Here is a 144,179-nt window from a genome sequence, read left to right as displayed (position 1 = left end):
TAGGCTATCCTTCAGCATAGCTAATTCTCAGAAAAATGTACGTTCCTTTTTTTCCAGTGGGGACCACAAATAGCGTTACTCTCATCAACCAGTAAATCGAGAGGAACCGTACTTCCTTGTGCCAATAGGGACCACAATGAGCGTTACAATGACAGGAATGATGATGATGATGATGAATGATAACTCGAAAAATCTCCAGAATATAACAAAGTCAGAGAATTCGCAGCTGGCTGACATCATATTTTAAAATACTGCTTGTCTCCACTAATCGTGTAGCACTGACTGTATAACACAACACGCTTGCAAACTGAAGTTTCATCAAATCCCACGCATGTCAGAGCTTTTTTTAATATTTATATAAAAAATATAGATTTTTTGCAGGCAAATGTTCAATTTTAAAACAGATATGATATAGACGTTACAATAAGTGCATTCCCTGCGTGCATTTAATTGTCATTAAAACTCAGATGTCCTGTAATATACATATGCATTGATAAAACTCCCTGGGGTCTTCAAATTTTTTTTTTTTTTTTGTGTGTGTGTGTGTGATGTGTGTGCCTAAAATATCAATGAATCATTTAATATAGATGATACAGACGTCAAAATACATGTGTTCCCTAGTATTTCCATGTTGACAAAACAAATTAATTGTCATTACACTTGGATGTCCTGTAATATACATATGCGTGGATAAAAGTGCCTGGGGTCTGCAAAAAAATACGTCAGGAGAAAAAGGAGAAGGATATTTTTACCTTACTTTGGCAACTTAGGTGTGACAGAGAGCGAATTAATCAACAGTCTCCCTCCTGACCTGTGAGGGCACGGAATAACAGGAACAGCGTGCCCCGGACTGGATGGTTTGACAGTTCATTCCAGGGTCAGTCGGAAGTTGGCCATCCAAAAAGGGTGCGAAGCCACAATACTAGAAGTCAGCGCCTTACTGTGGTAGGCGATGTGTCAGTCATGGACTGGAGGAGACATGATTGCACTCGTTACCAAAGGGGGTGTGACTGAAGGTATATCAGGGAATGTGGCCGAGCGATCTGTTCCTTTGTTATGGTTGTGAAAGACCTGTAAAGGACGGTAAAAGCAGAAAGTAACCGTGAGTTTTTGTCTGTGTTGTATCTGTCTGTCTATTAATTGTCACCCTTATCATTCATAGAAGACTTAATCTGGGAGCTGTCGCTATTCAGCCAGCATCAAACCTGGACTACACTGCACTACTGTTTCACTGTTACTGTATAATTCACCACTTACACAAGGAGCACACACTGCTGGGATTCGTGACCTTGTCTCTGTATAGTGTGTGTTATTATTATTTCAGGACTGAACCGTGGTTTTGACTGGTTTACACATCGCTGTGTATAGTCAGTGTTGTTATTTAAAGCAACAAATAAAGCTTTGTTTTCACCATTGTTGTTATTAAGCATCACCTCTACACCTGTGCACTACAAACCACTTTGCCACACAGGCATTGACTTTTGTTTCTATATTTCAATTTGTAGTTGGGAACTACAAATTAAAAGTGAAATGGTGCTTTTGACTGATTTACTTTTGCTGCACTAATACCCTGAAAACACAAACTATCCTTGCTGTATAGAGTCTGGCAGTTCTCGCGCTTCGCTGATAACTTGGTGCGGGGAACTACCCCAGTATATTGATTTACTTGTTTAAAGAGGAGGAAAAACAGCAGCCAAGTATGTCACTGCGATACACAGGAGCAGTTAAAATGACAAGTCATTTGACATGACGAGATACAATCAAGGGTTGGATCATATGCAGTGCTGTTAAACTATCATGAAAAACAATTACAACGTGCTTTGAAAAATCTAATCAGTTTAGTTGTGCAGTTGTTTACCAGGCCTCCAAGTATTTGTTTTTGCTGGAACAAAGGAGTGTATGCAGGTGAACATGGGACTTCCTTTCCAAGAGCAGGCTGCTTTGAAATGTTATAAGCCCTGCCTGTGGTACAGTAGAGGCAAGTGTGTGAATGGATGTCACACTTTGTTTCATACTGCTTGTCCCATTGTGATGAAAGTTGCTATGGACATCCTGTCCAAAGGCCACCCTTACGTTTTTACATACATCTTGATTGTGTCATCTAAATATGAGGGTGTATGGAAGACGCCTGTCTGTCAAACTTATATTTTTCCATGTTAAACTAGGGGAGGGTGGTGTACTATTTCATGCTACTGATAGATCTTGGTTTGGTATTTACAGTCATTATTATTATTATTATTATTATTATTATTATTATTATTATTATTATTATACACATATTTAATGTGTAAATAATAGTAATAGTAAATTGTAATAATAATAATAATAATAATAATAATAATAATAATAATAATAATATACTTTTTTGCATTAGTTTTAATAATACATTACACTTATATATAACACTAAATATAAATACATCATATTAGAGACATTTTGATTTTCTATAATATAATGAAGTATATGATGCTTTTAATTTATGGCATAATATATTTATGATGCTTATTTTCATATCATATTCAGAAATATTTGTCAGTGTGTTGACATGCTATATAGAGGCTCTGTTCACACAGCTTTGAGGAGGTATTTAAAGAGACTGCTTGAATGAATGAGGTCTGGCATTCAGACAATGTGGGATTTGGGTCATTGTATGTACCAAAACCTTTTGTATCTCTGGAGAAAAATAAATAAATAAATAAATAAATAAGTAGTTTTTAATCTTTTTTATGTACAAAAAAGCAAACAGTAAAAGGGGGAAGAGACATTTTATTTTCCTTTACTGTGTACGGGAAAACAACCAAATTCATGGATTCATAATGAAAATGAACATGTTCATCCCATGAGAAACGTCGAAAAATCCCATAAGTTATGCAGAAGACAGCAGCCTAGTAAGTAAACCAGGGCACCCACATAGAGAGGGTCTTCATAGTGGCACAATAACTGCGCTGTACCTGAAAGGTTAAAATATCTGTAAAAATCAGTTATCAGATCATAGCCAGATGAAATCCGGAACATCTCTAGGAGGCTTGGAGTGTGTGATTGAGATCATTGGTGTGCAGTTATGCGGTATGATTTGTGGCAAACAGGCACAGTAATAACTGTAATGACTCACTGTAAATAACCATTGCTTCATTAACTCAGGAGTTAAAGCTGTATGCTCAGGTCCTGTTGTTTTAATAGCTGTCTTATACATGATATGGTAAACTCTCACTAGTCTGGACCTTGGTAGTCTGAAATGACCTATAATCTGAACACCACCACCATAATAAAAATGAATTTCCAGGTCAGTCTTAATATTACTGCAAACAGTGACCTGCACATGAATTGTATTACAAACTGCAGGTCATCATGTGAAAGAAATTATACAAATAAATGTATACAAGCATATTCAAGCTACAACATTTTTCAGGTTTCTCTGTACTTCTTGTTCCAAAGATGTATTACTGATATTTGATCGCATTTACAGTTTTTATCAAAAACATAAAACAAAGAATACATATATTTAATTATGGCACAGATTACGATTAGTACAGAACAAATATTGTAATATATACAGTATTGTTTCCATAAGAGACCATTTTTTGTGCTTGTTTTGTTTGAGAAGTGTGTTGTATTGAACATCCGTATTGCAGGGAAGATTAAGTGGCTTGAATGAATATTTGATAATTGAGGAGATGACTTTCACAGTATTAAGGGTGACATTGACAATTTATCAGCGAGCATCTGCATGGTTGGCAGTATTCAGTGATCTATACAAATCATCGGGAAAATGTCCAATTTATTGACAAAGATAATCCACAACATTGATGTCTGATTGGTACCAAAAGTCAGCCCGGTTCATTATGAAGCATACAACGATCCTGGGTGAAATAGAATCTGTCATGAAGCTGAATAAATACAGGACTTGGACAAAATAACAGAAACACCTGCCATAGCACTGTCAATGGGGCATTGCATAACCATGGGCAGCCAGGACAGCACTGATTGGAAATGACAGCATGTCTAAAATGTTCTGGAGGGATATATCACCATTCTTTACAGATTAAGAGGCTCTAATTCCCCAGGTTAGTTGTACTGCAGGTGGAATAGTCTATCACTTTTGTGGCTGTTTCTCGTGAAACAATAGTCTTGCATACAGATGCCAACTGATAGACCTCTATCAGTCCTCCTTCACAGCCATTCAGATTTGCTGTCTGTCTTCCCTGTTGTGACTGAAACTAACTCAAACAGGGAAATGCAGCTTGTACTGTATATATTATAGAACATATCTCAGTGTTGCGATTTGCTAAACAAAACATTGTTTTGTGAAGGAATCATTTTCACCTGATATGCCATTATTTTATGTACGTCCAAATACATGATATAAAACCAGTCACATGATGCAGACTTCCCAGGCACTGACAGTGTACACGGAGCTCCCAAGCCATTGAACTTCTGACCTGTCAGACTGAATTTAAAGATTCAATGATAAAAAAATATATATATATACATTAGGCTTCTATGCCCTTGTTTGTAGGAGTGCCTGTAGCACCACACTGTGGTAAAACTAGGCACTGCAGTGTTGTGTTAAATTGTGTTTAGAATGATTACACCACGCAATGCAAAATGATGCCAATCTTTACTATTGAAAAATAAACCAAAAATGTATTATCATGTAAAACACACCAAGGATCCACATTTGAAATATTATTTCTTTTTAAAATGTGTGAGGGCTGTCTTATTGTCTGACTTCCAAAGTCAATACCCCTATGTGTTAATTACTTTGCACCCACACAATATAAATGCAGGTTTACATTCAAATATGTTTATTAACTCTAGTATCTTAACAAGCGAATTACTGCTATAATCTTTTAAACACAGCATTTTCCCTGCCATTAAAAAAAACAACAAAATTGGATCTGTCTTCAGTGATGCCTTTGCTTAATAACAACAAAAACAACAATTTCATAGCCAAGGCCATCTCAGTGTGCTTCACAAGCAGCCATAAACATTAAATTCACCAATAAAATAAATTCATGATTAATAAAAATGCCTTTGCTTAATAGTAAAACTCCAATCACTAGAAAAAAAGAGACATCGTAAAAACAGTCATCAGCTGTGTGAGCTTAACAAGCACCTCTGTCCCTGCTACTACTTGCAGCAGCGGGAGGACATTAAAATGTCTGTAAATTCAGCGAAGCAAAACAAACTGATTTTGTCAGGCTTTGTTTTAAGAGGTCCTTTTTTTGTTCATTAACTGTTAACAACATGCTTACTAACATGGTAACACACGTTGCTCATTGCCTTTGATTATTAATTAATATAGTATGCAATTAAGAAAAAAGGTATACTAATAGAAAACCCCATTTCTGTTATACATTTGATTTGAAGTAGGGATTTGATGTTTAATAAACCATTTTAGCTGGTCATTTGGTATTAGTTTATATATATATATATATATATATATATATATATATATATATATATATATATATATATATATATGAGCATTTGTTTATGTGTTGTAAGTCTATAACTAAAAAAGTGCCTTAAAATTTTACATAAAAACGGCAAAAAATAATGAGCATAAACTACGAAAACCTGGGCCTCTTTGTTGTCACGCTTTGTCTTGTTATGATTTCTGTATTTGTTATCTTGTGAGATCCAAGTTAAAATGTATCTGGTTTCAGTAATCCAGGATCACAAAACTCTAAGATAATTCCCATTAAAAATGTACATTTCTTTTCAGAGAGCTACTCTGTGTAAAGTTAAAGGGATTTTTAACTATGCATTGTGACAATTTGTTGTTTAGGTGTGGGTGGATAAAGGTAACAGATTTTAGCTCCCAGCAAATTCCACCAAAAGTGTTGCCAAGAAATGCAGGTTCAAATGTTGTGGATGTGGCTTATAGATATATATTAAATAAGCATTACACCAAAGAATTCTAATGCTTGGGAACATGCTAGTAAGCTGGTTGTTATGGTAACAGTTAATGAAGTGCCCATTAAAATAAAGCCATACTCATTTATTTTAGATCCCCAAACAAACTTTATTGATATTAGCACAGAAGAGCAGTGAAGGTAAACAGATACGTTTTATTTTCCACATACTATCAAACATTCAAATAACTGAAAGTGATGATAAATGTCAGCAGGGATATTTTTTATTTTGAAAACACTGAACAAAATAAAAACTAAAAATGTTAGCAACATGAAATATCCCCGAATGGTCATTTGAACACCAGTAGTTAGCTGACATATAAAGTACAAAAACAACACATACCACGGCAGATTCCACTGTTCCCTATCAGTTGCTCAAGCCTGGGAGCTCTTTCAGAAGCAAAGAAATACAGAGCTGGGAAGTGAAAACGTCTGGCTGCCTGGCCTGATAAACAGAGAGGAAGTGTTCTGCTAATGTATTATTCATAGAGGAAATTCATCAATCTGGGAGCCCCTGCAATTATACACAACAAAACTGTTATCCATCACTTTCACAGCACAGGGACAAACAGTGGTCAGACCAGGAGGTAGGAGAAATGCATTTATTGCTGCCCTGGCATTACCTATGCAGATTCTTATCGGCACCGCAACTCCATTGTGTCCATTTTGCTATGCGACAATGGGGTCTTTTAGATGGAGGATACCATTGAGGTTGGCTGAAATTATTTTCCCTTCATGCTTGGCTAGGCCCCACTTGATACAAGCTGGCCTGGAAAGTGGAGGCAGATTATGGATAATAAAGCTTTGCATCCAACTGACCTTCTTTTTTTTATTGCATTGCGTCTCACACAGAAGGAGAGAAAAACCATCAGTTTGGAAGGAAGGAAGACACCTGGAATGTCCTGCACTGAAGCCTCTGTCCTGGATCAAACTGGCAGGAGGGATCTCCATGGCAACCTGGTAGTTATCTCTGAATAGCCTGTTTGAACAGTGCACAGTACAGTGTGTCTACACAAGCCCGGATAACATACAAAATATAACAAACTGAAAACAGCTCTAAATTTCTTATACTAACAAAAAGGCCAAATCAATAAGTAACTTGTGCAAATATGCAATGGAAAGCCCTCAGTTTCAGGTAGACTTCACTTCCTTGGTGAATTCATCTCAGCGGTGTCTTCAGGGTCAAAGAGTGTCAAAGGTTGCAAAGTATAAAATTCATTCGGTGTAAGGTGACCACATTTTTAAGTCCTTAAACTGGAACAGTATAGTAATATTGTAAATAACATCCAAGCTACGGGGAAGCTCTAGGGTTTTTATTTTCACTTTGGAAACATTTGATCTAATATCATATTGAAAGTGAATTCAGAGGTGATTTTTACTTTCAAAAACTTGTTTTGCAAATAAATTATCTTATCGTCTTTCTACACAACAAGTATAGTTATTACATTACACAGTAGCAAGATTCTCAATTCACAAAAAATCTATTTTATTCGTGATTACTGCTGCAAATCTAGTCCCTTTTCTGCCTAAGAAACTCTCTCTGATTTCTACTTTCCATCTCGCTCTATCTCTATCTCTGTGCTACCCAGTGTCTAATCTGCAAACCAGGCCCTTCCTCTATGAAAACATTACATATCTCAATATTTTTATTTATTAAATGGTTACTTCATAGAATCTATTTTTTTCAAAATATTTAATTATTTAATATGACATGATATTTGTTTTGAATATTTTTTCTATTGCAGTTTCTGCTTGGATCATTACTGTGACATGATTAATAAATACTAGGATTTTTTTCAGCCACTACTATTAAACTATTACTATTAAAGGTGATGAAATGTGTTAAATATCCTCTTTTGATTGTGTGCAATAAATGAAGCCCACTGCATCACCCATAAGTTTCCTCACCTTTTCACAGATAATCAGTTTTTCTGAGTTTTGTTTTGAAGCTGCCCTGATTGCAGAAACAGGAATTTCCTTCTGAAGTAGTTATTAAGTGGGGTAAATAGTAATCCACGTTGGCAACCGCTTTTAGTTTCTCCTAATAGTTGTATATCCATATTCCCCCTTTAGCATGCTGTAAGCTGAAAGGAACCTGTTAAAAACTTCCTTTATTTTCAACCTACGCAGTTTTTCGGGTTTAAACGTGTTTAGAAAGACATTTGGAAATAGAACTAGCCCCCAGCCCCCCAGTAATTCGAGCCCTGACATTTGCCTCTTTTGCTGAAGGAAAAACATATGGTTTTATCAATGTGTTGTTTTTCTTCTATTAAACTAATAGCTGATAAAGTGAAATACTTACAAAATATTTTATATAGCTATCACACTTGTGCAACATATAGCATTAATCTTAATTATGACTACTCCATTGTCTCAATTCTTCTTTGCAGGATAAAATACTACTTCTATAATACTGTAACGACCCGGGCAATGGCATCGTTGCAGGACTCTGTCTGTCTCGTTGGTTTGTCTTGTCCTATCTGTTACATGTATTGTGATGGAATGGGTTACCCTATTAGAGTAGGGAACGGGAGAGAGAGAGTATTCTTCGCCTCTGTCCAGAATTGGCAGGAGCCGGAGGGTCAAGGGGAATGGATCTGACTGGATGATCCTGGTGGTAGGCAGGACCCCAACAGAGGCTATATAGGGGCGGACCATGGGAATGCTGAGAGACAATGAGAGACAGAGAAAGACAGACTTACAGGCTGAAAGAAAAGGGCTTTGTCTCCTGAGTCCTGCTTCACTCAAACCTGATGAACGCTACAATACATTTAACACAGAAATAAAAATAAGTGGTCACCAAATTATAAAGAGCTGTATCCTGCCTCTATTGTATTTCATTATTACTAAAAACAACATCAAATGTATAGTTAAAGAAATAAATGTTCTGAAACTTTAATATTTTTACATGAGTTTTACAAATGTGAAAATAACTAGTTCACAAATATATAGATTTTTATTATTCACTAACATACGTTTCTAAGAGGGTATCTGTGAGGAAAGTGAATATAGACTTATTTCAATAGAAAATATGTTTCCAAATTTTACAGCCCCTCCTATTGTTGTGATGAGCTATTTTAACGACAAGCTTCAGTGCACTGTGTTGTAAACGTGGCACGGTGATGTGACATGACAGCATTGATTTCCGCCTATAGCTACACATGAAGCAAAGGCGTTTGCACACAGATATACAAATATCATGGATAAAGAGAATAATTCCAACACAATACAATGGTACGTGTATGAGCCATTACTGTTAGACTGCTTTAGTCTAACCCCTTCAGGCAGCGAGAGTGATGATTCAGACGAGGACAGCCGCCAGATCGTTTAAAAACAGTCAGTGGAAACCCACTCGCAATTCTCTGTGATTGGTTGCAAATATGAATGTTGACTGTTCAGTAATTCTCCAGATTTGCACGGTGCTGTGTAGCCGCTTTTTAATGCTACTGGTCATTCAACATTCCCTTTAGTCACATCAAGTGTCATTGTACTGTAATAAGTTAGATATTGTCATAACCCAGCAGCATGCATGAAAATACAATAAAATATAATATTCTGTTAAAAAAAACAGGAAGAAACAAGCGTTTTGGGGACACTGGGACTTTAGTTAGGTGAAACACCTGACTGCCATTAAAGAGATGGGGACATAGCCACTGTCTTTGTGAAATGACTTAGTAAGTGCAAGCCTACCTGAAAGGCCTTCAAACTGATAGCTTCCTTTAACTTAGTTTGTTACCAGAAATCATTTTGTAAATTAAATTAAAACAATAAAAACTCCAAAACACAAAAAAGCAGGTAAATTATTGTCTGGAGTGGTTTCATAGCATTCAAATAATGATATTCCTCTCTGAAATACTGAGATTCAATACATAGTAAAACCTTTTTAAACACCACATTAATCACCCAATTACACAAACATGTTAAGCAATGAAATCCAATTGCCTAATTACTGCACTGTTACAGCCAATATGGTTTCCAAACAGGGTTTACTAATTACCTAATATTTTATTGCTAATCAATTATAAGTGTCATTGCAAAGCAATCCAACATGCTTCACTTACAGATGATCTGTTTCATACATTTCTTAATTTCAAGTAAAAAATACATATCTCTGTAAAATTCAGCATAATTTCCAATGAGTCATTTTTAATGCAAGAAAACAAAAATCTGATGGTGACTCCGTAATGCTTTTTGTCTATAATATTCTAGAAGTCATTAAGTCGTGTGCAGGGAGCATCTTATTGTAGACAAGTTTGGGTGTCGTTAAATGACAAGCTCCATACGACCTATTACATAAATCTCAAAAATGGATATAGTACTGAATTACTTTTGAATATTAAAATGTGCTGGTTTTATAACTTTGCTGTAGGTTCTTTGTGTGGTATGATATCAGTAAACAAGATAAAAAGAGTTTTGATAAATACTGAACAGTGATGTATTTGGTTTATCTCGCATACTGGATTTAAAATGTGAACTTGGTTCAGGTGGAAGTATCACAGTCAGGGTTGAAATTCTGGTTCTATTTTGCTGGTACTCTGTACCAGGACTTATTTTGATGCCGGTACTGGGTACCGGGACTTATTTAATCTGCTTCTTATCCAATGCGGATGCATTCCATCCACTCACACAGTCCACGCGTGCAAATGTTTCTCAAATACGCTTTCATTCAGCACAGTTCGTGCTGCTTGCTTTCTGTTTACTCATACAGCTTCTATTTCTGTTAGCTGCTATTGGTCACCATTAACGTCAGTATAATCACTGCATGTTGATTGGCCAAGCTTTTATTCTGATCAGATTTCATTTTGGCATGACTCACAAATCTCCGCCCGTTTCACTTTGTGTCATTGCTCATTCGTTGATCAACGAGAGAAGACCTTAGCAGTGCAACGTGAAAACAGCGGTACGGAGTAATTATCATTATTATGAAGTAATAATTATTTTCTTTAGTTTGGTGGAGAAATTATCTTTGAAATATTCAAAATACATGTTGCTGCACATGAATTTGAAGGCAAAAATTCAAGTCCGTATTCGTCATAAACTGCATAGTTAATAAATATTTGAAATAATTATCATAACACATTTTGCCTTGCACTGATTTACCACATTGCCAGAATTTGCACAAAATGTTCTAAAATGGCAAGTGATGTGTGGGACAGTAGGGATTAACAATAACATAAAATAAACAGGATCAAAGTGCTGCTTCAGATTTGGTAAGCAAGTCAGAATCGGGATACAGATGGAGGTGTGCTTCATGCTTTTCAAACACTGGCCCAACTCGCAAGGTACATCTTAAGCATAGTGATCAACATTTTGTTGTGATCCTAAAATGTTCTGTTATGAGGACTACAGTGAGGTGTTTTTTCTTTCTAAAATGCCTCCTTTTTTAAAACAGTTTGAAGAGTTAAGTTAAATGCACATCTAAATAAAAGGCAGAAGTAAACCACAGGAATGATATTACTTTATGAAAATGTGTCTTTTGCCACTTTGTTTCTTGTGCAGAAACCACAATACCAATTCCATCTTTTTGTGGAATAGATCATGGTAATTAATCTACACAGAAACACAACAGAGAAGCACACAGAATATATTATTGTAAGATAAGTAATAAGTACAAAATAAATATAAGAAACAGGGATATATGTTTTAATCCAAGGCTATTATTGTAGCATGGCCAGGTCCTGTTGTAGGTGAGTACCCAGGGTCTGGAAAGTATGGGGGTGATTTCAGAGAATACTATGGAGATTAAAATGGCCAAGTACATCATTAGTAATAGTAGTGCCTGTTACATAATACATTAGAGGGGTATTTTAGCCCCTATTGTGCATTGTTTGACTTAGACTTTTTTGTATCATTTTTTGTTGCACAGTTTTTTTTAATACCATTTTTTATAACATCATCCCTTTTTAAGATATATTTAAACAAAACTCCCTCTCTACAGCAGTTACTGCATAGTGTCATATTTTTAATACTTATCATTTAATGTTTAACTTAAGTGTTATATTACAGTACATGACTGAGTGATACAAGCAGAGGGTACAAAGCTTTCAGTATTTTCAGCTTCTTTGTTTATGGCAAATTGGTTATAATTGATCAGTTATTTTTTTAAAAGGCTTATTTTGTATTTATAAATGTATCATGTACCAATACGTACTCAAATTGTCTCAATTCTTTAAATGTTTACACCCGGCTGTACATATGAGTACCTGCACTTTTTTGTTGAGAATTTCACCATGATCACAGTTGTCCTAACTTATGTATTTGTGTTTTATTTGGAGCAATACCTATTAAAATTCATATTGGTAGCTACATGCTCCATCAAATATGGAGCTGATTTTTTAAATATGGTTATATTTGCCTATCGTATATCCTTCTTCTTTTTTTATATAGTTATCGTACTTCAATAAATGGTTAATTACATATGAATTTGACAATTATTTTTTTCCACATAAAATACATTTTTTTATATAAATAAAATCACATTATGAACAGGGGAATTATTTATTTGATTTATAATAACAGATTAGCTTTTATATTAAATTGACATTCCAAATTGTCCAATAAGGCAGCAAAATGTTGAAATTAAAACTAAATGGCAGTTAGTCAGAGATGTTCTTGCAGTTCACCTGTGGAGGTTGCACAGTACAGGAAAAGCTATTTGCCTAAACGAAAGTCATGTTGTTGAAATGTAACAAACGAGGTGCTTACTCAGGGACAAGGCTTACTGAAGCTCCAGAGTTGCAATCAGGTTTCAGGTGTTACGTGTTTCATCATGGGAATCGTCAGGGAGCTATAGGGAACAGCACTTAACACACAAGTGTACTACCTCAAGTGTAATAAGTGTGTGTTTTCTTTAAAGTTTGGCAGAAATGGGGCTAAAAACCCCAGCTCAAGACATCCAGGTGCACAATGTGGACAGGTGAAATTGGTTATTTGATTGCCTGTTACAGACCTCTCCTCAAACCTCTACTCCTGTACTATTACAGACCTCTCCTCAAACCTCTACTATCCTGTTACAGACCTGTCCTCAAACCTCTACTCCTGTCCTGTTACAGACCTCTCCTCAAACCTCTACTGTCCTGTTACAGACCTGTCCTCAAACCTCTACTCCTGTCCTGTTACAGACCTCTCCTCAAACCTCTACTCCTGTCCTGTTACAGACCTCTCAAACCTCTACTCCTGTCCTGTTACAGACCTCTCAAACCTCTACTCCTGTCCTGTTACAGACCTCTCCTCAAACCTCTACTCCTGTCCTGTTACAGACCTCTCAAACCTCTACTGTCCTGTTACAGACCTCTCAAACCTCTACTGCTGTCCTGTTACAGACCTCTCAAACCTCTACTCCTGTCCTGTTACAGACCTATCCTCAAACCTCTACTCCTGTCCTGTTACAGACCTCTCCTCAAACCTCTACTCATGTCCTATTACAAACCTCTCCTCAAAACTCTACTGTGCAAGATGGGCCGAATGGCCTCTTCTTGTTTGTAAACTTTCTTATGTTCTTATGATCTTATGTCTCACCCAGGGTGCTTTTATTTAAGTCACCGGCAAGAAATACTTAGAACTACTAGAATACAAGCCTCAAGTCCTCCACTACTCTGGCTCATTACGGAGCTCCGCACCAGAGCTAATACGTCTTTAATCCTCTTCACAGCCTGCATTCTACAGGATGTAGCCTCTCCTAACTCGACCCTAATGAGAAATGTCATGGCCCAGCCACCAATGGAATCCGTCCCCACACCCTACCCAATTACGCAAATCCATCGAAAAACCTCCAGCTGCCCATGGGCTACTCCAGGACCGCTACACTACAATTGTAAAAAATTATTAAACGCTAAGGTGAATACCATTTTAATTGAGAAATAAAAATAAAGCATGACCAACTGAATACAAAAAATAAAGAAATGCCTTCAGGTTGATCTAAGAGATTGCGCTTGCCCTCATACTGGGAGTAAAATGAGGGAAAACAGCCTTGAACTGTATATCTAAAGATAAAGGCCAGTCTGCTAGTTACAGTAGTGCCAACATTTCGAGGCGGTCCAGATATGCATCAGACACATAGAAATGGGTCCAACCTCCATTGTGTCTTTTCTGTTTTTCATGACTGTTCCCTCATGGGCCTAGAATGTGGTATCTGTTTTATTTAGGCTTTAAACTCCCCTTACAGGTTTACAGTGACTGTACCTTCAGAGATAGCACTGATATACACTGCAACATACAATAAAGAATTGACTTGAACCCTCCCACACAGCTCCCATTGTACAATACTAATGTTAGTATAAAGCACCCATACTATCAAAAGGAATTTAAAATGTTTAAAATCAGCAATGTTGTAATCCTGATACAGCACAAAGTTTATAGTAGTACTTATACTTATAAAAATATACTATAGTCATATACAAGAATATGCAGGCAATAAAATTCTTGACATGTTGTGAGATACGGATTCTGCCCCCTGTTGGTGAGATGATGTTAAAAGCTCTAAAACTGCAAATGTAAATGCAATTGCAGGCAAGCCTGACTATTTTGCATTGTGGTTAAGTCGCTCGCTTGCGGTGTGTGAGGTTGCCGGTTCGCACCCAGCCTCTGCCTTGTTATACAGCATCTTTCCGCATAGCAAATTTTTATCCTGATACAGACACCAAAAATGTAACATTTTATTGTAGTGAATGAAATAACTTACCACATTTGATTATCACAGATCAGAACCTGTCCTATTCCTCATGAAAATTTAATAAAATCTCAAGTAATATGATATGCTTTTAATACTTATGGAGCCATGTATTTGAGAAATGTATTACTCTTTTGATTTCTTTAAAGATGCTGTGGAGTAGAGGCACTGGCTCAAGTTTCTATATTGAAACCATAGGCAGCCAGGACAGCTCTCGTGTGATATGGCAGTGAGTCTGTATAATGAAACCATGGGCAGCCAGGACAGCACTCGTGTGACATGGCAGTGAGTCTGTACAATGAAACCATGGGCAGTCAGGACAGCACTCGTGTGGTATGGCAGTGAGTCTGTATAATGAAACCACGGGCAGCCAGGACAGCACTCGTGTGACATGGCAGTGAGTCTGTATAATGAAACCATGGGCAGCCAGGACAGCACTCGTGTGACATGGCAGTGAGTCTGTATAATGAAACCATGGGCAGCCAGGACAGCACTCGTGTGACATGGCAGTGAGTCTGTATAATGAAACCATGGGCAGCCAGGACAGCTCTCGTGTGACATGGCAGTGAGTCTGTATAATGAAACCATGGGCAGTCAGGACAGCACTCGTGTGGTATGGCAGTGAGTCTGTATAATGAAACCACGGGCAGCCAGGACAGCTCTCGTGTGATATGGCAGAGTCTGTATAATGAAACCACAGGCAGCCAGGACAGCTCTCATGTGAAATGGCAGTGAGTCTGTATAATGAAACCATAGGCAGCCAGGACAGCTCTCGTGTGATATGGCAGTGAGTCTGTATAATGAAACCATAGGCAGCCAGGACAGCACTCGTGTGACATGGCAGTGAGTCTGTATAATGAAACCGTGGGCAGCCAGGACAGCACTCGTGTGATATGGCAGAGTCTGTATAATGAAACCACGGGCAGCCAGGACAGCACTTGTGTAACATGGCAGTGAGTCTGTATAATGAAACCATAGGCAGCCAGGACAGCTCTCGTGTGATATGGCAGAGTCTGTATAATGAAACCACGGGCAGCCAGGACAGCACTCGTGTGACATGGCAGTGAGTCTGTATAATGAAACCATGGGCAGCCAGGACAGCACTCGTGTGACATGGCAGTGAGTCTGTATAATGAAACCGTGGGCAGCCAGGACAGCACTCGTGTGACATGGCAGTGAGTCTGTATAATGAAACCATGGGCAGCCAGGACAGCACTCGTGTGGTATGGCAGTGAGTCTGTATAATGAAACCACGGGCAGCCAGGACAGCTCTCGTGTGAAATGGCAGTGAGTCTGTATAATGAAACCATGGGCAGCCAGGACAGCACTCGTGTGAAATGGCAGTGAGTCTGGAATGGTGCTGCCTTTTTCTTTCTCTCATGAAACTTTGGCTGATTTAGCCTTACCCTTATAACATTTTATCACTGTTTTATCATTGGGTGGTCATTTTGCAGTTGCCCCATGCTTTATGCTTACACTATGCATTTACCATGGTTTGTCATGTTTTTTTTAATTTATTTTTTTATTTGCTTTACCATACCTCTCTGGGCTTTACAATGCTTACCAATGCTTTACCATGCTTTCACAATGCTTTATTACACTTTGCAAAGCTTTTACTATGGGAAACTTTGAGGAGTTACATATGTCTGTGACAGGCAACTAGAACTGAAGGCCGGCTCCTGAATCCAGAGGAAAACACTTGAACACAGTTTAAACACTTCCTGAGAAATTACAATGAGAACCACTCTGAATGACTGCAAACGATTAAAAAGTGTAAGAATGCATTACTTACAAAAGACATGTATAAATGGTTCTGAAAGTAGACGACTCCTGATTACAAATAAAAGATGCTTCAAAACTACATGTACGAGACCTACACTGAAAAAGGAAGCACACAACAGGCAGGTTTGATGGATATATTACATTAGCAATGACCCCATTAAGTGGCCCCATTTATACAAATGTTCAACCAAAACTGTAAAAAAGCCCTGTATTTCAGAAAATCTGGAATCCCTTGCTCTTTCCAGTTAATGACCACAGAGTGTCATGTACAAGCGGTACAAGCAGGTGCTTCCCTCATGTTTCCTTTTCGGTCACCTCTATCATTTTTTTTTTTTTTTTTTTTTTTAAATCAATTACTTTTTAATTTACTATAAGTTTAGTATTATAGCAATAATTGCAGTCTACATTTTTCAAGCCCACAGCATTATCAAGAGCGAAGGCTATTATTACTTCTGCTCGCAGGTTAATTGTACAATTACAGTTCAGAGCTAACCACAGTGACATTAATTGGAGCTGGGAATCCATTCTCCCACACTGTGACAAAGCAGACACCCCAGGGATGTACTTTGTAAATTCCAGATCTACATTCCAGCTCCAACTTGTCTCTGAAAGGAAAACAAACACCAGATACCCTTGTATGCCCCTCTGACAAGTCTCTCAAAGCTAAAACGAATTTCTGGTGCTGCGTGTCACTAGCAGGGAACTGCAGACCACATTTCACAGCAAGTTTCAGTTCACCAGGCCCAGACTTTGTGTATAATCCAGGCCCAGGATTTTTGTTTAATGCAGGTCAGTTTTCTTTCTTTCTTTCTTTTTAAGATTCTGTGAACCTTTGTCTATGACAGAAAAGTACTGTACAAAATATTAGAAGCACATACTTTAGTGTAAATTAAATCGTGTTAATGCTTAATTTACCATGCCTTGTATCTTTAATATTAAAAGCTGCATTCCCTTATTTCAAATAGGTTTAATTCAAGACGGTACAGCAAGACACACAGCCGATCTGACTGATACCAGACACTTGGTTGTGTGCTGCTTCCTTCTGTATCCAAGGCTGCACCATTAAGTAACTTCCCTGAAGGAATGAGAATGTATCACATATCCTGCCATAACAACACCTAACAGACTCACTCCCACGTTGCATTAGTGCTGGCTGCCCACGGTGTACAAAACTCAAGCAGCCTCAAGGCATTCCTGAAAAAATTACCTTCAGTAGCTTGGGCTGGTTTCTTATCACATACCTAAGTGACTTGTCTTTGAGTTGAGGTAGCAACACCTCATCTACATTGCATGTCCTAGGTGTTCATTATCTGTAGATGTCAGCTGGTAATCACACTTTGAACTCTGCAGACGTGACACACAGGGATGCATCCTGTACAGCACACAATGGCATTGCACTTTCTAAATGCAACTAGGGAACTGAGAATAGGCAGGAAATTCAGAGAGCAGGATGTTTCAAATGGCATATTCTTTGTTTCAGGATGTTTGCAATCATTCAGTGGTTCTTGTAGCATTGTTCAAGCAGCGTGTTTTATTTTTGATTAGTCTGTGTTAAACCTGAATTCAGGAGCTGCTCTTCAGTTCTAGTTCCCTATCACAGACATATGGAGCTAAAGCTTCATCAGACAGTCATTATAGAAGTAAGAGCCAGCGCCATCTAGTGTACAGCTGTGAATGGCTAGATCAGCCAAAGAGCCATTACAGATCTAAGTGCCAGCATCAGCTATTCACTAGCTTGATTCATGGAATTGGCAGGTGTTCCATACATGCTTCCTATTGAAATACAGATTTGTTTACAACCGGTTGATGCTATGGTAAAACAAAACAATGTGTTGTACTAATTCACATTTGTTCTGGTGGCAAATGGTGCAAGTTTGCCATTTTTCAGATCTGAAATAAGCAGACTTGTCTGATGCACTAAAGTTATGGGTTCTGACCCCTGATGGTGAGATGAGATGAGATTAAAAACTCTATAACCAAAAATGCCCTTTTGCGTGGCGTTTAAGATTCTTGCAGGTCGTCAGTTCATGCACAGAATCCACCCTGTTAAATCTGCCCACAGGCAATGTAAGAAACATCACATAGAATAAGTGTGGGGCTTCTTATACCCACCGGGAGCAAGGTGTTGTAAGGGGGGTGTATAAGGGGCACACAGCTATGCTTAGAGACATGTTTCAGAGCTCTATACAACAACACAAATGCAACAGTCAAGAAAACAACTGGAATGCTTCTGACTCGCACCAAGTAGCTCTTAAACTAACATGAACCTTTATCCGAAAATATAAAACTGCAGTTAATCATTGGCAGGTCAGTTTCATTGACCCGGATGCACAATTCAGTAATGAAATATTGAAAAGAGACACGCGGACTGGGTGCTGATGAGAAAGAATTCAAGAATATCTTTTCATCAACACATTAATTACAGTTCGAAACTAACATTACATTCCACATGGCATTGAGATGTAGCAAGAACAGAGAGACAAAAAGACATGCACCTTTCTTACTCAATCTCTTTTTATTGAGATATTGTGAAGAAAATGTATTAATGCCAGGCAATATATCAACAGGAATGTTGAGGAGCATGTGGACAACGCTCAACACTGAAAAGTCATTGTTAAGGTTCTAATTCAATTGAAGGTGCCGAGGGGGATGTTATAGGTGTCGTGCTGTATGTGATGCTTAACCGTTTAAGTAATAGTTCTATATGCTCAAAGTTTATCACATTTTAAAAGGTGTCAATTTAATTTGTTTTATCATAACACTAAGTTTATAAAAACAAATGTACTGTCCAGTCTGCGTTGTACTTTTTTAGAGCAAATATGAAAATTGACAGAATCTGTTTTTTAGAGCGACTGCACTTATCAAGTATCAATATAATCTAAGAGAAAACACTTTGGTTCATTGATTCATTGGATAACATACCTCATCATTTACATCAACCAAATCAAGGCATGTTATGATGAAGTTCTATAACGCACTGATGAGGCCATAACCACAATACTATGATCAAATGTGGTTCCTGGGAAGAGGCCAGCGAAAAGCAACCAGGTATAAAGATATTTAAACACACCACCTCAAAACAATAGTACTCAAAGAAATGAAATAAGTTATTTACAAACCGTTAACCAAGATCTTGAGACAGGGGTTGTACCGACAGACTGGAAAATTGCAAACGTTATACCGATCGACAAAAAGGGAGACAAAACCGAACCTATGGAAACTATAATAAGATCCAAAATGGAAAATTTAAGATAATAAGATCCAAAATTGCAAAATACTATGGTAACAGTATCCTGGGAGACAGTTAGCATGATTTTAGGAAAGGGAGATTGTGTCTAACTAACCTGCTTGATTTTTTTTCATCGGATAATGGATAATTGCAAAGCATATGACGAGCAAGATGGGCCGAATGGTCTCCTCTCGTTTGTAACCTTATGTTCTTATGTTCTAACTTACTAGACGAATGAAGACACTAACTAGAATATCTGAGACACCACACTGTACACTGGGTTCACCCTGAGAATATCCCTCATGGCTCCCATTCCCACAGCTCAAACATAACCATAATAGAACTTGCTCAACACCTCAAGACCAAAGAGAAAAGGCACTACAAAGAGCAGAATAAATGTTAGGTAATAATACACAGGTTTAGCAGCATGACTTGTATTAAGGCTGTTATTTTCACTGTCAGTGAAGCATCATTTTTAGTCATTTTTAAATGTCAGACAACTTTATCATGATTCTATCATAATGCTACATAATAAATCTACAATGTTTTATTATCTTAGCTCTACTCAATTTAATACAGTCAGTTTATTTTAATTTAATGTGAACTGGATAGCCTACTTATTTTCAAAATGGTTGTTTCAACAAGTTATTTGCAGTTTTCAAAACGTTTTAGGTAAGTTTTAGGTAATTTTTTTTTTGTACAAACAATAATAATTATTTGTAAAAACATTGCAACTTTGTAATGTCCTGTGAACTGTAGACAGTCCAATAATGTACATCTCAGTGTAATTTTTTTTTTTTTTATGGGCCCCCTACCTATATGTTATAGTTTGCTCTTTTCAATATATATGTTACAGACATTTTGTAAAATCTGTGAAATTTCGCAAAATGCCTGAAAATAGTAGTCAGGCATTACGTGAAATGCCTAATCCCTGCTCATTTGGTATTATTAACTCAAACATTTTTGCTGATTTTACTTATATCCACTATGGTGTTAAAATCGTTCCCACATCTTTCTGACCCCAAATGTAATTAAAAAATTGTGCTATACATCCATAAATTCTATTAAAAAAACGTTTAAATCACAGAAATGCTTTGTATCGGGAATAAAACCCTTTCGAGAGAGGCTGTCTCACCAGTTCAAGTGAATTTAAGTCTGAGATATAACTAGTGTTACAATAATGCATAAAATTAATTATTAATATGTTCTGTGCTAAAATATTTTGATTATTGTGACGTTCTTATCTTATGTTATGTGCTGTCCATTGGTTCTAAAAGCAATTAATGTTAAAAAACGTTCATCACTTCATAAAATATGCAGGTACTGTGAGAGATGCTCCTTATGAATCTTCTGGTATAAGAGACACATTCTATGTAGTTTGGGACTATAAAGTTCTGGCTGCCCAAACTGAGTCCTTAAACCATGAGCGAATCATTATAATCAGGGGTCCAGTTCGCCCTGGATAAGGGCATCTGCTAAGAAATAAATAATAATAACTGGTACGCAGGTACACATGCGCACCAATAAAAAACAAATGAGGACTTCCATATTGTTTTTAACACGGAAATGCGTACCATCAGCACATTCTTAATAGGAAAGTATTTTTCATATAGGCAGCAAGGGTGCTCACACTTACAAGGTCAAGCATATTATCTGGCTGTGACCCATACCTTTCTAACCTCCAGATTTTCCCAGGTCTCTGGGATCTGTCAATGCTGGAGAACTGATGGAGAAACTACGCCCCCTCTTTGTTCTATTTCCTGATAGTTGATTTGTATGAGCTCAGTGCTGAAGGTCCTGAGAATTGTACTGTATGAGCTCAGTGCTGAAGATCCTGTGAATAATTGTACTGTATGAGCTCAGTGCAGAAGATCCTGTGAATAATTGTACTGTATGAGCTCAGTGCTGAAGATCCTGTGAATATCTTTTATTGTATGAGCTCAGTGCTGAAGATCCTGCCTGGGTTGGGGTTCTTTATAAAGCTGTTATATTTGGATGCTCTTATATTGTGCCTGCAGGCAATTGTTTGATATAATGATTTCAATCTCTTTTAAAATAGAATATATTAAATGGGTTTTTTGTATTTAATAAATCATTTTTACCTCACTTATTGGTTTGGTTGTTTCTGCTCTGCCACTATTAAAGTACCCCAGTATTTATAGAATCATTGCTGTCACACAATTGCAAAAACATTTAAACATTTCATTTTGTGACAATGGGATGCTCCTAAAATCAGCCATTTCGCAAAATATTTTTGCATACATATTCAGTGGGGATAATGCTCCACACTGGAACATGTAATCATGATGACTGTATTTGTGGCAAGACTGAAAAGTGATTCCTCATTTATTAAAAAAAATGTCACCATGACAGCCAAAGTTACATCACACCTTTTATTTTTGTTGCAACAAAATATGTTTTTTTCCATTCTTCCATGCATATTATACTGGTGCCTGTGTTCTCTGTTTCCTTTCAAATGGTCTGTTGGTTTATCTTTTGGCACAGCGGTGGCCTGGGGTTGTTCAGTATAGACGCCACAATGCCTAAATGTGTCCTGCAAGAGTGTGGCCTGTTCCTTCAGGAGTAGAGCCTGCAGCTGGGTCAGGTAGGTTGAGGATTACAAACTCAAGCATGAACTACATCCCCATACAATGTTAACCTTCCATCAATACATTTCAAGTTTTCAAATAAATGGCAGAAACACTAAATATTTTTTTGAGAAATATAACACATAAATAAAACTTTTTTTAAAGTGATTTACTCTAAACTGAAAGAAAAAAGACAAATAATTCTAAAATGATTATGAAAAAATATAAGATGACTAACAACAAGCCTTGAATTCAGTTACTGAGTTGATTATTTCTGGTTTGATAACTTTATCGGGAGTTTTCCTTTCTGAAAAAAATGCGTAATGATGATTTGGAGTAAGAGTTTTGAGGCACTAGACCACTGGAGTACAGCTAGTGATGAAATCAATGATCCTGGTGAGCCTAGTCAGATGAACAGCCTAGGAGATGTTGGGTGTGAGGGGTTTGGAGTACAAGATAGAAAGCAACACATAACTATGATTCCAGGAAAGTCTGGGTGGCAGCTGGAGATTGAATGTCTGGTTAGAGAAAGGAGGTAACTGAGGAAACAGTAGAGGCGGGGTGAAGACAGTCAGAAGGTTGCCCTTTGTCTTCTGCAAAATTATCTAAAACAAAAGATGCATACAAGAACCAACTTTTATAAAAAATACATTCAAGTTTCTGAAGAACAGTGACGGAAATATAATGAGTTCTGGTTGTAAATCTCCCTCTCGACCTGTGAGGGTACTAAGTAGCGAAAGGGAAAGGCTTTGGACAGGTTGGTCTGACAGTTTATTCTCTGGGTCGGGAGGTCAGTCAGCCTGGAAAAAGATGATACTCCGGTATGAGAACGTATTGACCTGGAAGGTAAACGAGGTAGCAGCTGCAGGCAATAGAGTCAGCTGCAATCGTTTACCAAGGGGTCATGCATAATCGCATAAAAGGGGCTGAAGAATTGTAAATCTTTTTCTTCGCTTGGGTGTTACCAGGAGACTGGAAGGACCGGGAGATATCCCCAAACTGAAACAGAGAGTTTGTGAATGTTTTGTTGGTGTTTTCTGTCTAGTAACTGTCTGTGTTTTTTGTTAAATAGCACTAGACGGCTAAACACAAATCCGGAGCTGTCACCAGGGGCCAGCACAAAGCCGGATCACCACAGCACTTGTTTTCACCAATAGCACGTAATATATTGTACTTCACCACGAGCACTGAGAGCGCTCACTTTGGAGCTGTGATCGTGTGTGTCTAATTGTGTGTGTTTTGTACCGTGTTTATTGTTTGTGGGACTGCAACCCTTTTTTTATTACTGCGCAATATGCATTGCTGTGTATTGCCAGCTCATTATTGTTTTCTGGCTGGTCATCAGACAATTGGATTTCTAATCATTAAAACCCTCATTTCACCCGTACTTTGTTGTCTGTTTGTTATTTGGAATTACTGCATCCGCACTGCACCTGCTATACACCTGCTACTAATTACCACTTTGCCACAAGAACTTACTCACCAGCGAAAAGAATGGTACACAGTCAAGCCCAAGTCAGGGAGCTATCTTGAAGAGACACACACTGATCCAAGAAGAGGGGAACCTGTGTCAATTCCCTCTGATAGTCCACCTACTAATCCACCAGAATACCAATTAAAGGATTGCTCCTCAGTGGAAGGAGCAGGGGGGCAAGCCGTGAAGAAAGCAAGGGCTTCATCATCGCCTGGATGCACAATACAGAGTTTACAAGAGTGCACCTGGGGTTCTAAGACTCTTGTGCAGTAAAATAAGTAGTCACAAGGGCACGGCACAGAGCAGGAGGGGTCTTTATCCCTAAAGAATGGATGAGATGGGAGAAAGTGGAACAGCGTAATATTGGCTGGCGTGGACAATGGAACAGAGGAGGATCAGGTCCACATATGATGTTCTTCCCTCACCGCAGAACCTGAATGTGTTGGTAGGAAAGAACACTGCAAGTTATTTATGTTCGTCACAGGATATCCTGAAGCACATTCCTACAGCATGTAAGGTGGCTCTGAGCCAGGGTCAGTTCACTTGACGTCATGAACAGGTACTGCGATGCTTGGTCATAATAAGATCAACAACTAGCTGCCACTACCAGCAATAGCTGGCACACAGAACGACATTCCTCCATCCAGGAGTGCAACCAACAGGAAAGGTTATTAGATTTAAGATTCACCTGGGACAATTGGAGGCTGCTAGAGATTGGAGAATGTAGGCAGATGTTAGCCAGCGCTATATTTTCCCACCCTAGACTGCTACATCTACCCTACGACCCAACATTGTCCTGTGGTTAGTCCCAACATGCTTGTTCTCCTGGTGGAGCGGACAGTGCCATGGAAGAGGTATCCAAACACTCTGGAGTTAGCTGCTGAGGTGGAACAGCGGAGGTGGAGAGTCCAGGTTTATCCAGTAGAGGTGGGTTGTCTGGGATTCATCGCACACTCCATGACCCAGTTTGTCACAGATACTGGATTCAGTGTAAGATTTATTGGAAGTCACGGCCAAAAATGAAATATGTACAGTGGTTCACCTTTTATGGAACTACCATAATGTAGTGCTGGGACGAACACGGGATTTTCATGTTTGGATATTCGCTCATAATTTAAATATTCGTTCGGCTATTCATTTGTTTTCAAAATGTAATAAAAGCCATTATATTGCTCAGAATGCAGGCAGAGACCGCATAGCAGCAGGGGCAGTGGGGTGTGGCCCCTGTGTGTGCCTGTGTTTTACAGGAAGATGTTACAGTAACAAGACAAAGTAGAAACATATCACAGGAGTAAAGAATAAGTTGTGTAGGCCTTACTTTACCTCAGTGAATTAACTACAAAACAAAGGATGCCAAATAGCAGCTCAAGTCAAATGTTGCTTTGTTTATTCCCAAAATAAAGTCATGTTTACGGTGAATTCTGTGTTACATACGCCGGACATTTTAATAAAACGCAAAAATATAACAGCAGTAAAAAATATAGCGTTGATTACATGGTGCTTTATGCATGGTTAGTAGCATTGTTTTTGACAGCATACGCAGGTTCTCAGGCCTTGAAAGAAACATAGTGTTTGTTATCGACCCAGTTAATCACGTGAACCAGAGTGAGATAAGCAAACACCTGTTGCTTTCTGCTGCTTCTCGGGCACGTACATGGCTATATTTGTTGTATGAAAACAAGTAGATTTACATATAGACAGTATCATTTGGACTTGAGTGGATAGTCAATCAAAACTGTCTTGCGGGGCTCCCGAGTGGCGCATCCAGTAAAGGCGCTCCACATGGAGTGCAGGATGCGCTCTATAGTCTGGACGTCACGACTATAATAATAATAATAATAATAATAATAATAATAATAATAATATGTGCATTATATGTTGCCGTTTCTTCACAGTAAACAGTGGCCATAGTCAAGTTTTCATAAAGTAATAACATGAGGTTTACTTGTGCCTTTTTGTAGCTGAACGAAACCAAACAAAAACTGAAATTTAACTTTCATATAAAAAAAACACAAGATCAACACAGCAGCTCTTGAGCCTCTATTTAAAAGTTTTAGACAGCAAAAAGTAAACAAACTAGATTACACAAGTGCAAGCACAGTGCTCTCTATGGAAAGCTATCTGGGTCAAAAAAGCGTTGTGCTGCTTTAACGCGAATGAGAATCTCATGACAGAAAAAAGCAAGCACGTCATTCTGAAATGCCTCGCTTAAACAGTGCCCAACTTACTGTAAATGTTGTGTAGTGATTTTCATTAGATTATATATATTATATATTTTTTGTTGTGACTTTGTGGAATGTAATAAACGAGAACCAAAATGGTGAGTCATTTTCCCCTTCATTTTACAACACCATTTCCACGTTTGTTTTATATATTAATCTTGCAGATCACACAGAGCTCTTTTTCATTTGCCATGTTTGAAACTGTAGCACAACTTTTGGCAAGGCGGTAAATAAGTGCAAGGTATTTTTTGTAATTTCTAGCAAATATGAACATCTGAATTTTGTATCCGAATGCATGTCAAAAAACATTATTTCGAATATTCGAGATTCGGGTCCCAGCACTACCATAATGTATATTTGAAGGAATGACAAATTATTTGTGTATTGAATCCTTTGTCAACCCACTTGTGCAGTTTTGCTAATGGTGATTGCGCCTGCTTTGCATCAATTTTTAAATGTGAGTTTTTGACATGTAAGAAACACATCAGTCCCATAGTTTGCCATCTCTGTGCTTTCCACTGCTTATCTATGCTTTACCATGCTTTTACGATGATACATTTTGATAAGGGATTAAATACTATTATATATTTATTGGAATAAACAGACTTCAATAGATTATAAATATGCAATACTTTTGTAACATACAACAATTCACATTTCTATATCGGTTTTCATCACAAGGATCCTCAAGCGCTTCACACACACCCAAATGAAAAATTCAATTATTTAATTAAAAACAGTCTAATACAGAGTTTGATGAAACATAAATTTAAAAAGAGATAAAAATGTGGTTTTAATTGTAGAAATAGAACTATTAAGCATCTAAAATATATATATATATATATATATATATATATATATATATATATATATATATATAAAATTAGAATTTTAAAAAGACAAATAGAAAATGTTATAAAATAGGAAAACTAAGATAGAAAAGCTATTTTGTAAAATAGGTTTTCAATCTTGATTTAAAAACAGTAAGTGCCCCACCTTCCCTGAGAGAAGAAGGAAGAGCATTCCATGATGTAGGCGCTTTACTAGAAAAGGCCTTTTCTCCCGTTATTCATACAGCAGACTGCATCCTAGAGAAAAGAACACAATTGTAGTACAGTACTGTTTCAGTCCCAGGACAGAGGTGTACAACAGATGTTTGTTTATCTCAAGAACCTTGTTGTCCTGGGTTATAATTATAAATAACACAAAGTATGGGGCACGCCTCCACCTCCGCTTCAGCCTCTGATGAAGAACTACTGTAAAATAACCCTCAGTGTGCTGAGCGTGTGTTTGCACTGTTGTTCAGATGGCCTGATTCCCTTATCAGATTGGACTCATATTTTGAAGCTGACTAGACTAAGCACAAGTTGGAGGAATGAACTGATAAAGGGCCTCTTTCTCACAGCAACACGTCCCGCAGGCCTTATCTCGTCACCTCCTCACATGCGATGGGGAAGAAGGCAGGGGAAAGATTGTTACATTTGGTGATTTGTTTTTGCTTTTTGGCTCTGATAAAAAAAATGTAAAGTCTTCTCAGGAATCCAGACTTGATTCGCGGCTGCGGCAGGCCTGTTCCATAACAAACTGCAGCAGCAGGAAAGTAAACCGATTTGTATGTTTTCTTGGGGTAACGTTGGATTGTTTTTTCATGACTATGGATATACCAACCCCTCTTGGAAAGTGCTGGGATTGCACCCTGCTGTTTATTTACTTGTTGTCATATATTTGTTTTTCTTTGTCTGCTTGTAGTTTTAGTGTCTAAAAAGAATTTTTTTATATATATTGTAACAGGGGGAGACCTGTGCTGACTCTTCTGGCGTGTTCATAGTGCTGCAGGGAGAGGGCAGCAGCTCGTCAATATCCGCCTGTCAGTCATGGCGGTGACACGGAGAGGGGGGAGAGTGGGTGTGCGAACTTTCCTTCTCTCCGAGTGGCTGGGAGGCGGGTCTTGGGAGAATTGCTGACCCTATAAGTTTCATTCTGCTGTTCCCTCAGGTCTGCCCACGGAGATGTAACCGGCGTGCGGAAGCGCTGGAGGACAATTAGCCGGGAGGAAAAATCCCAGCAAGACAAAGAAATAATAAAAGAAAGAAATCAAAGAACTAGCGGTAGCGGGGAGAACTCTTGGGCAGGCCCCGATAAAGTGTATAGCAGGCTGAGGGAGCCGCTAGAGTAGGACGGATACCCGGACCGTGCGGGTAGCGACGGTCGGGGTGAAGCTGCCGAGCGCAGCACTCTTTATTTTGTAGTTTTGTTTACTGTGTTTTGTTTTCCCTGTTCCTTTCGCCTTTTGATTAGTGTTTTGTTTTGTTTTAACCTCTGTACCCTGTACCGCTCTGGTATAGTTGTGGCTCTGTCGCTACCATAGCTGGTACGGCAAGCCACAGACAACAGCGCCCTCTGCGGGCTGAACCAAAAATCAGCTTCTAATAAAACTGGGCACCTGTGCGGTGTTTTCAGACTCATCTCTCTGTGTCCTGTGTCAGTGAATTACCCACCACCCTTCCACAATATATATATATATATATATATATATATATATATATATATATATATATATATATATATATATATATATATATACACTGCTTGGCCATTTTATTAGCACCTGCCTACCCCATTGGGTTTTTGATCGCTCTGGTGGTCTCCTGGTATGCCCTGGCTTCTTTGATTACCCTGGAAGGCTGAACAAATAGTTTACTTAGGCAACAATGCTAACAATGATAATGCTCCCATCCTCCATACCAGAACTGTGGTTTGAGGAGCAGAACAGAGATCTCAAGCATCTTCCCCAGCCCCCCAAATCTCAATCCAAGTGAATATTGTGGGATGAACTTGAACAACGCCTTCATCATCCCAACCCTCAGCACCAATTGCGTTAAATATAAATGATTGAATGGATCCCTCTAAGCACCTTACAGCATCTTGTGGAGGCTGTGCCATGCCATTATCAGGGCAAACGAGGGCCCAGGCTGGTATTAGGTAAAGAATATTTATGTAAATAAAGTATAATTCCTGAGTGTCTGTTTGCTACATTCTTCCATAGTTTCCCTTTCTGTGCACTCTGCAAGGCATTTAGAATCCCAAAAGGCAGTTACACAGTTTATATTATATTACATTTCTCCCTTCTTCAAGGAGCCTCCTTGCCACTCTGGGAATTAAGCATGCATGCCCCTGCTGCTCATGTCACCCAGAGAAGAATCATATTTTATGCAACAGCAACAGAATCTCCTCATAAAGAGCTAGAGAGGGATGCTGGCAGTGGGTGAATCACCAGGCACAAGGAATGGGTCTTACTGGATAACAGCATGCCACCTGTAAAGATACGCTGTAGAAATCGATGAGATTATTGTTTTGATAATGAGCTCGAAGAAAAAGCTTTTGTTATTATTTTTTTAAAATATTTTGGGGCTCCCACGTGGAGTGCTTGATGCACCCTATAGCCTGGATGTCACCGGTTCAAGTCCAGGCTATTCCACTGCCGAACGTGGACGGGAGCTCTCAGGGGGCGGCGCACAATTTGCCGAGCGCCGCCCACGGGGGGAGGGCTTAGGTCTGCCAGGGTGTCCTCGGCTCACCGTGCACCAGCGACCCCTGTAGACTGTCCGGGCGCCTGCGGGCTTGTCTGTAAGCTGCCCAGGGCTGCGTTGTCTTCCGACGCTGTAGCTCTGGGTTGGCTGCATGGTGGACCTGCAGAGTGAAAAGAAGGGGTCGGCTGACAGCACACGCTTTGGAGGACAGCGTGTGTTCGTCTTCGCTGCTCCCGAGTCAGCGCAGCGGTGGTAGCGGTGTGCTGAGCCTAAATATAATTGGACATTTCAAATTGGGAGAAAAAAGGGGTAAAAATTAATTGGCGACTACTAAATAAACTAAAAAAAAAAAAAAAAAAGAATATTTTTTGTGACAACTTGGAAAAGGCTCATTTTTTTTTACTGTAAATAAGTAGAGATGTTTGGGCTGGTGCCTTTATCAGCATGATTGCTTTTCAACTTGACTTAGTTTCTTAGAAGTTTGACCTCAGTGTTGTTCTGTAAATAAGCTCTGATACAGTCATCCAAATGGGATCATTTCTCACATGCCCCTTTAACAGACCAGCGCAAATCAAATGAAAGGGATAATTTTCTGCTATGAGAATTGAAGCTTTTAATGCTGACAGTAAAGTCGCTGCTGTTATGGGGTGTTAAGTAGGATTTAAAACTTGTCAGACAAGACGTGTTTGAAATAGCTTTAAATAAGAGGACTGTGTTCCTGTCAACTGGGAGCTTAGCCGAACATGTGCTCACAATGAGGTATGAACCCACTTCGAGGTAGCACTGTCACAGTTAAAGAATGACATCACTCTGCTGTTTCCATTAGCACTGAGAGCAGCGAGAATCATGTGGACTCTTAAAGGGATTGGAGCTAACCAAAGTAAATCCGTACATTTGCTATGCCATGCATGCCCATTCACTGAAAACGCCTCACGTGCTTTGAAAGAAATCTGTGTTTTAGCAAACATGTATTTTTTCATTTGAAACATGTTATCTGGTTTCAGGAATCTCTGTTTCCAGGTCTTGCTTTCAGACAGTCTTGTGCTTTCATTGTCATTTTACCTGAACAGTGAAATTGTCCTCATCCCCTCAGGGCCTTCTTTCCTGTCAGTGACCAACCAGCTGCTTCTCATAATGACTGACATTCTTTGCAGCCAGAAAGATGCTTTAACCCTGAAGTCACTGCTGAGTTGAAGTAACCTAGGTAGTGAAACAGTATGATTTCCTGGAAGACAAGGCAAGCACATTGAGAAATTCTCTAAACTATAGTACCAAATATTGGTCCATAGGGCAGCAGTGTGGAGTAGTGGTTAGGGATCTGGACCCTTGAACAGAGGGTTGTGGGTTCAATCCCAGATGGGGGACACTATTGCTGTACTCTTGAGCAAGGTACTTTACCTAGATTGCTCCAGTAAAAATACAACTGTATAAATGGGTAATTGTATGTAAAAATAATGTGTAAAAAATAATGTAATTGTATGCAAAAATAATGTGTAAAAAATAATGTAATTGTATGTAAAAATAATGTGATATCTTGTAACAATTGTAAGTCGCCCTGGATAAGGGCGTCTGCTAAGAAATAAATAATAATAATAATATGCATAAAACGTACCGTCTCCTTTACCGTCGCAGTAATAGTGTTTAACACTTTTTCTAAATCTCCTGATAAAAAACTAATTTACATCACTCATGGAGACCGATTTTCTCATTAACAGATTATTCGTATGATTCATAAAGCTACATGGCGCAGTTAATTGACCCTTACCAGCATTATAATTACCACATACCTCAGATTAAGCAGAGAATAAGATAATAAGATGTGTTTTATCAGTCTAATTTCCTAGCATAATGTATGTGTTTAGGAACATATATTTAAGCCAATAGTCATAATACAAAAAAAACCCATCTATTTATAATTGTCCATTAATTTGGTCATTTATGTATTTTGTTATTTGTAACATATACATTAAATTGCATTGTTAACTCTGAACAGGACAGGCTATGGGTTTGAAAACATGAATCAGGTTTGTAGCTGGGAGTGAATTTAGGTTTTCTTAACCTCACGTCCAGCCCTTTTTAGTACAGTTGTCCCTCGGTAATACAGACACTGTTTTGCCATACATTCTGATATGTCTGACACAACATATGTCCCCCAATAATAATCAATTTAGTGTGACACTAGGTCAGGGCCGTACCAAGGGGGGTGCGAGCAGTGCAGCCGCACAGGGCGCTGACCTGAGGGGGGCGCTGATTGGCTGAAGATTAATAAGTAAAACTAATTTGTGCAATAACGATTGAAAACAAAAATGACATGACGAAAGAAATGAAAGCGCTTTATTATTTGTCAGCCAATCAGCGCCCCCCTCAAATCAGCAGCCAACCTGACTTGTATTCGATTGGCTGACAAATAATAAGGCCAAATAAAAAAAATATATATGTGTGGTTGGGGTTACCCGACCGACCCTATTTTTACCACCCGACCATAAATATTTTTTGCTGATAACGGGCTACACTTTTCGCTATCAATCTGAAAAACTGACGAGTGTGCGTGGCCACTTTTTTGCTCATGCGATTTTCCAGAAGCCGCGTAGCAAACTGATTTTAATGTCTTTTTTTAAATATATGCATTTTATTGCTTGTTTCTTATTTCTGTGATCTGTGATGTCTGTATGGTCTTTATATATTTTATTGTAAAAGAGCTTTGTGATACTATATTGTATGTAAAAAGGACACAAGTGTTATGGTAATATTGTCCCTTTTTTATGCTTTCGTTTTTATTTGCACCCTGCAGTTTCATGGTCTTTTAATTACGGTTTAAAATGGAGCAATCACATTTATTCGATTGGACGTTTGCTATTAGTGTGTAGGCAATATTGTGGTCATTTTGAGGACTTGTCTTATTTGAAAGAAATGAAAGAGTTCCTTTGCTACAGGGCCGAGAAAAAGTTTGTGAACCCCAATGATAATTATGGAAATTCCATAGTTTTACCATGATAGCCTTCTTGAATCAAAACCTTGAATCTTTTTTTAAATATCCAATCAGGTTTATATTAACCAATTCCATGTCTTTTGAAACAAAATGATGTATGAATTAGACAAACAATGAGTAATTAAGATTCAAGGTATGTGAAAAAGTAAGTGAACCCCTGGTTTTATCAGCTCAATTAAAGGGGATAATTAGAATCAGGTGTTTAAATAATTAGGTAGCTCTTCAGGGGTGAGTTTGGGAGGCCCCATCCTATATAAAGGTGTGTGGAAACACCTCATGCCACGATCAAAAGAAATCTCTGAGGACCTCAGAAAAACAGTTATTGATGTTCATCAGTCTAGAAAGGGTTACAAAACAATTTCTAAGGATTTGGGGCTCCACCAATCCACTGTCAGACAGATAGTCCACAAATGGAGAAAGTTCAAGACCACAGTCACTCTACCCAGAAGCGGTCATCCTAACAAAATCTCTCCAAGAACAAACCGGAAAATCATCAAGGAAGTCACAAAGAACCCCAGAGTAACATCCAAGGATCTGCAGGCCACTCTCGCCTTGGCTAATGTGAGTGTTCATGACTCAACTATCAGAAAAAGACTGAACAAGAATGGTGTTCATGGAAGGATAGCCAGGAGGAAACCACTGCTCTCTAAAAAGAACACTGCTGCCCGTCTGAAGTTCGCCAAAGAGCACATAGATGATCCACAAGACTTCTGGAACAATGTTCTCTGGACAGACGAGTCAAAGGTAGAACTTTTTGGCCTCAATGAGAAACGTTATGTTTTGGCGAAAACCAAACACTGCGTTCGAACAGAACAACCTCATCCCAACCGTCAAGCATGGTGGTGGGAGTGTGATGGTTTAGGGCTGCTTTGCTGCCTCAGGACCTGGACGGCTTGCCATCATTGACACAACCATGAATTCTGCTCTGTATCAGAAGATTCTAGAGAATGTGAGGCCATCCGTCCGTGAGCTGAAGCTGAACTGAAAGTGGGTCATGCAGCAAGACAAAGATCCTAAACATACAAGCAGATCTACAAAAGAATGATTGCAGAAGAAGAAATTCTGCGTTTTAGATTGGCCTAGTCAAAGTCCGGACCTAAACCCCATCGAAATGTTGTGGCAGGACCTGAAGCGAGCTGTCCATGCAATTTTGGCCCAGGAATGGGCCAAAATTCCTCAAAACCGATGTAAGAGACTGACCAACAGTTACAGGAAACGCTTAGTTGAAGTCATTGCTGCTCAAGGGGGTGCCACCAGTTACTGAATCTAAAGGTTCACATATTTTTTAAACATGGATATTGAATGTTGAATCATTTGTGGATAAATAAGTGTTGCAAAAGTATCATGTTTTTGTGTCCTTTGTTTAATCATGTTATTAGAACTTAGATTAAGATCTAATAACATTTTAGGTTTGAAATATGTGAAAAATGTGAAAATCCTAAGGGGTTCACAAACTTTTTCTTGGCATTGTATATTGTATTGTGACTGACTGTGCTGTGTCAAAGGACAGTGTGTCACTTTGAGAGATGTCCTGCAGTGCTGATACCAAGCTTTTTCTATTTTGTGGGCGGAATATCCTCCAGTTTTAAATAATCATTGTCTAATCCTAAACATTTTTTACTATTATACCAGACTCTTTTTTTAAATGCTTAAACATTTTTTGGGACCAGTTAGGAGTGAATAGTCAGATAGTTTTCCAAATGGTTTCATGTGGGTATATCCGGCATTAACATTTTTGAAAATCCAGTATTGCACCGAATATAGCAGCCAAATAATATTTCTCAAGAACAGGCAAGGATAGCCCTCTTAGTTTAGAGAGTGAGAGTCTCCTTTTCTTTATTATGGGCTGGGAACCTTCCATAGAAAATCTACCCAACAGAGAGATTGGCAGCAATTTCCAGTTCAGCATCTTCTATTATTAATTTTAATTATTATACTAATTATTGGTCAACTAAAACTTAAAATCTTCACATAATATAATTCTTTACATGCAAATAAACATTTTCCCATCCAAGTAACATTATGATTTTTCAAGCAGGTAGGTAATTTATTTGCAAGTTCCATAAATACAATGTAGTTTCAGTAAGCTGAAATTGATTAAAAATGATCTCCAAACCTTGCTGAAACTACCAAATAACAAAAGGGCAAAGCTAACTTCTAGTAAACTCTTTTGTGTAAGGCAATAGCCCAAAATAAATAAACTGTACAGTAGCATATATCAATAAGTTAAAGCATGCTTTTTCTTAAGACATGGATACATACATTATGCACGAAGCTGCTTTTATGTTTCCCTAGTTATTATAAGAAGTTGTCTGTTTTTTTTAAGAAAACAAAAATATACGGGAGGCTACTAAAACCATTCCACAAATATTTGCTTATATCAGTAATAGCTAATAAAACAAAACTCGGGGTTGCCTACAGTTTGACATGTACAAACAGAAAGGTTTGTACTTACTGTTTATAAGCCACTTCTCTCACGCTAGATTTTTTTTTTTTTTTTATTCTGTGGTAGAATATTTTCTTCATGACACAGTAGTAATATTACGACCTTGGCCAAACCGAACATGCAACACAATTGTTTTGTTTTTACACATTGCAGACAAAAAATACAAAATGAAATAATAATCATTTGGATATAATTTTGGGATCTTTCGCCGTTTACAGCTTGCTTCTAGCATGTGTACATCCAAAGTTATTAAACTTTAAAGGTGACAGTTGAGGTTTTATTTGAAATACAAACCAGCACTTGGCAATTGTGTCACTCAGTATGTTACATACCATAGTCTAAGTGTTTATGTTTTTGTTTTTAAACATTATCTTACACGTTTTTCACATTTACACATTAAACGTTCCATTGTGACTCATTAGTTGGCTAATCTTCTATCTAAAACTGTCATTGAGACTGTAAAGAGATATTTAGGTTAAAAACAAGAACACGATTAAATATCAAAAGAAAATAACACGTTGAAGAGTGAATCCCTTAGTCTTTCTTCTCACACTGGTGATAAGTTTGCTCTTGTGTCTTACATTGGATATGAACTGAACAAGACTGACATCATCTTGACTAAAGATATTGTTGGAACATTGAAGCAGGGCAGCAACGTGGGTCTCCGAAAGAAGGGAAAAGAGAAGGAAACTTTTCCAGTGAAAATTATGAAGCTTGGTGGTAAGCGTTTCTATTTTTTATTTTATTTTTTTATTGCTCGCAAATTATATTTTATTGCTGAATACTGGGAAGCTCTCATTTTTTGGTATGTATTGATGCAATTCATTAATCTATCTTGTACTTTTTATTTTACCAGATGCCAATAAACTCGCTAAATCAAAAGCAGAGTTGGAGAGACAGCAGATCAAAAATGACGTTCAGAATTAAAGAAAAATGAAGCTTTGTAACAATGAAAGCTGCCATCCAGATAAAAAGAAGCAGCTTGTCAATAAGCCAAAGGTATAATGTTATAGGCTACACATTTTGTATTTATTTATTTATTTTACCAGGAAATGTACCCGTTGAGACCGAGGCCTCATTTACAAGGGGGTCCTGGAACACAGACAAACAAACAACACATTAATACTTGTGTGGTACAACATTTTTAAAAGATACCAAAAACAATCAAATATGTAGGCTAAATGTAGTGCTCAGGCTGTATTGTGCTACTTCAACTCCAAAATAACTAAACCCAATTTATAAATATTAAATTCCCTTTCAATCTTGTGCTATTTGGAAAGTGTGTGCTACTGCTTATACTAAAATACGTTTTATTTTCATACACAGGCAGATGTCATCGCACAGCTCCCTTCGCCACAACTGCAAGACCGCATTTCACCTATGCAGCAGCGAGCCCACATTGTACCTGCTCACCCGGCAAAGAACTCTATTCTGAAAAAACTTGTGCTGCAGAACGAAAAACAACGGAGAAGCATTAACAGCCTGAAGTGGCAAATTGTACATCTGCACGAAGCAGTCGGATCTGTTACCAAAGTTGCGAGAGAACTCCTTGTACGCATGCAGAGTCACTATGAGAATGAACCACTGGAGAGAACATGGATGTGCGAAGCAATACCAGAAGAGCGTGTTGCATACTCTGGGGATGATAGTACTTTCTTGCAAGAGGACTCTGTGCATTTCACCCAAGATCCCATTGTGGCTGCCATACCTGCCCCTTTACCGGACTCCGTGCAAAACCAGGTACTATGCAGTGCCACAGTTCTGCCAGACATTGTAATCAACAGCATTAGCCTGGAAAAGGAAGCGGAAATCAATGTCTTGAGCCAAGGAAGAGTGGAAAGATCTGCTGCATTGTTGTTCAGGGCACTCAATACAACTGAACGGTATCACGAGTGGACAAACAATGTAAATTACGATGGTTCCAGAGGCAAAAAAGGACTGCCTACGAACCTGAAGCACATCCTATGGGGATACTTGCGCATGCGGTTCAGAGTGGAACCACAGCACGACAAACTCCTAAGGGATCGAATAAATAAACAGCTCTGAATGCCTAGAAGATCAGACGTCTTGAAGTGATGTTGTTAAACATTGTGGTGTTTAATGTGGAAAAACTTAAAGCATTCATTTTTTTGTATGCAATTTGTTCAAATAAATATTGTATTCACAGTACATTCTTTGTGTATTTATTCGGTTTACAAAATAATCTTTACTCACTCCAACGTAATGTAGCTTAACACCCCTCCCCCACAACACATTGAATAAGCGTTGATCCGCCTCCACCCATTCGACAGCATGTGAGTCACTTAAATTCCCTTCCCCCAGTGTGAAGATTTATTTTTGATTACTGGCGCACATCCACAACAGCGAAATATCAAAAGAAAACAACACGCTTAAAAATTAATCCCTTAGTCTAAAAAATCTAAATCAAAACAACAAACAGCTATCTTCACAATCTCTTAAATAAAACTAGATTTTTTTTTTTTTTAGCACTTTCTTTTTACATAAAATAATACAAACGTGTTAATTGTAAACATGTAGAAAAAAAATACATGGAGGCTATGGAGTCTGTAGCCTACATTAAAAAGAAAAGATGGAACAGCACAACACATCGTCCTTAATTTAAATATATATATATATATATATATATATATATATATATATATATATATATATATATATATATATATATATATAGGCCTATATTGTATTAAATAATACTCAACACAAACTATACTGCAAATGAATGTGTGTTTGTGTGGATTTTTTATAGACCGCGATATTTTGTTTTTTTGTATTATGACAGTTTTACTGTGTCCTTAAAAATGCATAGTCCCTCTATTCGCTGGGTAGCAGCTTTGTTACACTTTAATAGATGACCTCATTAATATGAACCTTGTTTAACCGTTCGAAATCTCATTACCTACATGTGGATAGAATGATTGTCTCTTAAACAAGTACCTTGTAAACAATGTGTGGCTAATTTAGGATTTTACAATAAACAAGTGTCTTTTCTTGGCATCCTATAATTTGTTCTGTGCCTTATCACACGGAACTGGCGTAGTCACTCTACATTCTGTGATATTTTGGAATTAAAGGCAGGTGTTTGCTGTTTCTGTACACTCCCGTGACTAGTCATATTTATTTTGCATCTTTTTTTATATTCTTGTCAGAAACATTGTGGTTTTAAGCCGTGGTATGTTTGTGATGTCGTACTGCGTCTGTATCGTGATGTCGGGCGACCACAATCTTCCTCCCACTGTATTTTGTATTTTGATACATTGTTTTCTGAGTATTTTGTATTGAAAATGCATTTCCTGAGTATTTTGCCCAACCCTAGATGTGCGGCACATTTTATCGCATTGTACATTTATTATTTAGGGATCATTCAAGTATTTCTCACACAGGCCTACATAAATAGAACAAGGGGGATATACTATGTTTCCCAACCACACACACCCAAACCAAATATATAAAGAACTCCCTAGTAATTATCTATTAGTTTACATATAATATATATTAAATAAATATATTTAAGCTATTTTTTTCAGCTATTAAAATAACAACCCTGGCAATGGCATCATCCTGGACATTGTGTTTGTCTTGTGTCTCGTTTAATGTTCTGTGTATTGTAAGGATACGGGGCATGCCGTTAGTGTGTGCGTGTGGTGGGCAGGACCTTCCCCTGATGCTATAAGAGGGAATGGAGGAGGGAGTGAAGGGAGGGGGAGGGGTGAGCCGCGAGCAAACGCGTGTAGACTCGACTGGAGGGACAGTGCTAAAGGCTGAAAGAGAGTGCCTATCTGTGACTCGCTGAAAGAGCCCAGAGTGAGTCTGAACACAGAACGAGAGCGAGAGAGTTTTGGAGGAAAGAAAGAGAAGAGGAAAGTGAGAGGAAGAGCAGAGCGCAAGGGAGTTATTTTTATTGATTTACTGTATATATATTTATATTGATTTGATGTGAACAGGGATTTGCTGTTATTTTATTTTATTTAGTGCAGTAATTAAAAGCAGTAGGTTTGGAATCATATCTGGTCTCCCTGAGTCTTGTTTTACTTCCAGTGCAGCGGTTGATTACAATACATTTGTACTAACAATGCTGTTGTGTTACAGCCTGAGGGTAAATGTGTACATACGGTAGGTTTACAAATGAATATACTACTTACCTTATTTTAATCCAGACATGTCCCCCTCACTTTTTCAATGATGGGTAAATATCCTCCTCACATTCCAGGAGTACTAAAACTTTTATTTCACGTTAATGTATTGGTATAATCACTAGTCAGTATAGAAGTCAATGGGAAGAAAAATGAGCTTGGATCCGGGATCACTGGAGCCGGATCATGAGATGGTGTTTTACTACGAGGATCTGGATTAGGTTCCACTGATCCGTAATGCTGATCCAATCCTGGAGCTGCACACAATTAGGTAAACTGACCAGTGAGAAGTGACCATACGTGGCGCGTAGTTTACAGACCCCGGCTGACACATTTGTACACAGCCTGAGATCACAGTAATATTGGGAAAAATGACAAGCAGATGGACAAGGATAGAGTAGGATGCACTACGTTGCTGTATCCAAAGCACAGGAAAATGGTTAAAGTTTGTAATTCACTATAGCTTGTGCTATTTACTAATGTTATCACACCAAGGTTTCTGTCTACTTACAGTGTAACTTCTCATTTTAAATCGAAACAGTAAACTTAAAACAGCAAAATGACCTTTGTGCAAATAAAGATATCAGTAAAAACTAAATACATTACCACTTTTAACACAATTATACCAAATTAATGACGATATATTACTGACTCTATTTATCAATGTTCCAAAAAAATCTGTTAAATTTTACTAAACATTTTTAAACTAATAAATAAACAATTACCGTAAGGAATATAATCGTGTTCATCATAGTAAAGTTGAGTTCTTACCTGTAAACAGGAACACGTTTAAAGTTTGAAACTCATTGTCTGGAGCTCGGTGTTGTTTACATTATCGTCGATATACTGTGGTTTGAGGTTCAAGCTACATCTACATATTTTAAGTGGATGGAAGCTGAAAATGCTTTTTAAAAACACTCTTTTTTTAAACCAAAACAGTACAAGCATCATTTTAATAGCAACACTGTATTTATCTTAAGTAATCAATTGTGGGGAAATCTCAACGTTTCTAGAAATATATTTAAAGGGCAATTCTCATCCCTCTCATTAAATCTGCAGTGTGCCACACTCACTCCAGCGCTCAACGCTGCCTCGGGGGCCGGTTGTAAAGAGGTCTGAGGGATCCAGGCTCCGATTTGAGCGGAGCTTCATGCTCTTCCAAGACTAAAGTCATGACTCCATAATTCCATGACTCAGAAGCAACTGGATACAGCTATTTGCCACATGCATCACTGTGGCAGGATGGCTCGCAGTGGTGAGGTGTGGTGACGTCACGGACCAGGAAGTAACTGAATCAAAACAGTGGCTGGGCAGGTGAAGCTGAATGCTACTGCACTCAGCGTATTTAATAAATAAATAAACAAAACAAAAGATTTAAACAATCAACAAAACAAAGGGCACGAGTGCCAAACGAACCAGACAGACAAACAAGTAAGTGTCGTGCTGGCTAATCCAGCACGTTTTAGCAATTGTTAAATTCTTTCTTCTCTCTATCTCCCCGTACCTCCTCTCTGTACACCCAACCCCGCAGCACGGACAGCTGCAGGTTCTTATACTCTGGCCGAGGGGTTAACTGGCTGTTAATTATCTTATTACCCCTCGGCCACAGTCTGCACGCGTTTGTTAAGGATGCATGACTGTCAGCTAGTTAAATAATCAGTTAAATAATCTAGTTAAATAGCTGATCAGTCATGCATCCTCACTGGGTTTTTAAATTACAAATATATAAAAAACAATAACAAAAGACGCGGCGCTTTTATCCGCGCCGCAAACAAAAATACAAATAATAATAAATAGGGGCAGGACACTCCGCCACAATCACTCATGACAACATTGTGCCAACAATGTATTATTTGGAATGATTGCTGCAGGAATGTCTTTGGATCTTTTAATTAGATATACAAGGGATTCAATGCTTTTGATACTTGTGTAACATGTATTATTTCAGATAGAATAATCTTCATGCATGCTACTTTTCACATTTATTTTGTTTTGTTGATATTGTGGTCCCCTGTTTTGTATTTCTTAAAATTAATAATTTGTATTACCGTAAAACCTCAAATATTCGCCGGTGTCCAATACTCGCCGGGTCTCTAATAAGCGCATGGGGCTGCTGGGAAATATGGTAAATAGACGGCGGGTCTCTTTTAACGCCGGTTTATGAATGATAATATAATGTGCGTCATACTGAACGTTCCAGTCAACACACACAGCTGTACAAGTTTGTTTTTCAACAGCGGTGGAGAATCGAGGCTCAGGATGAATGATAAAAAAACTGAATTTAATTTATTTTAAAAGGTACATGCATATAGTTATTTTTAATGACATTATTCATGTTAAAACCAGTAAAATCCAAACTTGTTTTCTGATATTAACACGGTTGCCTGTTAGTGTATTTGTACAATTTTTTGTTTGTTTGTTTGTTTAGTTTTGTATTAACAGTATTTTGTGCATTTGAGTCTTGCAATGAATATTTGTATTTTGCTCCTTTTCCAGCGTTTTATTTATCAATGTACACGTTATAAAAAAAAACAAAACATTAATCACTTTTGCTTTGATTTTGTGATGATACTGGTATTGATTGTATTGTTCATCTTTAAACAGTTTGAAGCATTTATGAGTGTGTTGTGGGCCAACAGTATGAACTTATTTTTCGTATTAACACAGTATTTCATGTGGTTGTTTTGCAGTGAAGATTTGTTGCTGGTTAATTTTTCATCGATTATGATTATCAATGTACACGTTGTGAGGGTGAACAATAAATATAATATGTGTTAATAAAGATGATAATTATTACTTTTATTAATTTTAAAACCATGTTTGTTTTTTATTGTGCTGCAGCCTACCTTAATACCTGCTTGTGTTCCGATATTTACAGGACTGTTTTTATTATTATTACAAACTGTTATTACCCACTGACACAACCTTTAATGACGTTGCTAGAATGTTGTCATTTACTTATGTCGTTTAAGGTTGTGTGCAGGCAGCTTTTTCATGATTGCATCTGAAGTATTTGCAGATGTTAGTGATCTTAGGCCCTGTCCACACTATGCCTTTAAACTGTTTTAGTTGCATTTAAACCAGCTTAAAAGTGTTAAATACGGTTTGCGTATTTAGCACTTTTAATTTATAAATATAAGAATTAATATAAGAATTTTATTTATAAATATAATAATTAATTTACGAGTTAACTTATGAAATGGCCAATTAATTTAAGAATTAACTTATTAATTGACAATTTAATTAACAAATTAACTTATGAATCTACATTGGGGGGGGTATCTCGCGCCCCATCAATGATCGGTACGGCTCTGCATTTGGTCACTGTGAATGGCAGGATCCAAAGAGACACACTGACAAAACAAAACAAAACGTTGTTCTACTGACACCAAAGACTGGACAAAAATAAACCGAGCAGACACAATTAGTCTGCTAAATCGCTAAAAAATCAAGAACATTATTTAAAAAATGCAAATAAACTCATACTCAACAGAGTTTAAACTAACTTTGATCGATCAGGTGGAAAAGGGCGAGAAGCTTTCAGAAATACCGATAGACTCCAGTGGTTCGAAACGCAAGATGCAAAAAAAAAAAAAAAAGAAAGTTTAACTCATACCAACACAGAAAACTGTAACGTTTTCTATGTACATTTAAAAAATATTTATTTGCAAAATGTGTGCAGTACATGTAAGGTACTGTTATTATTATTATTATTATTATTATTATTATTATTATTATTATTATTTATTTCTTAGCAGACGCCCTTATCCAGGGCGACTTACAGTCGTAAGCAAATACATTTCAAGTATCACAGTACAAGTAATAATACAATTAAGAGCAAGATAAATACAATGACTTTGGTTCAAGCAAGTACAAGTGTGACAAAATACAATTCAGTAATACAGCAGATAACAGTGTCAGTGATAGTTACATCAGGATATGATTAAATACAAAATACTACAGATTAAACACTTGGCAGATTACAGTACTCTGAAGTACAGGATTAAATGCAGTAAAATAGGGGGCAGATAAGAGCAAGTAAAGCGCATTTTAGGAAGGGTGATAAGTGTCCCAGAGGAAAAACAGAGGAGTTCTACAGGTGCTGTCTGAAGAGGTGAGTCTAAGGAGGTGCCGGAATGTGGTCAGGGACTGGGCAGTCCTGACATCTGTGGGAAGGTCATTCCACCACTGCGGAGCGGGGGTGGAGAAGGAGCGGGCTCTGGAGGCAGGGGAGCGTAGCGGAGGTAGAGCCAGTCTTCTAGTGCAGGGGGAGCGGAGAGGTCGAGTGGGGGTGTAGGGAGAGAGGAGGGTCTGGAGGTAGCTGGGTGCAGTCTGGTCAAGGCATCTGTAGGCTAGTACAAGAGTCTTGAACTGGATGCAAGCAGTGATCGGGAGCCAGTGGAGTGAGCGGAGTAGTGGAGTTGCATGGGAGAAGCGAGGCAGAGAGAACACCAGGTGGGCAGCGGAGTTCTGGATGAGCTGGAGCGGACAAGTGGCGGACGCAGGGAGGCCAGCCAGGAGGGAGTGGCAGTAGTCTATGCGGGAGAGTACCAAGGCCTGGACCAGGAGCTGGGTGGCGTAGTTGGTGAGGAAGGGTCGGATTCTTCGGATGTTGCTCAGGAAGAATCGGCAAGTGCGTGCCAGAGTGGAGATGTGCTGGGAATAAGAGAGGCAGGGGTCCAGGGTGACTCCGAGGTTCTTAGCGGAGGAAGAGGGAGAAAGTGTGGTAGATTCCAGAGGAACAGCGATAGAGAGATCAGAGGAGGGGGAGGAGGAGGAGGGAAAGAAAAGGAGGTCAGATTTAGAGAGGTTGAGTTTGAGGTGATGCGAGTGCATCCAGGAGGAAATAGCAGACAGACAGGTAGAGATACGGGAGGGGATGGTGGAGTCAGAGGTGGGGAAGGAGAGGAAAAGCATCATCAGCATAGAAATGGTATGAGAAACCATAGGATGCAATGAGGGGGCCCAGGGAACGGGTGTAAAGAGAGAACAGGAGAGGACCCAAGACTGACCCTTGGGGGACTCCTGTTGAGAGAGGGCGAGGTGTGGAGGTTGCTCCACGCCAGGTTACCTGGTAAGTGTGGTTGGAGAGGTAGGAGGAGAACCAGGCCAGAGCAGTGCCAGAGATTCCCAGGTCAGCGAGAGATGATAGTACAGTATGATAACGACTGTACAGTATGATAACGTGAAAATGCAGAACCAGGATCTATTTATGTAAATTGTGTTAAAGTAGGCTATGGTAAAAAAAATTACATCATATTTTATTATTTCCTCATTGCACAGTAATGTGTCCAATGCAGCAACATGATTTATTTTGTGTTAGCAGTAGCCTATAGGCTAAGTAAAAAGAAAATGTGCTTGGTATTAATTAGATTTTACTACTGTACTGTATATACTTACTGTACCGATTCATATTTTTACATAATGTGTACAGAGAATACATTAATGTTATTTCAGTGCAATGATTTATACAAAATGATTTATATTTTAAAATAAACTGAGCATTATTAATGTGTGTGTGTGTGTGGGTGTCCATGTGTGTGTGTGAGACTGTGTGTGTGTCACTGTGTTTATGTGACTGTGTGTGTGTGTGTGTTTGTCACTGTGTGTGTGTGTGTGTGTGTGTGTGTGTGTGTGATTCATGGATTTATTTGTTTATATTATTTTTAAACATGACATCTGTCTGTCTCCCAACATGTCCAGTTTAGAGAAGGGCTGCTGTAGCCATAACATGATGGTGTAAACATACAGGGCATGCTGCTGGTTAGAAGCCTCTTGGAATTAGTTAGATACAATCCCTCTGTAACAATCTGTCATGGTAAATCACATCTAAACCCATTACTGGCTGGTAAAATAACCAGGCTGTAGTTTTATAAATCACATGTTAAATACCGGCCAGTCATTTTTCTTAATGGCCAGAAATGACCACCATCTTTTATGAATATTTTAAAATAAGTGTTTCTTTCAAACCTGCACATCTAATTCCAACTATGCTACCCAGCTCCTGGTCCAGGACCTGGTACTCTCCCGCCTAGACTACTGCAACTCCCTCCTGGCTGGCCTCCCTGCGTCCGCCACCCGTCCGCTCCAGCTCATCCAGAACTCTGCTGCCCGCCTGGTGTTCTCTCTGCCTCGCTTCGCCCACGCTACTCCACTACTCCGCTCACTCCACTGGCTCCCGATCACCGCTCGCATCCAGTTCAAGACTCTTGTACTAGCCTACAGATGCCTTGACCAGACTGCACCCAGCTACCTCCAGACCCTCATCTCTCCCTACACCCCCACTCGACCTCTCCGCTCCGCCTGCACTAGAAGACTGGCTCTACCTCCGCTACGCTCCCCTGCCTCCCGAGCCCGCTCCTTCTCCACCCTTGCTCCGCAGTGGTGGAACGACCTTCCTACAGATGTCAGGACTGCCCAGTCCCTGACCACATTCCGGCGCCTCCTTAAGACTCACCTCTTCAAACAGCACCTGTAGAACTCCTCTGTTTGTATCCTGGGACACTATCACCCTTCATTTAAATATGCTTTATTTTGCTCTTATCTGCCCCCTATTTTACTACATTTAATCCTGTACTTCAGAATATTGTAATCTGCCAAGTGTTTAACCTGTAGTATTTTGTACTTAATCATATCCTGATATAACTATCACTATTTAATCATATCCTGATGTAACTTTCACTATTATCTGCTGTATTATTGAATTGTGGTTTGTCACACTTGAAAAAAAAATATTGTATTTCTTGCTCTTATTGTATGACTTGTGCTAAGCCCACATCTGCTAAGAAATAAATAATAATAATAATAATTTCTATTATAGATAATGTAAGCACACAACAGGTAAGATTTATGATGTTGATTTGTTAACTACAACCACTTTAATTGTATCTTGCCAATGAGAAGAAAAGTGAATGTTAGGTTACATTACCAGAAAGTGTGGAGTCTGCTTCTTAGAGTCTTAGTTCTGGTCACCTCACTAGAGGCATTATTTCACTTGAGAAAGTACAAGAAAGGCTTATCCCAGCCCTTATTGGAATGAGCTGCTACACTAAGAGGACAGGTTCAATAACTCAATCTCTTCAGTCTATAGAAAAACACAGGCTAGGAGGGATTTCATTTAAGTTAATACAGCCCTGAATGGCATAGATAAAGTGAACCCAAATCACTACTTCAAACTAGGCAACAGGTCAATCGCCTCTTTGCACCCAAGAGCTCCACGGCACATGAGCTACTAGCCTTTGGAGGACAAAGGCCAGCTGCAGGTGTCTGCTTTGAGCTCACCGGGTGTCTGGTCACTAGAGGCTGCTGTAGCGAGGTGCCTCCCTAACACAGACGCACCTGTGAGACAATCCCTGTAGAAACATCAGCGAAGAATGGAGACTTCACACAGCCAGGACTGGAGCTGACACACCCTGAACACCATGCAGGAGTGCCTTTATCAGGTGAGACCCTTGAGGACCCCCCTACTGTTCCCATTTTTAAGATGAATTAACAACTTATAGCTTTTAGTTTGCTCTGCTGAAGGTGATATGTTTTTTTTGTTTTTTTTGCTGTGTGTTGTTCACTTTAATTTCACCATATACCTCATTCTTAAATCAACCAGGACACAAATATTTGGTTAGGCACTCCAAACTAACAAATCAGAGGGTAGCTTTTTAATAAAAAAAAATGACAAGCTGCAGCTGGGTTACCTAGCAACGAACATCCCCACTCTGATCCTGAAAAATGCCTTGCACCAATTCAAAATTCATACAGGTCTCCAAGGAAGATGAACAAAAAATAGTTGAAGAAACCCAGCATTAAAAAACACAATCCCTAAATTCTCTACCCGACTTTCAAATTGCCATTAAAACAAATATTTGCTTTCTTACTGTGAGAAGGAAGGAAAGTGAAACCATATTGAAATAATTTGTTCATAAATTTTCCACATTTGGCCTTTTTTCAAGTACTTCCAAATTACCTAAAAATAGAAAAAAGTTTCGACTATAAGTCTTTAAAAAAAGTCTCTAAAACTAGTTTAGACATATTTAAGATGGCTGCCAGCTCTTCGGGTGTCGTGTATAATATTATCGGCCACAGACATTTCACATGTATAACAAGGCCAATAAAGGGCACTGTAGTTTCAGGAGCGGATGATTTGAGAAAAGTTTCATGGAGGGAGGAACTGAAACTGCCTCTAGGGACTGGGCTGTCAGTAATGTCTGCTGTGTTTCTGTTAAAGTGGAGCGTCTGCTAAACCAGGGAATAGCATACACACACCAGGGACTTATTAAAATGAGAACAAGATTGTGGGATACGGCAGCTTTAAGCGAGCAGCACGTGAATGGATATGCCTGTCGCAGTTTGATTCCAAGAGGCCTCTCGGAAACGTACAGCAAAGGGTGTCAAAGTAACTGAGCAATGTGGATATATAAAGAGACAGGAAGCTGTCAAATCCTTTCCTGAAGACAATGGAGAGAAGCCACACTCCAGTCTGGGCCACTGCCAGGCTTTTCAGCATGGGTGTCTAATTACTGGGGAAGGAGTAATTAGGGTATCTTTAGAAATGAGAAAATGCAATCCGCATCTTTCTGAACTGTGGATGGGTGAATGATATCTGGTGTTTGAATAATTGCACAGTGTAAATAATCTCTTCAAAGGCAGCCGTGAATCAACAGCAGCCTAATCCCTTGTTAATGGCCAGCGCTGAGATTGCTCTCACGAAGTTTCTTTCCACTTCCCATTCCATTTATTAACATAATACTCCTGCTAACCAAGTATCGGCAGTGTTTTTTTTTACTTGCAGCTGCACTTATTAGCATAACACTGGCACAGCTGCTAAGTACAACTGTCTGGCTTAGAGCTGGGCTTTTCAAGAGCTCTTGTGATAAAGGTGCAACCACTTGCACTGCATTCTCAGCAAGCTTTCTCCACAGTATCAATCTGCGCCATGAAACCATCTGTTAAACTCAATCTCCTCTCATTCCAATATCAAACTGGGGCTGGCTTCCTGCTTCCTGCTGCCTGCTGTTCCATCTGCAGTCTCTAATTCAATCTGCAACTGGACATTACACAAAGGTCAAAGAGCGTTTGTATCGCATGTATGACGCCTTTTGTAAAAATAACATTTTTCTAAATTCCTTTCCCTATTTCCACCATAGAAGGACTGTCTAACAAATGGCTCTGGAGTCATACACTATACGGCTCATTGAGCTCCACAATATGGCTCTTTAAGAGCCCCAGTTAAGGATTTTAATGGGTTTGAATAGAATGAAAGGATGGTAGTAGACTTCCATCACAGAAAGTACAGTTAAAATGCAGCATATTCATGTTTTGTTGTAATGAGCAGAAAACTACCGAAGCAGGTTCTGAGTGTAGTTACTGTTACTGGTAAGTCCAAATTTTAGTAAACTACTTTTTTTTTTTTTCGTTAAGGATATTTCATCAGCCTATTGGAGGCTGATTTCTGCCAGTGAGCCCCAATCTTAACTCAGGGGTTCCTATTGATACTATTTTGAATGGAAGCGCACAGGACTCAGTAGCACATAGCATACCAAACAGGCCAATGGTTCTAAATCAGTTGATTCAAAATCAGATTTGGAAATGAGAACATCTCCAAGATTTCTTAAGTTATCACCTTGGTTGTCTAATTTTTGAAGCAGGTGGGACATTTAATATTCACAGAGCATGAACACATATCATTCTTGGATTGTGGCAACTGGAGTATGTGGGCTTACCGCATACATCTGAATGTGCCACTCGCCAAACTGCAGTAAATCGACCCTTATATTCACTCTTCATCATACACTGGGTCAAAAAACAAATTAAAAACCTAATTGCAGTTCTTCTTACTGAAAACGTGATGATCACATATTCTATAGGTCCTGCGAATAGAACATTAATATTCATGTGAGTAGCCTACCTTTAAAAGCAACAGTATTTTTTTTCTTTTTTTCTTTTCGTAGCTGACGTTGACAAACTAAGGTAAATAAAGCTACAAAGCAAATATAGAATTAGCTTGTTTAGAACTACTGGCGGTTTAAATAAAAAGTGATTATTTTATCTAACTCCCCCTGTCTATTGGGGCGTATCCACCAGTACAGCATCTCAATAATTAAAGTTAATGCATCACTTGCAGAGTGTTTGGACAATTAACTGAAAAGAATGTGGGCGGCACAGTGGCACATGGTTAGCACTGCTGCCTCACAGCTCCAGGGTCCTGGGTTCAATTCCAGCCTCAGGGGTCTGTCTGTGTGGAGTTTGCATGTTCTCCCTGTGTTCATGTGGGTTTTCTCCAGGTACTCTGGTTTCCTCACTCAGTCCAAAGACATGCTGGCTAGGTGGATTGGCCTCTCTGAATTGCCCTAGTTGCCCTGCAGTGGACTAGCGTCCCGTCCAGGGTGTAGTCCTGCCTTGCGCCTGTGTCTGCCGGGCTAGGCTCCGGCTCACCATAACCCTCTATAGGATTAAGTGGTTACAGATAATGGTTGAAAAGAATGTATAAATAATCCATTATTTTCAAAATCAATTATTTTTCAAAATAAACAGAATACTGAAAGAGGAACTCACAATGCTTAACGCAAAGCAAAAACAGCTTAATGTAGATCTTTTTAATTTGAATTCATTGATTTTTGTTTGTTTCTTTTTATCTAAAAGGCTAACCTGCCATCAATCCACAAAGGGATTAGGAAGACCAATGCAAATGCCTTTAGTTATTAGCACCTTCTTATACAGAAGTACAACTGAATCCTGAAGACATTGACTAGAGGAACAGTTCAAATATGATTTCCTTATAGCTATTAATATGTATGCCTTAAATAGCAGCACACCGCTAATCAGCTTATGATATTAAGAAATGAATGTTCCTGCAGGGAGCGAATATGCCAGCAATGACAGTACCAATAGGTTCATATATCTACTCAGATTGGCTGTACTTACGTCAAGCACAGAGCTAGCCGTGGGAGGAAAAGATGGGCTGTTAGAACTGCTCCGTTCAAAAAGCACTTAACAGGAATAAAAGACAGCTTGAAAGTGTCATTTAAAATTCCCAACCAAATCTAGCAGCAGATAGTTTGGGTGCCTGTGGTTATAAGTGTGATTATCAGCCAGGGGCATTCTCATCCTCAGCTAGCATGTCCTTCTAATCAAAAGTGATGAGACTGGCTTTCCTGGCCATGTGAACTGAAAGGCAGGTCTTATTTGGCTAAAAATGAGGGCACTGTGGCAAAGTTCTTTGAGCTAAGGATACATAAATATATACATGTACTGTATATAGCAGAGGTGGCCAAACTGCTGCTCCCGGGCAGTTCAAGCGCGGCTCCCGGTGAAAAGCTGTGTGACGCACACTTTGCGGCTCAAATGAGTTTACTAATTCTGCTCTCTGCATTCATTTGTGTTTATTATTATTTCTTCTCTCCCCTTCTCTAACTTCAGTTTCTTTGAGCCTGCATGTTCACTACAAGGACATTTTGTCCCTTGATGACCTTCGATGTGGCACATGCGTATTTCTATCACCTCGAGTGAAAGCCGGATGTGCAGTTGAAAGCGAATTTCATCATTTTGAATTAATTGCTCATTAGTTTCGTGGAGACAATGGCATTGAGTAAACCATCCACGAGTAATAAACGGTAATATGAGGCTTTAAACTCGAATGGGAGGAAGAGTTTGCTTTCAGGGAAAACAGTGATAAACCTTGGTGTCTCATCTGCAACAAATCACTTACACACTGCAGGTGAGCAACATCAAATGTTAATATGAAACAAATCTCAACAATTTTTTATCTGAATATCCTGCTGGATCAGACTTAAGGAGAAACAAGCCGGCCTCTTTAAAAACATGCCTCAGCAGTCAGCAGATGCTCCTTTCGGCGTTCAGTAAAGAAACTGATGTAACGAATGAAGAGAGTTTTGTATGGCATGGAATATCACTCGTGCCAAATGTCCTTATTCAGATAAATGAATCTTTTTATAAAATTGGAGAGTTGGCACTAGACTAGAGAATGCATGTTTAAATGTTATATTACAGGTCTAAAATTAATATTATATTTACATATCTTACGTCTTGTCATGAGCAGGTACTGAATCCATAGAGGGCATTTGTCATCCACACAGCTCGCAAAAGTATTTAATACACACAGCAGTCATACCAAAAAAAAAAAAAAAACAAGCATTCAGATCTTCAAGGGAAGAGCTTGTCAAAAAGAATCCTTACAAAAATGTCTTTTTATGTGGTGTTTTTGGCATTATCATATTTTGCTTCATATAACAGAATATAGTTTATATAAAGTGCATAATTGTGACAGGATAGCGTGTGTGGTGACGTCAGGCAGAAGCAGGAAGGATAACTGACACCAGGCAAGTACTGCAGTTCAAAAGAATCGGCTGGCTGCCGTTTTTATTTATAACAAAAGTAAAATAAATATTTAAACAAAAAAACACACTTGCTTACTGAGCGAAAATAAAAGGTTTGAACATAACAAAATCACGAACACAAAAATACACAAACAAAGGTCAGGCTGGGCAAATAGCCGTCACTGATCCTTTATGTTTTTACTCATACACCCGCCTCGAGTTGGAGAGCTTCAGGCTTTTTATAACAGGTGACCATCTCCCGATTAGTAACAAATTAAATCACCTAATTAATTCGGGAGATGGCCACCTTCTGCACGAGTTTACTAAACAAAACGGCTACACCGTCCTAAATACATAATAATCATAAATACAAAAACAATAACAAAACCTGCGGCGCTCGCCGTCATAAATATACAAAACATTACTAAATCATAATAAACACAAAACAATAATCTGCACAGGGGCGGAGGGGACTCCGTTCTAAACTAAAATAAACAAAACAATGTACAGGGCTGCTCACCCTGTTACAATAATACATACAGTATAAACAGAAATAATGGAAAAACATCAGCATGTGACATTTAAAGTTTAATACACTGTAGCTCATCAGTACAATAAAAATGACACAGAAACTGTAGGCTCTGCAATGTTCTATCCCTTGTTCTTGTGTGTTTTGATGCCATCAAGAGATAAGTACTACTGCACAGAGTAAGTGCAAGATGTTAATGTTCAAGAGAATTAAAAGAAAAATTCAAACAATGCCAGTATTTAAAATGTCTTGCTCGCAAACATGTCATGTTTTACAGTATTAGTGTCTTGCGGCTCTTGGCCATATGAACATTTTGGTATGCAGCTCGTAGGGTCCTGGTATATAATAACATAGATTTATCCAGAGAAAAGAGAAAAGCATTGGGATTACAGTATCTTTTATTAACTTTGACAATTCAAACTGCAAAAAACAAAACAAAACATGTATTTATAATATACAGCAAATATAGTGCAAATGTGGCCATTTCACAAGAAACATTATCACTGGTCCCTCTTATAGGAGTGTTAACCAAGGTTTTAAAATCAATTTTCTTATAAGGACTAGCAACATTTAAAGGAGTGCTAACAAAACTTGTATAATCTACTTTCTGTCCATATATTAGCACAAGCAACATTACGTTTCACTAGTAACTCTTTAAAGAAGTGTAAACCAAGCGTTTAAAATGAATATTCTCTTATTAGTACTAGCAACATTATCGTCGTCCCACTTTAAAGGAGTGCTAACCAAAGTTTTGAAATCCATTACCTCTTATTAGCACTAGTAAGATAATCACTGCACCCCTTTTCTTGTGCTGAGATCCCTTGGTTCGTAACTTGTTTATTTTCATGCAGATTTTTCTTTTACATGATAGATGATGTTGTTGTGTTTGTTTCCTGGGGCTCTTCACAGAAACATTTAACTGACAGCTTATCTGTAGAGGATGTCTCAACTACACAGTTTGGGAATTTGCTATTGCAGAATGTGATTTTCCTAAGATATACTGTACTACAAAAGCATCATGTGTTGTTCCTTTCTTCATTTCCATAACCCTTTGCCTTCATTCTAAATTCATTGTTTCTTTAATATAGCAGCATTTCGACATGTTCCCATTTGATATATTGATGTGAATCTTTTCCCACTGCTGTAGACACTGCCGGTATAGTAGGCAGCTGGTTCTGTTAAGGGAAAATATATTTGTTATTATATTTATTTTTCCTTTGTCATACTCCTAGTGTTCTAGAGTAATGCAAAAAATACTGTACTATGATTCTTCATTGAAAGATCATGAAACCTGTTAATTATCTGTTTCAACATTTAAAGTGATAATGTCCAGGTAAACAATACAAAAGCACTCAAAAATTGAGTGCCCAATTATTTAACCCCTGATTTTCTCCCCAATTAAGATTGTCTAATTACATTCCCTCACCACAGCAAATCCCGGAACATCCTATGAGAAATGAAGGTCTGTGGTCATCCTCCAATCCCACAACCAAGCCAATTGCCTAAAATTATGAGAGAATTCACATTTAATTGGAGACAACAATAATATGTCATAACAAGACATCTATGTCTTGTTTAACAAGGATGTGCTCAATTATTTAAACTCTGACGAGGTTGTGTTGCTAGAAACCGCATTGAAACAAGTGGAACAAAGTAAATAAAAAACTTACAAAGTCATGGTGCAATCTATACAACGCATGGACAACCAAGGCTACAGAAGCTTGAAGCGTTCTTTTGCTTTCAACCATCATAAAGAAAGAGTCTGAGACAGAGGTCACTCATTGAGGTCCAGTGCACAGCACCTATATTTCTCTCACAACAGTTTTGAATCAAATACCGGAGCTATTCAGGCAATTCATTGCATTATGGCTGTGTTGCTGGGACATTGTCTGCTATGAAAAGAGCCTGGGTCCCTGATGTAAAAATTCAATCCACACATTGTACCGAGCTTGTTGTCGGAAGCTCATTGTAGCTTTATTCCCCAGCCAGGTAACAAAATAATGTCCCTTTTATTCCAGACATAGTTGAGCCACAATATTGGCGACTGGTCCTTGATCTCTTTGAAAGGAAGATAACTCTTTAGCTAGCAGTTACTCAGCCTCCTTTCTTTCACTGGTGAAAAGATGGCAGTGGATTGCAAAAACAAAAAGAATTCATAGATACATACGTTTTATTCAGGGAAAATATCAAAATGTTTGTTATGAGAAGCTTAGCGGACATTCTTCTCTGAAGGACAAGTGATTTCTTTCTGTTTTCCCTGAATGGAAACAAATTTGAAAACATATTTTGATCGCTGCAGTTTGTATTTAAAGAACACATTAAATAAAAAATAACTTTGGTAAGGAATGTGACAGCCTCTGAGAAATAGGATCATCTTGACAAAATAAATATGTACAAAGTGGAGGAAAAAGGCACTTGTACAGTACACAATGTTTAGCAGCAGTTATACGCTATGTATACTTTAACTTTGTGAGATGTTTGTTTGAAATTAAGCTAACATGCAAGCCCATGCTCATTGATGTGTTTGATTTGGCATTGTATGCTGCAGAGTTGCCGTTACACTCCGACTTTTAAGAATGTGTTTGTTAATATTTATGTATTTTGATAAATCTGGCCTTTTTTTGCTTAAATCTAGGAAAAAATATGCAATTTACTGTACATTAAATCTGGGAAAAGATTTTTTGGCTCACGCTCGCCATTTCAAACAAGTCCGAGAGTGATCGTCAACGGCTCATTTGAAAGGGAAGAACTTGGACTAATTAGTTGTCATTTATGTATTTATTTAAAATGCTCTATCCTTTTTTCACAGAACTGCCCCTTTAGTCATAGTCACGCCCCTCATTTTGTACACCACTGCTCTAGATCACTACTGGAAAAGCGATAAAAAAAAGAGAACATAACAAGTGCTCTGGCTTTTCTGATCCGTACCACATCATAGATCGTTATTGCTGTGGGTAATAATTCTTACACTATCCGTGCACTAGAGCGGCCATTTTGAAAAGAGCTTTAAAACAGACTTTAAAGTTATAAGTGTAAAAAGTTGTGAGGATGTTAACAATGAAAATGACAGGTACATTATTTAAACAGTTGTAGCAACACGTGGGGACGGGTAACGCTATATTTTTTGGAAACCCGCTACTTACTCTTTAAGAATTAATATTTTTTTCTCGATTTACAATTTTATTTTTATCTTTACAGATACAGTATATTTGCATACTTTACAGGTTTTAATGTCCCTTTAATGTGTCTATTATCCGTTTATGTTTTCTGTGGACCACAACGTCAGCTGCATTTGCATCCCTTCTAAAAGCCATGACCGGTGCTTTTGGAAATATTTGTTTCATTTTTTCTGAATTATGAAGTATACGTAAATGGTTTGTTCAAATATGTTCCTTTTTTTTTTTTGGGGGATAACTGCTAATGTATTGACTAACAAAAAATAAACAAAAGAAAATCAGGGAACATGTTTGGCCCTTTCTATCACACCAGAACAGTGTCTAATTGTTTTCAATATTCCTATCTGTGACTACTTTAAATATATATTTAAGGGTGGTGACTTTACAAGGTAATAATGGAACTCCAGAGTCAATTATTTGAATATGGGAGTTCCATTATTACTGAAGAACATGCTACAGCAATGCTATTGTATTCCTCACCAACTACGCCACCCAGCTCCTGGTCCAGGCCCTGGTGCTCTCCCGCCTAGACTACTGCAACTTACTTGCACTTATCTGCTCCCTATTTTACTGCATTTAACCCTGTACTCTACAGAGTACTGTACCGTAATCTGCCACTAGTGTTATACAATCTGTAGTATTTTGCATTTAATCGTATCCTGATGTAACTATCACTGACACTGTTATCTGCTCTGATATTGATTCGTATTTTGTAATATACTTGTACTTATTAGAACTGAAGTCATTGCATTTTATCTTGCTCTTAATTGTATTAATACTTGTACTGTGATTCTTGAAATGTATTTGTTTATGACTGTAAGTTGCCCTGGATAAGGGCGTCTGCACAGTTGCAGAGTGGACAGAAATAACCCATTGTGGTCACTCTAAAACCTCTTGGAGGAGTCTTTTCAGAAGCAGCCCCTGTGGTTAAAATATCCTGAGTGATTACTTTACATTATTTAGATCGAGTTAGATCATTAAAATAGACCTGGCTGAAGTGGTAACAAAATTCCACTCGGAACCTTCGCAGCCCCTCTATTTAGGTTTTGGTACACACGACAAACAGCTATAATAAGCAAAGGGGTTAAGTACTCCATTTCAGCAGGCACTTGTCTAACAGCACCTGCAGGCACTACTAGGGGTAGTCAAAGCAGGTACTACTAGGAAAACACTGCTTCTCATTTGTTCTTTAATGACACGAAACAGACCCCAGTCTCTTGTTTAGAACCAGCACAACAATAGAGACAAGTGGTCCGAGTTTTGAATTTTGTAGGTAGGCTTTTGAAGTTTCCCTGGATTAATTGAAATAAATTGGAGCTCTCAGTGTCATCCATCTGCTTTCAAGATATAATGGCGCTTGGCACTCTGAGCATTGTGGAATAGAAATAAGGTGTTGAGATAATTTAATAAAATAAAAAAAGGTTGGTGAATCTCCCCAGGGAAAGGCTTTAATCTTTTTCATTATGCTTCCATTATCAATAAATACCTTTAGAACTCACCCTCTCGTCTTTCTTTAGCAACAATCATTAAAATGCTGAGATCTTTCTGGGCCTTTAGCCTTTCGCTTTCATCTTTTGTGGTGGATGGAATAAAATGCATTCTATGCAGCCCAGTGGCTCAGTGCAGCTGCAGGATCTTCAGATTGTACTTTTATGTTTTATTTTATTTAGAAAACTGGGAATGGTTCCTCACTGACATTTAAAGTGAGTTCCCAGGGCAATGCTTCCAAACATGCAACATAAAAAACAATACAATTATTTAAAGTAGACATTTACAGTAATTCCATAAATCTTACCTTCCATAAATCTTTTTTTTTTTTAATTTAGAGTGACCAATTATTATTTGTATTTATTTTCCCCCAATTTGGAATGTCCAATTATGTTTTTTCTCCTCAACGCAGCGAGTTCCCACACAGCAAAAGACGTTCTGAGGGTGTATGAGCATCTGCTGATCTCTCACAAGCCTAAAGCCAGAATCGCTTTTACACCAAACAATCCAGAGCAGAGTTGGACGGGCTACCAATCCCAGAGATCAGAGATCAGCCTTGCTTTTCATCCACTCTGGATGTGCTCGGTGTCTGGCCAGTAGGGTTAGCTGTTGCACGATGAGGAGAAGGAATCCCTGCCGGTTTCCTATCCCCCACCCCAGGAGCGTCAGAGCCAATGTGATGCCCCCTTCGGAGTCTCACCTCTTTGCTCGGCCTCTTTGCACAGACCGGACGTGAACCGGCACCGTCCAAGCTGTGTGACTCATCCTGCGCTCCCAGGGCAGCGCTTTAACTGGATGAGCCACTCTGGGACCCTAAATCCTACCTATTTTGATGTGCAGTTTTGAAAGAAAGAAGCAAACATGCATTTTTATTTTATGATAACTTGCACTACTTTAAGGTAAAGGAAGTTTCAATTTGTTCTGCCTTTTTCACAGGAAATATACTTGAACATCCGTGATCATTTTTCCTCAGCAGTGTCATCTGGGACATGGCATGTTACTGGCTAAAAGCATGTCAGTCAATAGGGGAAGCAGCTGATTGGCCGTTGAAGGGATGGGGACAATTTCACTCTCCAAGTGAAATGACCAAGCAAGTGCAACTTTATCTAAAAGCATTGATATCAAACAAAGGTTTCTTCAACCGAATGCAATACCAGGTATCATGTTTTTTAAATAAAAATATAATTAAAAAAAAGTTTGCAATAATGTGTGTTCCTTTCAAAACTGGACACGTGAGGCATATATAACATATGGAAGAGGGCAACAGGTAAGATTTATGGAATGTTTTTGTTAGTCAATACATTAGCAGTTAGCCAAAAAAAGAAAAATATTTGAACAAATCCTTGTAATATTCAACCAATTAAATTTTAAAACGAAATGTAAGCTGATGTTCAAGATAGCATGTAGAGGGCGTATGAAAAAGTCTCAAAGCTGTTTTACTTCTGGTTCTTGAGACATAACATAATCTCTGCTCAACTCTTCTAAAAGCATGTACTAAGACACAGCGCTGTTCAGATACTCTCAAGAAAGGATATTATAGCATTTACAAGAAGTTGTCATTAAATAATCTCTGATATCTAAGGGGTAACTGTCCAACTTTACTAGAAAGAATGCAATGATGCATTAAGTTGGAAACATTTCATACAAACCTACTAGCCTTATAATAGAAAACACCAATCATTTTTAAGTGTATTTAGGGGCCGACTGGATAGCCAGAATAAGCCAGCATGCTCAGTATATGAAGAACGCTGTCCCGTAAAGGTGGTGACGCACAGCGATTTCTTATATGTAGCATAAACACAACAAGGCACAGACATTCGCTGTCAAGCTGCTGGATGTAAAGAGTCAATTGGCTTGATTGTGGGATAGAAGGACACCCACTGTTCCGTTCTCCTGAGTGATTATAGGGATTGCTGCAGTGAGGGGGCAAAAATGGTCTTTCTAGATTTGAGAGAAAGTCAGGGAAATAATAACTGGACACTCACATTTTGAGAAAAAAATAAGTATTTGTAAAACAGAAGAGGTCTGGCTTTCTCCATAAACTGAAATTGACATAGTCGGCTACATAACTTATTTTTGCTGGTTATTAAACTAGTAATTCCTAAACTTCGATTACTTACCTTAATGTATTTCCAAATTTAATACGATAGTTCCTTTGTGACGGGGTGCCCCAGCCCCTGGATATGTGTGCGCTGTATAATTATTATTTTTGTTGTTTTTCATTATAATTATTACTTTGTTGTGATGTATGGATTGTATTTATTTCTGTAGACGGACGATAGCCACCCATCATTATTATTGTTTGATTCGGCAGCAAGAGAGTTAGCTTCCTCTCCCTGCCTTCTCGTGCAGAATGTAGAAGGTGGCTAGGAGTTAATCGGTTGTCAATTATGTCATTAACTCCTGGCCACCTGATATGTAAGGACCCGCTTCACCTCTGTTGGGAGAGCAAGCAGAGAGAATAAAAAAGAAAAAAATGAACCCAAAACCGAAAGTAAAAAGTAAGCAATTGATGCTCGTGCTGGGCAGACCAGGGCTGGGTTCCACCAGCTATGTGTAAGTTCATTCTTAAGTTAAAACGTAAAGTCTCTGCTAAGTCCTTAGTTGTCACTACTTAGTTTATAACTAAGCGCACTCTTATTTCAGTTGCACCACAGGTACTTAAGACAATACTTTGTTAGTTTATCACTAAGCGGTTTATACAAAGTCAGTGATGTCATCGCTGCTCGGTAGCCATTTAGAAGTGAGGATATTTCAGAGGGCTGGTCAGTGATACAAATCGAACTCCCACTGAAGAAACACGTATGGACAGGACCTTTAAACTACTGAAAATAAACATATAATTTGATGGGAATATTAAGACTGTTTAGTTTCAGGGATTCATTGATTAAAATTAAATCAGTGACTTTTTGTGAATCGGGGTGCTGAGAGGGCAAACTTTTTTATTCGTACTTCATATCTTAAATCTTCACACTTCCCTGTGTGTGTGTGTGTGTGTGTGTGTGTGTGTGTGTGTTACAACAGACAAGCTGACAAGACAGCTGTGACCGATCCCATCGGATCATATAGGAACTTTAAAAGTATTCCTATAAGATTTTTATTATCCTATTAAATCCTATAAGAAACTTTAGACTCTAAAATAATTTAAAAGGATGTCCTATAATTATCAAGAGGATGTATGTGGTCTCGCAGGATTTGCTGATGACGAAAACTATGAACAAAATCGTCTTCAAAGAGAAGCTCAGGCAGCAAAAGTTGCCGGTGTCATGTGGAAAATGGTCCCCTTGGACTAATTTTCATAGATTATGCTATGAAAATTGGTCCCCCATTATGAAATCGCTGTAATTACGTTAGAACGCATTTTGAGAACTGTAGCATTTTTAAAAATGAGCTAGCCTTTGATAGCTGTTTCTGCTTTATCGATAACTTATTTCTCAAATAAATGCTATTCATTGTCACTAACCTTTTTCCTGGTTTAGCAAAATTTAACAAAATGTTTGTGGGATACAGCTTATCACCTAACAATCATATAACAATCTGTCTTCCTCTTCCTCTTTTTCTTAGTGGTGGTGATGGTGGTGTTTTAGTTAAATAACCAGTAAACTATAAATATATAACCTACTTCAATATTTGACATAATTGTTATGTTACCTTCATTTATCCGAGAAGTACCCCACATGGATTTTTTCTATAGAATTCTATAGTACAATTACTACTACTATAGTAAAAGTCCTATAGGATTTTTGACAGATTCTATAGAAAACTATAGTACTTTTGTGGTACTTGTCCTGTGGTACTGTAGTCATTTTCTAGTACTGCTGTATAATTACTGCAGAAGATAGTGGTTCTGTGGCTGGTTTGTATTTCTTAAAATTAATCATTTGTATTATGTATTCTTTATAAAGGGTTGTTTAATACTTGGCACTTTTCCTCGGATACTGCAGTAACCAAGCTGCAAATACAACCACATGTCTCAAGGACATGAAGAACACAATTAAGCTGAAAACTACGTTTTATAATGTATGTTTTACCCTGTAAGTACTATTTCAGTTGTAACAGTTGAACACCTACAAACTATAATGAAAATGGCTTTGACAAGCAGTTTTCGCTATTGTTACAAGACATAAGACAAAATATTAAACAGAAGCCCTTTTTTATTAAGTGATACAATGTAACATTCACAAATACATATTGCACGTATGATATTTTTTTATCACAGCCATTACCAACTTATAGACTTCATTTGTGTATCTGTATAAACTTTATACACGTACAATTGCGTGGTTTCCTGAGCATGTGTGCATTCATGCAACTAAATAAATAATCACGATGGTGTTCTTTCAGTTGTTTGTCCATAAAGTTTGTTATAAGCAGCAGCAGAGCAAAAGCAATGGTAGTTAATTTGACTTTTTAAAAACTGGTTAAACTGAAAGGCAGATAAAACGAGATGTAGGTTAATGATGCGATGCGGTGGTGAAATGCTTAAACCCTGCATATCACATTCTGACGTCTGAACTGTTAGCGATTAATTTTAGATGATACATTTCGCCACAACAAGGCTTGTTTTGTTGTATATTATCGTTTTGTTGCATAATATTTTTTGTGGTGTGTTGCTGGTGGACCAATTTCCATGGGGGACCAAATTTATTGATTCTCTGAACAGCTTACACCTCACTAAAGGTATGCCTACATTTTAAGCAACAACTTGTCTTACGTTCTCACTAGCTGGTGCAACCCGTGAAAAGATAGTAATGTGTAAAATCAACGTTAATAAAGACGTTTTAACTGAGCTAAGTAACAACTATGGAGCGCCATTTGTGCCAAAACTATCCAGCCGTTAGTTTGTCAATTTGTTTGTCAATCCGTGAATTTGTCAATTTGTTTGTCTGGTTGATTGGAAATTTGTAGGTCCATACAGCCTTTCATATTAATGAATTGACAAATTAATTAATGAATTATTACATGAATTAACAAATACGTTTATGAATTACTGTATGAATTGACAAATTTATGGATGAATTGCTGGACAAATTGACCAATTCACGAATTGACAAACAAATTGACAAACAAATTGACAAACTAACGGCTGGATAGTTTTGGCACAAATGGTGCTCCATAAACAACTGCAACCCAGCCCAGCATGGTACCTACCTGTGTTCTCTCTGGTCTGGGAACGTCAACTCTCAGCTACCCTGTCACATACTTAAACCCAATTGATCCATTGTCTATGTGTGTAGAATGTATGGCGGTGGGACGTTTATCTTGCCCCATTCAAAGCCTACATATATTCAGTTGATTAACTTAAAAATAGAATTCAGCTTTGCAATGGTAGTTTCTTTTCTTCATTCTAGGCTGCATTGATGTAGCTCTTGCCTTTATAAAACCAACTTAAAAAGGGAGCCAGTAGTTCTCTTCAACCTACTGAAGGTGAGAAACACAAATCTTTTTTTTAGGGCCTGTGCGTTTATCCCAGAATGATGGAAACAGTAGCAAGGACGTTTGTGGGCATTCTTCTGATTCCTGAGGCCCATTGTGACTGATTGAAATCCAAACAAGACAAAGTGAAACTTATTTCTTTGCGCCTGTCTGCTGGGAAATGAATTACCTAAGTAGATTTAAATGATCTCGGAGGAACCTTGCCTTTATTCCTCGCACCCATGCTTATTTGTCCCCGAAAAGCCCAGCTGCTCCTGGTTGATAAAACAACAATGGGAGCTATTTGAATTAAAGGGAGTTTTTTCAGTAAGAACACTCCTGAAAGCACTGCTATAATGTACTTCTTACAGAGCTGTAATAGAATTTCCTCTTGTAGAAATTGGCTGCATAATAAGCTTTTTAAAAAAATGCATACGTTCTTTTTTTATCATTATTTATTTAGGTATTCATTTATTTATGTTATAGTCATTTGATCGAATAACTAAAACATAACAACACTGTATTTTGCAATTTGATTGTCTAAACAGATTGCCCAAAATATATATTAAAGTCGCTATTTGTCTAAAAAAGAAAACAGTGCACACACTTACAGAGCATCCTGTGAAAGTACATTAAAGGGTACATATATTTGTATGAAAATGAGAGATTATCGGACTGTAGTTTAATGCATTCGAAAACAAGTCTAGCTGGCCAGCAGAGTATGCTGGAAGTTTGGTGAAGTTAATTAAAGGCAGTTATCGTGTTCACCATGTAGCACAGGGGTTCACAAACCCAGTCCTCCAGGTTTTATTCAATGACTGATGAAATTAAGTCATTTTGGTACAGGTAGGGAACAGGTGAAACAAAGTACAAGAGTTCTCCGGAACCGCAAGGACCGGAATTGTACATCCTTGAAGCAGGTGTGACAGACTGGATACTATCAATGTAAAGTGTTCTCATTTGTTGAATGAGGATTCTAAACATGGCAACTAATTCAGAATTGGAGAAAAAAAATGGTCTGGTTTCTAGTAGTTTAAGTTTAAGGTAAGCACCCTGAAAGGTCCTATTTTAACCGTTAAAACTACAGCTACCATTTAGATAAATTGTATAGACCCATGATATGATCGTCAGAACATAATGATAATTATACTACATAATATGATTTTAAAGTTATCACCATGAGATTCTAAACTTATACTCTATAAACTACTGTCAATACTAGGAGTGCAATCTTCAATAACTGCACTATCTCAGGGTCATCCAAAGAAATGTTTCAAATGAAAATAGATTTCGTAAGATTCATTAGTTTCACATTTTTGTTGCCTAGCAACACAGGGAGACACTCATTATTTGTTATTTCAATAATATACAGTGTGATTAGAAAGTGAGTTTACTACATCAACGCGCCATATCATTGATGTGGTAATCTTACTTTCTAATCACCCTGTATATTCTAAGTGTTAAAATACAGTAGTTTTGCATTTTTTCTAACAATAAATATTAAAAAAACAAAGCTGTGATCGGACATCACGTAGTTGCTAGGGATTACTGTCTTGGCGCAATATGTTGATACAACAAGAAGCTGTTTTTTGTTTGTGGGGGAGGAAGGGGGAAAACTAACAAAGCAGCGAATTATAAAAGTGTTCATAACTCGGTCTAGGAATATTACATCAGGTATGGACCTTGGCCTTTGTCTGTGCCTGCAGTCCATGTCTGCCAGTATATCCCTGGTTGTCAGATAGTAACTCTTCAATATATTCTGACTCATACATTATTCTGTTTGTATTGGTCACTTACAGGTTAGTCTCCTAAGTATTTTTAGGCTTCTCATTCAAAAAATAAAAGAAATGAGGACCCTTATGCACTGATCTGTCTGTATGTCCATCACATTCTATATGGTGAACATAGGGTGACCACCCGTCCCTAATTGGGTGGGACAGTCCCGAAATGTAAAGATCAAGTCCTGGTCCCGGGCCTAATGCCTTCCGGAATGGCATTTGTCCTGAAGTCCTAGACAAAGTGCAAACCATAGCATATCTGTTTATAGCACATCATACCACCACCCCTGCCACATTATTTTGCAATGCCTTACCCTCGCTCGCTTTCCAGTTGAAACAATTAAAAAAAAAAAAAGTTTCGCTCACTCACTGCAGGGGAAACAGTCAAAAAAGTTTACAAAAATATGTAAATTACCCCAGCATAAGAAATGGCAGGTGTCCCGTTTTTGCATTTGGAAAAGGTGGTCACCCTAGGTGAACATGATAAAGTATCTATCTGCCATGATGATTGTGCATTTCAGTTGTTTTGTTAAATCCAGTTTGTTTTGCTTCCCTACATTTTCTTGGCATGCTGATACAGACTATAATCTGTTCCAGTTGGAACCCTGTTCAGATTTGTGATTTGCTCGGAGTGCTGATAGTAACCATGTTAAAAAATGCCACGTCTAGTCTCTGTTTTATGTAGCTTATACTTTAAAATCTGCAATAACCCTTTGAAAAAACACTGAGGCAGTATTAAATGTTTTACAAAACAATTAAGATACTGAACTTGTCCACAGCTGCTGTCAGCATGCATTTCATTACAAGAACAAGGTTGAGATACAGTTCTGATTTAAGGGGTTTGAATTAAAGCTGACTGTACTACTATAATATAAATATAATGTAGTTGCCCTTATAAAAGTTTACCACAGTATATTTTGCACATTATATTTTTTGCAGTTTTCCCAGTGCCTTCCCCATAGTTATACTATGCAATTACCACAGTTTACCATGGTTTGTCATGTTTTTAAAAATTCTTTACCATACCTCTCTGGGCTTTACAATGCTTACCAATGCTTTAACATGCTTTCACTGTCCTTTATTACACTTTGCTATGCTTTTACTGTAGTAAGCTTTTATAAGGGTGTGCACAGCATTGTGGGTGATATCATGTTCAATGTGCAACTTCGAGTAGTGTTTTGGTAGGTGTTTTGAGAAATGCGTTGCAGAGGTTTGGATCCAGTCCCAGAAATGAAGTGAAACATGTAAACCACTGTCTAGACACCTTCAGATGATGTCAATGATGTGTTTGACAAGACATACCACAGCACTTTGCCAGGGCGAGCAAACTGACACTCTCATAATGTGTAACTGCAGTCACAGTGAACATTAGGGCTGACTAATCAATACATGTATTAATGTGTGGTCTACGCTATACCACCCCCTTTGGTTTTTAATAAGACTGTTGTATCATGTCTAATGACAGCCATTACAAGCAGTATGGTCCTGAATGAATCACTCGTTTCTCTGTTTCCATTCATTTACTATTGTGTGGTGTTTGCAATCGTTCAGAGTGCTTGCAATCTGGTCTGATGCTCCAATACGGAGTCTCTAAATCAAACTTGTTCTGTCTTTGAACTTGTCTGGAGAATGCCAAGCACAGGAACATTCTCAACTCTGCCAACCCCACATACTCTAAGGTAAAGGAGGGGTCCACCAATATTTGGTTTACAAAACCTGAAGTGTTTACAAGAGACACATTACCTTTGCTGTATCCTGTATTGTCCATAATGCAGATATATTTAAAATAATCCTGATTGTTCTGATATTTTCATTCACATATCATGGGTTATAAATCAGCTGGGGAATACTTTTTAGTGCGCACTTCAAAAAAATAGGAACTATGGGATTAATAGATGTCCTAAACATTCTGTTGACCAAATCGTGGTTTCTATGGTAACCTGCCCAGATCCAGCTAATGATATAAATAGGCTTCCCAGGGCAGGTGTTGCTGATGAGCTGTGAAGCACACAGGTATGCTGTCAGACAACATCCCCAGGACCACAGCCACACGAAAATGTGATCCGCAGATCCACATGCCCTGACATGCCTGTCTCTGTTGCACACCACCCTCAATATGAAAGGAAGGGGGCGAGAGCCACTTTAAATAAGGCTGATTAGTGCCATAGAGAGACTGATTGTCGTGCTTCGTGCTTTGTGCTTTATATAAATGTACTATTTTAGTGACTCATTGGATATAGGAGGACTCAGCCTTTCACTGAAAGCTGTGTTGTTTTCTTCAATAACAACATAGTGTTTTTTATTTTTTTTATTTTACTTGCTTAATGTGGTTTAGACAGAATGACATTTCCCAACATTATATATATATAAAGCCGCAGGTCTTCCCGAGGGGCATTTAACTATAAGCTGAGTCTGCAGCACATATTTAATAAGTAAATACCATAAATAAATAACAGAAAAGGTTTTTGAAGTTCGTACCGCATAGTTATCAAAGTTTTTTTGACAGCTGTCTGTCTGGCTTGCTGACTGTTGCTTAATAGAATTTAGATCCTGGCCGTAATATTTGTTTGAATTTCAGAAAGTCAGAAAACAGTGACAGTGACATTTTAATCACCATTTTAGTGTTTGGAGCATCTTTCTTTTGTGGTATGTTTTGTAATTAATTTTGTGTTAAATCACAGAATTGCTGTTCAGCGGTTTTTTCATTCAGCTATTTTCTCTTGTTGTTAGGAGTGGAAGTGAAGGGCATGATGTGAACCAATGATATTATTACCATTATTTCTTTATTTAGCAGACACCTTTAGCCAAGGCAACTTACAGAGACTAGGGTGTGTGAACTATGCATCAGCTGAAAGACCCGAAAGACAGAGCACAAGGAGGTTAAATGACTTGCTCAGGGTCGCACAATGAGTCAGTGGTTCAGGTGGGATTTGAACCGGGGACCTCCTGGTTAAAAGCCTGTTTCTTTAAACACTGGACCACACAGCCTCGTGTAATAAACACTTCAATCTATTTCTGCTCTTATGATGAAGTTTTAAGCAACCACATGCCAATATTTCCAAGTACTGATTCTCATTATATATATAAAAACAATTGTCTCTGTCGATTCACACCAACCAGCCTGGAATGGTCAAACAAACCTTATTTCCTTATGGTTCAGGATTACGATATGCAAATATAAGCATTACAAGAGCCAATCAAATCAAGTGAAAGTCACCAAAAGTGAAAACCTCAGGAGAGTAAATAAATACAATTAGTTAAGGTGGGAGAAAGCAGTAACTATAGAAGCATGGTTAATCAGGATATGCAAATGCTGAATTACAAGAGTCAATCAAATCGCGTGAAAGTCGCCAAAAGTCTTTGCTCTGTAACACCTACATTTGCATATCCCGATTACCCATAATCCTACAGTTACTGCTTTCTCCCACTTTAACTCGAAAGCTACTTGTATTTTTATATATAATTAGTTTAATAAAATAGCAAGCCCCCGACAGTTGCCTGCTTAGACCGTTTCAGACAGTCAGTGGTAAAGGCAAACCGTTAAAGTCAGGGGAGTGCAAGCTGGTGTTCTTTACTGGGGATTCTAGCGGGAGCGCTGCATTTGCCCTGGCACTGCGGAGGAATCATCAATGGGGATATAATTCCACTTTTTAAATTGGGGACAGAAATGGGTGCAGTTTTATTCATGTGTTTAATATCCTTTTAAGTGAGTTCTAAAAGTTTACCCTTAATTGGAGAATATTCAACATTGGGCAAAAACAATGATTTGGTCAGGAAGGAAGGTACTGAGTCTATGAGGCAGGTAGCGAGTTTTCAAGGTGTTTATTTGTTCTTTTAATCTGTTCTACAGAATGGCCAGCAGTGTAGTCATCACTTTTGTTTCTCATAAAGCATTACTAATTGGTTTGGTTTTGGATAGAAAGCACTTTAATAAATGTTTTAGCTGGTTAATTATTGTATCCTTGAAATTGTTCAGGTGGGTTATGAAAGAAAACATGTGTTGATGTTTCTGATAAGGCACCTTGCAGTACGGGTTTCTAGGGTTTCTTTTGCGGACAGACAGACAGGAAAAACTGAAGGCAGCTCAACAAACCATAGTCTAAAACAAACAAAGAAATCAACAAAGAAATACCTTGGTACAGCAGGATTTTGGCAATGCTGGAATAGGACTGTACCGCTTATCAATGAAGAATGCAAAGACTGCCATCTAGTGAAACATTACAGGCATTAAAAAGAAGGCTGTTGAGCTTGGTTTAAGGAGGTAAATCAAAATGTGGGTATTTTTTTAGTAACATACATAGCGTCAGGTAGGAATAAAAGTAAAACATTTCAGTGTTTATGTACCATTAAAGAAGACTCATTTGGGTCTGTGGGTTCATTTATTTGGGGGTGAGTGAAATAAAACTCCTAATACTACATATTTTCAATGGTAATTTGGGTATGCATAACCATTGCATTTAAACTGCAAAGTGATTGCATCTAACAAAATAATGAAATACAGTCCCCTGCCATGCACATCCATTCACTATAGAGGTCTCAACATTATGGGAAATTCAGAACATGGGCAGAAAAACAGGGGTAAAACAATTGGGCTGTCTAAATTAAGAAGAAAAAGGAACCATGAGGCAACAGCAATGTGTACTTCTATCTTCATATTTCACATTGAGAACCAGTACAGGAAAATTAGATCATATTGCTATCGATAATACAGTAGGAGGAAATAAATTTAACACTCCTTATAGGAGGAAGATGAATTCAAAAGGACAATAGTATTCTTAAAAGATCAGACTGGAAACAATGGAAGTCCAATAGCAATGACAAGGAGGGAGGCTATGCTGCAGAGCAGGGCTTGAAAAATCTGCATATTCCCAAAACAAGCCAAAAAACTAGAAGGGAGCAATGCTCATGTTGCTGTGCTACTGAGAAATGTGATTTTAAACACTTGGTTAGAGTTCCTTTAATCAGTCAAAAGTAGTGGTTCACTGTGACATGTTTATTTTCAGACATTTAAACAGATTATTATATTGTTATTTCTCCTATGATAAGTATTTTCATGCTAACTATTCCATCAAAAATGGATTCTGAATCCTCAAGATTGCAAGGAAGTAGGATGGGGAAGAGTGTTGCACTGCATAATGCTTCACCTATATGCCTTTTGTGCAATGCTAATATGCGTCCCCGCCTCTTTTCAAAAGATATTTTGCTGGAATAATTACAAAGCATGGCCAATAATGATCCAAAGCCGAGGAATACAGAAGCATGCAGAACGATATTAAACACAGCAGGATATTAAACAGGTAAGAAATTTAATATTTTGACAATTTAAATGATATGTATTCCTTTAAATCTGCGACCCAGTATCTAACACTGCATCCCGTCAATCTAGCACTGGGAGAGCAGGCTGGGAAACGTTTACTTCACTCATGGCAGAGCTGTAAGTAAAAGGGCTTATCGATTAGCAAAGTCCACGGTTTGGTAAAGTAAATAATTTAAAAACAAAATCTAAATCGGGTCACGTCGGCTGGAAAGGGCATACCAAACTGGCAATCTCTCACTTTGGAAGAATGAAAAATTATATTACCTTGGTGCCAAAAAAAGAAGGAAAAAAAAAACTTGTTTCCTGTTACTTTGAAAGCGAGATGCGACAGGCTAGCAACGAACTGGAAATAAATCGACAAATCCCTGGAGACAGCCGGGGATCCCAACAAGTTGAATGATCTCCTGAGTGTGGAAAATCAAAATTTACTTGCAGGCAACTTGAAACAGCCGAACAAAATACCTGGGGGCCGCCTGGGCCGGTTCCAAAGAATTGTCCAACACAATTTCCCTCAAATCAACTCTAATCTTAATCTGACAGCCTGGCTCGATTAGAAAGCATGGAAATGACTTTTCTCCCCACCAGCTGTCATCCTAAAATTATCTTAATTGTGCAGTGATTATGCCTGCAAGCCCCTGAAGTGAACGTGGCTTCTTTGGAAAGTTTTCAAACTCCTTGTGCGCACACCTTGGTCCCGGCCCCTGTGACTGACGACAGGCCTTCGCCTGTTTACACTATTCAAAGCCAAAGGGATCGCTTACAATAACAACTTCCTTTGAATCGACACAGGTTGTCAACATATACTAGTGTGCTTACTCCTAAACATCAGGACACACACAAATGCAAACACATGAGACATACTTATCATATTAATCAGCTTGAAGAAGCCAGGACTTCTTCAAAGTTTTACCTCAAAGGCCTGTTCAGCATAATGTATATGCACACCTATGGGTTCACAGCTAATGGAACATTTTAATTCATTATGTAGGTATAATATGTGCAGTTTTGAAAGAAACACATGTTAAAGCAGATATAAAAATAGCTGGTAACATAGCAAGTTAATGGGAGATCTGTATTCATGTTTTTCATGTAGTCTTGCACTTTCTAGGTTGCCTGGAGAGTGAAATTGCCACCGCCCCTTTATCGCCTTCTTTCCTGTCATTAATCAATCAATCTCCTATTGACTGAGGCTGATGCTGGGCTGCAGTGTGGAAGGCAGTGGGTTTTAGTAGCTCAGTTGTTAGAGTGCTGGTCTGCAGTGTGGAAGGCAGTGGGTTTGAGGAGCTCAGTGGTTAGTGCTGGGCTGCAGTGTGGAAGGCAGTGGGTTTGAGGAGCTCAGTGGTTAGAGTGCTGAGCTGCAGTGTTGAAGGCAGTGGGTTTGAGGAGCTTAGTGGTTAGTGCTGGGCTGCAGTGTGGAAGGCAGTGGGTTTGAGGAGCTCAGTGGTTAGAGTGCTGGTCTGCAGTGTGGAAGGTAGTGGGTTTGAGGAGCTCAGTGGTTAATGCTGGGCTGCAGTGTGGAAGGCAGTGGGTTTGAGGAGCTCAGTGGTTAATGCTATGCTGCAGTGTGGAAGGCAGTGGTTTGAGGAGCTCAGTGGTTAGAGTTCTGGGCTGCAGTGTGGAAGGCAGTGGTTTGAGGAGTTCAGTGGTTAATGCTGGGCTGCAGTGTGGAAGGCAGTGAGTTTGAGTGTGAAAAAGTAAAGCTGCAATGGCACACCTGCCAGTGCCACTGCTCCATGAGACAGCACAGGCTTAGGAGAGACTTTGGGCTTTTCAGATCTAAGCACTGCACAGCTTTATAGAGGCTTCTTCCTAACCCATCGACACCCTTGCATGTTAGCTGATTGTTGATTTTTATATTAGAAGAAAAGCTAATCCACAGCATTGTTCAGTGACAAGCCAAAGAAACTCCGGGTCTTATCTATTTCATTCACTGTGTTTCCCGGGTTCATGCTTCTCTCCTCAGCACTGTGTCATTTTCTGACATTAATCTCTCCTCTAAAGTAATTCTCTACACCTAAAAACTCCAAACTAAGCACTCAATGGAATGACAATAACAATAAGGCTACTTGAATGCTGAACCCTTATTCCTTAACACAAGCAGGCTTGGCAGGATGTTAGCAAACTCCCCGGTAATATTTAGGCTTGTCTTTTTTATTATTGAGGTTTTACAGTCGCGTGGTAAATAAAACGATATGGCACCTCGTGTGATTAATGTCACAATCGGATATGTATCACAATAGGCACCACACTATACATACGGTGTCACGACACATTGCTTTATATGTGTAATAAGAGCATTAATCAGCAACAATGACGACTGGATTTCAGGGTTGTATTTCAGTTGCACATGTTGCTTTTCAGGGTGCTAGAATTCAGAAGGCTGAACCAGGAACGTCTTGTGACAGGTGAACTGTATACTGTGTACTGCGCTTGCCCTGGCTGTGCAAATGATTTTTGCTCAGAAAACAAGGACACGCCCACGTGAAAGGGATATGATGTACAGAGTTTGGCCATTAAAGTTCTTTTTAATATAGTTTTTTTTTTCACAATTCAGCAAATGTATGTGACTTTAACTGATGAGCAACAAACTTTTAGACATATACGATTGTGTGGGTGAACTGCAGTTTGTCTTGTTCGTAGTGATTTGTGCAGTAGTCCATCACCGCATTGACAGCGTACCATTTTCTGGCCTTAAACGGATACACGTACCACATTCTGACGATGTACCACTTTCTGATCCTACACCAGTCCTAATTAACATGCTTATATTTATTGATGCCTGTGACAGGGTGACCGATGGTCTGACGTCAGGCAGAAGCAGGAAGGAAAACAAACCAGTACTGCAGAGTAACGTAAGTGACGCGGCGCGTCTTTTTATTTTTAAATCACAAAAATAAAATAAATATTTAAACAAAAAACACTTGCTCACAGAACAAAATAAAAGGGTAAACAAAAATAACTCTCGAACACAAAATAACACGGTCAGGCTGGGCATAATAGCCTTGACTGATCCTTTGTCTTTTTTAAAAAAAATTCTGTCTCTGTCTCTGTCTCTGTCTCTGTCTCTGTCTCTGCTCTCTCACACCCACCTTGAGTGCCGAGAGCTGCAGGCTTTTTATATCATGGCCGAGGGGTTTAACAAATTAGTAAATCATCCTATTACCCCTTGGCCACAATCTGCACAGGTTTATGAATTATGTTGTGGATGAGGCTACCCATCCACGCTAAACAAAACAATCGGCTACGCCATCAAAATACAAAACAATACCAAAACATACGGCGCTCGCCGTCATATAAATAATCAATAAAGCATAAAACAAAACAAATACAAAAGCACACTGCACAGGGGCGGAGGGGAGACCCCGATCTAAAATAAAATAAAAAAAACAATGTACAGGGCTGCTCGCCCTGTTACAATGCCACTAGTCCGTTTCCAATGAACTAAATAAACTTCTATGCTATATATATATATATATATATATATATATATATATATATATATATATATATATATATATATAATCAACAAAAGGCAACAGATTGAACAGATAAACATGAACAGGTGCATTGTTATTGGCCCTCAGCCAACCAGAGCCCCCTATACAGTCCTTTCCCCTCTCGGGTGCTGTCCAGTGTGAAGTCACAGACCCGACTGAGCGCTTCACTGAACAGTTCTGTAAGCGTCCTTTCGTGGGCTTGGATGAAGGCTACTAGCACCACCCTGCAGGTCCAGCGTGCATAACAACAGAACATTAACAGAACATAAACAATCAATCACAGAACACGCGCATACACACACACACATAAACAGAACATAGTCCAGCGGCCACGCCCCCCTGCTCGTGCCACTGTTCTGACTGAGAGCTCTCAGCTGTCACTCTCTCTGGCAGAAACACAACACAGATGCTCACTGTTAAAATAGCTTGTCTTTAACCCAGGATTTGCATAGGGTCAGCAGTGTGGAGTAGTGGTTAGGGCTCTGGACTCTTGACCGGAGGGTTGTGGGTTTAATCCCAGGTGGGGACACTGCTGCTGTACCCTTGAGCAAGGTACTTTACCTAGATTGCTCCAGTAAAAACCCAACTGTATAAATCGGTAATTGTATGTAAAAATAATGTGATATCTTGTAACAATTGTAAGTCACCTGGATAAGGACGTCTGCTAATAAATAAATAATAATAATAATAATAATAATAATAATAATAATAATAATAATAATAATATCACAGGAGAGTAGAAATGATTAAACTCTGTATCTCTTATATGAGAAGTGGGTAAATGCTATATTGCCCAAATTAAAAGTGGGTAAACACCGTTTACCTGCGTATCCCCTCAACTACACTACGGGTGTTACAGGTTTAAAAGTGTTTTTAATTTGTCATTTTTCTTAAGAAGTGCTAATAGTGGGCCTCAGGTTAAAAAGTTTAGGGACCCCTGCTTTAACCATTCCTTGCTGCCCTCTTGAGGAGTATTTACAAACTGCATCTGTCTTTTTCAAACCTCAACAGATTATTTCTGTCATAATAATATTCCATGATTTGGAAGTTTGTGGATGTATTAATTTTATTTCGATAATAATAATAATAATAATAATAATAATAATAATAATTTAAGATTTTAAAAACATATACAGAAGAAACAGTCAAATAAATTATAGATACTGTAATAAAAAAGCGAAATACGATTATATAAAAACACAACATAGATGCGCACCACATGCCCAAGCAAGAGATTAGCTTTATCCATAGAAAGCAATTCTCCAAGACGACCGCTAGGTGTCTCTGTGGGAATCGTCCTCCCGAGTTCACACGGAGAATGTCTGCTACACTCTAGCACTGACCCGGTAGCGGATCTCTGTCTGTCAGCAGAGCTGGGTTTCAGAAACATGGCGTGGAGGAGCAGTGTGTGGAGCTGTAGAGGGTTTGGGGTACGCAGTAATGTGAACTTCCTCGCCTCGAAACTGCGGGGACACAGGTCAGCATGATTTAAACTCTTTCAATCACAACCTGCCGCCCGAGTTTCGGGGAGCTGCTAAAATAACACCATCAGCACAGCGTGAGAGACAAGCTGACCTTATGCAATCAAATGTGTACAGCATAAGACATCCAGGGATAGCACTTTGTGGGTACTAACTTTGCTTTGTCCATAGTAAGCAAGGGATTTGGGGTAATTAAAATACAATTTGTGAATGTGTTCAAATGCGCTATTAATATTACTTGACATTTCTCAAAATAATAATGTTGCCGCACTTTACCTGTTCCGTTACATTTGGGTCTCCTGTCACATTTAGCTGGGAATTTAAAGGAAGATCGGGAAGCTGGGATGATTGCCTACAATAAATCCTCCATACACTAGATGGCAATGCCTAGTTTCTGTCAATGCCAAAGAACACTACAGCTACCGAACTCACTTTTTAAAAGATACAACAAAAATTTAAGAGATACAACAAAAAGGTAGCGTGCATGCCAAAGCTGTTGCATGAAGTCAATTGAAATTAAGTACGCGTTAGAGCCGCACTTCATTCAATTCGATAAACCAATTGGTTTCATACTGGCGACCCGAAGGCGTATCGCACTTACTCGAAATGTGTCTTAAATAGAATCGCATCGTAGACAAATGATGACATGGTTATTGTAAAGAAAAACTCCGTGATTTGAGAACAGTAGCCTACTTCATATAGTGAATAACAATTTACCGCAACAAAAAAAGTGGATGGTTCCTGTATGTAGAAAAGGATACATTAAAACCATAATTTAATACATTTTCATTAAACTAAAATCGTTTACTAATATTGTGCGGAAAATAACTTTTGAGTTTAAAGTGTTACCGCAAATGTCAATACTAGAATGTGTATCCTACACGAGAAAAGAGCTACATTATTAAAACTTGCAACTTAAATATGTTTTAGAAAACCTTTATAAATATTTTTCGGGAGTAAAACCATTTACCTCAACCGCCAGTCTTGAAAGTCTCTGAGAAAGACGTTAATTTTGAGAGTCTCTTAAGGTGTTTGAATGTCGGTTTAAGGTTGGTCAACACAAACAGCGTTTTTAAGTAGCCTCGTTATACATGCTTTATGATTTTATTTTATTGTATCACCAATATGTGTTTTCTTTATACACAAGTACACATACATTTAATTGTGAAGGTTGAAAAACCAAATTTATCATCTCAATTGAAGACGTGCAGCTAAGATAAGTCGGTTGGCTCAGCGGTGGTCAAACACCTTTCGCCAACCGTGATGATTAGCCAACCAAGCCAACCTTATACCAGCGTTGGCCCAATGTCGTGTGCTGTCTGGGTTAGGAAGAGCTTAACTATTTTCTTACGAACTTTCTTAAGTTTTGTCTTAAGAAGACTTTCAAGAATACGGCCCCTGGCTCGCTGCTCCTCTGTGGGCTCTGCCATGATTGATTAGCATTGTGGGATACACGATACCGTTTAGCATATTATTTGTATTTGTGTAAATAAATATATAAATAAATAAAAAGCGAAATAAATAAATAAATGTTGAAAAATAAATACATGGACATTTATTTATTCGTTTATGTATTTATTTCCATTTTATTTATTTCTATATTTATCTATTCATTTATTTCTATATGTATTCATTCATTTATTAATTTCACTTAATGTTCTATGTCTCTATTCATAAAAATCTAAACTGTCTCAAATACTGTGTACCTTGTACGGATAATAAATATAAATATTTAAAATATATAAATGGTGAAAAAATCCTATAGGAAATTGTATATTAATCTTTCAGAAATTAAAATAATTCATATAGGAACTTTTAAAATTATTCCTCGCAGGATTCGCTGACGACAAAAACTATTAACAAAATCATCTTCAAAAGAGAAGCTTATGCAGCAAAAGATACCGTGTCATGTTGTATTTTGATTCTCTAAGTCTTACGTTATAACGATCATAGCTGGTGCAACCCGTGAAAAGCTAGTAATGTGTTTTGTCAAAGTTAGTAAAGACATACGCTTTAACAAAGCTAAGTAAGAACTTACGCACAGCTCAGCTGGTGCAACCCATCCCAAAAGAGCTTTCATCAAAAGATCATTGATCATTCTTACTCAAATCAACTCAACTTTTACTTGCACGCTGTATTTGTAATGAACTGTCATAGTTACACAGTAGCCCCCCCAAAAAAAAGAAAACTCATGGTGATATTCAGAGTGGAATCTTTTGCTTTCAAAAAACTGAATAAATTCTTAGTCTTTGTAATTTCTAGTAGTGCAATCAGTACCCTAATTTCTTGTTAATTATCCTATAGGCATTTATCAACGATAATCAATGCATGGATGTTTTATTTTTCAAAATAAAGAACAAACATTATTTATATATATATATATATATATATATATATATATTTTAACAGAAGATCCAATAACTAAAAACACTGTTGTGCATAAGTTAATCAAAAAGGCACAACTTATATTCAAATTATTACACTTCTGATTATAAAAAAAGAAATACAAAGGACTTGAGTTTTTAACAACTGAAAAGAATATGCGTGCATCCGCCCGCATCAGAAGTCCTTTTAACATTGTAATAATAATAAAAAAGTACTATACTTTAACAGAAGTCATTTCGATCTGAACTGTGGTTGTTCAAACTGGGTTCTAATTTGATGCATCGAAATTTAAGGACAGATGATCAATAATCAATGCATCGATTCACTGTTGCATCCCTAGTAATTTCATTTCTAAACAAGTATATTTATTACATTACACAGTAGCAATTCAATACTACCAAATTCCGAGATTCTAAATTCACAACAAAATCAATTTTATTGCTAATTACTGCTGCAAATCTAGTCCCTTTTCTGCCTAAGAAACTGCATCTTCTCTCTTTGATTTCCACTTTCCATCTCGCTCTATCTCTATCTCTATGCTATTCTCCAGGGTCCAATCTGCAAACCAGGCCCTTCCTGTATGAAAACATTACATATCTCAATATTTATATTTATTAAATGGTTATTTCATAGAATCTGTTTTTTTTAAATGTAAAATTTCTTACCGTTTAATATGACATGTATTAGTTCTTTATATTTCTTTTCGTATTGCAGTTTCTGCTTGGATCATTAGTGTGCCGTGATTAATAGATACTGGGACATCATTTCAGCCACTTTCTACTATTAAACAAGACTCATACATTTTATATTGGAAAGCCTAAAGGTGATGCAGTGTGTTAAATGTCCTATCTTTTGACTGCGTGCAATAAGTGAAGCCCACTGCATCACCCATAAGCTTGCTCACCTTTTCACAGATAATCAGCTTTTCTGAGTTTTGCTTTGAAGCTGCCCTGATTGCAGAAACAGGAATTTCCTTCTGAAGTAGTTATTAAGTGGGGTAAATTAGTAATCCAGGTAGGCAAACCCTTTGTTTCTCTGAATAGTTGTATTTCCAAATGCCCATTTAGCATGCTGTAAACTGAAAGGAACCTGTTACAAAATGTGTGAATTGCATGATGAAATTACCTGCCAATTCTATTATTTTCAATCTACTCAGTTTTTCGGTACCAATCAGTGATCATGAGAAAGTGTCTTCTGACAATCTGAATTAGATAACTACACATTTTCCGAAGGCTAATTTCTTTACTGATGCTGGTTGGAGTTTATTTCTTTGAGTCAACAGTATAGGCTGGGTCAAGCTGTAATAAGATTAAATCGTATTCCTGTTCTGATCAAACAAAATGCTGTCATTCATTGACTTATAAAAGGAACACTATTTAATCTTCCTTAATATAAGCATAAGCATTAGCCTATGTAAAATGCTGAGAGAAGTTTCCAGATTGTCAGGAGACGCTTTCTCATCATTGACTGGTACTGAAAAACGTATTGTTGATTGGTTCCTTAAAAACGTATCATTGATTGGTACTGAGTGTGGACAAAAACAAGCTTAACAATGTCAATAGGGTGCATTGCACCATGGGGGAGCCAGGACAACACTGTCAATTTTGGAGGGACTACCATCTCTATAATATAAGCGGTGCAATCTGCAGTCCTCACATCTGATGGTTCCTCGTGAATACAGAAGTGCACTGTGCATCAGTCTGTCTGTCAGATCTGCTTCCTTAGCCATCATCACTGAAACAGACTTGCAACTGGAAGATGCTTTTATATATTCAGTAAAACAAAATAAGTTCCAAAGCTACAATACAACTGAACGGGGCCATTCCTGCCAAGTTCTAGATTCATGTAAATGTGACAGATAGACACGGCACCTCCTTATACCCAGATTAAAAACATAAAGAAAAATTACGAACAAGAGGAGCCATTCTGCCCATCGGTGCTCTTTCAGGTTCGTAGTAGCAGATTAGTCCCACATTTTTATCAAGACAAAACTTGGAGTACCCAGTGATTCAGTATCAGAGGCTTGCTAACCCATTCCATATCCTCTGTACTTAACGTTTAATAACCTGTGATAAAGAATACCCTTTAGCATGTTTCATCACAATTACAAGCTGTTCTCTACCGATGAAAAAAGTGTGAAATGTCGTCGCCGTATACCAACAGATTGACAGAATTTCCTTAGCACGTTTGATCACAGTTAGATAAACGTCTCTCATACTCCCAGAAGGGATACAAACACTGCTGCAAATACATACGGCCCAGTATGTATGTATCTGAGTTTAGGATTTAGCCTTAATATAGTAATTTAGTTAATTCCGAATGGGCTATTTGTTGTGATTGTTGCTCCCTTGTCTTTCTTTTTTGCCCTGCTTTAAAAGCATATAGTACTGAAGTGCATGAGTGCTGTATGAAATTGTTATCGTGTTGATTAAAGTGCAGAGACTGGAGTGGCACTATTTAGCACTATTGATTATAGTCACAGTTGATGGAATGCGTTTAGATACACTTGTGGGCGTAATATATTGCTGGTCATTCCCTCAGATTCACCTTCTACACAGAGCAGAGGTGTGGTTTCAAGAAAGCTCCCAAGAAGAATGAGCCGCGGAAGGTGGAGGAAGTGGGGAGGAGAGAGATGGAGAGTGCGGGTCGGAGCAAGGGACCCTCTCCCCTGGCAGAGCCGGTCCCCACAGCACCCCCCCGCTCTTTCGGCAGGCTCCTCAAGCCCCTGGTCTTCACTGTTGCGGTAGGTTCCCTCCTCTCTTTCATTCAGCTAGACAGGGCTGGCCCACTGATGTGTGGCTCCAAAATACGAAATCTGATTAAGAGGGTGTAACAGGGGAGACCTGGACTGACTATCTGGCACATGCGTATTGCTGCAGGTAGAGGGCAGCAGTCTCCTATGATCCGCCTGTCAGTCATGGCGATGACACGGAGAGGTGGGGAAGTGTGTGTGTGTGCTTTCCCTCTCTCTGAGTGGCTGAGAGGGGGGCCTTGGGAGATTGCTCGGCCCTTAAAAATGGTGCTTTAGGTGCACTCGGGTGGCCGGATTGGGGAACACACCGTGACCCTGACCGCAGACGTCAGGTGTAAAAAAAAGGAGGAAAACGAGGCAAGTCTGGCTGAGGATAACAGCCGGCCTGGAAATAATTAAAAGTGAAATCAAAATACGTAGCTACACACCCAAGGGGACGGGGTTAGTTATACAGGGAACTCCGGCCATCCCAGTGTAAAGCAAGCGAGCGTAGGACGGAGGCTCATGCTGACCGGCTTAGCAGCAGTGGGGGCACTGCGTAAGCAGAAATTTTGTTTGTAGTTTTATTACTGTGTTTTATTTTCCCTTTTTCTTTCACCTTTGGTTTTCATTATTATTTACGAGCACTTGTGCCCTTGCTTGTGTACCTGTTGTGGTACAAGCCGTGGTGCTGGTTACTGTCGCCAGTATCCAGTCGACGGACAACACCGCCATCTCCTGGACGCAATAAATCAGTGCGCCTGAGCGGCGTTTCAAATAAAATACTGTCTCCTGGTGTCAGTGAGTTGCCCACCACCTTCCCACAGAGGGTAATGACTGTTGGAATGTCTTAATGAAACAAAATTGCTTTCTAAAATGCTTTCACAACAAACAAATATTAAAGCAGTGTCTCAGTCTTTTTTTTTTTACTTTTCCCTTTTTATGATGTCTGTAATCATAAGAGAGTTGTAGATCAGCTAAAGTGTCTTTTTATAAGATCCAGCGCCATCTAGTCACCATCGCCCGCTTTGATAAAGTTTCCTTTTGTTTTGCTGCCAGCTACAGTGCCTTGCGAAAGTATTCGGCCCCCTTGAACTTTGCGACCTTTTGCCACATTTCAGGCTTCAAACATAAAGATATGAAACTGTAATTTTTTGTGAAGAATCAACAACAAGTGGGACACAATCATGAAGTGGAACGAAATTTATTGGATATTTCAAACTTTTTTAACAAATAAAAAACTGAAAAATTGGGCGTGCAAAATTATTCAGCCCCTTTACTTTCAGTGCAGCAAACTCTCTCCAGAAGTTCAGTGAGGATCTCTGAATGAGCCAATGTTGACCTAAATGACTAATGATGATAAATAGAATCCACCTGTGTGTAATCAAGTCTCCGTATAAATGCACCTGCACTGTGATAGTCTCAGAGGTCCGTTTAAAGCGCAGAGAGCATCATGAAGAACAAGGAACACACCAGGCAGGTCCGAGATACTGTTGTGGAGAAGTTTAAAGCCGGATTTGGATACAAAAAGATTTCCCAAGCTTTAAACATCCCAAGGAGCACTGTGCAAGCGATAATATTGAAATGGAAGGAGTATCAGACCACTGCAAATCTACCAAGACCTGGCCGTCCCTCTAAACTTTCAGCTCATACAAGGAGAAGACTGATCAGAGATGCAGCCAAGAGGCCCATGATCACTCTGGATGAACTGCAGAGATCTACAGCTGAGGTGGGAGACTCTGTCCATAGGACAACAATCAGTCGTATACTGCACAAATCTGGCCTTTATGGAAGAGTGGCAAGAAGAAAGCCATTTCTTAAAGATATCCATAAAAAGTGTCGTTTACAGTTTGCCACAAGCCACCTGGGAGACACACCAAACATGTGGAAGAAGGTGCTCTGGTCAGATGAAACCAAAATCGAACTTTTTGGCAACAATGCAAAACGTTATGTTTGGCGCAAAAGCAACACAGCTCATCACCCTGAACACACCATCCCCACTGTCAAACATGGTGGTGGCAGCATCATGGTTTGGGCCTGCTTTTCTTCAGCAGGGACAGGGAAGATGGTTAAAATTGATGGGAAGATGGATGGAGCCAAATACAGGACCATTCTGGAAGAAAACCTGATGGAGTCTGCAAAAGACCTGAGACTGGGACGGAGATTTGTCTTCCAACAAGACAATGATCCAAAACATAAAGCAAAATCTACAATGGAATGGTTCACAAATAAACATATCCAGGTGTTAGAATGGCCAAGTCAAAGTCCAGACCTGAATCCAATCGAGAATCTGTGGAAAGAACTGAAAACTGCTGTTCACAAATGCTCTCCATCCAACCTCACTGAGCTCGAGCTGTTTTGCAAGGAGGAATGTGCAAAAATTTCAGTCTCTCGATGTGCAAAACTGATAGAGACATACCCCAAGCGACTTACAGCTGTAATCGCAGCAAAAGGTGGCGCTACAAAGTATTAACTTAAGGGGGCTGAATAATTTTGCACGCCCAATTTTTCAGTTTTTTATTTGTTAAAAAAGTTTGAAATATCCAATAAATTTCGTTCCACTTCATGATTGTGTCCCACTTGTTGTTGATTCTTCACAAAAAATTACAGTTTCATATCTTTATGTTTGAAGCCTGAAATGTGGCAAAAGGTCGCAAAGTTCAAGGGGGCCGAATACTTTCGCAAGGCACTGTAGGTAAAACCAATGCTTTAAATCTGTCTGTTGATGGAACCATGCTTGAGTTCAGATCTAAGATGAAAAATTTGGGTGGGAGTTTCGTTCCTCGGTTAACTTTTGAATCGCATGTGCTGAATACTGTCAAGGTTTCTTTTTTTCACCTTGGAAATATTGCCAGACTGCGTCCCATGTAGCTGAAAAACTGGTTCATGCTTTTGTTTTCTCCAGGATTGATTACTGTAATGCCCTGCTCGCTGGGGTGTCTAATAGCATCCTCACTAAAATTCAATTTGTTCAAAACTCTGCAGCCAGAATTTTGTCTCGGCCCCGCTCAAGAGATCACATCATTCCTGTCTTGGAGGCCTTGCACTAGCTGCCTATCAGATTCAGAATTGATTTTAAAATTTTAATGCTGACATATAAGGCTCTTCATGGGCTAGCTCCGACTTATCTGTCAGATCTTTTATCTTTTTACACTCCCACTCGCAACCTCCGCTCTGCTGATCTCAGACTGCTGTGTGTCTCGCCTGCTCGCCTGCGCTCTATGGGCGACAGGGCATTCTGTTGCTATGCCCCCAAATTATGGAACTCAATTCCACTAGAGATCAGGGACTTAGCTTCTTTTGAGTGTTTTTAAAGCTAATTTAAATACTTACTTTTTTAGAAAGGTGTTTTTATGATTTTTATGATTGTTTTATTTCCTTGTGCTTTTTTTATGTATAATCTGTTTATTTATTGCTGTACTATTAATCGTGAAGCGCTCTGAGATGACTGCTTTTAAGGGCGCTATACAAAATAAAGTTTATTATTATTATTATTATTATTATTATTATTATTATTATTATTATTATTATTAATATTATGTGCTAATTCTATAGGGTGATGCAAGACTTGTGGCCATAGCTGTACAGGTTAGTTGTGTCCAGCACAGCAGCACTCTGACCTTTCAACAGTGACTCCTCGTTCACCTTTCTACCAACAAGAGCAATGACTGCTGATTGTGGGGAAACATAATGATCTCAGAAAGAAGATCACAACAGAGGCGTAGAGAACCGTACAGAACTTCCATAATAGAATATTAAGAAATTAGAAACCAAATACGAGGGCGATCACGCTGTGTGAGCTGAAAGGATGTGACCCGGTCTCTGTTAGTTTACAGGCTGCTCGTTCGGCACCGCAGCGATCTGGCAGTATGAGTCTCTCAAGTCTCGGGTCCAGAGCTACTTCGACGAGGAGAGAGCGGACTGGCTGGAGAAACTGCGCCCCCAGAAAGAAGGGGACATTAGGAAGCAGGTCAGTGCAATGTTAAGGAGATGTCGCTATCCTCCAAGTATATGGACAGGGAACTAAATATCTTGATACTTCGATCATACTCTCATCTTTTTTTTTTAGTGAGTAACTTGTGTCACAAGTTCAATGGTATCACAAATGTAATCCATTTTTTAAGAATGCGGAATTGCTAAACCATTTGTTGCTTACTTACTAAATGCTTTTGTCTCCCTGAACAGATATTTAATGAGTAAGCTGTCCCACAAACATTGTCCATTTAGTATCCCTGGTGCGTTTTTTTTTTTTAAACTTTGGTAATCCAAATTCTGCATTTGATCGGGATTATATTATGAAATTGGTTTTTCAAAACATTAACATGCGATCGAGATAGCTGTAATCCGGATTTCGCTTTGGTAATCAAATCACATTTTTAATTGTGATGAAATGTTGTAATTGGGTTTTTCAGAATTTAAAGAGGAGATCAGGATTACTTGTATCCAAAATATCAGGATCATTTTATCCTGCTGCGATGGATTTCACTTTTAAGTAATCATAGAACATATAGATTTTGTTTGAATTTTGATAGAAAACACACTTTCCAGATAGATAGTGTTGTAATACACGTTTCACATATTTAAGTTTTGTATTCATGCTGTCAAATTAACAACGTGTGGCTTTGTTTGCCATTTATTTCCATGATGTCTAACACACTTTTTATTTTATTTTTTTAAACATCTGTGTGCTGTGTGGGGATAAAGACATATCTTAAATGTGAATCATCAATAGAGGATCCTTCTAGAAGTAGTTCTTTACAATGACATCCCTCACTGCCTGTGACAAGGATGACAGAGGTTTGAGACTCAGAGACAGTTTAAACGTTCAAAAGAAAGCTTTTTAATAAACAAAAAAAACAAAATAAACTGGCACGAGGGCCAAACAAAAAGGTTTCAAAACACAAAATACACAAAAACAAAACTTACAACAAAAATACGGCTTCCAGGCTGGGCGTTGCCTTCACTGGTTTGCAAAACAAACAGAAAAACAGCACACACAAAAACACTCTTGCTTCTCCTTCTAGAACTCTCTCCCCTGGCTTTTATCCCCTGTGGCTCCAGCCACATTCTCACATGTTTTCCTGGCAGGGAGGAATTTAACCCCCTCCCTGCCAGTCCCAACCACGTTCATAAAGATGGGGCAGTCCCCCGTCACACTGCCCATCCAGCAAGTCCATCCTCTTGTGGTTCTGCTAAAGGGGCATCATGGTGTCCTGCCTGAGGCTTCAGCAGGTCGGTGCTCAAATACTCACCTTCAATGGCTGGTACATTGCGATTTGATAGTGATAGTGTGCAAAACAGTGCAGGCTATAATTAAGTTGTGTGCTCGTAGCGGTTCCATATGCAGGTATTTCAGACAAGCGAGTCGTCTCTTAAGCACCATGTTGATGCATTCTATTGTACATCTCACTTTAGTTATTTAATTTCTGCTACGTAAATAAAATAGATTATTTGCATGCTTTATATGTGCAGTAACATAAAAGTGAATAAAACATAAGAAATAAATAAACCTGTCTATTAATACTCATCATTAAGGTTGCGATTTTGTCACAGATGTCTCGGAAATCGCGAAAAATGTGAATAAAAAAAAAAAGTCTGAATTCTTGAAAATGGATGTAAAAACACAGATGAATGTTGCAGATGAATGCAATACTTCAAGCACAGACAGCTTAAAACTGGGCAGCTTCACTATTTGCTGTACGAAGGAAGCATTGTGTCACAGCCGTTTTTACTGCGCAGTGATCGCAGCTGTTCACCTTTTAAATACAGACTGCATTCGTGAAGTTGGATACATTTACATATAAGTAGATGTGCTGAGTTTGTACTGCTGTACAAGAGGATTAAAGAAAATCTAAAGCGATGTCGTTGGTACATCCGTCCTCTCAACCAACAGAACCCGAAAGGGAGAATTTCAAACATTATTCAGAGAGATGCGGGTATGTGACGGTGAGAAATAGTTGAAGTATTTTAGAATGAAAGGTGAAAGGTTTGACGTCTGTTAAGGCAAGATTGTAGATTATGCAATTCAAACTTTTCACACAGGGTCAGAGACCCTCAACTAGCCAAAACTACGTTACTTGGTGAACTTTCCGTGAATTCTTGTTTTTTTGCCACACCTCATCCATGAAATGTACTAAAAATTACCTTGTCAAAATCATAGCCTTACTCATAATTATCACAGGTCTTTTTATTTTTCTTTTTATATATACACCCACCCCTCGTTATATCGCCCCTCGTTATACTGTGGATTCGGATATATCGCGGTCGTGGAGTTGGCTCCCCATTTTTACTGCGCATGCCTTAGCTGCAATATACATATGCACTTAGAATTACTGTTTGTTTTGTTTCGTACTGCACATTACAAACAAAAATATACATAATTAAAAACAAAGCATTAACATCATACTGTTATCATATACACATGCATTGCACAATAACACAAAGAAAATTAAATATCTACTTGCTGAAGCGGTTTTTATTTTAGCCAGCGAGGTGTTCACTTGTGGCAGCAGCAAAGCACTCGTCAGCTCCCTGGCAACAAGCCTGTTAGTGGATTCTTTCAATGAAAAGGGTTTAGGCATTTGAGAAAGGAGAGGAAAGAGGAAATTAATTGGAGACTGAAGTTGATGAGAAGCAATTACCCTCTGCTGTACGAATGAAAACGGTGTGCTGGTTTTTATACGAAAAATGAGAAAAAGCGGGTTGTGTAGAGGATTTATACTGGACCCTTACGCCCCGGATAAAACGAGGGCGTGGTTGTACAGTATTTGTTATTCGCCTATTTGTTTTTCTATGGGTCTCTCGCTGTATCACAGCCCTCGATATATAGCGGATTTATATTGGACCCCGACACCCGCGACATATCGAGTGGGTGGAGTATATAAAAGTTAGGCTATATCATAAATAATGGCCTATTTAAAAAAAAAAATGTTTATACACTATTAAGAACTACTTCAAAAAACAAATTTCGGAATCGTGATTATTTGTAATCTGGATAAATGTAATCCAGCAGTGACATTTTCTGAAAAACCGGATCAAAACGATCGAAATAAAAGTTATCTTGATCACAAAATATAGGATTACAAAATCTGGATCACTTTGATCCAGATTACAAGTTTTGAAAAACCGACCCCAGGAGATTAATTGCAGTTGGGACATTTTGATATTTATTTCATAACCCTCCAAAAATGTTGGTCTGCAATGAAGAATGTCAGACTGGTGCCACACTAAGTCATCAGAATCTCCATAGCATTATGAAGGGGGCCTGAGTGGTTTCATTCAGGATGTATTCCTCTGTATCAATACTTGTTTGGTAGGAGTGTGTGTACGCACAAGTAGAATACATGGGGGACAACGCACAACATCATATATCAATGATCACATTTCAAATGCAGGAAATCCAGCTGCATCCACTTTAATCTGTCTCTTCCATAAGTACAAAAACATTTTCATTTTTTTCTATGTGCATATATTGGTCACACCAACTTTAAATCATAAACTCTGAAGTCAAGTACACGTGTTTGTTATGGTCGGTGTTCTAGTTTTACTTCATCTCAGGTTTAAATTCTGAGGTAATATATATAAGTTTTACCGCTGCACTAAGTACTTTTGAGAGAGACTGCTGGTGAACAGTGTTGAAAGTTTGGGTGGAAAAAGCAAAGTTGTTGACCCTCGGATTGTATAGATGTCTCTCTCTCTCGCTCTCGCTCGCTCCTCTCTCACGCTCCTCTCTCTCCTCTCTCGCTTTCGCTCGCTCGCTGTCTCTCTCGCACGCTCTTTTCCCTCTCGCTGTCTCTCTCTGTCTCTCTCTTGCTCTCTCACTCTCTCGCTCCCTCATTGTATCTTTCTCCCTCTTTCTCTGTCTGTGTGCCCGCTGCAGTCATGGAGAGGCAGGCACTCAGTGTTTGTGGTCCCAGTTAGAGAGTGTGTGTGTCAGGTTAACCCTGGGCCTCACTTTGTGCCTTACAGACTGAGGACTGGGGTCAGCTGTCTGAATTCCAGAAACGAGTCATTGTTGTCATTGTTGTTGTTGTATTTCAGGTAAACCGCTGGTGGAATAGCCTGAGTGAGGGTCAGCGGACTGTCACAGGTAGGTGCTCTCGATTCTAGTGACTTCAGAGAGGTCACAGTGATATTTAATACTGGGACCCGGACTTATTTCAGATCACATGTGTAAACAAAACCCAAAACATCTTTTTATTGCAATTGTGTTTTCTAACAGTAGATGGTGGAGGCTGTGTGGTCCAGTGGTTAAAGAAAAGGGCTTGTAACCATGAGGTCCCCGGTTCAAATCCCACCTCAGCCACTGACTCATTGTGTGACCCAGAGCAAGTCACTTAACCTCCTTGTGCTCTGTCTTTCGGGTGAGACGTAGTTATAAGTGACTCTGCAGCTGATGCATAGTTCACACACCCTAGTCTCTGTAAGTCGCCGTGGATAAAGGCGTCTGCTAAATAAAATAAACAGTTGTAGATTCTAAGTAGTAAATCAGTCTGAGTGATTCTGAGTTCTGTTGCTCCCATATTGACTTATATTCAAGTTTCTTTAAATCGTGTCACAATATAACCTTTCAACTCTGTTAGTTCTGTCTCTTCTACATTTATATGGACAGAGAGATGAGAGTTCATGTTTGAATGAATATAGGAGTTCTGGAAGCCCCAGGACTTTGGATTGTCCAGACAAGCTCAAAGCCAGGTATGAGTCTATACTAGAGCAACACAACCCAGAACATCATAGAATGATTGCAAGCACCCTGCAATAGTAAGGGAGGTATAAGAAGCATTTCAAATGGCATTTGAAGACAAGACTGGTTTGGATGAAATGAACAACAAATGCCCCTCCCAGTCAATTTGCAGTGTGGTGTATAATTGTGTTGATTTCCTGACCCTGCTTGTTTAGTTATCTCTCTCTCCCTTTCTGTAGGGATCATTGCTGCCAATGTGCTGGTGTTCTGTCTGTGGAGGGTGCCTTCAATGCAGCGGACCATGATGAGATACTTCACCTCCAACCCTGCTGCCAGTCAGTCAAATACATGACCTTTTAAAACTGCAGTAAACTAAAGATTACCCTCCTTATAAAGCACTCCTAGCACCCTGCTGGGGATGCAGATCCCTGGTGGCAGGGGTATAGTGGAGGCACACTTTATACAGTGCCTTGCGAAAGTATTCGGCCCCCTTGAACTTTGCGACCTTTTGCCACATTTCAGGCTTCAAACATAAAGATATGAAACTGTAATTTTTTGTGAAGAATCAACAACAAGTGGGACACAATCATGAAGTGGAACGAAATTTATTGGATATTTCAAACTTTTTTAACAAATAAAAAACCGAAAAATTGGGCGTGCAAAATTATTCAGCCCCTTTACTTTCAGTGCAGCAAACTCTCTCCAGAAGTTCAGTGAGGATCTCTGAATGATCCAATGTTGACCTAAATGACTAATGATGATAAATAGAATCCACCTGTGTGTAATCAAGTCTCCGTATAAATGCACCTGCACTGTGATAGTCTCAGAGGTCCGTTTAAAGCGCAGAGAGCATCATGAAGAACAAGGAACACACCAGGCAGGTCCGAGATACTGTTGTGGAGAAGTTTAAAGCCGGATTTGGATACAAAAAGATTTCCCAAGCTTTAAACATCCCAAGGAGCACTGTGCAAGCGATAATATTGAAATGGAAGGAGTATCAGACCACTGCAAATCTACCAAGACCTGGCCGTCCCTCTAAACTTTCAGCTCATACAAGGAGAAGACTGATCAGAGATGCAGCCAAGAGGCCCATGATCACTCTGGATGAACTGCAGAGATCTACAGCTGAGGTGGGAGACTCTGTCCATAGGACAACAATCAGTCGTATACTGCACAAATCTGGCCTTTATGGAAGAGTGGCAAGAAGAAAGCCATTTCTTAAAGATATCCATAAAAAGTGTCGTTTACAGTTTGCCACAAGCCACCTGGGAGACACACCAAACATGTGGAAGAAGGTGCTCTGGTCAGATGAAACCAAAATCGAACTTTTTGGCAACAATGCAAAACGTTATGTTTGGCGTAAAAGCAACACAGCTCATCACCCTGAACACACCATCCCCACTGTCAAACATGGTGGTGGCAGCATCATGGTTTGGGCCTGCTTTTCTTCAGCAGGGACAGGGAAGATGGTTAAAATTGATGGGAAGATGGATGGAGCCAAATACAGGACCATTCTGGAAGAAAACCTGATGGAGTCTGCAAAAGACCTGAGACTGGGACGGAGATTTGTCTTCCAACAAGACAATGATCCAAAACATAAAGCAAAATCTACAATGGAATGGTTCACAAATAAACATATCCAGGTGTTAGAATGGCCAAGTCAAAGTCCAGACCTGAATCCAATCGAGAATCTGTGGAAAGAACTGAAAACTGCTGTTCACAAATGCTCTCCATCCAACCTCACTGAGCTCGAGCTGTTTTGCAAGGAGGAATGGGCAAAAATTTCAGTCTCTCGATGTGCAAAACTGATAGAGACATACCCCAAGCGACTTACAGCTGTAATCGCAGCAAAAGGTGGCGCTACAAAGTATTAACTTAAGGGGGCTGAATAATTTTGCACGCCCAATTTTTGAGTTTTTTATTTGTTAAAAAAGTTTGAAATATCCAGTAAATTTCGTTCCACTTCATGATTGTGTCCCACTTGTTGTTGATTCTTCACAAAAAATTACAGTTTCATATCTTTATGTTTGAAGCCTGAAATGTGGCAAAAGGTCGCAAAGTTCAAGGGGGCCGAATACTTTCGCAAGGCACTGTATATACAGAGAACTGATTGTTATTGTGATAGAACTTGGCTTGGACATTCTTCAGCTGAAGTGTCTGAAAACGGATATAACGGAGTGCCTGTTTGTCTATGTGGATGTATCCAGGTTTAGAAACTCATACTAGCCCTCCACCCAGTCCTGTATTTCAGAACTTCCCTTGTTTAGGTATATTATTAAAAGACTGTGTGGGGCTCCCGAGTGGCGCATCCAGTAAAGGCGCTCTGCGTCTGGACGTCGCTGGTTTGAGTCCAGACTATTCTGTTGTAGGGCAGCAGTGTGGAGTAGTGGTTAGGGCTCTGGACTCTTGACCGGAGGGTCGTGGATTCAATCCCAGGTGGGGGACACTGCTGCTGTACCCTTGAGCAAGGTACTTTACCTAGATTGCTCCAGTAAAAACCCAACTGTATAAATGGATAATTGTATGTAAAAATAAAGTGTAAAAAATAATGTACAGTGGCTCTCATAAGTATTCACCCCCCTTGGACTTTTCCACATTTTATTGTGTTACAACATGGAATCAAAATGGATTTAATTAGGAGTTTTTGCCACTGATCAACACAAAAAAATAATGTCAAAGTGAAAAATAAAATCTACAAATTGTTCTAAATTAATTACAAATATAAAACAGAAAATAATTGATTGCATAAGTATTCACCCCCTTTGCTATGACGCACCTAAATAGGCGCTGGTGCAACCAGTTGTCTTTAGAAGTCACATAATTAGTTGAATGGAGTCCACCTGTGTGCAATTAAGGTGTTTCACATGATTTCAGGTTAAATACACCTGTCTCTGGGAGGTCCCACAGTTGGTTAGTACATTTCCTAACAAAAACTACATCATGAAGACGAAGGAACATTCAAAGCAAATCCGGAATAAGGTTCTTCAAAAGCACCAATCAGGGGTAGGAAATAAGAACATTTCCAAGGCATTGAATATCCCCCGGAGCACAGTGAAGTCCATTATTAAGAAATAGAGTGAATATGGCACAACTGTGAATCTGTCTAGAACAGGCCATCCTCAAAAACTGAGTATCCGGGCGAGAAGGGCACTAGTCAAGGAGGCCACCAAGAGGCCTACGGCAACTCTAAAGGAGTTACAGTCTTCCACAGCTGAGCTGGGAGACACTGTGCATACAGCAACAATAGCCCGGGTGCTTCACAAAACTGGCTTTTATGGGAGAGTGGCAAAAAGAAAGCCATGGTTGAAAAAAACTCTCATCAAATCTCGGCTAGAGTTTGCCAGAAGGCATGTGGGAGACTCTGAGACCAAGTTAAGCGCTATGTTTGGCGCATCATCCTGAGAACACCATCCCTACCGTGAAGCATGGTGGAGGCAGCATCATGCTATGGGGATGCTTCTCTGCGTCAGGGCCTGGAAAGCTGGTGAAGATAGAGGGCAAAATGGATGCAGCAAAGTACAGAGAAATCCTGGAGGAATACCTGCTGAAGTCTGCAAGAGACCTGGGACTTGGGAGAAGATTAATCTTCCAGCAGGACAATGACCCCAAACATACAGCCAAAGCCACACTGGAGTGGCTTAAAAACAAAAAGGTCAATGTCCTGGAGTGGCCCAGTCAAAGCCCGGACCTCAATCCAATTGAGAATATGTGGAAAGAGTTGAAAATTGCTGTTCACCAAAGGTCCCCATCCAACTTGACGGAGATTGAGCAATTTTGAAAAGAACAATGGGCAAAAATTGTAGTGTCCAACTGTGCAAAGCTGGTAGAGACTTATCCAAATAGACTCATGGCTGTAATTGCTGCCAAAGGTGCCTCTACCAAATATTGACTTAAGGGGGTGAATACTTATGCAATCAATTATTTTCTGTTTTGTATTTAGTTAATTTAGATCAATTTGTAGATTTTATTTTTCACTTTGACATTATGGACTTTTTTTGTGTTGATCAGTGACAAAAACTCCTAATTAAATCCATTTTGATTCCATGTTGTAACACAATAAAATGTGGAAAAGTCCAAGGGGGGGTGAATACTTTTGAGAGCCACTGTAATTGTATGTAAAAATAATGTGATATCTTGTAACAATTGCAAGTCCCCCTGGATAAGGGCATCTGCTAAGAAATAAATAATAATAATATTGCCGACCGTGGACGAGAGCTCCCAGGAGGCGGCGCACAATTGGTCGAGCACCACCCGGGGGGGAGGGCTTAGGTCAGCCAGGGTGTCCTCGGCTCACCGCGCACCAGTGACCCCTGTAGACCTCCCTGCGGGCCTGCCTGTAAACTGCCTAGAGCTGCGTTGTCCTCCGACGCTGTAGGTCTGGGTTGGCTGCATGGTGGGCCTGCAAAGTGAAAAGAAGCTGTCGGCTGACGGCACACGCTTCGGAGGACAGCGTGTGTTCGTCTTCGCCGCTCCCAAGTCAGTGCGGGAGTAGTAGCGGTGAGCTGAGCCTAAATACAATTGGACATTTCAAATTGGGAGAAAAACGGGGTAAAATTAATTGGGGACTACTAAATTATTTAAAAAAAAAAAAGAAAAAAGACTGTGCCAGGAATTTGAGCAATCTGCTGAATTTGCTTTGAGCTGATCACACAAGTGCATGAGTGAGTCTTGTCTGAGTAGGGGAGGAACAATTTAATAATAAGGCCACGACTGCGCAATCTCTGCTCTCCATCATTAACATCTATCAATTACTGTAGTTGATGGGAGCTTTGAAAACCAGGTCTGGTTACAGGACTAGCGTAGAGTTTCGAAAGGCTGGTTCATAATCTTGTGACCACTGGGTGATGGTCATGCAATGCGACCAGCTGGAGTTGAGAGATTCAACCACACCCTTGGATCACCAGACAGTCACACAACTAGAGAGGCTATGGTTACACGATGAAAGCATGAACCAGCCTCTCAGACTAGTTGTGTAAAACCTGGTATAATCATTAGCATTACTCAGAGAATTAGCCTGTCTGTCTGCATGGTTTACATTTTTACATTTACATACCACAGTGTGATACTGGTGGTTCAGGCTGAGTCTTTTCATGTGTGCTGGGTATATGTATGTAATTCATTTCTCTCTCTGGGTCCCTCAGAGGATCTGTGCTTCCCCATGATCTTCTCCACCTTCAGTCACTACTCCCTGTTCCACATGGCAGCCAACATGTACGTCCTGTGGAGCTTCTCGTCTAGCGCTGTGTCTCTGCTGGGCCGGGAGCAGTTCATGGCTGTCTACCTGTCTGCAGGTAAGAGTGAGAGAGGGGGGAGGGAGTCACTCCGACTCTGTCAGCCCCAGTTAGGATTGCAGGTTATCCAATGAGCGTCCAATGTAACCCTTTGCGGTCCATTTATTCAGCGCGCGTCAGGTCCAATTTATTTTCACACGCGCAGTTTATTTTAGACACGCTGTTTTAAAAGTTTTTTTTCACAGTAAAACAGGTTTAAATGGCACTGCATATCAACAGGACACTGAGTACTGCATCTCCAGCACCGCCCCACCCCTCGTTCGCTATATTTTTCACATACCTTGTAATAATAGTACATACTGATAAATCATCTCTTGATCACTCGTTTCGTCACCAAACTCCTCAATAATGCGATCGAAGTCGTTATTTTATTACTGTAACATCTCAAAAAGCTTTGCAAATGTCTGTGATATTCTCTGAGCGCTGGATGCAGAAGCAGCTATCTTGTTTTATGTCCGTGTTATCTATGTGGTGTCGGGTCTATCAGTATTCATGAGATACGCCCCTTTTTTATTTGTTTTTCGGCCTTTCTTGGCTCCTATTGGTCTCACTCGGCCATTGAATGGTTTTCTCTGCTTTTTCCTGAGAAAAAACGACTAGACCTATTTTTTGCGTCTTTTTGATGATGACAACATTGGACCAGAAAGGGAAAACTGCGATGTCGGACCTGGTCTGACATAGGACCGCAAAGGGTTAAATCTTATATGTAAATATATATATGTATGTATGTATATGTGGTGGTTTAAATATTTGTCCCTCCACTGGAATGTATTACACTGCCGGTGAAATTTTGAAGGTTGGGTAATTCATTTTTATAATGAGCAGTTATATACAAATGTAATACATACAGGGGATCTTTGACTTGTGTGTAATGTACAGTTGGATTGTAGACACCAAATAGGATATTAACAAAGTAAAATAAATGATATTATGAACAGATTTTTCTTTCCCACATAAATAAATCAACAGTGAAATGTGTTTGAATTTCTCTCACTGTGCCTTTGTGTCTTAGGTGTGATTTCTACATTCGCCAGCTACATCTGTAAAACAGCCTCAGGAAGACTGGGCCCCTCGCTCGGAGCAGTAAGTGACACGTGTTCTTTTGTGCTGACTTGTTCTTTGTTCTTTTATCCTTGGCAGTTAAAAAAAAAATCTGCTCAATTTGCTTATAGGGATGTCACCTGATTAAAAATAAAACCTGAAAACTTCAAGCCCTGTTTGTGTGTGTTTTGTATTTACTTTTTCCAAAATACTTGTTTTATTTCTTTTTAGCAATGTGGACCTCTATTAATAAGTATAACACATTATTTTAAGATAAAACACATTGCATGGGATACTATCGTATTCATTTCCACTGTTCATTGTGCTGCTAGGACCTGTAACCAAACTATTTTAATAGTGTGTGTACGCATTATGCCCGGCTAAACATAAAACGGTACTTCAGTGTGTGACACTTTGAGCTCGATTAAATAGAACGGTTTTGAGTCCGGTTCTCGAGATCGGTTATGTAGTGTGGACAGGGCCTATAAAGTTCCATTGCAAGTGGTGTTAAGTAACTGTTTTACCGTGTGACTATAAATGATACAGATGTTCCAAGCCATTCAGTCTGATGTTCCCTCAGTAATGATGCAGACTAACGCCCTCTTGCCCTCTCCATGCTCTTTCCAGTCGGGTGCTATCATGACTATTCTGGCTGCAGTGTGCATGAAGATGCCGGAGGCCAAACTAGCCGTCATCTTCCTTCCCATGTTTACCTTCACTGCTGGCAGTGTAAGTGGTGGTTTCATTCTTAGTGTTGTTTTAAAACGGTGGCGTCTCATGAAGCTTTTCGATTAGTTCATTGTAAAAGGTGCCTGCCAAGACTGGTAGAGAATTAAGTGTGATACTCGTCTTCACAGGTGTGACGGCACACTAATGTCAGGGTACAAGACATCACAAAACATGCGAAGGTCCTGACGGGCTGCTTGTGTGATGCATAATAAGATCAAATTATCACTTCATCAAGAACTGTTTTGTTAAAAGACAAACATGTAATATGATAAGGAGAGTATTTAGTCATACTAACTATAAAACCCACTTATTCATTTGGTGAACTACAACTGTGGCCAAATGTTTTGCATCACCCTATAGAATTAACTAATTTTGCTTCATAGTCAAGTGAAACCTGAATAATGTTACGTTAACATATTGAATTACATACCGCTTTGTACTTAATGAAGAACTGACTAATTGAAAAATGTGACATTTTGAAATCTAATATGAAATACTGTACTACTAATATGGCTTCCAGTAGACTTTTGCGATATCCTTTTGAAGTTTCTTTGATTACATAATGTTAAATAAATACTTTTGGCCATAGCTGTACATTGAGCTATGATGTGCTTTTTGTCTTGTATCACAATATAAACAGTACATACCTGTCTAATGAAAGGATTCATTGATACATTGATACACAGTGAATCTTCACACCCTTACTCATTCATCTTGGTCATTAAAGTCTTTCGCATGAATTTGATGAGGGGCCCTATATTTTCACAATACAATAACTCCCCATAGGGGAAGCTGACTCTTCTGACTTGTTTACTGAATCCTATAATGTACACAAACATGTAGGCACTGCAGAATCTGAGCATGGGTTCAAAATCTCATAATAAACTTGTTCTCTCAATGGCTCAAATATTTTACATTTTTTCATAGCTTTCCATCTACCAAAAGAGGCAGCTCAAGTCATTTTATAACAAGTCCCCCATCATGTCCGTGTGCTTACTGGTGATTTTGAAAAAGACATATTCCTGTCAAACAGGATTGTATTCTTGTAGGCCTAGTTAGTTGAAGAGTTTAGATTTTAGCAACTACAAGAACTGAAAGAAATATGTCAAGTTTTTAAATCCAATTTCGCAATGAAACCGAGTTGTGTTGCATGACAGGCAGTATTTTCCAGTCTAGCTGTATTGACCTTTTTTTTGTTTTACACATACTCTGAGTTAAAAAAATGAAGCTTACTGATGCTCTGTTGCCTTCTGTACTATTGTACACTGGAAAGGAACATGTGCTAATAGATCTGTGGTGGATGTAGTATTTTTGCAGACGACATGTGACTATTTCAGGCTGTATAAAAATGTCATAATTTGTTTATCAAAAAGTGTACGCTCGAACCCCTCCACAGCCCCATAATGTGCTCTAAATTGTGTTAGAGTGGCCGCGTCACTAGCATCATTCAGTTTATAATAACAGATCTAAAAGCTTGTATTGTACAGTCTATTCATATTTATATATTAAACGGAAAAGGCAAAACAAAACGCAGCTAAAAATAAAAGTTCACCGTGATCATGGTTGAGCGCTACTCCTTGTACTGACACCCCTCTCCTCCTATAGTGTCAAGCGTGATTACAAATCCAGAAGCTAATCCCTGTCCTTTCCTAGACAAAATTGAGCAAACTGGCCCCGGTTAGACACGCGGTGGTCCAGAGTTAAAAACAGAACTTGATGTGTCGTCTTTTCACTGTTCATACAGACTGTTTTGTCCTGGCTAGTAGCACCAAGGTTTATTTGGGGTGCTCCACTGGGACACGCCCAACTGCTGGTTAGGGATCTGCAGCTAGCCAATGCCTAGCTGCTTTTCCCTGCAACCAAACACAGCAGGTAGAATATCCCATACAGAGCGTCTGACTCTAACACAAAACATGCAAGAAAAGCAAACAGAACAAATTCAACTTTCTACATGTATTCGTCTTTCGTTACTAACTTGGGTTTTGTAAGTAGAAACTATTTTTAAAACTGTGTGGGGCAGTGCATCTTTAAGAAGGCAATAAGTGTTTGCTAATACGGTACAGTTTGGTTGTAGAAATTAAGAAACAGAAGAATCCTATTGAGAGAGTGTTGCTCCATGCTGTGAATCCTTCTTAGCCTTGTCTGTCACTAACTGTAGCACCTCTCTTCCAGGCCCTGAAAGCCATCGTTGCCATGGATGCAGCCGGGCTGGTTCTGGGATGGCGGTTGTTTGACCACGCGGCACATCTTGGGGGAGCTCTGTTTGGAATGTAAGGCTCATAGAATTTGTGCACCATTGAATGTAGCTGGGAGTCGGTGCTAGCAGTGCTTTTGCCTTGTGTCCCAACCCTGAGCAGCTCCCATGCATTGAGTACAGTGCCCTGATGTTACCAGTCATGTGACTACTCTGAATCTCCTTGATCAGTCTGGGGGGGCGTGTTAAAGTTCAGAAGTAGAGCAGGTTTCTACTTGCAACAACTTTTAACCATTTATAGCATAAACTAGGTGTGTGCAGATACTTGTATTATCTGAATAATTCCCTTTAAGGATTTTTTGTTGGCAGCTATTGAATAAAACCAAACAAGCTTACTAATTAAAGTGGTAATAGAAGTGAATGGCAATTAACGTCATCATTGAGTGATTTCAAAGCTGTTTGAAGTGATCTTTACAGTTTGTCAAGCCTTTAGATGATGTCACAGAACCCTCTTTTCTTGGGTGTGTTAAGTAACTGAGCAGCTCAGAGCAGGAATTTTTCTGCTCACTCAGATCACTGATGAAATCTGCTCGAGCTGCTTAGAGGGAGCTGAACTGAGCATGCTATTAAATTGGCTTTTTTACTAAGCTGCTAGGAGTAGCTCACTTAAGGCACACCCACTGTAACTCGCTGCAACTCATCTATGATTCTCAATGTAAATGAGGTTCACATCAACGCTATGCTTCGCTTTTCCTCTGTTTCGTTTTAGATGGTACATCACGCACGGGCATGAGATGATTTGGAAGAACAGAGAGCCCCTGGTCAAAATTTGGCACGACATGAGGACTAAAGGCCCCGGGACAGGGGGGAATGGAGCCCCTTAACCTGCAGTCGTGTACACAGCAATGCTGATGCCTGCTTCAGGATAGCAATGGTCCTTCAGGCACAGAGATGGACCCAAACAGCTCCTCTAGACTCAATCATTCTGTCTGCCCAAGAGGGGCGATATATCTTCAGAAAAAGAAACACATTGTTCAGACATGGAGCTCCTGCAGCCTCAGGACACACATAGACTTTTAAAGCTGTTTGCTAGCAGACTGAACTGTCAGCAGGTGGCACTGTGGAGCAGGGGGGAAAATGTGAATGTTTAGTAAGAGGAGCCCTGCATGTTATTTCAGAATAGCACAGGATTTTTAACAGTAGTGGCAGCTGTCCTGTTCTATTGTTAGTTAAAGAAGTGTAAATTAAGATTGGACAAATAAAAAATAGTTATTAAATTGAGTCATGAAACTGACCTCTAACAGAGTTTATATATTCCATTGATAACTTTAAACATTCAAAAGATACTGTCTGTACTGTCCTGACTTGTGTGGTACTGTACATATCAAGTGTCTGGATGAAGTAAAACCAGGCTTTGTGATACAGACAGGAGCCTGTTCTTAAATCCTGGGTTTACTTCTTGTGATGCACACAAACATTTAGGAACTGTTTCCTTTTTTTTCTTTAGCTGTCAATCAAAACCTCTAATAGCGCAGTGCTCCCACACACTTTGATGAGGATTCTAATTTGATGTAAAATATTTATTTGTATTTCTTTCGATTACCCCCCCATTATAATTAGGTGTGTGTGTTCAGATAACTATTGAAACCGTTCTTAAAGAAAACGTTGCTTGAATATTGACTAATAAAATGTATTACAATTCGGTTTTAATGCTGCAGTACTCTGGCAGTACATTATTCTATTGTGTACTCTTCTGTTGACGAAAAACAAACTGGTAAACCCACAAGCTTAAAGTGCAGGGAGCTTCATACAAAATTCACAGCTTTTTACCTTATCTTTTTATAATATTTGCAATTGTTTCATTGATTTTAGGTCCTGAGGCAGTACATTGAATCGAATTTACTGTCCTATCCGTAGTTTACAGCTGACAGAAGTTGAGGCTCTTTTATTTGGTGGGATTTTCAAACAGTTCAAAGCAGTTTCCAGTTCATTGGGGGGCAGGGGCTCATCATGAATGCAAATATCAGAAAAAGATGAGGGAAAGTAAAAACTGAGTGTGTTGTTTTAAGCTACAGTATTTGCTCTTTGACATATAAAGGTTGTTGGCTTACCAGTTTGTTTCCATTCCCAAAAGATAGATTCGGCAGAAGGTAAGTGTGTGTGTGTTTTTTTTTATTATTATTATTATTTCCGAAGCAGCCTCCTAGTCACTGAAAGATAAACAGAAAGAGACATCTTTGTGGTGGGTGTATGGAATGGATTTCCAAGTCCTGTCGTCGCTGCTGGTTCATGGAGGTCCTTTGAGAGAGAACTTGGTACAACCAGTAACCTGCGCTCAGGTGAGTGGTTGACTCACCCTGAACAGCACACGGCTGTGCCTTAACAGATGAGCTGTCCTTCTTAACTAGTAATCACTCAATAGTGCTAAATCTAGAAATACTGAAATTATATTCAATGACAAATGTTTCAACAGGAATCTTTCTCAATGTCTTCAAAAATGTGTTTAGATTCACATGCTTCTATCACTGGTGTTGTGGACAGTGTGAATGATCTCAATAGCTCTATTAAGAACAAATGTGTGTGTGTGTGTGTGTGTGTGTGTGTGCGCTGTTATCCACAAACGGGACATAAACATTGCAGATGTGTGAATGGCTAGTTAGCGCACGCTACATAGGCATGAAAAACGCATAACATTTCATAGACTGTATAAGCAAAAGGTAGAAACAAAGGAGAAAAAGATGAGGACAGAATTGTAGATTTGGGAAGATCTTCAGTAGCAAATATATTCTGGTATCGTGGTGGTGTTTTGTAAATTCCAGATGGGCTATCAGTTATTAGCTGTGCTATTGATTGTTGCTCCCTTTACTTTCTTGTAGTGTTTTGGTTGTGTACAGGACTAATGTAAATGTGGCTTGTTTGAAATCATGGCCTTATCAAGTGCAGGGAAACTAGAGTGGCTGTAGACTCTTAGTGCTCACAATTATATTTATTTTGTTCAAATTTGATTGCTACTGATTTGCTAGTCTCACCAATATATCAAGCTGTGCATTGTTCTTATGAATAATGTAAACACAGTTGGTGGTTTGGCAGCTGATCTTACCTGTTAGTCTAACAGAATCCTGCGGTTGTGGTTTTGATGTCTGTGGGAATGCTGACCAGCGGACAGGGTGATCAGTGCAGCCTGTGGTGAGCCTCATCCAGGTTTGCTCACATTGTTTCGTTCTTTTAACATCTGGTTGTGTAGTGGTGTTTGTTTCCTGCTGTCATTTGTGTTTTTAGTGGTCAGTTATTGATTGAAGTTTGTACATGTCATTGGCCTGTTGGCAGTTGAGAGTTGTTGTTTTCATTGTCCTGTGGTCTCTTCCTTTTCCGTTTGTTTATGTAAAACTTGCCAGTTGTCTGTTTTGTGTGATTTGGGGCCAGATCGTACTTTTCTTTCTAATCCAGGTGACCTACTCTAGGACCCCTTTCCCTTTTTATAATGGCAGGGATATGGACAAAGTAAGACCTGCTTCAAATGACCTATGACCTATTTAGGCCTAAAGACCTGGCCTGCCCTTACTGAATTTATTTATTTGGTATGTAGCGGTACCCTGTATATTGGGTGTTTGTTTTCACATAGTTTTATCAATCGCTACCAATGCTTTGCGCAATGGTTTGATCCTTTTTCACAAAACCATTTTCAAGATTCCAGAGATTACAGTATGAGCAGCACTGAAATACACATAGATATACAGTGCCTTGCAAAAGTATTCGGCCCCCTTGAACTTTGCGACCTTTTGCCACATTTCAGGCTTCAAACATAAAGATATGAAACTGTAATTTTTTGTGAAGAATCAACAACAAGTGGGACACAATCATGAAGTGGAACGAAATTTATTGGATATTTCAAACTTTTTTAACAAATAAAAAACTGAAAAATTGGGCGTGCAAAATTATTCAGCCCCCTTAAGTTAATACTTTGTAGCGCCACCTTTTGCTGCGATTACAGCTGTAAGTCGCTTGGGGTATGTCTCTATCAGTTTTGCACATCGAGAGACTGAAATTTTTGCACATTCCTCCTTGCAAAACAGCTCGAGCTCAGTGAGGTTGGATGGAGAGCATTTGTGAACAGCAGTTTTCAGTTCTTTCCACAGATTCTCGATTGGATTCAGGTCTGGACTTTGACTTGGCCATTCTAACACCTGGATATGTTTATTTGTGAACCATTCCATTGTAGATTTTGCTTTATGTTTTGGATCATTGTCTTGTTGGAAGACAAATCTCCGTCCCAGTCTCAGGTCTTTTGCAGACTCCATCAGGTTTTCTTCCAGAATGGTCCTGTATTTGGCTCCATCCATCTTCCCATCATTTTTAACCATCTTCCCTGTCCCTGCTGAAGAAAAGCAGGCCCAAACCATGATGCTGCCACCACCATGTTTGACAGTGGGGATGGTGTGTTCAGGGTGATGAGCTGTGTTGCTTTTACGCCAAACATAACGTTTTGCATTGTTGCCAAAAAGTTCGATTTTGGTTTCATCTGACCAGAGCACCTTCCACATGTTTGGTGTGTCTCCCAGGTGGCTTGTGGCAAACTGTAAACGACACTTTTTATGGATATCTTTAAGAAATGGCTTTCTTCTTGCCACTCTTCCATAAAGGCCAGATTTGTGCAGTATACGACTGATTGTTGTCCTATGGACAGAGTCTCCCACCTCAGCTGTAGATCTCTGCAGTTCATCCAGAGTGATCATGGGCCTCTTGGCTGCATCTCTGATCAGTATTCTCCTTGTATGAGCTGAAAGTTTAGAGGGACGGCCAGGTCTTGGTAGATTTGCAGTGGTCTGATACTCCTTCCATTTCAATATTATCGCTTGCACAGTGCTCCTTGGGATGTTTAAAGCTTGGGAAATCTTTTTGTATCCAAATCCGGCTTTAAACTTCTCCACAACAGTATCTTGGACCTGCCTGGTGTGTTCCTTGTTCTTCATGATGCTCTCTGCGCTTTAAACGGACCTCTGAGACTATCACAGTGCAGGTGCATTTATACGGAGACTTGATTACACACAGGTGGATTCTATTTATCATCATTAGTCATTTAGGTCAACATTGGATCATTCAGAGATCCTCACTGAACTTCTGGAGAGAGTTTGCTGCACTGAAAGTAAAGGGGCTGAATAATTTTGCACGGCCAAATTTTCAGTTTTTTATTTGTTAAAAAAGTTTGAAATATCCAATAAATTTCGTTCCACTTCATGATTGTGTCCCACTTGTTGTTAATTCTTCACAAAAAATTACAGTTTCATATCTTTATGTTTGAAGCCTGAAATGTGGCAAAAGGTCGCAAAGTTCAAGGGGGCCGAATACTTTCGCAAGGCACTGTAGATATTTTAAATTCTACACACCTCATTAGAAATAAAGGTTTAAACGACAGCTGTGAATTTATTTATTTTTTATTTTTTGATTTGCCTTTACATTATTCATGTTTTAAGGTATGCAATTTGTGCATCTGACATGTAAATACCTCCTTTAGTTTGCGGATTTAAAATAAAACTGAAATTTGGGAGGTCAGCATGGCCTAGCGGTCTAAGGCACTACGATCAAATCTCCTGGATATGTGGAATAGAAATCCCAGTGATGATTTAAAAAAAACAAAATAACAAAACTATAAGTCTTTGGTTATGTTTTTACACAAAAAAATAACACCTCACAAAAAACATTCCACATCTATAAAGACAACAAAAGAGTGAATTAAAACAAGAACTGTCATTACAGATTGGTTGTCTAAAGAAGTAAGGACTTGTGTTTTTGCTTTTATTTACTTATTTTTAAATTAACATTTTAAAATACACACAATAACAAAGCACTGCATCGTAATTTCAAATGACAATTTAACATAATGAATTATACCCAAATATTCAAATACTGGCTTGATGTAAAGTCTTGTATTGACCAGTAAACAAAATTTAATCCAACACACATTTTAACTGTAAAAGTGAAATACGATTTACAAACACTGTTCAGAAAAAGAGAGAGGATTGGTTCAGGGTTTGACGATTTTGATCTTGTTTCCTGTTTTGTTTTTCAAATGTGCAACATACCGTAGGGTTATGGTCAGCGAATGTTTACCACTATCTCAACAGTATAGTGTTATATAAGATAGTAATAATTATTTAAGGTTTACATTTTTGAGCTGGTAAGAGTAATACAAATATGTCAATGTTCCATACGACCCCAGGATTTACCCTTCTAATTTATATTCTAAAACAATGAGTCATGATCAAATAAGTCACTTGCTTTTAAAGTGACTGTAGACTGTATCTTGGTTTGTCTGACACTTTGCTGGCACATCTTTCCAAGAAAATAAAAATTGACTGCTCGTCCTCCCGAAGAAAACCTAATTCTGTGATCTCATAAGAAAAAAAAGAAAAAAACTGCTTTTATTTACATCAGTTTTGAATTTACTGCAAAAAACTGCAATAATTGAGAATTTGTACTCCCAAAATGTGAGACTGCTCTCAACCTCAACAGATAAAACAAGACCGGCATTAAACATCACTGTGAAAGTCATGGAGAGATGCCAGCTGCACCTGCGTGAATTCAACCACTTTAACAAACTTGTTTGGTAACGAACAGGAAGTTTTTAACATGTGTCTTTTCATTTTCTTATATACAGTAAAAAAAAAAGACAATAAATATAATCAAAACGATAAAGTAGATTTGTATTTACATCCTTGCAGGAGACGTTCTAGTTTGTGTAGAAAGCCTGTCCTGCGATATTGTGGATCTGAATAAATAAAGGACTTAAGTCTCCATTGCTGTCGACCAGGTAACAGCTTTCTGCGCGGGACCAGGTTCTTCAAGCTTTTTTCAGTCTCTTGAGTTCACAGTGTTATTTCAGGCTGGATCAAGACGGGGTCACAGAGTTCACTGGTGGTCTTCTCACCGTATAGCTTAACTCTGCAGGTATCTACATCCTACAATCCAGGAGAAACATGACAGTGATTCATCTTTACAGTAACTACAGATATGTACACATTGTTGGCGACACAGACTAGGAGCAGGTGACACATTTGAAAGTTTAGTGGAGACTTGATTCAGTAGGAAACACTTTCTTCAAGATGGGACTCTGGGATCAGCGGTCTTTTAGGCAGGTGCTTCCCTATCAGACTGCACCAATATCTGGTGTTTTTACAAGCAGCAGTCTCATAAGTGGTGCCTCGATCTATAGGCCATTCTGGAGACTTAATTGCAGATTTCCACACCCAATAGAACTTTCTGAAGAGTGTGCCCCATTTCACAACACAATCCTATCTTCTACCAGTATCAAACTAGGGCTGCAGCCAGTTCCATCTATAATCACATGCACAGATCACATTTATAAAATGGCTATTCATGAATTCCCCAACCTCCAATATTTCTTGGACATGTTTCTCCTGTCCATGATTTAAAACCCGCCTCTTGCGTCACTTGCATTGATCCCTCATGAGGTGACTTCCACCATCAATGCATTTTAAGATCAAGTTCTGCCAGCCTGCAGTCACTGGTTTGTGATGCTGATGTTTGGGACATCTGTTGCCCATTTTACCCTACTCCGAATGCTTGCTGTACTGAAGAAAATTGGTGATTTTTTGACTAAAAACAAATATCCCACCCAGTCTTTGCTGGTAAATGGATATATTGTGAGGTACCAATGCACATCTTACTCATTAAAATCATTTGCATAGCTATACAGAGCAGACTTAATATCTGTCAAGGATACCAAAACATTTGGTAAGTGGTCTGAGTGGGAATAACAAATGCCCCAGCCTCTCTACCTCAAACCAGTTCATATTTTTTGGATGGACAAATCATATGCATGCACTACCATTCATCTTCTCCTCTTGACTTGCACACTGAACATTTTCATTCGGCTTCCAAACTCACCAGTGAGTCTGGTAACATCTCCTTGGGGCAGCAGAAATACTTTATTAGGTGTAAATGCTTCTGGAGGGCGACCAGCAAGAATAGAGACACCACAATGACCACAATCAAGGAGACAGTGACTGCAGTGGGGGCCACCCAGGGGGGCAAGGTGCCTGAGGAGAGAGAGAGAGAGAGAGAGACTGTCACTGCTACACAAACATACACCCACCCTGCCTTAGCTGTGAATACAACACTAGAGCCATCACTAACACCAAAATGTAAATGACAATGACTTACAGCCACTGTATTCTCATGTGGAAATGTATTCAACTGAAAATACCCCCAGTATTGTGTAAAGGAATGCCCTTCTTCACCGCAGTGGGGTAGACCAACGGATGGCTGTCTTGGTTTGAAGATGAAGTGTCCCATTTAAGGTTGTTATTGTGTTTGGAAAGAATGCAAGGACTAACTATGCTGGGGTACAAATTGCAACAGAACTAACATATTTAGTCAAAATAAAATACTGAAGCACTGTCTTATAATATCCATCTATCTGTCACATGACTTCCTCTGCTCTGGACCTGGTCCATGTACCAGTCTTTGTAAAGGAGAACACCACCTGTTAATCTGACAACACTAGAACCAAACAGTAAGTAATATCATTGACGATCACCCTGAATATGTTTCTTTCTCTATTTATAACAGTAACATTACCATTCTTTCTCTGTTTATAACAGTAACATTACCAGACGGTAAAGCCCTCTCCTTCTGGTTCTATTGCTTAATTACTAACATTAATAAACATTCTCTTTGGTTAAGCAGCGCTTTGCAACAGACTGTCAAAATAATTATACCAGTATTATACTGATTTGCCACTTTGAGTTGTCCATCCCATTATGTAATTCAACTCATAGTTATTTGAAGTGCCATTACAGAACACCATTGCTTAATAGATCTCAAGAATTACAATATAACTCTTTGGATCTTGACGCTATCTAAGCTGCCCTGGCCTGTCCCTGCTGTACTCACTGGGAATGGAGACACACTGGAGCTCACTGACGTTGCTGCTCTTGTGAATGACCTCCACATGGGTCCAGGCCTGGAGGCAGTACGTGACCCCCTCCTCAATCTGGACCAGGACAAAGGGGTTCTGCTCTGAGGTCACCTGGACCGCCTGCATTCAAACACAATCCAGCCACAGTCACAATACAGGTACATTCAGAAGAAACTGAACCAAGTAGAGATCCCCAATGGCTTAGGGGTCGATTTGATCAACCTGTTGGGATAAGCTCCAGCTGAATTTTATTGGAGCATTTACAGTACTGAGGAATCACCCTCAATTGCATCCACCACACCATCTCTCTGGATTTTGCTGTATTACCCCTAATAAGAAGTGCTTGTTGAAATCCAGGGGGATTCCTGTAAAATGCTCTTACAAAATCCAGAAGTGACCACTCGCCAGCTGGATAAAGATTGATCACACATATTAGGATATTAATAAATTATAATCCGATAATGTAGATGGCATGCCATAAAGTACTAATATTTCAATATATATAGTTTATTTGTGTTACCCTTGCCTTGCAGAAAAAGGTGTTAGGTGTTATATTTAAGAAAAATGGACTGTTTTGTGCAGTTATTATCACCTATTCGAGATGCATCTATAATTAGTAACGCAACTTGATATGTAAGATCTGTATTAGCTGAGGAAAGTGATGGGTTTTGGTGTTTTTTGTATACTGTTCATTTCTTTACCTTGTTTTTTATTTGACTCAAGTAAAGCCTTTTTACCCATCCACCACACTATATCTCAACTTTCTCCCTGTATTCCTGGAAGTGAAAACCAACTTAGAGGAAAAGATGTACAGTACCTGGTGTTCTGCACCCTTTGGCCAGTACTTGAGGACAAAAACAATGGATTTGGGCATTTCTGTGAAGTCAACTTGTAGGAATTCCTTTCTGGCAGTCACATTGAAGACTGGTACAGTCAGGACAGCTGCAACAGAACCAAACACACATTTCAGAGAAGGAGCTGGAGTCTGAACAAGTTACACAAGCAGGCAAATACAAATACAATATTATATGGGTCTGAATATTTTATAACGCAATAATCTCGAATTGGTTTTGTGGAGTAATCATTGCCAGTCCTAAACCAATGAGAGACATAGATTATTGTGGTAATATTTTTTTTACCCATATGCAATTTTATATATCCTGTTTCTTAAAACAGACAATCGTCTGGGGTCCTCATGTAGCTGATCTGGTGTGCAAGGTAACTCATACAGTCAGCGGAGGACAGGTTTGAGTCTTGGCTGTGTGAAGTCGACGGACTTTGCTGGGGATTCCAGAGGTAGTGTGGCATTTGCTGTGGCACTGGTTAGGGAGGCAAAACTGGCAGGGACTGTTTCTCCTCATGGTGCTACAGTGGACCCTAATGGCCAATCACCTGGTGAGCTCAAGAGTACACCGACAGGCTAGTCTTTGTCCTCCAGAAGCTGGTAGCTGACATCCACTCTTGAGTTCCTGGTTTTGGCTTGTTTGTGGGATCAAAGGATGCCCATTAACTTCAGTTCTTGTGCAGATCATTAATAAGATTTCTATCAGTGTGACTTATGTGGCTATTTGAATGAATGGAAACTAATTTCATTAAATGTGGTTTTGGCATCTGCCATATCTTAGATGGTTCTTAACATGCAAAAGCTGATTTCCATATTTTCCAGATATTGTGTTGGCTAAGGCAAGTTTTTATTTGGTTTCCATTCACGCACAGTTTTGACAAACTGACAAAGTGGTGTTGTTTTCAGAATACAATGGTGTTTTACAAAACTGAATAGAAGTTCTGTGTTATAATTTGTGGGTGAATGAATATCCCTGGGTTTAGTTTAAATATTTGTCGACTGGCTAATCATTTAGTCATAGTTAATAAAGTGTGAATGCATTTAAAATTGACACCACTCGTATTTATTTGCAACAAGAACATCAGGGTTGCTGGGTATATTTAAGTTAATATGTACAGTTAACCCTCTCATCGTTTAAAAGTAACTTCTTGTGAAGGTAAGGACTGCAAAGTGAATCTTAAGTACTCATGAGAATAAAATAATGCCATTATAGACAGGGTCAACTGTACCTCTTCATTTATTATAAAAATATTTTAAATTTTTCAAATGTAAAGTCACCGGGGAAGAAAGGATTTCATTCATGATCCCAGCAATACCTTGACCCTGGCATGCATTAAGTCCATTCTTTTCCTGGTATAAACTAGCATTATAGTCTTGCTTGATCATTGTTATTGGTATGGGTTATTGTATGTCTTATGAATGTGTATAATCAGTTTGCTTTCTCCAATTTATCCATTTAAAAAAAAACACCTCAAGATTGGCAGGTCTGTGCTAGTGAGTGCAGTTTGGTCCAGGTCCAGATCAGTGTTATTTCAACTCTTAATGAAATACACTTCTTAAGGGTTTTCCAGCACTCTGCATTGCCTAATAAATGGAGGTGTCTTTGGGTTTGAAATGGATCTAAACGATTCAGCGCTAATGACCTATAAAACAAATTCCTCACATCATTGTTTCACAGACTTGCATGTCTTCGATCTCGGAGATCATGATCTGGAATGGAATGGGCTGAAAGAGCCATACCATTCCATTCCAGAAACAAGAGCTCCACAAACTACGACAGGCTTTACACTGTCTGGTAGGCCAGAGTTTATACACACAGTATGTCTACTCTTCAGAAGTGACACAGCTAGAGAAGTATATATTAACTGCCTTGGCTGTTTGTTGATGTGAAACATTTATAACAAATAACCCACTGTCTTGTCTGTTAAACATGTTCTTGATGGAAGCCCATGGTGAGACTCGCTCCTCCTGGTAGGCCCTGACTCTGAGGTCATAGTCGACGTTCGAGGAGATGTCAGCAGTCACGTTGCAGACAGGGTGGACAATGTCCAGACACTCCAACACCTCCTGCCACATTCCATTCCTGTATTCCCGCTCATGCTCCCTGAACACAGACACAATACAGGTGTTATACAACCACTGTGCCTTTGCCCCCACTCCAGGACACTTAGAGGGGTCAGTTCCAAAGCTCTGTACTGTTGTAATTCCTACAATGAGATACAGATGACTTGAAAGAAGACAGATTCATACAGGCTGACCTGCAAACCTATAAATCACATGAGAACTCTACCAGTCACCATTAAGGATTTGTCAAAATGCAATCTTACCCCCATCCCATATATATATATATATATATATATATATATATATATATATATATATATATATATATATATATATATATATATAAACAGAGAAAGGAATTAAAAATACATCTTAAGAAAAGAGGATATGAAGAACAAATTATTGAGAGATAATTGAGAAAAGTTGACACTCAATAGGAATGAACTACTTGATTCTAAGAAAAGTGAAGAGAGGGTTAAGAGAGTACCATTAATAATGACATATTCTAAATTATTACCCAGCATTACAAATGTTCAATAGTTTGGACGCATTTACGTATACTTCATAATTCAGAAAAAATGAAAAAAAACATTTCCGAAAGCACCGATCGTAGCTTTTAGAAGGGATGCAAATTTGGCTGACATTTTAGTCCACAGTAAACATAAAGGGGTCATAGATACATTAAGAGACATTGCAACCTGTAAAAGCATATGTAAAGTGTGCAAATATACTATTGAGGATCAGAGTGAAATCGCAAATAAAATAAGTAAATGTTCACTCTTAAAAAATCTGTCATGCAAGGCTAGCAACCTTGCATATTGGTATATTTTCCAAAAAAATGTAATACAATAAAATCTGTAGGAGAGACAGTTACATCAATATAGAAAAGAATACAGAACCACCTATCAAATATAAGAAATAAACATGTAAATAAACCAATAATTCAGCAATTTACAAAGAACAGACACACCATGGATGGCCTTAAAGTTCATGGTTTTAGAAAAAATGTAATTAGATAATGTACAGTATAGAAGAATAAAAGAAAATAAATGGATAAATAGACTAGATACTGTGATGGCTGATTTAAATAGAAAGGAACAGTAGATTGTTACATCATTAGCTACATAATGAATGACATCACAAAGACATTTACCGGTGTATATACATACATAAATACACATACGAGGGTGTGTATTTCAAACGCTATTTTGTAAATATTTTTGGTGTTAAAGAGATTTGACTTAGAAATATAACATGCGTAGATATAAGATGATGTGGATTTAGGGGGGTGTCTATCTGTACCGCTGACAGATGAATAAGAGAGAGGCAGAAGGACTGTCACTGAAAACACCATAGAAACACTGCAGTTTCATTTACAATACTTACAACCAAAACAGAAAATGCCACCTCTGTTGTAGCAATGGTAACAATAGCATAGGGTTGCTTTGCCCATCCCTAAATCTATTTTTTGTGATTAATACATTGTGTGTAGGGTGTCACATTACAACAGAAATCATTTCTCACAGTTTGAGCAGCCAGAGCCGCCAAGCTTTGCTTCAGAACTGAATGAGATGGAATTTCTTACAGTAAGATACACCAACACACAACATATTAACATCACTGGGATTACCAGAGAGGGTTCTTGCTTATGAGCATACAGTATGCTTGTTCTGCAATTTTTACTTTTTTCTAATATTCCTTCTCCTCTCCCACCTTTCATTATTGACTAAAGTTATTTTTATTTTTGTTTGTCTCTATTACGTCCTTTGAAAGCATTTTTAAAATCAAAGGAAAAGCTAAGTGGACACATGATATGTGTATTTTACAAGCTCATAACATGGTGCATTTGTCCAAGTTTGTGCACATTTCTTGCTGTTTGCTTTTTTCACATTTTCTGAATGTCAAAAAAAAAATATTGTTTTGTAACCAAACCGCAACGAATGAATAAACGCATCTTAAATAGACCTTTTGTGTTTCGAAGGATATGATCAACGATATAACATGCCAGGAAAAGCAAATGGGAACATCAACTGTGTGATAAGCAAAATGACGCTCAAAAAAGTCGTTAACATGTTCAGTGATCTTATCTATTTGCAAAGTATCCTGTGGTTTCCCGATTGTTTTGGGGTTTTTTTATTCACACGTCATGAGTCGCAAGTCAAATGGGAAAACATTTCTCAACTTTTACTCAGACATGTTCGCCAGGAGACAGAAAATAGGCCAGATTCTCCAAGCTTTTTACCCCAAAGTGCCATTACTACATGGCTTCAGGGAGAAAAACACATCAAATACAATTCTAAAGAGGGATGCAAGTCGGTTATGATGCTGTTTTTGACATCCAGTCGTTTTTTTCAAGCCGAAAAACTGAACTGCATGTGTGCAGCCAAGGGAACAGGACATCCCATTATTACACATGTCGTTTTTTCAACTGTGACAAATCAGCTGAATACAGTGTGATTGCACAATGTAGAAAGAATGAAACAATGTCATTAAAAGTTTTTATTTATTATTTTCCTGGTACCTCCATTGTTGCCGCAGTCAGTTCTGATCATGTCTGAGTAGAACTGCAGCTCATGGTTTTCAAAATTGCCATTTTTTAATCAACATGTTGGCTTCAAAGTGAAATACTTCTAATTTAAAATGTCACTCAGGCACTCTATGTACATAACATGCACAACACCACCTGCATTCCTGTTTCAGGAACTGAATGACAGAAGTGTAGATTAGTGATATATTTTAGAATGTCATCATTCCTGTTCATCAGTTAAGTCGACCTGTCACTGGTATTGTTCAAACATCAGAGGCAAAGGTCAGCATGGAGCTAACACCCACAGTAAGGCACGAAACCCGATCCACAAGCTGATGAGAACTTGAAGCTCCCTTAATAAAACCAGTTTCAGAATGCTTCAGGGCTTTAACTAACATTCCAGTAGTTTTGCATTTGGCTGTTTTAGTCAATTTAGTTATTAATACATTTTGTTTTTTTTAACTAAAAAATATCCAACGCCAGCCTTTCACTTATTGGCTGCATTTTAAAAGGTTTAATTTAGGGTATACAGGCAGAGTGTTTGCATATGCCTGCTTGTGCGGACACCAGCACCTTTCATCAACAAACCCTTTTAGAAACCTGGAATGATAACAGCCCTCGACATGTGAACACCAGACTGAGCATGAGGCTGCTGCTATCCCTACTGAGGGCTGCCAGGTCAGTCTCATCACAGCTTTTGATTTGTGCTACAATGTTACAGTTATTAAGGGGGGAGCTCCTGACAAGCCGCTTGCACAGTGCTGATAGTGCCGACGCTTTTCATGGTTCAAAAAATGTCGGTTTCAGTTCGGTTTTCTCTTTTGTCGGTTTTGTTCGGTTTGGAACTTATGCAAAAGTCGGGCTCGGTGCAGTTGTAGTTTTGGAAACTCATAACCGTTGCATCCCTAATTCTAAACAAGTAAGACAAATCTTACTATATACAAACCCTTAAATGAAATGTCTGAGTTGGTAACTTTTTGGTAAACGTTTTTGATTTCTGAGAAAAAATGCTAATGACAATTTGGAGAGCTCTATCCCTATGTCTCTTATAAATATTGTAGTATATCCAGACCATGCTCCTTCATGCATCAAGGCTGGTGCTGGGATTGAAACGAGTGGCATGTTGTGGGAACAGAAAAGCAACATTGCTCAGAGGGTGCATGATCTAGATACATGACAGTTCTCTTACTCCAACTGAACATTCTGAGAAACAGTTAAGAAACTGATTTGTGAGCCATGATGTGTGAAATATAAAAACAATGGGGATTATGCTGAAAAATATATTGCTGCAGTATGGACAACAGGGGATACAGCAAAGGCAATGCGTTTGTTGTCAGCACTGCAGGGTGCTCTGCATGAACTCACCCCTGGAACTCCACAGTGTATCTGACGCTGCCTCCGGACACAAGGACGGGGCTCCACCTCAGCAGATGGATCATGTCTATGGAGGACAGGAGGACGTTCTGGGGAGCTGGCAGGTTCTCAAAACCTGGGATTTGCATAAAAATAACCAAACATTAACTGAAGGTGCCCGACATTATGAAACATTTTCGAACTTGTGCTGCAGAAGAAGCTCAGTAAGTAAGTTCTGGCACAACTGTGTGATGTTTATGCCTGTCTCCAAGCATGCCTGTTTTTATTACCTCCACATGCTTTATTAGACTTCAGCTGCAATGTAGTAAATACCTTTTTTATGAATTATGAAACACTTCATTCTAAATCATTTTTGTTGAATTGACACACCTTTATTCTCCTACAGGGGATGAAATATTAGAGACACCTGGGTCATTTGGGTGAAGTGCCTCCATGTGCATCAGCCAAAGTGTCTCCTCTAGCGATCTGCCACTTTGGATCCAGTTTAGTTTATTTACTAGGTGGAGCCGATGCTTACTAAAATAAAGACACTTTGGCTGATCAAGCCTTCAATTACATATATGTCTATGGCAACGAGAACTGAAGAGCAACTCAATAATGCATCTTAACACAGATTTATTAAAAAAATAAGAAAAACGCAGGAATTGAATACAGTGCACCTTCTTTATATCTGACATACACAATAAAAACTACGAAATATTAAAAACAGTAAATTAGTGAAGGGCCCTTAAAGGGGAAAATGCAGGACTTATACATTTTACTGTCAACATGGGCTAACTGTGAATTAACCTAATTAACTACATTTAATTGGAATAAAAACCCTTAAGAAAAATTGCACCATAAAAATATAAAGGACAGTAAAAGACAAAAAAACTAAGTAAATGCATTTTGTAGCTATTTACTCATTAGCACGTCAAGATAGACACTGAGAACCTCCTAACTGAGGGCGGTTACTGTGTGGATCTTAGTCCACACTATGCCTTTAAACCATATTAGTTGCCTTTAAACCAGCTTAAAAGTGCTAAATACAGTTTGCATCCAAACTACGCAGCATTTAATACTGTACTCAAGAACCAGACTAGAGACCACCTCAGGGGGTAGTCTCGAGTCCGGTTCTAATTAGATCGCATCAAGTAGTGAGGTTTATCAGACATGTGGCCACTGTAATACTGTACTACATTTTTTGTGTATCCTCCAATATCCCAAAATACTTTGTGGTATGTTTGGCGAAATAAGGACGCCTGAACTTCAGGCTGAAGGACTTGCTATAAGTGTACATTCCGCAATGGGTATTCATTTTTACGCTTAAAAAAAAAACTGTCAGGACATCTCTGTTAAACTAGTGGGGAAAATAACAAAAGCACAACGTTAAATTGTGCTTGGATGCATTAAGCCCGACTAAACATGAAACGGTACTTCAGTGTGGACACTTTGAACTGGATTAATTAGAATGGTTTTGAGTACGGCTCTCGAGATCGGTTATGTGGTGTGGAAAGGGCCTTAGAGGACCTGTGTGTCTGTAGTGGAATGCTTGCTTTGAAAGCACGCTCATTAGCATGGCATCGCCTCTCTGAACCAGTGGAGAAGGGTTCTCATTGTCAATACAAAAAGCAGAACTCGCTGTTATAAGAACTGTGCCAAAAACGTGCTGCTGTTGTTGTAACTCCCAGGATTGTTAAACGCTTACTATTGTTTTCCCTTCCTAAAATGAACCTACATCAGAGAAGTAACATTAAAAAATAAGCATACAATAATATGAATAGTCAAATGAATAGCATAGCGACAGTGTGTTATGACAGTGATAACAATAACAGTAGCAGAAGGCGTAGCGTGTGGCAAACTTTATACCAGCCTTCAGCTTGTGTTTACTGGAGTTGGACATGTGTAACCAGGCGCTGCTACTTGATTATTCATAAGGGTGTCATTTTGTCAAGCAGTTCTGGTGATCTTTAAAAACCACGACAGCAAAGCTGGAGTCACCAGAACCCTGAGACAAAATGACATCCCTGGTGTACACTTATTTTGTTTTATTAATATATAGGCATGAAAAAGAGATGAAAAGTAAAAAAAGTAGTAAAGAAGAGAGGAAGCACAATGTTCATTTGAAAAGTTAATATGTTTGTGAGGTGTCTCTTACTGATTGGGTGAAAGAACCCCAAAGCAAAGCTGATCGACTTTGTGAAAAGGACAAAACAACTGTGAAATGGCAAATCATCTACAAAAACACAACAGACTAACCCATCACAATAATGAAGACCGGACTGAGGAATTGCAATTAAACATCCATTTTCATTTTTTGTTTTTTTACCTTGGTGGTAGCCACAGTAGATGGCACTGTTAATTACATAACATGCTGATTAGTGTATAACTACAGAAATGGCAATCAGAACTGAAGGTAATGTTTTTTGTTGTTGTTGAGTAAATCCACGTACTTCCATTGTTTCTGCTTCTTCAATACAACAAGCTTTGGAAGTTCTGTATGCACATGGTGGTGACGTCACACAGTATGAGATATACACATCATGGGCTCTATTTTCAAACGTTCGAGAGAGACATCTGAGGAGAAATTATGCGATTTTCAAATGTATTCTCCTATTTGCGATTCTCAAGAAGGTGAATTTGTGCATTCAAGGTCATTCTAGCAAGGATTCTCTGGTTTCCGTTTTAAATTCCACTAGGAGAATGTGCCCGAATAGATATCTCAAATACTTAATTTACATACATACACGCCCCTTTTTGAATTCCCACATGTGATTTTCATCATCCAAATTTTCTCCTAAAATGTCCTGTACTATTAATGAAGTAACTACTGCATTGGCGAAGAGGGCACAGGATTATATTGTGTTCCCTCACAACCAAAGGGAGTTTGATAAGGTTAAACACATTTTTTTAATATAGCAGGAATGTCATCTCTTCTCGGGGCTATAGATTGCACACACGTTGCTTTGCAGAATCCTGCAGGAAACAGCCAGTTTTTTTTTTCAATAGGAATAACTTTCCTTTGTTAAACATACATGTTATTCAGGATCTTGCCATGATTCATACATACTCCAAAATTCCAATTTAGGGTAATTGTTTGAGTCGCCACGGAGACCAGAAGGAATATTAATTGGTAAATAATATATAGCCAGATAATTGATTTGTTTTTTTTCTTTTTAATATTTATATTCCTTTTTTTTCTAAACAAATTTATTCTGCCACTGTTGGCTAGCCCTTGAATACATTTGTAAAAAAAAAAATTTAAAAAAAATAATAATAAATACAAATATTTTTTAACTTCAGTGCATTCCTGCTTAGTTAATATTTTATATTAGTTATATTAGTTTTTCAGGGGATGCTGTCTATCCTTTACGTCAGTGGCTTATAACACCAGCATTTAATCCCTCCACACAAGCAGAGGAAAACTATAATACTGCACATAGGGCCACGAGAAGTGTAATTGAAAGGACCTTTGCTTTCTAATACTGAGGTTTAGGTGTCTTGATAGATCTGTTGGGTGTTCGGTGAATGCAGAACGGGATTGGAGACGGAGGTAAAGAGAATAAGAGTAATAATTGTTAAAAGAAGCTCACCGTGTTTTGTCTGTTTGGTCCGTTTTTGTTTGTCTTTTTATTTTGGCGTATAGTGCCGTGTCCTGTATTTTTGTTTCAAACCTTTTATTTTCTATGCTGTTTATTAAATGCTGAGCGAAAGCATTCGCTCAGCTCCACCAAACCACAAGTCTCTGTCTGTTTATTTCCTGCTTCTGGTCTGACGCCACCCACTCCGGCCGTCTTTGTGACACTGCCATTGACTTGTTCAGGGACAACAGATTGAGTAGCAGAAACAGGAGAGAAACAGCTTTGTAACAGCTTTCTAACAGGTGCCAGTTGTATGCATTAGTTTTGTACTGTCCATTTGGGTATCTTCGCAAGCTGAAGAAACTTCTGCTTCCTCATTTGCAATGCTGTCCACTGTATCATTATCTGATGCACTGTGTATTTAAATAAAAAAGTAGAAAAATTACTGCTGCTCCAAGAATCTAGAGTGGACCAGCAAGTGAAGGCGGCCAAGAAACACAGCTGTGACCACAAACAGTTGAGACTGAGTGAGAAATGTTTGTCAGTGAATTTGGGTTATTGGAGTATTTCTAAATTTAGCACTAGTAAGTGCTTAATAGTTATAGATAAAATATGAATGACTGAATGGATTAGCATTCATATTTTACCATGACCATGATCTAGCCATGGCTACAGATAGCTATGGCAGGCAACTAGAACAAAAAAAACAAAACAGATTTGAGTAATGAACCACTCAGCGTGTTTACAAACATTCTAAAATGAAGAAAATGAAAGTACTCAAAGGATGTTGTTGTTCTACTGAGCATTTCACCTGAAGCGTAACTGCCAATAACTGCTTTTGAAATGTGTGCAAGCCACTGTATTTTTCAGTGGTATGCTGCACAACTGCTTTACAGAGTTGCATGTGATGGTGAGTTCCTCAAGATAGTTGGCTAATAACCGATATGGAATTTACCCTGCTATGTCAGTCCAAGTCCTTTGGCTCATGCAAATCTAGTGTACAGGGTGCTGGTTATTATATCGTTCTATGCTAGCTGTATGTGTGGACCCCTGATTTGATACTGGTGATATGAACAGGTTATAGGTACTTCTCTTTCCTGATCTACTCCCAAAAAACTATTTCTGAACTCTCCCTGTTGGGTTATTAAACATACTATTTGTATTATTCAGATCCCTTTTGCAAAAACACAAATACAATAATATATGGGTCATATTTTCAAGCAACAATATGTGTCTCAAGTTGTTTTTTGGCAGACTTTGTGATGTTTATGTCAGCAAGTGTTTTTTTTCCTCCACTTGTATTTTCGTTTGTCTGCTCTTTTGAAAAACAATTCTTCTGTTATTAGTATGAGCCACGTTGTTTCTGAGCTCCTGTCTTTACATGTGCTTGCACAAGGAGCGAATTGCATTTGTTTCTAAAACTTGCAGATAGGTAAGTGTTATAACGTAAGCTGGCGTATTTTACAGGAATATATTTTGTATGAACATGAAGAATACAAATATTTCTTTTTTTACACAAAACTGTCTATTACCTTTGCAACATATTTTTTTTAGTATATATTGAAGATAATCTGATGGCAATTCCAATTCAAGTTCTTGTTTTTGTATTTCTCAACAGAATCCCTCAGTGGAGTAATACAGCATTACCCTGCCTGCCATCTGTTATTCTCCAGTTCCTCTTTTAATGGTTACATTAATAAGGAAGTAAAGAATATTCAAATATAAAGATCCTGCTGTTATATACATTCAGAAACACCTGCAACCTTATGAATATTAACCCAAACAAATGTTGGTCTGCATGCCTTCTAATGTAAAGATAAACCAAGCCACCAGCCAGTGTAGCCTGTGAGCTAGGGGTTGTGTACAATATTGTTTTTTAATAATACTAACCTTTTTTCCCCCTTTAGAAATAGTTATTCATAGTATAGAAAATAATTATCAATAACTTTTAAATTACAACCAAAAATTCTGAGGTAACAAAACATTTCGGACAATGACTTGACTATATTTTCTAAGATTTTACGCTAGTCCTTGTTTGAAACGAGACAATTTCACAAGTGCTTAAGGGACCTTGAAGTGTGTTACTTAGTAGTTTGGGTCTAGATCACATTCTGCAGGAGTTAATCTAAACTGAGGTGCAGGCTTTGAAGATATGCTGCTTAGTTTCTTGTAAATTTGACTTAAATATAGTTATTACTTAAGAGCACATCGAGTAACACGTGTAAGCAACATTTGAAAAGGTATCCAGGAAGAAAAATCTTTTGTTTTATTTTGGGGGAAAAGGTAATTTATAAGGGAGTCAGATATATTTCCATGTACTACAAATCTTCTGAATGGGATGATGCAGGTGTCTATAATTTGTACAACGTAATAATGATAATAAGGAATAAACTAGACCCAACTGTGCATAATCCTATCAAGGGTTTCTGGTGACATTTAAACCATGAGAGAGTTAGCTCAGTATTTTTTTTATTTTATTAACCTTTTTGGATAGGGGTGGGCACAGAAAACTACACGTAAAATTAAAGAAAATCAGAATAGTAAAATAGCTTGGCTTTTGGAGGATAGAGGGCATGTGGCTGAGATAGACAAGTTAATGAAATTACAGAAAACAATGTAGGAACATCGGCCAAAACAAATCCATGTCTCAGCTACATAGATTTACATTTTTGTTTAAACTCCTTTAATAAGATGTCAAAATACTACATTTCAGTTCTTCCTGAAGTTTATTCCAAGACCACAGAGCAAGAAAACGCAATGCCTTTATTTTCAAATTCCATAAGTACTTTGAAAATGAGAACCTTAGAACAGCTAAGATTGTAAATACTACTGAAGGCAATTAATTTATTCAGATAATTTGGGATTTTGCCAAGGGTAGCCTTATAAACAATGTGCCGTGTCTCAATATTTGCGAAGATAGCCAATCTATATAAATCACAGGCAAAAATGTACTCAAGATCACTTGTTTTCTAGTGTGTTGTGAAAAGCAGAATGCGATTCTATAAAAATAACCCATTTCAATTTTAGTTTTTTGAGAACATTTCAATACATGTATGTGTAAAATTCAAATTCCTATCTAACCACACTCCCAAGTATTTGTACTATTTACTAGTTCAATGCAAGAACCTTCCACAGTTTTCAATTTAAAATTTGACATGTCAAGAGATTTATTCTTTTTGTAAAAAAAAAAAAAAAAACATTAATTTAGTTTTTTTCTGAGTTTAAGACACGTTTCAAATCCAGCACATTTTGCTGAATGGTATTGAAAGCTTCCTGCAAGTTTTATTAGACTGGTCAAGCGAAGAGGCATTAAAATACAACACAGTATTGTCTGCATAAATATGTAATACTAACACCCAGGTTGTTAATACACAATGGAAACAGCACTGGTCTCGGTATTGATCCCTGAGGAACTCCTTTTTTAATGCAGTACTCTCTGAAATGAATCCATCTGCTTTTATACTTTGGGTTTGATTTATAAAATAATTATTAAACCATCGAACTGCCTTCTCACCTATACGGATAGTCAAAAGCTCATGATCCAAGGCCTTGGTAATATCATCTATAACTTTTAGGATTGCTGCCATGTTAAATGATGAGACCTAAACACAGACTGCATTAACCAGTGACTCAAGGGCAAGAAAAGACACATTGGAGTCTATAGTTATTCAAATAAGAATCGTCTCCACCCTTCAGCAATGGGGATTTCCAGATTTGAGGGATTTCATTTGCCAAAATTGATGCATTAAAATAAACAGCAAAGGTTTAGCAAGTATGGATCGAGCTGCAGATTTATTTATCTCTAGACCTCTAAGCATCTGTAGAATTGCACTGTATTCAATAACTCTACAATATATTTTTTTTGAGTATTAACACAAAATTATTATTATTATTGCATGATAAAGTGCAAGTTAGAGTTCGATTTACATTTGTTTCAAGTGCAAACCTTGCCTTTGCAAATTAAATTCAATATTTGGACTTTGTCTGGAGTTATGTTTTCTTCAAACTGAATTTGTTTTAGCAAAGCTGATAATATACCATTTCCATTTAGTATTTTTATAGTTTTCCTAAACTTAGCTGGATTCTTCAAGTTTACTGTGGTTAATTTAAAGAAAAAGTCAGATTTTAATTGTCTAATTAAAGAAATACATGTATTTCTTTAAGTTCTGAAAGCTAGCCACTTATGTGGAAATTGTGTTGCACGGGCCTGAGCCCATGATTCATTTCTTTGTAAAATCAAGTCAGCCCATTTCTGCGTAAACCCTGGGCTACCTCTGCACATGTTGTTTCACTGGGAATGTTTATCAACAACAGACAAAAAACAGACCAAGTGTCTTCGACAGCTGGAATTAATGAGATCTTTACCACATTAATATCACAGAGAAATGCATGTCCTACAAAACACTTAACATCTTGTTTAAAAACAAATCAGGGTGGATATTGAATTATTTTTGTATTCCTAATACAAGCTACAGCACATTGGTCACCAATATCCGTGGGGTATTGGTTAGCATTACATCAATAAGTGTAGAATGTGTGGGTGATTTAAAATGCAATCTTGTAACACTATAATCAGTTGAATTCAATCAAATGATTCACAAAACTGGTCTGGTTTTCATGATAACCAATCAGAGTTTAAATCTTCTATTATTAATAACTCGGTTTTATTGAATTAAGTTAAAATATTAGATAGTATCCTTGTTAGCTGATGGATGTCTATGGAATCCAACAACTGTTAAGGATACAGAACTAATTGCAAGGCCAACAGCTGAAATAGTTTGAGAATGGATTTAGACATCAATCCAGTGGTTTGGAACTTGTATATAGCTATGCCTCCACCACTGGAGTGACAATGTGATCGATTCAGATTGGAATCGTTAATAGATACTGTATTATCTGGTATGAGTGCTTCAGATACCATTACATCAGGGGCAGCTGTTAATACCTACACATGTGCAAAAATTGTAGTCCTTGTCTACCTGCAGAATCTGCTGCCTGTAATACGTGTCTGTAATACAACTGATCCAGGATTCAACTGCACATTCCCAGAAACCATCAGTGGTAAAGTGATTAATAATCCCAGTCTCTACCTGTCCAATTGAATACTTTCTGATGATACAATATTTTTTGTGTGATTTTGTGTTTCCATGGTGAAGCAGAGAATGCAGTTTGGTATACAATCAATAATGAAGAAGAAACACGAGTCTGAAAATGATGAACAGCTTCATAAAATAATCGTATAATGATGTACACCCAGCTATACACAATGCGACTGTATGTCTTAGGGCTGCTGGTGCCATATAACCCACGAGAGCACTAACTCAAGTGAGTTTTCAATTCCAGCCTCCTGTATGTACAGTAAATAGCAGTATAGTCATTAGAATTAGTTGTAAACAATTGGTTTGCAGCATTTTCTTGAATTTCAATGATTTCTTCCTTCCCCCTAATAAATCTAAATAATTAAAAACCTGGCCTGATGATTCTGAAGTCAGTGAAGACGTTTGTGTTTATTAACTACAGCTGTTTAACTACAGTCTTATTATATTCCATAATGTCAAAAACCTCTCAGAATTTCTTATAGTAAAACTAGAATTACTAGTCAATGTTTCAGATCCTTCAATAGTGTTGAGTTCTACTGATGATATATTAAAAGGAGACATCTTAAGAGTTATCAAACAACTATAAATAACATATACTACGACAGCTACTTCTACTAGTAATATTACTACTCCCACAATACTACTACTACGACTACTAGTAATAATAACTAAATGAAGCCTACCTGTCAGTAATTCTGATCCAAACACCAACAACATGAAAATGGTATAGAGCGCCGCTGTCCATATCTCCCTCAACACCATCCTCTGGTGAGTGCTTGAGACATTCTTTCCAGTACAATGGCTACTCCCTCTGTGTGCAGAGAGAGTGTGAGACACAGCAGTGCACTTGAGAACCATGTGTGCTCCTCCACTAGAAGCGGGTGTGTGCAGGATGTGAAACCGTGAGCTCATTCCCAAACCTGTTCCTCAGGTTCCTTGGGCTTGTTTTTCGTTTCTTTTTTTTTTTTTTCACTAACACCTTTTACACCCCAGGCATGAACCAAGGTAGAGCTCTCAAACTGGGATTCAGTTTGAGTTGAAAGAATATTATTATTATTATTATTATTATTATTATTATTATTAATATTGTGTCTCACTAGTACGGTCTCTGACCTCTGTTTCCAATGAATCCTAGAGACAAGAAAGCAGACTCCCCCTGAACGCATGTGTCTCACTAGTAAGGTCTCTGGCCAGTGTTAATGTAGGCCATGTTCTGGGACTGCAGTCAAGTTATCAGCCAGTTTTGAAAGCTATCAGCCAGTTTTGAAAGCTATCAGACAGTTCTGAAAGCTATCAGAGAGTTCTGAAAGCTATCAGAGAGTTCTGAAATGGCGGTCAAGCTATCAGACACTTATCTCGCGATCAGATGCTTAACTTGTATAGATAGTTTCCCTGTTTCAAGCTTTACTAGAACTGCACTTGAATAAAACGAGCGATGAAATACACTTTCATACAGTTTCAAAAATAATGAAAAATGTAATATTTAATAAGTATGAAAGAAATTGCACTAATAGCTTATTGTAACACAGTCAAAGGATGATTCTATGTTTTTAAATTATTGCGAAGATATTTTTTCTGCTTACTATTAATGTATTTGACCAAAAATATGTGTGTGTGTGTGTGTATGTGTGTATATATACACAGTCACCTCCAAAATTATTGGCACCCTTGATAAAGATGAGCAAAAAAGACTGTATAAAATAAATAATACCAGTACTGAGCTATATTGTAATTTTCCAACATGTGGAATATATTTGACTTTATTAATGATTCAATGGAATCAACCAAAATTACACATTTCTCAAATTATAAATTTATTTCCAAAAAAAATGAAGTGTCACAATTATTGGCACCCTTGTTTTCAGTACTTTGTGCACCCTCCCCTTGCAAGGATAACGGCACTGAGTCTTTTTCTATAATATTCTCATTAATAGTTTAATGAGATTGGAGAACACATTGGGAGGGATCTTAGACCATTCCTCCATACAGAATCTTTCCAGATCCTTGATATCCTTCGGTCTGCGCTTAGTTCTGCCAAGTTCTGTAATTCTCCAACTGTGGCCCTTGGATTTCCCTTTGCATCCCGAACCATCTGCCTCACTCTGCGTGGGGGCAAGATACACTTGCGTCCTCTACCAGGCAAGTTTACCACTGTTCCAGTGGTTTTGAACTTCTTAATTATTGCCCTAATAGTGGTAAGTGGTATATTTAGTTTATTAGCTATTGTTTTGTACCCACTGCCTGATTTATGAAGGTCAACAACCATTCGTCTCTTTTCATTTGTGAGTTCTTTGCTTTTCCCCATGGTGAAGGATGACAAATGGATTTCATATGCGTGTTACCTCATTTTTATACCCCAGTGAAACAGGAAGCCATGGAAGGCCACAATCCATTTCCTTAAGACTGAGATGAACTTAAAGAAGTAGAATGTTAATGCAGATTTAATTTTGTTTGATTTTATGAATATGAATCTTTAGGGGTGCCAATAATTCTGACACCTATCTTTTTGAGAAAAATATTTATTACTTGTTAATAAAAAACTTGTTCTCTGAGCAATTGTATTAGAATAAAAGAATATGGTTTTCCCATATATTTGAGCATAAAATATAGCTCATTACCTGTGTTGTTTATTTGTTTATTTTATACAGCCTTTTTTGCTCATCTTTATCAAGGGTGCCAATAATTTTGGAGGTGACTGTGTGTGTATATGTACAGTATATATATATATATATATATATATATATATATATATATATATATATATATATATATATATATAACAAACCTTCCATTGGACCTCCCTAATTTCACTGCAGATGTGTTGTACACATGTCCCGCTCTCATATATCACAGAATGAAGTTATTTGCTATTGTTTCTTGAAAAAAGATAAAAACAAACACACAACTTCCCTATATATACACTGCTGTGCAAAAGTCTTTGACACATTCAAGAGTTACAATGTATATCGATGTTGTGAGCATCAGCGGTTTACTCCGGGCCTCCACTGGTGTTTTCTGGAGTGATGAAACAAAAATCAATTCTTGGTCACACTGATAGTCGTTACGTTTGGAGAAAGTCTGATGAGGCGTACAAAGAAAAGAACACCATACCTACTGTCAAGCATGGTGGTGGTAATATCCTTCTATGGGGCTGTTTTTCCTCTAATGGTACAGGACATTTAGTTCCAATACATGGTAAAATGGATTCCATAGCATACCAAAAGATACTGACCAATCATCTGAAACCCTCCGCTACAAAACTTGGTTTAAAGTGCAACTGGACGTTCCAACACGACAACGATCCAAAGCACACATCAAAATTCAGAATGGTTAAAGAAGAATAAAATCAAGGTTCTGGAATGGCCTGGTCAAAAGTCCTGATCTAAATTCAATTGAAAATCTTTGGTATGAGTTGAAGAAGGCTGTGCACAAGGGACGCCCTCGGAATTTTAATGAACTGGAACAATTTTGCGTTGCAGAATGGTCAAAAATCACTAAAGAATCATGCCAAATGCTAACTGACAAATATCCTAATCGTTTGCTAAAGGTGCCTCAACTAACTATTAATTTCATTTTCCTTTTCAGGGTATGAATAATTTTAAAAATATCTGATATAAATAATTGGAGACATCTATTTCTTGTAAGATGTTTTCTTCATCCACAAAAACAAAACTTTTGCTACAAAAGATTTTTCCTATAATTATTTGTTTTCAAGACATTTTGAGAAATTATAAATTTCCATTGGAGTATGTAAACGTTTGACAATAACTGCATATACATGTATATATACACTGCTGTGCAAAAGTCTTAGGAAGTTTTTATTTTTAATACTGTGGGTGCCAATCTGCATACATAGCATATAATGACTATAGGGCTGATATTGGGCTTACTGTAAGTAAAAAAAAGATGAGAGAGGGACATGTGTACAACACATCTGCAGTGAAATTAGGGAGGTCCAGTGGAATTTGTTATATATATAGAGGTATTTCATCGCTCGTTTTATTCCAGTGCAATTCTAAATCTCTCGGAGTGAAGAATTTCACTGCTTGAAACAGGGAAACAATCTATACAAGTTGAGTGTCTGATTGCGAGATAAGTGTCTGATAGCTTGACCGGCATTTCAAAACTGGCTGATGGCTTTCAAAACTGGCTGATAGCTTGACCGCAGTGTTCTGGGTCCGTTTAGAAGTTTTGGTATGTTTGGTGTGAAGTGTGAACAACGAAGTTTGCTTAGGAAACAATTAAATGATGTAAAAGACTGAAAACAGCATACCGTACCAGATCTGAATTGGCGCGTCCCTGCTTTCTTAGCAGAAGTTGTTTAGGCATGCACGAGCAAGCGCAGTGTGCTGCATGCCACTTTATACCACGTACCTGAAAATAACACTACACCGGTCATAGTCCCGGTTTTGCTATTGTATTTTTTTATTGTAAGTACAAAATTGCATTGTGCTCTACAAGTTTAGCAGAGTAATATATTAGGTTGTGTTAGCGCCACTCAAAAATAAAATAAATAATTATATGGATTATTTGTTTAATCATTCTGATTGTGTATACCATATGTTTAAATGGTAATAGCTGATCTATTTTTTAAATCTGGCTTTTTGTACATTCAACATGTGTTGACTAGATGACAATTTAAATAAAATAATGAATTGTTATAATCTACAATAAATTAACCCGAGGTTTAATTTTTAAACTATTATTGTGTTATTATATACTGTTATTTGAATGGCTTCAGAGTTGCTAAGCGTCAGTGAATTGAAGAAAAAATAAATAAATAAATAAATAAATAAATAAATAAATAAACATCCCAGGTTTTCACTGTGGAAACCTAAACAGTGGGAGAAACCGATGGTCTGACAAAAATTTGGCCATAACTAACAAAAATAATAAAATATATTTTCTTAAATTACTTTGTTTAATGCAGACATTAGGAGAACCGTGCAGAATTGCATAAACTGCATTATTCTCCTACTGTAGGCATTCAATACATGTATTAATTAAATTAGCGAAATGCTCCCCCAGTGCTTTCTTCCACAGCAATATGAAAGAATTTAAAACATACTATATTAAAAACCAGAGCAATACATCAATAGCTGCCTTGCATGATATTGTAAAAATCCGGTTCACGCACCTTGTAAACTAAAAGAGTGCACTGGCAAACTGCATTGTGAGCACAAACAGACTCGATACTGAAAAAAAAATGGAAAACCCCCAACAACTTTCATTCGCATCGAAACAAACTCGATCCCTTTGCTCGCAGATAAGTGCGTACAGAAAGCACATTGGTACATTGTTTCAAATTAAACGAACCAGACCGTTTGAAACAGACCCAGTGTGAATGCATTCCAGTTGGCTGAAATGGTAAAAAGTTTTAATCTATTCTTGTCAACAGAAATGCAGTCTTGTACCAGTTGTTGTTGGTGTTTCCAGATCAGAACTTTGAAATGCAGCAGAAGGCAGGATAAGAAGAACAATATACTGTATAATTGCATTTCTGTATATAGCAAGCAGAAAACAACCACCTTTAGCTTTATGTTTATAAAAAAAAGTAATGAACATATTAAAATGTTTTTAAACAATTTGTGTTTAAAATACTGACACAGTATAATAACAAAACATCTAAATTCTACTCTCTGAGTATAGATAAGCTCTGGATCAGTAAACTTCCTTATTCAGTAACACAAGTCAGTTTTGGTTCCTATAGGTGAGTGTTTCATTCTAAAAGCAGCACAACAATTCAGTGCTTTATCAAGAAACAATAGTCCAAGAATTTTGTATCTCAATGATAGGTGTCTTAATGTTAAAAAGTGAGGGCAAACTGAAGGGCTAACTGCCGAGCGTAGTGAGGCACATTTATTATTATTTTTATATTTTTTACAATTAAGAAGCTGTAAGAAATCAAGCAAACCTTGCTGTTGTGAAGTTAGTAATTGCAAACCGACAGAATTGGGCCAGTGATTCAGCATAAAATGTTCACTATGTACTTACTGAGCACACATTAATTACAAATACATGTAAATAGCACCAAATGGCACAACCAGTATTAATGGCATCTCTGCTCAGTGCTACACCTAGAATTCCCACATGTAGTTTATGGAAGGAAAGTGTAAGACAAGTACTGTTCTTTTGAGGGCAAGTATTCCCTAAATAAGGCCGTTTAAAATACAGTTGTAGTCAAACGTTTACATACCCCAATGGAAATGTATAATTTCTAGAAACTTCTCAAAAACAAAGAATTTTAGGAAAAATCTTTTGTAGTAAAAGCTTTGCTATTGTGGATGAGGAAAAAGTTACAAGAAATAGATGCCTACAATTACGTATTTCGGCATTTTTTTTTTTGCAAAAATCCAGAAATGCTAATTTAAAAGTATGCATACAGCCCCATAGAAGGATATTACCACCTCCATGCTTGACAGTAGGTATGGTGGTCTTTTCTTTGTACACCTCACCAGACTTTTTCCAAACACAATGACTAACAGCGTGACCAAACAGCTCAATTGTGTTTCATCACTTCACAAAACCTTTGACCAGAGCTCATATCCATCATTCAAATGCCATTTTGCAAACTTTAAACGATTGTCCTTGTGACATTTTCCTAAGAGTGGCTTTTTCCTGGGCCTGCGACCATTGACACCTTCACCATGCAATACTCGACCAATGGTGGAAATGGAAACCCCAGTCCCACTTGCAGCCAATTCACTTTGAATATCTTTGGCAGTCAATCTCGGATTGTTATTAACCTTCCTCACAATTCTTCTACTTGTTCTTGATGAAAGAACCTTCTTTCTTCCAGACCAAGGGAGCGTTGTGACAGTACCATGAGTCTTGTACTTCTTGATAATAGAAACAATAGTTGAAATTGGGATACTCAAATGCTTGGAAATCTTCTTGTATCCTTCTCCAGCTTTATGACAATAAATAATTTGTTGCCTAAGGTCTTCAGATAGCTATTTTTTCCCCATATTGACTTATTGGTAATGACAGCAATCATCCTATGCCTAACCCTTTTATACTCTCTAAGAATGTTCACCTACAATCCAGCATTTTCTAGACTTTTTCTAGAATTAGGTTCTGCAAGATCATATTGAAATTCCTAGCACCTTGTAGACAATACTATCATAGCATCAAAGGTTATGAATACTTCTGAATTAGCATTTTTGGAGTTTTGCAAAAAAAAAATGTTTTTCCTCATCCACAAAGCAAAACTTTTGCTACAAAAGATTTTTCCTAAAATTCTTTGTTTGAGAAATTGGGGTATGTAAACTTTTGACTATAACTATACTTGCCATGACAGAAACATTGGTTTACAAAAAAAAAAAAAAACATAATTCTTTTTTTTGCTGAATAAAATAATTTCAACAGTATATATTTAACAGTAAAAACTGCAGGAAGGACCAGTTGTTTCCTGTTTTATACCATTAAAATGGTCTTATTCCTCTAAGAAACCGTGTTTTTGCTTTGTGCTTGCTTCTAAATATGGTCCATTGAGTTAGAGGGCAAAGTTTGCCCATAATAAAATAACTTAAAACAATAATGTCATGTCTTGCTAGTTTTAAAATGTTACATTTTTTACTTTAAATTTTGGGGCAAGTTTTGCACTTGCTTTAATGTTCCGCGTTTTCGGTTTTTATCTTTAAAAAAAAAAAAAATTCAGGGAATTTTTTGTAGTATTTTGCATATTAAAAATAGGGATAAAATCAGTAAAAAAAATAGTTTTCGGTAAAAATCGGGGGGGGGGGGGTCTCAGTATACACACTTTACATGTGGAATATGATGCGTAGCAGTTCTGGTTTATGAATAAGTTTAATGTCTCTGGCATGTATGATGAAGCAGAATCTATGCAAGTCGAAGCCATATTTTCGCCAAGTTAGCTGGTACTTTGCAAACGTTTGGGCTGTGCTGATGGAAATAGTATCTACAGAAGGTATGAACATGACATCAGCACAAAACAAGCCAGGTTCATGTAAGGGGTTCACTACTTTGAGTGACCAGTGGTCCTAGGTGTCCTAATACCAGGAGCCACGGTTCAATAGATCTCAATGGCTGGGTTTACATGCACCTGAAAATCGATTCTACAGTCATGACTGTGTGACGTTGTCACGCGAATACATCGTGAAACAGCAAAAGGACGTCCTTTTGGCAGCACGTCTTTAAGGGCAGGGTCAATCGCTTTCTCAAGATAAAAATACTGTAGCTGTAAAAACCCATGTATCGCCTCACGATATTCAGAGTCGTTCTTTTCCTACTTAGTAAGCAACCACGGACATTTAAATATCCCCTCCCCTAAATGACTCCGAATTGAGTAATCTGCATTGGTACAAACGATTTACTTCCTAACCTTGGAAGAACTGCATAGCAACGCATTTCCTGAAAAGTACGGCAAACGCGTTGTGACGAAAACTGTCATGACTTGTGCATGTAAACGGCGCCAATGTTACCCAATTCCGACTCGCAATGCACCAGCTCACACACACAGTAGAATCAATAGCTATTTGAGTGTATAAAAGCTGCATAAAAGGATTGCTTGTCTCTCAGTTCACTTTCTTGTTTTGCTTATTTTCCAGTATGTTCTTGTATTGTCAGTGTGAACATGTACCTCAATGCAGCAGTGTTTGCAGCACTATGCATCCTCGCTCATCTGCTATTTTTGCTTTTTGTATATTCAAAACATTAGTTTTCTTTTGAATATTCATAAACTGATTTAGGTTTTCTCCTCATCCACTAAAAATCTTATATTTTTGTGTATTTCAATTTAGTTTTTGATCAAGCTAGTAGTTACTACGCTCAGCAATTGCCACAACAATCAGACTCTTGATTGGCCAGTCATAATCAGGTGATAATGTGTTTGTGACGTGACAGAGAACCACGTTTGAACATTATTTGATCCTCTGACGTTTAAACGTCTGCTGTATCCTAGGATACAGTGTAGGCAGTGTTGCCAAAATAGCGATTTTATCGCTAGATCTAGCTACTTTTGGGTTTCCCTAGCGACAAAAATATTGTCAAAGCGACTAGCGACAAATCTAGCAACTTTCACTGCCGACAACAGCGATTTTCAGAGAAGGAAGTTGCCAAATTGTATCATCAATATCAGTCACAATCAGCTCAATACACCCCGCTTCTCCCGTCTTGAAGTAGTACAGTGGTGGCGTTCTTGTAGTGCAGATTTCCGCAGTTCTGCACAGATCTGGAGTTCGGGACAGAATCGTGGAGATGTGTGTTCTTCAAGGGCTGCTACATGATGTCACTCAACACCACCTAAAGAAATCTGTGCAGATCCTGCACAGCCAAGCGCAACTTTGAAAAGTTGCTGCGGAGCTGGTTGCGGCTGTGAACCAAAGAGATCCCCAGTGACCTCCTAATCATAATGCAATTAACTACTACAACTACAACTGTGAACCAAAAATCCCCAGTGCCCTGCTAATCGTAATGCAATTAACTACTACAACTACAGCTGTGAACCAAAGATCCCCAGTGACCTGCTAATCGTAATGCAATTAACTACTACAACTACAGCTGTGAACCAAAGAGATCCCCAGTGACCTGCTAATCGTAATGCAATTAACTACTACAACTACAACTGTGAACCAAAGAGATCCCCAGTGACCTGCTAATCATAATTCAATTAACTACTACAACTACAGCTGTGAACCAAAGAGATCCCCAGTGACCTGCTAATCGTAATGCAATTAACTACTACAACTATTATTATTATTATTATTATTATTATTTATTTCTTAGCAGACGCCCTTATCCAGGGCGACTTACAATCGTAAGCAAATACATTTCAAGTGTTACAATACAAGTAATACAATGAGAGCAAGAAATACAATAACTTTTGTTCAAGTGTGACAAACCACAATTCAATAATACAGCAGATAAGTGATAGTTACATCAGGATATGATTAAATAGTGATAGTTACATCAGGATGTGATTAAATACAAAGTACTACAGGTTAAACACTTGGCAGATTACAATATTCTGAATTACAGGATTAAATGCAGTAAAATAGGGGGCAGATAAGAGCAAAATAAAGCACATTTACATGAAGGGTGATAGTGTCCCAGGATACAAACAGAGGAGTTCTACAGGTGCTGTTTGAAGAGGTGAGTCTTAAGGAGGCACCGGAATGTGGTCAGGGACTGGGCAGTCCTGACATCTGTAGGAAGGTCATTCCACCACTGCGGAGCAAGGGTGGAGAAGGAGCGGGCTCTGGAGGCAGGGGAGCGTAGCGGAGGTAGAGCCAGTCTTCTAGTGCAGGCGGAGCGGAGAGGTCGAGTGGGGGTGTAGGGAGAGATGAGGGTCTGGAGGTAGCTGGGTGCTGTCTGGTCAAGGCATCTGTAGGCTAGTACAAGAGTCTTGAACTGGATGCGAGCAGTGATCGGGAGCCAGTGGAGCGAGCGGAGTAGTGGAGTAGCGTGGGCGAAGCGAGGCAGAGAGAACACCAGGCGGGCAGCAGAGTTCTGGATGAGCTGGAGCGGACGGGTGGCGGACGCAGGGAGGCCAGCCAACTGTGAACCAAAGAGATCCCCAGTGACCGCTAATCGTAATGCAATTAACTACTACAACTACAGCTGTGAACTAAAGATCCCCAGTGACCTGCTAATCGTAATGCAATTAACTACTACAACTACAGCTGTGAACCAAAGAGATCCCCAGTGACCTGCTAATCGTAATGCAATTAACTACTACAACTACAGCTGTGAACCAAAGAGATCCCCAGTGACCTGCTAATCGTAATGCAATTAACTACTACAACTACAGCTGTGAACCAAAGAGATCCCCAGTGACCTGCTAATCGTAATGCAATTAACTACTACAACTACAACTGTGAACCAAAGAGATCCACAGTGACCTGCTAATCGTAATGCAATTAACTACTACAACTGCCCCCCTTGTTAACAGAAGCGATCAACATCAAATATTTAAACAAACATAATGTCCTAAATCTGTGTTAAGTGATGCATGTTACAATAAAGTTAATGTTAATCAATGACATCACACTGACTCTGTATAGGTAGATAATCCAGACAAATATAAAACGTTTAAAAATGATCAGCCATCATTAATACATTTCATATTGCTTATATTGGTGTTCACTCTTAATGGATAAGCTATTTCCAGAGGAGTGGTAAATTGTCTAGCGACATTTTTGGTGACTTTAGAATGTCTAAATAGCGACATCTAGTGACTTTGTGAGGTTTCTCTGGACTTCCTGCTTTGTGGAGTTGGCAACAATGAGGGTGCATTCTTGTAGCACAGATTTCCGCAGTTCTGCACAGATCTGCTCAGTTCTGCACAGAATCCCGTTCTGCAAGGGATGCTATGTGACGTCACCAAGTTCCACCCTCAAAAATCTGTGCAGATCCAGCACAGCCCAGCACAGCTTTGAAAAGTAGCTGCGGCTGTGAACCAAAGAGACAATGCAGAGATCATGAGTGACCTGCCAATCGTAATTCAAATAGCTACTAAAACTACTGCTGCCTCCTTGTTATGTTATCTTTATGCAAGGAAGGGTGAACAGCCTTGTCAACTCTATATTAAATAAATGGTAACACTTTAAAATAAGTGTCTGTTCATATGTAATTCATTCAGAAGAGCCCTAGGGCCATGGAAGAAAAAAAAATTAAAATTAGGAATTTTGTCTTTAAAACTCTAAATTTCGCCTTTGAAAAACAAAATGTTGCCTTTAAAAACACAAAAGTTTGCCTTTTAAATCTTGCTGACAGTGTCACGGGTGGGATGACCATGGGTAACCGTAGTAAACCTGCTTTTAGAATTTGTAACGACTTCGCCACATTCGGTTTGACAAGGACAAGGATCTTGCTGACCGAGTAGATTATAATAATGTCCCCTATGCAGGTTCTTTTTATCCTTGGGTTCCAATATACACACATTGGATGCTTGGATAGGTAAAAACAATTTATATTGTTTCTCAACAGGGATAAAATAAAATACTAAAAACCACATAGCAAAAAGTTTAAAAAAACAAAAGATAGGGAAAGCCACAAAAAATAAAAACCACACCAGGCAGTCCCCTCCTGTTGGTAGCTCTCTAAAAAAAAGGAAAGGTTACTGTCCAAAATGGCGGATAAGCCAAAAAGAAGGAATCAGTCTCTGATAGCTCCGAGGGGTCCCAAGAGATCCCTCTCCCTGACGTCCACTTCCCTCGCAGCCCAAACCCGCCGCGGACCTCACCACACCCACCGCCCGGACCTCCAACTGCCGACTGGCCAACACCTTCGATGAACCGGGAAAGGAGCGGGGCAAAGAAAATGGCCACCAGGAAACGCACACTCGGGTAAGTAGAATTACCACTTCTACCCAGGGGTTCTGGTTACTTCCCCTTCCAGAGCAGTTCTGGAAATAATTAAAGTGCAAATGAAATAATATTATCTCTTCTCACCCTCAGACCCTTGGCCATCTCCCGGGACCACGACCTTGACTCTACTGGGGAATGGATTGTCCAAGGAGTGCCAACCAGACACAGCAAGGCAGTTACCTAAAATAAAAATCTATTTGTTTGTAAACCAAAAAATGTCTTCAGTGTCAATAATTCTCTACACCAACCCATTACCACAAAAAAGGCAGCTCGAACACAGTCCAACAGTGGCAGGTGATAATAAAACAAAATCCCAGAAAAACACAAAATCCAAAGAAACAAAAATCCATACAGAAATATCTCAACCAAGTCCCGCTGTAACAATTTGCATTGCTCTAAACATATGCATTTTTTTGAAAGAGACATTTGTCTATGCAGTATAAAAATTATCAATGCGGCAAGACCCTCTTTATTGATAAAACTTAATTAAAAACTGTATATTGACTAAAGAGAAACGTAGATTAATTATTGATCAATCCCATGTAAAAACATGTGTACTCCAAACTTTAATTGCTTTTTCAAACAGATATATGACTATATGATAATATATGTGGGGAAAATGCATTTTCTTTATAAAACTTGGCGGAAGTGAATTTGACACTTCAGGCAGCAGTGCGTGCAGCAAGATTTCTGAGCTCCGCCTCCTCTGGCTTTTTGTGACCCAGCTGGTTGTAAAATGTCGAAATTTTGAATTTTAAAGACAAAATTTCTAGTTTTTATTTTTTTCTCCCATGGCCCTAGGGCTCTTCCGTAAATTCATGATGAATTGCAGACACGGAATTAAATTATTAGAATTAGAAGTGTATTCATCATGAATTCCTTTTTTATCATGCTGATAAATTAGTTCATATGTGATTCGTCATGAATTACATGCACTTATTTAAAAGTGTTACACAAATAAATGAATTAATCAATATAAAATAGTAATTCATTAAATATAACGTACTAATCCATGATAAGTAATGTATACTGTTACAATAAAGTTAATGTTCAACAAGTACATCAGACTGACTCTGTATAGTCTGACAATCCAGAAACTAAATTAAAATGAAGTTATAATGGACTGCAAATGAATGCAATCCCCATGTGTGATACATTGTTATAAATTAAATAATTAAATGTAATTACGTTTCATATACATCAAACAAATAGAATAAGTCATTAATTATGCAACTAGAGTATAAACAGGTGATGCTGCTGCTGGTACTTTTCCCAAAGGTTTGGAGAAGGCGTTACTAGTAGCAACGTGACGTTAACAGAGAGAAGCTACGTGCAGCAAGCTCTGGGAAGGCGTTTCTCTAGTAGTTACGTGTGACGTCAAACAGAGAGCAGCCACGCACAGCTTGCTTTGTGATACGAGAACGCACCCAGAGTGTAGGGCTGCTTATTACAATGTCAGAGTCCAAATAAAACACACTTTTAATCAAAATATTGTGTATTTCCTAGAAAATAGTACCAGGAGAATAACAAAAATCGGATATAAATCAGTAAAAACCGACATCCAGTTTAAAAAAAGTCGTGTAATTATCCGGTAAACTTCGGAATAAACCAGAAACGCAGAACTAAGGGCTTTAGGGCTGACAGTGCACAAAACGACGGTGATAATATAAGCAAACATGTTTTAATTACGCTACAATTTCAAGTATGTGCCTTAAAGTAAGATGACACTGGCGACTCTATTGGCGTTTTTATACACAAATAACCTTTAACTGATAAACGTCTTAAGCAAATTCCTACTTGGTTTGATTGAATGTGTAGTACACAACAGGTTTCAATAGAAACTTAAGCTCATGTACTTCAATAAATTACAACAAGAAAAGTTTTTAATGAAAAAAAACATTCTCGCCTACTTCAATAAATTAAAAACGGGCTTGTAATTTTGAAATACCACTGCTTCATATTATTACAAGTACTTAATAACAGTAACAAGATTTCATTTAGAGTTGGTGTTGCACTTTCACTCGTTCATGTCCCTGCAGCAACATCAACGTACTCATTTCCTTATTCAAAAATAAAAAAAAGGAAGGGAAGGGAAACGGAGTAAAACAACAAACAGGGTGATCAATCAATCTCCTTGCTCTGGAACGCACTGACTGGCAACCTCACATGCATGTTCGCTCTCAGACTACCCGAACTGCAGCCCAAATAATTCATAGAGAATAAAAACAAACCAAACTAACAACTACCTAGCCTGTATAAGCTATATTGAATTAATACTTTCTGTAGTCTCCACAAACTGCCCAGCACACTAGGGTATTACTGCAGCCTGCAGCTGCTGTCTCATAGCGGAAGTTGAAGTTGTCACATGGTATGTAGAATGTAGTGGGCGGTATGGCAATTGTATAAACAATGAAGTAAAGCTTAAAACTGTGTGTTTCATTAATAACCAATTAGAAATGCATTCATCATCACGCTAATTCAAAAATAATATGTGTAATGTTAAATTTATATTGCACTTTAGCGCTAATTCGAATATAATATGTGTAATGTTAAAATTATATTACACTTTAGCGTCTATTTGAATGGTGTATTTAACGGGGTAATGGTATGTGATATGTCATGTTTCAAATGTCTGCGCTGGTATTTCATGTAATTGCTTTTAATGTATGCTTGTTTTTATTTCAATACATTTTGTACAATAAATATATTGTTTGTTTTTGTTTACTTTCCCTGGCAGATGCTCCTTTGCCAAAAAGTACTATAGTATACTCTAGTGCTTTATAGTAATACTATAGTACATCATAGTAGTACTATCATATATTATTATTTGTTTATTTAGCAGACGCCTTTATCCAAGGCGACTTACAGAGACTAGGGTGTGTGAACTATGCATCAGCTGCAGAGTCACTTACAACTACGTCTCACCTGAAAGACAGAGCACAAGGAGGTTAAGTGACTTGCTCAGGGTCACACAATGAGTCAGTGGCTGAGGTGGGATTTGAACCGAGGACCGACTGGTTACAAGCCCTTTTCTTTAACCACTGGACCACACAGCCTCCCATAGTAGATGTATCCCCCCCAACTCAACACAACCCGACCATCATGACAGTAAAAACAGACAAAGCTTTCTTACCTTTGTATAAGTTAGTGATCAGCTGATGTGTCAGCCGCACAAAGAGCACAGCATGTGGTTTTCACTAACTCTACTGTGCAGAATAAATGATTTTTTTTCTATGGGTAAATATCAGGACTTTCTTCCTATGCATTGGGACGCGGGACATTTGCTAGGAAATCGGGACTGTTGGCATGTATGCTATAGTACATCACAGTAGTACTATAGTATATTGTAGTACTTTATAGTAATACTATAGTAATTTATAGTATTTTATAGGTAGACTATTAATAATAAGATATGCACTGCAAATCTGATGAGGGACATCCTAAATAAATGAAGAAGTCCTCTGTTGTTCCCTTCATAATGAAATGCAGACACACACCATGCTGGACCCCAAGCAGACACACACCATGCTGGACCCCAAGCAGACACACACCATGCTGGACCCCAAGCTCTGCAACTATCTGACAGGTGCAAAAGCAGGTGTATATTGAAACACACATTTTCAAAGTCAGAGCATTTCCATTTTTTAAACACATTTTTTAAGAGCACGCTTTACTGACACAATTGTACTGTCTGTCATTTTATCCGGCAGTAACAAATGAATGGCATAAACAAGGAGGAACCAATGACACAAACAATGTTTGTGTAGAAACTGTGAAAGCAAGGGGATTGAATACAAAGTGAAAACACTCTCCTCTCAGATGCTTTCCAAAATTGTCTTTGCTGTAAGGAACATGGTGCAGGTGTTATTTCAGATGGAAGTTTAACGTTTACTAACATATTGTCTAATTCCTCATGTATCTACTTGGGATCAAAACATCGATTAACTAATTGCTGTACAACCCCTAGCAAAACACAGAGCATGTAATCAAGAATTATATAAAGGTTTGGAATGAACGTCAAACCACTAGGCCCCTTAATTTAAAAAAAAAAAAAAAAAAAACATCAAAATAATAATTCAAAAGTGCCTTTGCCTTTGCATTCATGCATCAGAGTGATGCATGAAAGCATTTAGGTAACGCAGGGAGGTGGGTTAACACTCTTTTCATGTAAAATCTATTTTTGAGAGTTTTTGTTTTCTTGTATTTGTAATAAACCATTAGGGCAAGCAATACTGTGCTGTGTATTGCACAGTACAATAGTAATTTAATTGTAGCCCAGTAATAGTAATTGTAGTACAGTACAAAAGTACAGTATTATAGTACTTTATTACTATAGTATTCTCATTTTACTTTAGTACTATAGTACATTTTTTTATAGTAATACTATAGTACTTTTTTTGTAAGGGCTATAATGTGTGCCCGATTTAAATGAACCGTTACAACACCCCCCGCCCCCATCCACCAGAAAGCAGGATGGGATTTGTTGCAATAGCTCTTCAAGACTAACATTTCCTACCTAGATATATGTGACAACTTCAACTTCCATTATGAGACAGACGCTATGAGACAGTAGTACAAGCTGCAGGAACGCCCTTCTCGTCCAGTGTCTTCTGTTGTAGCCACACCGCTCTCTGTTAGAAGGAGAAAGGTTACGAAAAAGAAGTACAGTGCCTTGCGAAAGTATTCGGCCCCCTTGAACTTTGCGACCTTTTGCCACATTTCAGGCTTCAAACATAAAGATATGAAACTGTAATTTTTTGTGAAGAATCAACAACAAGTGGGACACAATCATGAAGTGGAACGAAATTTATTGGATATTTCAAACTTTTTTAACAAATAAAAAACTGAAAAATTGGGCGTGCAAAATTATTCAGCCCCTTTACTTTCAGTGCAGCAAACTCTCTCCAGAAGTTCAGTGAGGATCTCTGAATGATCCAATGTTGACCTAAATGACTAATGATGATAAATAGAATCCACCTGTGTGTAATCAAGTCTCCGTATAAATGCACCTGCACTGTGATAGTCTCAGAGGTCCGTTTAAAGCGCAGAGAGCATCATGAAGAACAAGGAACACACCAGGCAGGTCTGAGATACTGTTGTGGAGAAGTTTAAAGCCATATCTAGATAACTAGATTTTCGTCGTTGTCTTCGTCATACCTAGTGTTTTTCGTCATCTCATTGTCGTTGCTGACTAAATAAAAATATATATCGTTGATTAATATTTTCGTTAACAAAATCAACATTGTCAGACACGTGACGAGGTGCACCACCCTCAGCTAATTTTCCTCCCTTACCCAGTGGGAGGCCAAATCAGCACTGTGTGTGGGGCTCCACAGCCAAGACTGGCAACTGCATGAACAGGAGTCAGTCAGACCACGGTCACTGCTCAGCCTGCCTTATGCTTGAAGTGTTTTTGCTTACGATTGTAAGTCGCCCTGGATAAGGGCGTCGGCTAAGAAATAAATAATAATAAAATAATAATAATACTGACCCAGTTACAGGCTCTACTCGCACACCTGCAGTTGTGCCACCTTTAGGCTTCTTGAGCAGTATCTGCCCAACCCCAGTTTGATATTAGAACAATACTTGAGGGTGCATGTTGTAGAACAAAGCAAAGGAACACTAGGCATGTTGTAGCTATGGCAACAAGGGGTCAGTAAAATGTCTTAAACCTGCTTGTTGCACAAGTGTGTTAAAAAAGACAAATACAGGGCTTAAATCAGCTTGCTGCAAGACTTACAGAATTAAGTTCCAGAAAGTTACAAAAATGCCCAGGTGTATTAGCATCTGTTGAGAAATGTGTTGAACTCGTATGGACTATTGATGTGTGGGTGTGTAAGTGGGGCTGCGCGCCTGCGTTAGGTAGGGGGCGGGGCCCAGAGGCTATTGTAACGATCTGTGCAGTTGTGTTTGTACTGTAATTCCCACTGTTTGTACTGTAATTCCCACTGTTTGTACTGTAATTCCCGCTGTTTGTACTGTAATTCCCACTGTTTGTACTGTAATTCTGGTGCTGTAATTCCCACTGTTTGTACTGTAATTCCCGTGCTGTAATTCCCACTGTTTGTACTGTAATTCCCATACTGTAATTCCCGCTGTTTGTACTGTAATTCCCGTGCTGTAATTCCTGCTGTTTGTACTGTAATTCCCACTGTTTGTACTGTAATTCCCACTGTTTGTACTGTAATTCCCGCTGTTTGTACTGTAATTCCCGTGCTGTAATTCCCACTGTTTGTACTGTAATTCCCACTGTTTGTACTGTAATTCCCGCTGTTTGTACTGTAATTCCCACTGTTTGTACTGTAATTCCCATACTGTAATTCCCACTGTTTGTACTGTAATTCCCGTGCTGTAATTCCCACTGTTTGTACTGTAATTCCCGCTGTTTGTACTGTAATTCCCACTGTTTGTACTGTAATTCCCGCTGTTTGTACTGTAATTCCCATACTGTAATTCCCGCTGTTTGTACTGTAATTCCCATACTGTAATTCCCACTGTTTGTACTGTATTTCCCGTGCTGTAATTCCCACTGTTTGTACTGTAATTCCCATACTGTAATTCCCGCTGTTTGTACTGTAATTCCCGTGCTGTAATTTCCACTGTTTGTACTGTAATTCCCGCTGTTTGTACTGTAATTCCCACTGTTTGTACTGTAATTCCCACTGTTTGTACTGTAATTCCCGCTGTTTGTACTGTAATTCCCATACTGTAATTCCCGCTGTTTGTACTGTAATTCCCGTGCTGTAATTTCCACTGTTTGTACTGTAATTCCCGCTGTTTGTACTGTAATTCCCGTGCTGTAATTTCCACTGTTTGTACTGTAATTCCCGCTGTTTGTACTGTAATTCCCGCTGTTTGTACTGTAATTCCCGCTGTTTGTACTGTAATTCCCGCTGTTTGTACTGTAATTCTGGTGCTGTAATTCCCACTGTTTGTACTGTAATTCCCGTGCTGTAATTTCCACTGTTTGTACTGTAATTCCCACTGTTTGTACTGTAATTCCCGCTGTTTGTACTGTAATTCCCGCTGTTTGTACTGTAATTCCCGCTGTTTGTACTGTAATTCTGGTACTGTAATTCCCGCTGTTTGTACTGTAATTCCCGTGCTGTAATTTCCACTGTTTGTACTGTAATTCCCGCTGTTTGTACTGTAATTCCCGCTGTTTGTACTGTAATTCCCGCTGTTTGTACTGTAATTCCCGCTGTTTGTACTGTAATTCTGGTGCTGTAATTCCCACTGTTTGTACTGTAATTCCCGTGCTGTAATTCCCACTGTTTGTACTGTAATTCCCATACTGTAATTCCCGCTGTTTGTACTGTAATTCCCGTGCTGTAATTCCCACTGTTTGTACTGTAATTCCCGCTGTTTGTACTGTAATTCCCACTGTTTGTACTGTAATTCCCACTGTTTGTACTGTAATTCCCACTGTTTGTACTGTAATTCCCGTGCTGTAATTCCCACTGTTTGTACTGTAATTCCCACTGTTTGTACTGTAATTCCCATACTGTAATTCCCACTGTTTGTACTGTAATTCCCGCTGTTTGTACTGTAATTCCCGTGCTGTAATTCCCACTGTTTGTACTGTAATTCCCATACTGTAATTCCCGCTGTTTGTACTGTAATTCCCGTGCTGTAATTCCCACTGTTTGTACTGTAATTCCCGTGCTGTAATTCCCACTGTTTGTACTGTAATTCCCATACTGTAATTCCCGCTGTTTGTACTGTAATTCCCGTGCTGTAATTCCCGCTGTTTGTGCTGTAATTCCCGCTGGCATTATGTGTTGTTGGTTGCCATTCTGTGTAAATGTTCCTGTGTCCTGTGTCCTGTGTTGTATCATGTGAAGCTGACAGCGCTGTAGACTCTGTGTGGGTGCTGAGCGAGCATCCAAAACAAAGAAAGGATTTGGAACAAGAACCAGCGTCTCTCTGTTTTCTGCCTCTTGCTCGAAACGCTACACTATAAAGGTTCAAGCAGGGCTGCAGTTCGGATAGTCTGAGAATGAACATGCATGTGAGGTTGCCAGTAGAGGTCAGTGTGTTCCAGAGCAATAAGGAGATCGATCAGCCTGTTTCTGTTATTTTACTCCCAGTTTCCCTTCCCTTGCTTTTGGTTATCTCATTTATTTTTTGTAAAATAAAGTTGGTCTGAGCCTTTACAAATTACACCTGCTGTGTCAGCCTCCATCCTCTGAACCCCGAAAACACTACAATATGCATGCAATCAAAAATGTTTAGCAAATAATACATGGATAGTACACAGTGCTTTCACAGTGTTGGTGGTGTTTTTTTGTATTTGTGTAACGCTATGTCTGTTTTTGGTTTGGCAGGCTGCACTTGCGGTTCTTCAACACAACCGAAAAACGTAGTGGAAACCCAGTTTAAGAAAGCTGTACAATATCTGTAGACATGCAAGACCAAATTGGATCTCAGGCAGAAACATTTAAATTTACCCTCCCATATTTTAACATTAATTAGATTGTTTGCATTTGAAAGGAGACTATCTCTCCCTTTAAGAAAACTACATGGAAACCCAAATTACCAGAAAGCTACTACCAAAATATTTTTATTTTTCCATGGAAACCCACTCTCAAAATATACAGTACGTTGTTCAAAAATAATGAAAGGCCTATTGATATATAGGTATTAATATAAGAAAGTCAAAAAATAATGCTTGCCTAGATGAATTCCTGCATTCTTAAAGAATGATATAAAGATGATTTCTTGATTTTGTTTTCAAATAAAAAAAATATACAACTTTTTATTACTGTTGAAATTCTGCAACAGTTTTAAGATCACCAGTATTTACCTTTGAGTGTTCTTTTGTGATTTTCTTCACCGCCCATCAATCTCTGCTCTTTGATTGGCTTATCATCATACATGGTTAGTGTCATAGTAACCATAGCAACGCACTCTTATGCAGCCTTAGATGATGTCATATATCCACTGGAGAATACAGAAAAAAAATGACATCAGATCTATTTCATTTTGAAATGCAAAATCTGCTTAGCAATGTGTATCAAAAACGATAGGTACAGTGAAATCAGGAAAAGAAAGAATTATAGCTACAATATTCTGCATACTGCATAAAGTAATATTGCCTTAATATTTTAACTAAACAGTGCAACTCTTGATATTTAGTCAGGAGAAACTAAAAGAATTAAAAACATCAAGAGAAAGAAGAAAAATGAGAAAGAGAAGAAGGAAGAGAGAGGGTCATGTTTTTCAATGACAGTCGATTGTAAGATTATGGGAAGGAGTCTGTCTGAGTTGGTCAGCATACAGCATAAAAGGTTGCCATGCCTTGAAAATTTTTTCCCTTGATCCCCAGTGTATTTGATTTCTTCCCATTTCATGAAATATAGAGGATCCTTAACCCAATGTGTGTGAGGGGGCAAAGGCCAGGGTGTCAGATTGTAACTTTTTAAGAAACTATCACTGGGCACAACGCCAAAGAGAGCTGTAAGTGGGGAAGGATCGATGGGTACTTTAAGAACTTTAGAGAGGGTCTCAAAAACAGACAAAGAGGTTCTTGTTTGCACCCGCCACAGGTGGGGTCCATATTTAGCCAATCTGACTTTCGACAGATGTAGATGATGTATTCGAGAATGAATTTCCACACTTCATCCAGAAGCTCAAGGCCTGTATCCTGCTCCCATGCAGTTTTTATTGATGCTAGAGACGGGCAATGCTCATGCTCATCTCATTAACCTGCTGGATATACTTTACATCGGTGAAACAAGGATGCCCTCCTTGGCTAGTAAAAGAACCAGAGAATTCAGAAATGGCAAGGGCAGTAGAAAGGGCGGTGTCAAAAAAGAGCTGGGAAAAAACTCTGTGTAACTGACCAGAACTCTGTGACTGCTTGTAGTTCTATAGATGAGACAAAACAATGAGAAACACCTGCCATAGCACTGTCAATATGGGTGTAGGGCCACCCTGAGAAGGCAGGATGGCACCGATTCATGTAGCAATGGGGTCAGTTGTTCAGTAGGGTTACGTGACCATTCCTCAGTGACTACCAGGGAAGTCCACAATGGTCAACAAAGAGACCTAACAGGAACTACAATCAAACCAGACAAGCTGAAACAGACTTGAAACACGGAGATGAAGTCTGTCTGTATGTCAGGTTATAACACTGATAAAGGTATTAGCCAAAACCTTTGTCTACCTTACTTAGTGACATATTTTATAAGAGTTTATTCCAGCCTTTAATTAGCAACTTTTTTTTTTATAAAAATCAGAACCAAACTAGTAAATAAAGTGGTAAAATCAAAATAATTCCATGAAGCTTACTTGTTGTGCAGTTCCATTGTTTATATAGGTCTCAAATATCTAATGTTGAAAGAAACACGTTATAGTAAACATGAATTTTATTTTAAA

At 38.5% G+C, this 144,179-nt stretch overlaps 2 protein-coding genes across 3 annotated transcripts; one reads left to right on the top strand and one right to left on the bottom strand.

The window, feature by feature from the left end:
* The first annotated feature begins 58,979 nt into the window (after nt 1-58,979).
* LOC117423072 (presenilin-associated rhomboid-like protein, mitochondrial) lies at nt 58,980-98,774 on the top strand. 2 transcript variants are annotated; one of them, XM_058990039.1, is made up of 10 exons: nt 58,980-59,078; nt 78,937-79,138; nt 82,956-83,096; nt 87,167-87,215; nt 88,049-88,144; nt 92,951-93,100; nt 94,113-94,183; nt 94,769-94,870; nt 97,043-97,140; nt 97,834-98,774. In XM_058990039.1, the coding sequence occupies exons 1-10, from the start codon at nt 58,999-59,001 to the stop codon at nt 97,946-97,948; spliced, it is 1,104 nt and encodes a 367-aa protein (XP_058846022.1). In that variant the 5' UTR covers nt 58,980-58,998; the 3' UTR covers nt 97,949-98,774. The 2 variants fall into 2 exon arrangements, with proteins under 2 accessions (XP_058846022.1, XP_033894373.2); XM_034038482.3 differs by lacking the exon at nt 58,980-59,078 and adding an exon at nt 73,807-74,006.
* A 4,069-nt stretch (nt 98,775-102,843) lies between these two features.
* On the bottom strand, nt 102,844-122,329 carry crfb16 (cytokine receptor family member B16). Its single transcript, XM_058990040.1, has 7 exons — nt 122,154-122,329; nt 112,803-112,926; nt 108,760-108,950; nt 106,820-106,944; nt 105,978-106,122; nt 104,970-105,121; nt 102,844-104,020 (listed from the first exon to the last, which is right to left on the bottom strand). Exons 1-7 carry the CDS (start codon nt 122,326-122,328, stop codon nt 103,928-103,930), a joined length of 1,005 nt encoding a protein of 334 aa, XP_058846023.1. The 5' UTR covers nt 122,329; the 3' UTR covers nt 102,844-103,927.
* Nucleotides 122,330-144,179: the final 21,850 nt, after the last annotated feature.

The sequence above is a fragment of the Acipenser ruthenus genome, chromosome 17, assembly GCF_902713425.1.
Source record: "Acipenser ruthenus chromosome 17, fAciRut3.2 maternal haplotype, whole genome shotgun sequence".
NCBI lineage: Eukaryota > Metazoa > Chordata > Actinopteri > Acipenseriformes > Acipenseridae > Acipenser > Acipenser ruthenus.
The sequence above is the reverse complement of the archived record's forward strand: the minus strand, read 5'-3'. Positions and strand labels throughout refer to the sequence as shown.

Coding starts and splice junctions, on each gene's coding strand:
- crfb16 (XM_058990040.1), bottom strand. CDS start 122,328: ATGGTTCTCAAGTGCACTGCTGTGTCTCACACTCTCTCTGCACACAGA. Junction 108,951..112,802: donor TACACTGTGGAGTTCCAGGG/GTGAGTTCATGC, acceptor GTCTGTGTTCAG/GGAGCATGAGCGGGAATACA. Junction 104,021..104,969: donor AGATGTTACCAGACTCACTG/GTGAGTTTGGAA, acceptor CCTGGATTGTAG/GATGTAGATACCTGCAGAGT.
- LOC117423072 (XM_034038482.3), top strand. CDS start 73,918: ATGGCGTGGAGGAGCAGTGTGTGGAGCTGTAGAGGGTTTGGGGTACGC. Junction 79,139..82,955: donor CCCTGGTCTTCACTGTTGCG/GTAGGTTCCCTC, acceptor GGTCTCTGTTAG/TTTACAGGCTGCTCGTTCGG. Junction 83,097..87,166: donor AAGGGGACATTAGGAAGCAG/GTCAGTGCAATG, acceptor GTTGTATTTCAG/GTAAACCGCTGGTGGAATAG.